This window comes from Pelophylax lessonae, assembly GCF_965119305.1.
Source record: "Pelophylax lessonae genome assembly, chromosome: 3".
In the NCBI taxonomy this organism is placed as follows: domain Eukaryota; kingdom Metazoa; phylum Chordata; class Amphibia; order Anura; family Ranidae; genus Pelophylax; species Pelophylax lessonae.
This window is the reverse complement of record NC_138770.1, coordinates 277,719,400-277,863,578: the sequence shown is the minus strand read 5'-3', so window position 1 is coordinate 277,863,578 and position 144,179 is coordinate 277,719,400. Positions and strand designations below refer to the sequence as shown.

Genomic DNA, 144,179 nt, shown 5'->3' with positions numbered 1-144,179 from the left:
AGAAGAAGAAGTAAACCTCTGTATACTGATTGCATTTTATTTGATCATCCTCTAGTTGTGGTAAATTGGTGGGGGAAGGAGGGTTGGCGCAGAGTGCCACCTCCCTGAAATTAGTTTTTGCAGGTTGAAAGGTCTTGTCCCCATGCGGGCCCTGCCTGCCGATGCGCGAACTAAGATGCTGCGCCGGCCGGTAATTGAGACCGCGGCTTTGCGGCCTGCTGTAAGGAGATGCTTACATTGGGGAACTGGCGCCCTCTTGTGGTGGCCGGGGCTGAAACAAGCAGTCACTGGCGGCGCTGAGGGTTTCCCCTGCCTGTTCTCACTGCTCGGAGAAGAGGTTGAAGATGTTGAGGGCTTGATCTGGCACCCTGACCTTACCGGTGAGTGGACAGGGAGTGTGCGGCAGCTGGTCGGAAAAGCATCAGTTCCATTTACAACCAAACAAAGATGGAAACAGTTTTTCTATTTATTTTATTTTTTCCATTAAAATTCATTTTTTTTTATTCTCTCCCTGTCATGCCACACCCGAAGGCCCCTTTCACAGGGGCTGTCTGATCAGGTCCGCCTTTAAGTTTTTAAGGTGGACCTGATCGAACTCTCCAGGCTCCTCTATGGAGTGCTGGATGTCCGCTGACAACCGCCGCCATCCGATCCTGTTGGCCAAAAACAGATGAATGGTCCTACTTTTCATCCGTTTGACGGATCAAATCAGATGGCATCGGATTGAAATGGACAGGCAGTCAATTTCCATCCGAATGCTCCATAGAGGAGAGCGGGACTGTGTCCATGTTCGCTCTGCGCAGAGCTGACAAGACCAGTCATCAAGAAATCGAGAAATCCCCGCTGAGCAAGCGGATTCTGCTTAGCAGAGGGGCACGTGTAGAGGGGCCTAAGGTGGCATGAGTTACTGGATCACCTATCACCTCCAAATTGCTGCACTGTCCTTCCCTAGTGAGCTACTGCTCATCACACCATCAAGCCAAGTACACACAAGCCAAATGACGGGCAACATCAGCCGGTGCAATAAAAACTGTCCGCCATTCAGCCCGTGTGTATGGCAGCCATTCAGACAGAAGCTGGCCATTCGGCATGCGTGAAAAAAAAAAACTGGCTCCTAACTTTCAAGCAAATTTGTCAAGCCCTGCCTTAGCTCTTTCACAGCTTTACAAATGCAGTAAAACATTTTTTACACCCTTTATGTAAAAACTAAAAATTTAAGAAAAGATATGTTCCATTGTGGGGATGCAAAAAAAAAAAAAACAAAACAAATAAGAAAGCGCAGCGCGCTTCGCTCATGCGCAGTAGGGAACTTGCTGTGAAGTCAAAAGGCTTCACTGCCAGTTTCCCTTATAAGGAATGGCGGCGGGCACCAGATCCAAAAATTGGCTGGGGTGTCGACATTGCGGGCTCCCTGGACAGGTAAGTGTCTATATATTAAAAGTCAGCAGCTACAGTAAGCTAGGCCGCTAATTCTAATCGCCAATGCGACCTGGCACATGGGGTTTGTCAAGCCCTGCTCTAAAGCATACTGGGGAGGCCCCCGGGACACAAGATGCTACTCTAAAGCTCCGTACACACACACAGATCGTCGTCATACAAATGTTCGTCTTTTCTCCCCGGGATGTCGGTGTCTGTTGAAAAGTGCAAAGACAGCATAAGGACAGCACAAGAATTTTGTCCGCAGACTTCAGCTGACTGCAGAAGTGATGTCATGTAATGGTTAACTTTCCCTGTGTTTTTTATTTTCTGAGCATGCCCAGTCTTGCAAATCTGCAGTCTGTCGGCTGATTTCTGTACTGACAGGCGAACAATCGTCCGTTCTGGTGTCTGCAGACAAAAATTTTCATGTTTGCAAGAAAGACTCTTGTCCGCGGATTGTGTGCAGACATCTGTCGGAGGCACCATACTAACACGTGTACAATCGGCAGATCTTTCGTCCGCCGACGTTTGTATGACGACGATCTGTGCGTGTGTACGGGGCTTCACTGGCACCATATACCACCTCAGAAAGACTTTGTAATTTGCCTCAATCAGTGAGGTGTTGGAGAGTTTTAGACATATATTGTGCAATTTAACACCAATCCTCCGCTTCCAGCATCTCATTAATGTCTTGTTCCCATTTGTTCATATAAAACAGCTTGGTGGAAACTAAAGTCAACATATTGTAGATCTTGGAGATGTGACCAGTGTGGTTGTTGAGATTCCTGCATAGATATTCCATTGCAGTAGAGGAGGTTAAATCGGAGGTTGTCAACTGGTCCCATAGGTTTAATGAGAACGATAAGGTGGGGCACATTATGACCGGTCTATCTTTGGTTAGCAACCACAACAATTGACTGATTTCTTTAGTTGGAATAGGTGGATGATTCAAGTGTCATCCAAAGAGGGCAGGGCTGTCGAATGTGGAAGCGGACCAGCTGAGCGGCTTGATATTTAGTTAAATTCGGCATGCCCAAACCCCCAATATAATTTCAGTATCTTTTTTGAAACAATTTTAGGTCAGACATATTGATTGAGACTGGAAGAGTCCTAAACAAATATAATATCCTAGGCAGGATATTCATTTTTATTGAGTACAATCGACCGAACCATGAAGGGGGACTATCAGACCATCTGTTGAGATCTTCCAATAGTTTCTTATATAATGGTGTGACATTTTTTTGGTACAGTGTATGAAGAGAGGGGGGGGGGGTAGAGAAAAGTAGGGAAGAGCATCTGTTTGCCATTTGAAAAAGAAAGAACGTTGTAGGGTACGGACTATGTGGGTCTCTAGGGATATGTAAAGCTCTAGGGATAAGAGTGATTGACCATGAGAGTTGCCACCTCATCCCTTTAAAACAGAACACAAATTAATTACACAGGTTCTGAGGCTAATTTAATGCAGAGAAGGCTCCAAGTGAGTTTAATTACCACCTTAATCAGCCACAGAACCTGTGTAATTAATATGTGTTCTGTTTTAAAGGGATGAGGTGGCAACCCTACTTGAGACCTGAAATAGATATGAAGCGCCATAACACCAGGTATAGGTTAGGTATCGAGGTGATTGGGGACGAGAGAACCTAAGGAGGTTGTCCGCAAATAAGGCGCATTTGTGCTCCCGAGCTGCACAATAAATGCCTTGGATATCTGAAGTACCTCAGCTTAATAGCCAGGGGCTCAATGGCAAAAAAGGAACACGATTGGGACGGGGCACCCCTGTTGGGTGCCTCTATGTCAGTGAAAAGGTTGTGAGCTTTCCCCTTACTAACAGTTGAGCTGTGTGTTTGCTATATATAGTTTAACAGTGTTTAGAAAGTTCACACCAAACCCATAGCGTTCCAGGGTAAAAAATAGGTAGTTACAGGAGAGGGAATCAAAGGTCTTTTGCAGGTCTAAGGACAACAGCATGCCTCCTCTCTTCCCCTGCTTGTCCCAGTAAGTGTGTTAAGCTGATAGGACGTCAATTATCCATCTGGTCCGGCCTCTGTCTATTAGGGACAAATCCCACTTGGTCTGGGTGAATATAGTTGGATAAAAAGGTATTCATACGGCAAGCTAATATTTTTCTCATTATTTTCGGATCCACATTTATTAGTGAGATCGGGCAGTAATTTGTAGTCTCCATAATCCTTACCCGGTTTAGGGATGACATGGAAGAAACCACTATTTTCATTTTGCGGTATAGGGAACCTTTTCGCAAATCATTAAAAAGGACCACAAGTGGGGAGTCAAAATGTATGCATATTTGCGATAGTAATGTTCGGAGAAACCATCAGAGCCTGGCGCTTTTGATGGATTTAGACTTTTGAAAGCTGCTAAGACCACCTCCGTAAAAACCCTGTCCATTAATTCTACATGGGTACGTGCTACTTGTGGGAGAGGGAGATATTAAAAAAAAAATCCGCTCGAGCGATTGCAAAAGGTCCGGGAGGTGCATAAAGCTTGGAATAGAAATTAAAACATTTCCCTGTGGGTTTTGGGTTGGCTGACCATTTTGTAATCTTAATTTTGGCAGGGTTATAGGACCTTGGGGTCAGTTTTCTCGCCAATAAAGTGTTAGGTTTGTCACCCATTGTGTAGTACCGATGTCTGGACCAACGGATCTATTTTTCAGCTTTCGTTGTTAGGGTCAAATTCAAAGCAGTTCACGCCATGTCTATTTTGGGTCTAAGGTCTATGTGTGGACTTGATCTCTGTTCCCTTATGAATCGTTAAAGCTCTTCCTCCTGTTGGATTGTGTGCTCACAAATTTGTTTGGCTCTAGACGCAATTTGTTTTAATTTACTGCAGATGGTGGCATTGTGAGCTGCCCAATTGGTACGCGGGGAGGTATCAGACGAGGAGTACTGGCGTAGGGCTGTTTCCACTTCCTTAAAGACAATAGGGTTGTTAAGTAATGAAAGCATTTTCAGTTTTATGTTGGAGAAACCCAGAAGCCCCAAAACTCAGGGTTTTGTTTATGAAAATACCAAATTTAACTAGGAGTGTGTGTGCTTTGACCCCCCTCTTCCCCCAACTGCCTCTTCATTACTGCAATTAGAGATTTAGCTGACTAATCAAAGCATGGTAAACACCTGTTAATAATTTACCTGATGATGCATTTGCATTTGACTGTACTGCGTATCGGGATGGAAAAGAAGTCTTTCTTTTCCGTTTCTTAGGATGTTCATTCATCTCTCTGAAATCTGAAAGCAGATACAAATATCATACTTACATCAAACCATGGTTGTATGTAAACACAAAATAAAATGTAGCACAACAAATAACCTTGGGGTCAATTCACTAAAAGTTAAAAGAACGGGCAAAAAAATATGGTAAAATAACGCTTACGGTAAATCAGTTTTGAAAGCGCAATTCACTAAGAAATTTGCGGTAAATACCGAATGCGGCAATAGTTCGATTTAGTGGTAATTACCGCATCATTTAATAATGTAATTTATCGCATTGAGCTGATTGGTAAGGAGTAGGCCAGTGTTAATTTTGGCAGCAAATTTCAATTTAGTTTTAGTCTTAGTCTTAGGACTAAAATGGCATTTTAGTTTTAGTCCTATTTTAGTCTTCTGCAAGTGTTTTAGTTTTAGTCGTATTTAGTCGACTAAAACTCCAGTATATTTTAGTCGACTAAAACGCCCTACATTTTAGTCGACTAAAACTCATTTTAGTCATCTATAATCAAATGGGTGTAGTTCAATTGTAATGCATTATTTAAGCATTTCTCTACAATTTCCAAACTCATTATATACTACTGCTGGTCCTGGAGTGAAAAATCTAATATGTTATTATTTATGCTTTGAGCATGCACCAGTTAATTTTTGGCAGCAAATTTCGATTTAGTTTTAGTTATAGTCTTTTGACTAAAATGCCATTTTAGTTTTAGTCGTATTTTAGTCTTAAGACTAAAATGCCATTTTAGTTTTAGTCGTATTTTAGTCATCTGAATTGTGTTAGTCGACGAAAACGTTTTAGTCGGTTTTAGTCGACGAAATTAACACTGGAGTAGGCCAGGAAGCAGGCCGCCGCATCCTTAACAATGGATGACTCACGGGAGGAGCCCCCCCCCTCCTGACCCATACTAGGCCCTGGTGATAAATATTGCATATGTTCATCCCTTGTGATAGCAATAAAGTTTGTACAAAAAAAAAAATTTGTATGAAAAAAAAATAAAAGCGCCATTGTCCCACCTTGCTTACGCACAAATGCGAACGCATACGTTACTCCCGCACGCATATGTAAACGGTGATCGCACCACACGTGAGGTTTTGTCACGAACGTCAAAGAGAGAGCAATAATTCTAGCACCAGACCTCCTGTGCCACTCTAAACTGGTAACCTCTAAAGGCTTTTAAAGCTATGGAGAATTTTAAGCACCGTAATTTGCCACCATTACATGGGCAGTCGCAGTTTTAAAGCGTGACATGTTAAGTATCTATTTAGTCGACGTAACATCATCTTTTACTTTATATAAAAAAAAAATTGGGTTAACTTGACTGTTTTTTTTAATTTTTATTCATGAATGTTTTTTTACCCAAAAAATTGCATTTGAAAAACCGCTGCGCAAATACCGTGTGACGTAAAAAATTGCAACACACATTTTATTCTATAGGGTCTATATAAAGTTTGGGAGTTCCAAGTAATTTTCTAGCAAAAACAAAAGTAGATTGTTACATGTACAGTATCTCACAAAATTGAGTACACCCCTCATATTTTATTATACCTTTTCATGTGACAACACAGAAGAAATGACACTTTTCTACAATGTAGTAGTAGTAGTGAGTGTACAGCTTGTATAACAGTGTAAGTTTGAGGTCCTCTCAAAGTACCTCAACACACAGCCATTAATGTCTAAACCGCTGGCAACAAAAGTGAGTACACCCCTAAGGCTCCTTTCACACACTCCGTCCGTCGGACAGAGTTTGTTTTTCTCAGCGGGGGATGGTTCCGCCGATCCCCCGCTGAGCAGGAGGATGACAGCTGTTCTCCGCACTGTGTGCGGAGACACAGCTGTCAGTTCCCCATGCATCTCTATGCATCGGATGGGAACGGACCGTCGGAAAATAGGGTTTACATCCGTCCAGATTTGACGGATCGGATGTCAGCGGACATGTCTCCGCTGACATCCGATGCCCCATAGGGATGCATGGGGGGACGGACCGTTCAGATCCGCCAAAAAAAAACTGACAGGCGGATCTGAACGGTCCGCCTGTGTGAAAGGGGCCTAAGTGAAAATGTCCAAATTGGCCCAAAGTGTCAATATTTTGTGTGGCCACCATTCTTTTCCAGCACTGCTTTAACCATGGAGTTGACCAGAGCTTCACAGATTCCCTCATTAGTGCTCTGGAGCTGCCACAGCTGACATAATTTTAAAACCACTCCCATTAGACCCATGTAGCACAGAGGAACACAGTGATTTCTTAAGAATAACAAAAGGTAGGAATCTGCAACAACATTTGTTAAAATCCTTGCAATGTACAGAGATCACGCAGAGGGGATTGTTTTTTCTCAACAAAAGTGGAGTTACGCTTAAAGGAAGGATTTGTCTCATTTTGCACTGCCTTATAGCAACTGAATTTAAACCTGCCCTTAAAAATTACACTAGAGAATAAAAAAAGTTTGTAGCCCCAAATGACCATGGGGCAAAAAAAAAAAAAAAAAAAAAAAAGGCTACCCAAGACAACTCCTTTATGTGATAGGATATAAAAAGAAAGGCACTACAAATAACTGCAAAGCTGTATCTAAAAGCAGAATATGTACGAGTAAATGTATGACTTACAGTTTGTGTCCACTCATACAGATGAATTCCTTGGGAAGTTCTGATCAGATCTGCCAGATCAGCATCCAATCTAAAACTATTAAAGACATCACAATAAAATAATGGCACTTGAATTTTCTTACAGTTTTTACAGAAAAACACTAAGGTCTTTTTCACAGGGAGGGGGGGGGGGGGGAATCCACTGGGCGGACTCCACTAGCTCATCGGGGATCGATCCATTGATTCCCCACTGAGCTGGCAGGTCCGTCTCTGCTCACTGTGCAGAGATAGACCTGTCAGAGTCCCGCTCTCCTCTATGAGGAGATCGGAGGAAAACAGACAGCCTGTCCATTTTCATCCGCTCCAACCCACTGGATGGATGGCAAGCGTATCGCCATTAGTCTGTTTTAAGCGGATCTTGTCGGATCAGATGACAGATGGGTGTCAGGGGACACGTCTCCACTGACATCCGCCTCTCCATAGAGGAGAATGGGTGGCCGGATCAGGTCCGCCTGAGAAACGAGGTGGCAGAAATGATCGGTCCAATCGTGTGAAAGGGACCTAACAGTCTGATGAACCAACAAATAGGGTTACTACCCCTAAGTGAAAAGTCCCAACATGTTGCCAGTGGTTTGCCAGGGTTCACATGGAACCATGTAGGGCTGCATTCTGTGAATGAGATCTGTAGAAAACAGTGGGCAGTCAGAAACGAGGCTGGTGTAAAGACATTCTTAGCCATTTCAATATCTGCCCAATTTTTAAACTTTGAGATTTTGATTTAGATGAGACCTTTTTCTTCTCTGTAAGATCTGCACACAAATGGAAATGATCTGCCATCACATATTGCAAACAATTTTACCTTTCTGCACTTCAGAGCTGACAAAACATTTGAAGGCAGCTGTTAGCATGCAGTATGGGTACAGTCACACTGCTTACAAACCACTATTATACAGACTTCCTTAGATTTACCAATAACTGTGTCGATGAAAGGTTCTTAAAGCGGTGCTCCACACAGAAGGGGGAAGTTCAGCTTTAAGTACTCCTCCCCTTCCACATTTGGCATGCAATTTTTTTTTTCCTCTCCTCCCTCCCTGCAGTCTTCTAGGACATGTCACAGGTGCCAGAAGCCTGCCAGACCATTCAGGAGGTACAGCACATCTCACGCTTTTGCAGTGGGCACCAGGCTGTGAATTCGCTAACCAATCACAGCCAGGTGCCCACAGTTGAGATGTCAGCACCAGGGAGAGAAGGGATGGCTTGGGTGAGCACATTGCTGGATTCTGGAACAGGTGAGCATGTGTTTATTAGAAGTCAGCACCTACAGTTTTGTAGCTGCTGACTTAATATAAACAAAAATGACTGGAGCTCCTCTTTACATGTTTAAATTCAAGAACACAAACATGAATATTGTTACTACACTGGGACTCATGGGAGGAATTGCCAAAATAACAGCCATAATATTAAACGCCTTTAAATCAGTTTGTTTATTTCCTCAAAGTCAGCAGCTACAAATACTGTAGCCAACGATCTTTAAAAACCAGTTACTTACCAGTGCCTGAGGTCCAGCGCTGTGTTCTCACAGCTTGTTCTTACTGCTGCGGGACCCCGGTGCCGCCATCTTGAATATGGTAGCTGGTTGTGGTTTCCTGAGGAACCACAGCTGGCTCCCCACTGCACATGCATAAAATCGTGTGGTGCATTGTGAATAGCCATGCAGCCTCCTGGGACATGTGACGCGGCAGGGCATAGGTAGGACGTCATCCTTGCCTATGCCAGAATTGCAGAAGTGGGATCTGGTAGCAATGAAATCTGTAACTTGGTTACAGGCTCAGGGAGGAAGAAAACTAGCAAGACTGCACTTGATGAGTTAAAAATAAATGGATGGTGACCCCTACGCTACATGATATCAATAGTGAACACAATTGGTGTAAAATAATACTAGGAAGGTGAAAATAAATTAGTCGATGGTAGCTGCAATACCTGATGTGTTCCCCCAGTATCAGAATAAATAAAAGGTGTATAAATGGAGTTGCACTACCTATAAACGTGAAATGAAGCTAAAGTACTAATCAAGATGCACAACGCAAAAGGTATGTATAAATGATAATTAGAAAAATTGAAAAAAAAAAACAAGTGTTCAGTGAACCACAAAACACATCATTCATGTGTGAGTAATAAATAAAAGTCCCAATGTTGTTAAGAATAAATTCTACTTCTTCAGGAGCCCCTGAAAAAGTGACCTAACCTGTAGTGCGTCTCAGAGCAGAGAGCAGAACGGAAGTGATGCGATTTTAACAGTTTTTTTTTTATGTAAGTGGCACTCTAGTTAAAAAAATTGGGGTTTTAAATTCCTACACTATGGGAGGCATGGTATTTGCTGAACCTCAACATATGGAGGTATGCGAGCAATGAGGTCTTAAAGAGACCAGTACCCCAAACTGAATAGTTCATCTGGGAGGATAAGGAGGAAAACGTCCAAACAAAGGAGACCAGACTACCCAGTAGGATTTAACTCTAAGGCCCCTTTCACACTAGCGGACCGATCAGATCCGCCTGTCAGTTTATCAGGCGGATCTGAATAGATGCCCCATGCATCTCTATGGGGCATCGGATGTCAGCGGAGACATGTCCACTGACATCTGATCCGGTCGGTCAAATCTGGACGGATGGAAACCCTATTTTCCATCTGTCCAGCGGATCGGAAGAGAATAGACAGGCGGTCCGTTCTCATCCGATTCCTCCATAGAGAACAACGGGGACCTAACAGTTCTGTCTCCGCACACAGCGCAGAGACAGAGCTGCCATCTGCCTGCTCAGCGGGGGAAATCGGCGGATCGATCCCCTGCTGAGATAAACGGAGTCCGTCGATGGACTCTCTTGTGTGAAAGGGGCCTAAGGCTCATTTTAATGAGCATTAATATGAGAGTTCTGGGAGCATAGGTGACCAGCAGTGGTGGAAGTGCACATCACCCTATTTACAGTGACCACGGTGGATTGAAGTATTTCACAGAAGTGGAATTTATTCTTAACCATATTGGGACTTTGATTTATTACTCACACAGGATTGATGTGCTTTGTGGTTTACTGAACACTTCTTGTTTCTATTTTTACTCTGTGTTATTATTTATTTGCACCTTTTGAGTTGTACATCCTAATTAGTACTTCAGCTTTATTTCATGTTTATAGGTAGCGCAACTTTATGAGTTAAGTTTCACTTTAACTTAGCTAGCATTAGTAAATAGATTTGATTTTTGTACATTTCTTCAGTTACTTTCAGGTTTCTTGCCAATGAGGTCAAATGAGGTCATACATCCCAGGAGTCTTCAGGAGGGGTTTTCTCAGCTAAGCACACTCTTCTGCATGCATGCCTGAGCTAAGAGCAGATGGATTCCAGGAAGTAAATGCTACACAAGTCTTTTGCCCTTATTCAAGATGGCCATGGCCATAAATGCTAGGGGGTGTTTGTCAAAGGGATTTCTCAACAAAATAAAGCACGGAGACATGGATGGATGAGGGCGTTTGCTTTGAATATTTAAAATTAATTAAATAGTGTTTCTACTGCTCAGATGCAGTAAAAAACCCACTTTAAACACCGACCACACTAGAACACACTGTGTTCAGTTCTCTAGCTGTGCTGGGAACTCATCCTGCTCTATTCCAATAATCAGACTTGTCCTGACACCCCACCATTCACTGCTAAGATCAGTGTGTTGCTGTTTCTCCTCCCCCAGCTCTTATGCAGCTGAGAACAGAGGGAATGTGGTCACTTATAAAAAAAGAGAAAGTATTTATGTTTTTTTTATAGCTATACACAAATGTTTCGCCTTTCATTTCTATTTTAAACTGAATAGGTGGTTTTACAAGGTGATCATTTACAATCACTTAAACTAAAGAGAACAAAGTCTTGCTTTTAGATATACTTCAAAGGATTCATTCACATCACATGTGACAGGACAGACCGGCAGCAGGCTCAGCCTCTCAGAAAACAGCCTGAACCAGTCGCTCCCATCCCTGCACAGCACAGCGCTCCAGTCCGCACTGGAGGGACAGAGCAGTGATTGACTGCCACTCTACCCACTAAAGACCGAGAACTGAGTGATCAGCAATGTTTGATAGCTCGGTTCTTGGTGTAGAGGCAGGCGGGGGGCCAATGCTGCAGCCACCTAGATGACTATAAGCCCTGGTTCACACAGACACGATGTGGGAAACACACAAGGTTCGCTGCATTTCACCGCATTGCAATAGCACAGCAGATAAGCGACACAACAAAACAGATCGCAAAACGCGGTGCGATTGCCAGAATCGTGTGTGTGTGTGTGTGTGTGTGTGTGTGTGTGTGTGGGGGGGGGGGGGGGTTGTTCTGCATCATACACCTAAATGTATGGCTCGAATCGCACTGCACAGACATTACATGTGATGTACAGGGTGAATCACAAGGTGTTTTCCACACACCAGTGTGAATCTAGGATCAATGTTGGTTTTTATTCTTGAACTTCTCTTAAAACAGGCAGTAAGGATCACTGCAGATCACATTCCAGCCAGGTGGCAAGGTCTGCAGCTAGTGTAAACTTTGCCTCACTGTGGATGAGATCACACAAGGCTTTATATTTACAGTGTAAGGTGTGACCAGCATTAGATCATCAGCTCCCAGGAACCTGAATACTCTGTACAGCTTATTATTGGGGGAATGTCTCCAATCCTAGAAAAGGAGGGTGCTGTGTCCATACAGAATGACCTCTACATACACTCCTATGAATGGAGCCCTCATATGACCTTCATCCATGTACACACACTCTCTCATCTACATCACTAGGGAAAGTGGCCACCCCCATACCCTGGAGGTCTACAGACCCCTGCTAGGCTTCTAATGTCATACTGAGACTTGCAGTCCTCCAGCAACTATGAGACAAAAAGAAAGTCCCCCCTACTGGTGAGCCTATAGTCCCCCTTCACCCCAGCAAAATGACTAGGAGAATCCCACAGGCCTTCCTGGACCCCCTCCGCATAGTTGCAGGTATGTACCTTACAAACAGGGTACCACTTACCGCTCCAAACTCACATCAATTTCCAGCCCCAGGACACACAACCAGACGCTACGACGACACTTCGCTCCTGCCTCGGTCTCCTCACGTCCGCCAGGCCGGAAAGTCACGCAATATGGAGCTCATCTCTTCCCGAGGCCCGAGAGCAGCGAGTAGCCGCATGATGCCAGAACGGCTCCGGTAAGACAGGAAGTGAGAAACGGGACAGCGTCACTGTGTGGGCGCCAGGCGGTACTGCAGACTCTGGGAGGAGGGTTTATAGACTGCAGGGATTCCATGGGAGCTTGGGGTTAAACATTCTCTGCTTGTTACACGACTCATCTTCAACTCTCTCAATCAACATTGATTATTTGTATCCCCATGCTGCTAGCATTAGTAAATATATAAAGTGTACTTGTTTTAAACTTTTTTTTTTGTTTACATTTCTTTAGCTACTTCCTGGTTTCTTGCCTAGGCAAATGGTGTTATACATCCCAGGAGTCTTCAGGGGGGTCAACAACTGGGATACTTTTTAGGTAACCTAGGAGTCTTCATGAGGGGATTTTCTCAACTAAGCACTCTCTCCTGGCTGCATGCTTGAGCTAAGGGCAGATGGATTCCATGAAGTAAATGCTAAATGAATCATTTGCCCTTACTCAAAATGGCCACGGCCAATTTCAAAAGGATTTTTTTAGAAAGCAAAAAGACAGCAATGGATGGGGGATGTTTGCTTTGAATATTAAATATGAATTAAATAGCGTTTTTAGTTTGTGTTGCTCAGATGCATTGAAGATCTGCTTTCAGAATAAAACCGGTCTGTTCCTAGAACTATAAATTCTTTGTAACTTTTTTTTTTTAACAGTATTATTGTATATTATGATTAAAATGTGTTCAAATATTACTCTTTTCTCCTTTTTTCATTCTTTGTTATATCTTATTGCTGCTGATCCCCTGCAGCCACTTCCTGTCTATATACAGGTCTGCAGAGTGATAGTTACTTAGCATTTCTTTGGCAGTTTCTGATGGTGATGGTGGACCATGCATGATTAAAGTAGAACTATAGGCAAAACTTTTTTTTTTTTTTTTAGATAGAGTAAGGGAGGGTTTTAACCCCTGTAAGGTTTATTTTTGCTATCTGTGTCCCATTGTGGAGATTTCCCTTCACTTGCTTTCCCATAGCCAAACAGGAAGTGAGGAAATCCCAGCAAATTAAAGGGAATATTTTGGGGACCCCCAGGTTACCAGAACTAGTGTCCCAATTGGAGGATTTCCCCCTATTACTTTTCTGGGGACAACCCAAAGTGTGGGACTCTTTTTTTTTTTTCAATTATAATTGGTAAACAGGACAAATTGACTAAAGACACAAAAAAAAACAACAACACAGGGGTTCTAATCCATTTCCTCTCTATCCAAAACTGGGGGGGGGGGGGGAATTAGACTTTGTTACACTTTTAAAGTTGCATCAAAGACTAAGTTCACAGAATTTATCTGTTTATAATAAGAAGCATATTCTATTGTCAGTTCTGGCCCAGAAACCCAATGTGCTTATTTTTCACCTCATTTATAGAAGTGTTGAACTTTAATCTATCTGTTTGGAGGTTTAACCGCTTTACGACTGCCCGCTGCAGTTATACTGCGGCAGGCAGCCTCCTGCGCTAACCACCGTAACTATACGTCGGTCGCGCGCAGGAGGCTAGGGGGAAGCTGATGCAGCGGGCAGGCGGCTCTGATTGCCAACTGACACCCGCGATCTTTCCCCACTGAGAGTGAAGAACGATTAGCTGTTGTAAACACAGCTGACTGTTCTCCCTGGAATGATCATAGAGCCCATGTGATCCTTCTATATAGGAACACAGGTCTCTATGATCATTTCACAAGCCACACCCCCTACAGTTAGAATCACTCCCCTAGGCTCACATTTAACCCCTTGATCACCCACAATGTTAACCCCTTCCCTGCCAGTGTCATTATTACAGTAGCAATGCATATTTTTAGCACTGATTACTGTAGCAATGCCACTGGTGCCCCCAAAAGTGTCAAAAATGTCAGTTAGGGATCCGATCTGTCCACCATGTCGCAGTCCCGCAAAAGATCACAGATCGCCGCCATTACTAGTAAAAAAAATAAATAAAAATGACATAAATCTTTCCCGTAGTCAGTGGACGCAATAACCAAACAAAATATGCTTATCACAATTTTTTTTTTACCAAAAATATGTAGCAGAAAACAAATTGGCCTATAATGTTAAAAAATGTTGATTTTTAAATTTTTTTTGGGAATGTCATATAGCAGAATGTGAAAAATAGTCTTTTTTTTTCAGAATTGTCGCTCTTTTTTTTTGTTTATAGCGCAAAAAATAAAAATCACAGAGGTGATCAAATACCACCAAAAGAAAGCTCTATTTGTGGGAAAAAAAGACATAAATTTCGTTTGGATACAGCATTGCATGACTGCGCAATTGTCAGTTAGATTCACACAGTGCCAAGTTAAAAAAAGTGGCCTGGTCATTAAGGGGGCCAATCCTTCCAGTCTTAAAGTGGTTAAAAGTGCTTTTTGATTCCATTAATATCTGTAGATTATATCCCACCATGTTTTTCCTTTCTGCATCACAGAAGAGGCCGTGTTCACATGTCTGGACCACACCTCCTCATTACTATACCACCTCTTTTATTTTCCACCCACTGTCTGTACAATATCCTTTAGATATCCCATCAGCTATGTAGTGCAAGGCATAGCTTCCATCTGTCCCTGATTTCGAGGGACTGTTCCTCATTTGGAGCAAAGTCCTTCTGTCCCTCTTTCCTCCTCATTTGACCTAGTGTTTGTCAGCACTAATCCTTTCGTCCAATGTCTAAATTGCTGCATTTGTAAGTTCCAAAAGCAAATGTAAAGGAATAGTAGTGGTAAAAACACTTGTGAGTTTAACCAAACCAATCAATTACATTTTTTTTTGTACAATTCTCTCTTTTTTTGGGGGGGGGGGCGTGACAGGGGGTGTGTCCTATGCTACCTACTTTTGCTAATAGGTGTCCCTGATTTCCATCTCAGAAAGTTGGGAGGTATGTGCAAGGGCCTGCCTGATTTGATACAAATTGAATGGATTGTTCAGGTGGGTCCTCCTATTCCATAGTTCTGGTAAACCTAAAGGAAATTATACAATGTTAAATTTAGATTTCATAGTGTATGGCTATCTTTATAAAAAGGAGGACAGAGTGGACAGAGACACTCCACTGTCAGGCCCCATTCACATCACTGGAATGGGCTGTCCTATGTGTGACTATTGCCCCGAAGAAGCTCCAGAATTTTTATTGGAGTGGAGCATGGTGCACTTTTACCACACTTTTTGGTGCTTTTGCCTTGCATTTATCGCATAGTAAGCGCAAGCCTGCTACCTGCACTTGGGGTGCCTTTAACATGGAATCACGGAGTGCCTTTAACATGGAATCACAATGCAAGCACAATGTGCATTTGCAGTGCATTTCTGAAACGCAGGGCAAAGCACGTGTTTTTTTGTGCAGTTTGCCAGGCGTTCGGAAACACCCAGATGTAAATGGAACCTCATTGTTCTTATGTAAACACATCAATTTCACATTCAGGCTCCATTCACACCTAGTGTAGTGGAAGCGCACATTTTTTGGCTCATGTTTCCTGTGACGCACATACAGCAGCCATTGATTTCCATGGGCTACCCTACACGTAGAAAAGTAGCTCATGAGACATTTGGCGTGTTGTAGTTTGCACCTTTTTACTGTGTCTTCCAGACACTGCTGACCACAGATTGAGGTAAAGAGCCAATCAGCGGCTCTTTACCACATGATGAGCTGTGTCCTATCACAGCTGATCATGGATGTAAACAGAAGCCAGTTATCGGCACACTTTTCCTCACGCTGACAGCGTGAGAAGAGGAGAAGAGAGCCGATAACCAGCTTGTATAAAAGGGACAAGTACACTGATTATCAGGGCACTGATTATCAGTGTCCCGGTTATCAATGCAGTCCCAACAGTGCCCATAAGTGCTGCCAATCTGTGCCCACCTGTGCTCCCAATCAATGCCCACGAGTGCTGACAATCAGTGAATCCTCATCAGTGTCTCCTACCAGTGCTGCCTACCAGTGCCCATCAGTGCCGCCTACCAGTGCCCATCAGTGGAACCTATCAGTGCAGCCTCATCAGTGCACACCAGTGCAGCCTAACAATGTCCATCAGTGCAACCTATCAGTGCTCATCAGTGCAGCCTCATCAGCACACATCAGTAAGCCCCCGTTCACATTAGGTCGCTCCGACTTCGGGGGCGACCTGTGAAGTCGCGTGCAGCGTGACTTCAGCGCGACTTGCACAGACTTCATAACATGAATGTCTATGCAAGTCACTCCAGGTCGCCCCGAAGTAGTACAGGACCCTTTTTCTAAGTTGGAGCGACTTGTGTCGCTCCTATTAGAACAGCTCCTGTACTACACTATGGGAGCTACGGTGCACGACTTGTCAGGCTGACCCAGTCGCCTGACAAGTCGTACCAGTGCGAATGGACACTAAAAGAGAAAAATTACCTGTTTGAAAAATGTTATAACAAACTATGAAAAAGTTTTTTTGTTTGTTTTCAAAAATTTCGGGCTTTATACGTTTGTTTAGCAAAAAATAAAAAACCCAGCTGTGATTAAATACCACCAAAAGAAAGCTCTATTTGTGTGAAAAAAATTATAAAAATTTCATATGGGTACAGTGTTGCATGACTGCCCAATTGTCATTCAAAATGTGACAGCACTGAAAGCTGAAAATTGTCCTGGGCAGGAAGGGGGTAAAAGTGTCCATTAGGCAAGTGGTTAAATACACTAACAAGTTGAAGCCAAACTCCAGTTAACATGTTATAAGCAGTTCCAGCAAACAGTTAATTTTCCTTTTGGGATAAAGGTTTTACTTAAATAAAAGCTGATCGTGTAAGCACCTGTGTCAGTGTGCAATGGTCTATCTCAGTGATGGCAAACCTTGGCACCCCAGATGTTTTGGAAATACATCTCACATGATGCTCATGCACTCTGCAGTGAAGTTGAGCATCATGGGAAATGTAGTTCCAAAACCTCTGGGGTGCCAAAGTTCGCCATCACTGGTCTATCTGAACCCTCAAACTGCTACATCTGCAGAACAGCTTGTTCTGTTGAAAAACAAAAGAATTATTGGCAGGATCAGCAGCTGAAAATAAAGGAAAAAACCCAAAGAAAAAGAAAACAAATGCAGTCATCAAATCTAAGGATTGGTAAACTATAAATGTTTGCTTTTGGGTTTAATACCACTCAAAGTTCATAATGTTTTGATTTTGAGCAAGTCAGCATTTTTGCTTTAATTCCTCTGTCCTCAGTGGCATATACCTACTTTTTCAAAAACATTTTTTTGGGGGGGGGGCTGCAAACAAACCCCCTGCCAGGTCCGCACTAACCCCATCTGCAGTTGCCGCTTCCCAGGCTTCTCCTCCCAGCTAATTCAGGCTTAAGATCCACCTCCTGTCCTGATTGGCAGGGAGGAGAAACCGGAAGACAATAGACGAATATTGATTTGATAATGTCACAAGCGGGTGGGTTAACTGTGCCCCAGAGCCCAACCTTTTTGAAGCCAATTAGAGCCTCAGGCCCCTAATCATGTTCTTCCAAAAAATAAAAATTAAAACTCATAGAAACCTATGAGTCCGGCGCCTCACAGTGAAATGGGGGGGGGGGGGGGGTGGCCCCTGCGCCCCTTATGGACCGGCCTCCGCTGTGATCTGGGATTCCATAGTACTGTGTGGATAAATCTACAGCATGCATTGGAGGGCACAGGCATCCGACACTCCTGGAAGTGTCAAATGCTAAAGTCTGCAGCACTGGAACAAATGGAATGTAGGAGACAAAAGCTACCAAAGAGGTGAGTATAACTCCTCTGGTCTTGTAAGGCACCTTTCTTTGAGGATTGTGTTTTACCCTGATAGGGGGTCTAACCCTTTCTTTACCAGAGCTATTTTTTGCATTGTTTGTACACATGTTTAAAAAATCATTTTAGACCAGAATATTATATAAAACCTCTCAAAATATTACATATTTTCTGAAAGCAGACACTCTAAAGAATTTTTTTTGTCACAATATTAGTGCAGCAACTTAGGAATTGCAAAATGTTATTATAAAATACACTAACATTTATTTTTGGTCACACACACACAAAACAATTACCCCATTTTTGGTACAAAATAAGAAGAGATGAGGTTGCATAAAGTAAATACATTACAATTTAACCCTAAACACATTTGATTTTAGTTGGCTAAAATGATTTTATTCGACTAAAATGTACTGGAGATTTGAGTAGACAAAAACACAACTAAAACTAAAACAATTGCAGATGTCTAAAATGGGACTAAAACTAAAATGGCATTTTAGTCAAAACACTATGACTAAAACTAAAACAATTGCAGATGACTAAAATGGGACTAAAACTAAAATGGCATTTTAGAAGACTATAAACTAAAACGAAATCAATATTCAATGGCAAAATAACACTGTTGAAAAGTCCTACTTAGTTCTCCTTATTTGTGTTGGGGCTGTAAACTTGTGTTTGCTATAACCCGGTCTGTACTGTGCAGGCAGATCAATTTATCAGTTGTAAACTAGATGTGAACACTGTTTATCATAACAAAAGTGTTTAGGCTTTAGAAGATGGGCTTTTTTCATTTGTGTTAACGAAGGAAAGCTCATCGAGAGCCTTGTCTGTGTGGGGACAGAATTGCTATGAAATTGTTCAAAATCCTCTTATGGCTGCCAGCTCAGTTATGTCCTAAACCTATACACCATTCTGTCTGTCAGCGGAGTCTAAGTGCTAGCCGGTATTCACCAGTGTCCCTGATGGTGGGGATGGATTTGGCTGCGTGCTAACACCAGGTCGTGGTCCTCCGGATTCCCTAGCCAGGCCAAGAGCGGGTCCATGTCCAATAGCCGATAGCGGAGAAGCAGATTGGGATAAGCAGAAGAGTAGTCGGGTCAGGGCGGCAGCAGATAATCAAGGTCAGAGGCAAGCTGGGTCAGACGATCAGGAACAGCAGGTCAATTCAGGTACAGGAGATAGGAGAGCTGACTATCACACAGCAAAGATTCAGTGTGACTACTGCCCTTAAATAGGCCATTTGGTACCAATGTTGATTCGCGCGAACGGGAGGACGCTAAGGTAGCCTCTAACTATTCATACGCCTCTGCGCATGCGCATAGGCATTAGCCGGTTTGCGGTGCCAGTGCGCCTGCGCATAATAGTGAATCCCTGACACTGTTTCATTCATTAGCAATTTGGGATTCGGTTAAATATTTCACGGGACTACTGTCACCCATCTACCCCTTTTGGGAATCTTTAATTGTCCATGGTTTCCCCCAGGGCTAGATGTTCCTCATAGCTTTCATTGGTGGCATTCTAAGGGCCTGACAATGGTATGTTCCTTTCTTACCACTAGAGGGGTATACACATTCCAACAGCTTTAGGAGACTTATGAAGCTCCTGCTAAAGAAAGGTACCTCTATCTTCTAATTCGCCACTTCTTGGACTCCCTGGTTTGAAATTATGACAGTTCCCGACCTTCAACTGTGTTTGAAACCAAATGCTGATCTCAACCGACTACTCGGGGCCGAGTCCTAATGCTCTATTCTTCCCTTCTGGGAGCCTCTAACACTCAAACCCCCTCCTACTATGCATGATGGGAGGCAGACTTAGAAGCCCTTCAATCTCAAGAGGATTGGTCTAGGATGTGGGAGGCCCTTTTTCAATCCTCTCGAAATGTTATAGCACTAGAGAATTCTTTTAAAGTTATGTCCAGATGGTATTACACCCAAGTAAGAATTGCAAAATACCTCCCAACATTTTCAGCTTTCTGTTTTCGGGGTTGTTCTTATCAGGGCGATATGAAGCATCTCGTTTTCTGGATTTATAGGGGAAAATCCTGCTCAGCCCACTGGTGGCGGCCTTGGACTTCCCGGGGTGGGGCTTCTTTTCTTTTTCCCCACTTTCCTCTTCTTGGTCTTCAGTTCTTACCCTGTTCTGTTCTCTTATTCTTTCTATTTCCCCCCCCCTTTTTTTTTGTACTTTTCTCTTCTGGTTAATTACAGCCAGAGGCTTATGTGTAGAGGTTGCTATTGTTCTCTGGCCACATTTTTGGGGTTGAACTTTTCTCTCCCACCATCATTTCTACATGGATATATTTTGAAATGTATTCCCCCCCCCCTTTTTTTCTGGTTTTGGAGAGACTTTACCTCATATGCAACAAGCATATCTCAGGTACTATCCTATATTGGCTACATGAGGATTTCTGGAATATTGTTTGTTCAGCATACCCTCTAGGTTCTGAGCACTGAGACCTACATGATATGTTAATATTCCCTAGACCAGTGATGGCTAACCTTGGCACCCCAGGAACTACATTTCCCATGATGCTCAACTACACTGCAGGGTGCATGAGCATCATGGGAAATGTAGTTCCAAAACATCTGGGGTGCCCAGGTTCGCCATCACTGCCCTAGACCGTAAAGGTACCGAGATATTCTTATCTAGCTTTCTTTAAGCTTTTTTTGAAGCTACAAGATATACTATATATGAGTAAATTAGGGAATTAACCGCGCTAAAGGAATAAAACAAACAAGCAGCAACTTTAAGTGTGACCACACCCTAAAGAATATATGTAAATCAAGTTGCGCTAATGTGATCTATGGAGGTATAAAGTCCACAAAGTCCCAATATTGATGACAGATGGAAAATATCTTGGGTAAGATCCTGAACTCGACTCCCTTAAGAGTGTACGCTTACCAGATTGAGGTAAGAATAAAGCGGATATGCTTAATCTTGTCACTTTGATAGATGATCCAGGCCCGTGTGAGCAGTGAACTCGGAGGTCATTGGATCATGTAAAAAATACAAACAAACGCAATAGCGTAAAACCCAACAAAAAAATATATAGTATCACCTTGAGTGTGACTTAAAGTGGAGATTGGGAAACGTGTAAAAGGCTGCCACCAAAATAGCAGAGTGAAACAAAAAAAAAAAAAAATTTTTAAAAAATTTATAAAAATTTGGGGTGAATAACCCTAACAAAACAGATGCAGGATAAGGTGCAAAAAATATTCCAGTTGGAGTTGCCTCTTACCAGACAAAATTATCTTATAAGCCCAAGTGAAAGATAGAGTGTTGAAGATATGTGTTTGGACCATCACCAACTAGATCAGCCTCTTACCAAAAACAAGTTTAAAGCAAGTGTGTAGAAATCAATCCAAGTGACACAGGATGCAATACCAGATAAGCACCAGTAGGGGTCGCCTCTTACCAGATGTTACACTCAGTCAAGCTTGTATGGAAATCAATAATCGGGGTCCAAACATGAATTCTGGGATCCTCGCTTTCAACCATAGATTTGCCCAATCTCTCTCTCTCGCTCTCTCAATGTTCTCTTCTATCCGCGGCGGCCATCTTTCCGTCTCCTAGGAGATGGAAAGATGGCCGCCGCGGATAGAAGAGAACATTGAGAGAGCGAGAGAGAGAGATTGGGCAAATCTATGGTTGAAAGCGAGGATCCCAGAATTCATGTTTGGACCCCGATTATTGATTTCCATACAAGCTTGACTGAGTGTAACATCTGGTAAGAGGCGACCCCTACTGGTGCTTATCTGGTATTGCATCCTGTGTCACTTGGATTGATTTCTACACACTTGCTTTAAACTTGTTTTTGGTAAGAGGCTGATCTAGTTGGTGATGGTCCAAACACATATCTTCAACACTCTATCTTTCACTTGGGCTTATAAGATAATTTTGTCTGGTAAGAGGCAACTCCAACTGGAATATTTTTTGCACCTTATCCTGCATCTGTTTTGTTAGGGTTATTCACCCCAAATTTTTATAAATTTTTTAAAAATTTTTTTTTTTTTTTTTGTTTCACTCTGCTATTTTGGTGGCAGCCTTTTACACGTTTCCCAATCTCCACTTTAAGTCACACTCAAGGTGATACTATATATTTTTTTGTTGGGTTTTACGCTATTGCGTTTGTTTGTATTTTTTACATGATCCAATGACCTCCGAGTTCACTGCTCACACGGGCCTGGATCATCTATCAAAGTGACAAGATTAAGCATATCCGCTTTATTCTTACCTCAATCTGGTAAGCGTACACTCTTAAGGGAGTCGAGTTCAGGATCTTACCCAAGATATTTTCCATCTGTCATCAATATTGGGACTTTGTGGACTTTATACCTCCATAGATCACATTAGCGCAACTTGATTTACATATACTATATATGAGGCCTAATTGTCTGTAATATGTATATAACCTTCTCCAAATTGTCGTTAGTCACTAGCCTTTGTGCTTGTTTACTACTTTATGAGTTTGTCTTTACTCAATAAAAATATTGTGAAAGAAACCGTTCAAAATACCTGCAGTCAGACATGACTCCTTCTCCTCAGGAACCTCTAAAAGGTAAGATTTTTTTAGCTTATTTTATGTATGGTGTGTGTGAATGGGAACACATAACACAAATATAGTACTGTTTTCTCAAATTTGACTGCAAAGTGCAAATACGCTTTAGTACTTATTTATAAAGATTGTTCCCTAGTTATTAAAATTTTATTTACTTCAGAATGATTACAGGCTAGAAAACTCTCCCCTTCAGCGCATCACTAAAACCCATGATAGACTCTTCTGTATCATTATACTAATGTTAAAGTTTATGTTCCTGCTGAGAAATGTAGATCTACAATATTAAAAACAACCTCTGTGCCTCAAACACTTCTGCGGCAGTTTGGGTGCCAAGTTGTAAACTGGCAGCGTACTCAGTCAGCTTTGACAGCCATCCCCTACAGAGACCAACTGACATAATGCCAGGTGCATAACCAGGGTGCAGTAATAATGCAGGCAGAGGAGACATAAGCTACAATGAACTTTACATTGTATGGACAATATGTTCAAAAGGACAACTGCCCTCTAGCACTCAATTTTACAGTTGGATGCCAGCACATTAAAATAGATGAGGCTGCCTTCCATCCTTCCGTTCTTTATTTTAAGTGCCTTTCTACTTACTGACCCAGCTCAGTAGGCATCCAAACAATTACATTTTTTAAGCTTTTTAATGCAGGACTGTCTGCAATAGCAGATGATAAGCTGACAAACTCTAAATGTGAGTTGGTAGCCGAGGTATCATAAAACGTCCACGTAGAAGGACTCTTGGAAATGAACAGATATGGCTGTCTGACCTGAGCATTGGGCACATATTAAACAGATGTCTCTACAGGAGAAGATCTAAATGATCTTGATTACTGTCACTTAGGCCAAGCATCTGTGTTTATGCCATACAGGGCTGCTGTTAGAAATCGCGGGGCCCCGTACAGACTACCTGGCAGGGCCCCCCCAAGAAAATATTAAAGATATATTTAGCTAAAATTCCAACAAAATCACTATTATCAGACACAAATATAACATAACTCGCATAATTCCTGCTAAATCTAAAAAAAAACAATGTTAAATAAAAAAGAAGATGAGATGAGAAAAATATACAGGCTGGGCAGTTGGAGCTCAGTGATCAGAGAGACAGAGAGAGAGAAACGAAGTTACAGTTTACAAATAAACTCCTGAGCAGAGATAAGTGCTGGGAGGGGGGCCCACAAAAGGGAGGGGGATTAGTGAGGGACGACTGTCTCTTTCTCAACAGATAAAAGCTGATAGCAGGGAGAGGGACAGATCAGATTCAGGTGCTGGAGGAAGATTTCTGCATTTGTGGTCCATCACTAATCCCCCTCTCTGTGTGGGCCCCCCTGTGTGCTCGGGCCCCCTACAAGAGGGCTGGTGGTCCCCCCCTATCAGCGGCCCTGATGCCATATCACAAATGTGGTAAATAATTTTCATATTTCCTCATAAGATTTACGATAGGTCAGGTATTGTGGGAAAAGTAGGGGTCAGGTGTGGGCAGTTCGCTTTTACAGAAAAAAATGTAATGGTGAACTACAGTAAACCCTCGCCACTCCCCCCCAGTCACCCTTGTACTTACCTCCAGCGATACTGAGCTATTAGTGCCGATGCAGCTAGTCCAGCAGTCCAGGGATTTAGGATCTCCTCTCTTTTCTCTGCAGAGCTTCCAGGAAGTACCAGAGCAATTCACTTTGCAGGTGCTGACCAATCAGAATTACTCTGGTCTGTCCCAATATATCATAAAATTCCAGGATGTTATGAAGTTTGGTCGATAGAAGCTTTATAGAGTGGAGCTCCCGCTTTCAAAAACTTTGAGCAGGCAGGATTTTTGTTGCAGATGAGACTGTTCACCATCTTCTTTGGAATGCACGCAAGCGCCTATGTGTCAGGATGACTGCACTCTTGTGCATGCATAGAAGTGACATCATCTTGCACAGACCAATGAAGTTGGCTGCAGCCCAGAACCCAAAAGAAGTTGAGTAGAAGATGGAAGATGCAGACGTGGGTTGTCGGACCATTGAAGGAGAGGGGAGCTTAGGAGATCCCTATGTGAGGGTGGGAAGTTTAATTTCCAGTGCAATGCTATCAGAGTGCAATGCTATCAGACATTTTGCTGCAATCAAGGTATGGGCAGTGAGTTGGTTTGTCTTGGGGACACATTTGGGAAGGCCACTCATAGGAGATGTATTAAGGGGTCTGGAGGTTTTAGATTGTCCATGATTCTAGAAATCCAGGTTGTCACAGGATGCCAGAGGATCGCGATTCTGGGGCAGGTCCAAAATAACATGGTCAGGGATACTATATATTGGTTTTTCATACTTCACACAATAGTGTCTCGGAAGATCAGGGCTATTTCTAAGCATATACCTACTTGGCGACTTGGCACAGCACCAGCTTGTAAGGATACTGAATTGTAGTCAGAAATGGCAGTTTTAAATGTAGAGCCCAGATAATACTGTACCGAATTAATTGTGAAATGTGTACAGTACATGTTCAGGCAAACGATGTAAGTGGACTTGTGTTATCGGATTTGTTATAGCTCAAACCGCTGAAATAGAGAAGTACCTAAACTACTACTAAATATTTCATATTCTGTTTTTTAAATGTGCCGCACAGGTTTTACAATCTTTAAATAGATCATAAACGTGCTATTTGCTTCTTAGTGATTGTGTGTTATTTGACTAAAGAAATGTCTGCCAATCATGGGAATGTAGACTGCACTTATCATATAAATATAACCAATAAATAAAAACCAACACAATTCATTGGTAATTAAAATGGCCGCGGCACTTTTATTGGCAGAAAATAAATAAATAAATAATTTAATGAATAAATAATTGAATAAATAAATAAATACTCAAATATCTTTATTAATCAAAATACGAATAAATATTGAATAATCCAAAATCCAAATAAATATGTAAATAAAATTATCGCTTAGTCATAAAAAACTCAAGCGAATCAATAAATAAATAAATAAGTAAATAAATAAATAAATAAATCAGAAATCCCCACCAGCCGTATTTTGTTGCAAACAAAATGCGGCCTAACCCAGCACCGCGGCCAATTCAATCATATTCTGTAAGCCTAAATTAAAAATATCGAGGCCAACTTCCGACAAGTGAACGCCGTCTTGTCTGTATAAACCCGAAAAACCGCCTTCGAGGTCCATGTGACGATACGAAAAAATACTAACCGATGGAGCGAATTTTGCAATTGAATGATTAATTCTTCTCCGAATCTTATCGAGTGAACGAAGTTCAGGCGATACCAACCATATCAATCTAGGCACCATTTCTGAGAATACCACAGAAACACCAGGAAATAAAGATTTTAATAAAACCAAATCACGCTTTATCATTAGCATCAACTCTAACGTTTTAAGTTTACCGACATCATTACCACCCAGATGAATAATTATCAACGAAGGTGAAGGCCACAGCTGAGATAACCTAGAAATATGTGTAAAAAGACTAGACCATTGTAGACCTCTCACGCCCATCCAAAGAATCTTAAATGATGAAGAAGGTAAAGATAAATTAGCTGTATAGCACCGTTGGCTCGCTCTCTTATGGGCCCAATAAATAAATGAGTGTCCAACGATCCAAATGCACTGCCTAGAACCTGAGAGGATTTAAAGAGATAAATTAGGTCGGATATACAGGCCAAACCTATGAGAGTCCCATCTACCCAAAAGCTTAATGAGGGAAACATCAAGACCCAACCTAGCAGCCTCTGTGGCGGCTCCAATACGGAAGGAATGGGATGAAAATTTGAATTGAGCTAGACCAAGAATTGCTAAACAGCGCTTGAAAATTGCTGAAAATTGAAATTTAGTCAAAGGGACCCCATCAATATGAACCAAAAAATTACCATTAACAGAAGGCCTTTTGGAAAGATATTTTGTCAGGATAATACCTGGACAAATAATGGAGTCGCCACAAGCCTGCAAGCTGAGCCATTGACCCCTACCAAAAACATCTGTTTTTGAACTACTAATAAAAATATTTGCACATGTATCTGAAAGAACAACTTCTGGAAAACCCAGACCAGAAAGGCCTAACTTATTGTCAGGTAACAGCTCCGAAATACGTAATGCACCAAAAAACATTAAAATAAAAGCTGTATGGAACAGTAGTGCCTCGTAATCAGATGAACAAACAATAGAAGTTGCAAGACAAACCTTCCTTAGAATGTCCACCGTTATCGACCTACGAGCATCTGGTCTGAGATTTCCCAATTTATAGCCCTTCAAAGCTTGACGTACAGTAAAGTAAGTGTTACATGCCGGAAAATGATAAAGTTTAAAGAAAAACGACACACCCGCCAAAATTTTATTTATGTGACTATACGAATGCCCAGATTGAAAAAGTGTGCAAAGAAAAGCTAAAATTGTCTTCTCTGACGGGGAGAAACCTGACAGTCCAATGTTATCATTGAAATCCAACCACCTTTTCCATGCCATTGAATAATCAATCCATGTTTTTGGTGCAATGGATTTTTTAATTGCATTAGAGATTAGAGTTAGATCAATTCCCAAAGGTGACTCGGGCACACAAACCCTTCCGGGTCCGCTTCTGGTAAGAGCTGACGGAAACGCGTCATCTGGAAACGAGATAACGCATCAGCTATAACATTGTCTTTTCCTTGGACATGCCTAGCTTTTACCCAGATGTTAAGTTTTAGACAGAGTAAAACAAAATTTCGCAGCAATTTAATAACCAATATTGATTTAGAAGCTAGACAGTTCACAGCGAAGATAACCCCTTTGTTATCAGAATGGATCAAAATCCGCCTATTAGCAAATTGAGAACCCCAAAGCTCAAATGCTACCAGGATTGGAAACAGTTCAAGAAGAACAATATTTTTTGTAATTTTGTTAACAAACCACGCCGGCGGCCAGGAACCACAGCACCAGTGTGTCTTCCAAATGGCCGCAAAACCTCGCGATCCTGCTGCATCTGTGAACAGCTCCATATCTGCTGAGAAAACAAAATCATCCTGGAAAAAAGACATGCCATTAAAGTCCAATAAAAATTGAGACCACACTAACAGGTCTGCTTTTATATCAGCCGAAACCCTAATATGTGAAAACGGGGATTTTAAACCTGAGGTTGCTAATGCCATTCGTCTGGAAAAAATCCTGCCAACCGGCATGACTCTAGACGCAAAGGCTAACAAACCAAGAAAAGATTGAATTTCTTTAAGCAAAATTTTTCTTCTACGGAGAAAGTTAGATATTGTTGATAACAAACGGGATATCTTATCTGCTGGAATTTGGAACTGTAATCTCTCGGTATCAATGCCTATACCTAAAAACTCCACCCTAGTGGAAGGAAGGCATGTCTTTTCTTGCGCAATCGGAACTCCGAAGCCCTGCATAATCCTCAAAAACCGCTGCAACATCCAAAAACATATTGGAGAATCTGGAGGACCGACAAAAAGGAAGTCATCCAGATAATGGATAATCCCATCAAATCCAGACTCATAAACAACCACCCACTGTAGGAATGTTGCAAATGCTTCGAAGTATCCGCCGGACAATGAACATCCCATCGGAAGACACATGTCATAAAAGAACAATTCTTCAAAGCAAAAACCTAAAGAATTGAATGACTCAGAAGACTTTTCCAGTCAGGCTTCAGGAGGTACAGTATGTAAATAAACAAGGTTTAAATGTGTGTCATCACACACACAATGACACTGATAAAAAGGGGAACCAAATAAATTATTGAATCATAACACCCTGGTGTAGGTTCACGTACCCCAAGTAGACATAAAAAAAGGGACTAGGGGTAAAGGACCCTCTAAAGAGAAAGCGGGTACTAAATGTGACCACAAGATTATATTATATGAAAAAATATATACTTTATTGGGACTACAAAACCTGCAAAAGGTAAGCATAAGCAAAATAAACACCTCCACACACCATTAAAAAAATGACAACGTTGTCAATGGTAAATCTTATTTTGCTTATGCTTACCTTTTCCAAATAGTCCTAATAAAGTATATATTTTTTTATATAATGAAATCATGTGGTCGCATTTAGTACCTGCTTTCTCTACAGTATGTAAATGGCCTAAACTTATAGCAAGGGCAATATTCAACTTTAGTCAGAGCTGCACAGTGTGTTTTTATCTACAGATGCCCCTAATCTGCATAAGTAGTTTTTTTTTTTGTAAAGGTGAACTAACCTTTTAATGTCAATTTTGAGGTTTGCAATGTAAATCAATGTACTGATACTATGCTAGAACAATGTGTCATTCTGTAAGGTATCAGGCCTTCACCCATGTTTTTTTTTTTACTTTGCTGCTGTTTTGGTACTTTCTCCTATCCAGGTAGAAAGAATCTACAAGCAAGAAAAACATGTAATTTTGTTGTACTGCTGCTATGTTTTTGTCTCCCTCTGCAGGTGGTGGAGAAATCTTCAAGCAAGATGAGTAAGGGCTCTTTCACACGGGCGATCCGATCAGATCCGCCTGTCAGTTTTTTAGGCGGATCTGATCGGATCCTCCATGCAGCTCTATGGGGCAGCGGGTGTCAGCGGAGACACCTCCGTTGACACCCGCTGCCATCCGCATCCGATCCTGTCAGTGAAATCTGGACAGGTGGAAACCCTATTTTTCCATCCGTTCAGTAATTGGAGCGGATCGGATCTGATGAGAGCGGACAGGCGGTCCGCTCTCATCCGATCCCCCATAGAGGGCAGCGGGGGCTGAGACACCTCCCTCTCCGCTCTGCAAGCGGAGACGGAGCTGTCATCCGCCGGCTCAGCGGGGATCGCGGATCGGTCCCCGCTGAGCAACACGGATCCGCCTACGGAGGCGGACCATGTGAAAGAGCCCTAAAGCTTTCTTTGCAGTAGTGTCAGAATTGTAGACTCTAGGACGTAGTCTAAATTTGAAAGAGGGGGGGATGAGTTTAGCCACCCTGCCGTACGCAAGAGTGTCTGTACTGTACATTTAAATGTAGTTCTGCATGGCTACAGGACCGACGCATGTGCTCCCCTTTGTACGGGGGCACTTTAAAAAAAAAGTTTAAATTAATTTTTATTTTTTATTTTTACACTGTCACAAGCAATGTAAACATCCATTGTGACAGCAATAGGCATGTGACAGGTATTCTTTATGGAGAGATCTGGGGTCTATAAGATATAAGCATTTAATCACAACAAGATCAAACTGATTAAACGATTTTTAAAAATGCTGCCGCTTACGTCCGAATAACCGAAAGTGATGTGACATCATCACTTCCGAGTCACTGTATCACAGAGCAGTGTTTCTCAACTTTTTTTTCTGTGAAGGCACCCTTTAAAAATGATGGACAACCTGGAGGCACCCTATTCTAAAATGAAAAAAAAAAAATTCTAATCGTTTTACATAATGCAGCAACATCCACAAGTCCAAGTAGGACACCGAACATTAGAGGTGATTTATTCTTCCAAAGCAAACACACTTTTGCAAACTGGTGCTGACTAGTATTCCAATGTTTCTCTTCTTCCATTAGTTTTTCTCCATCACTCGGCTAATGTGATCCTAATTCTGATGGAGAGAGGCGAGGGAGGGGCAAACAGGGATGCTATGCAGACGATTGACATCCTCCTCATCAATTGATGATGCCATTGGTCATTAGGACGCTAGCAGCTAGAAGATTATAATGGTACACAATGAAAACCTGTGACTTTGTGCAACTAAAAGGCAGCCTTCATCTACACCCCAGCTTGTATACAATTTTTGGGCACTTTTAGGCATTTTGCCAAGGCACACCTGAAGAAACCTCAAGGCACCCCAGGGTGCCTGGGCACCATGGTTTAAAAAGGCTGTCATAGAGCCGAACAAAGCAGATTGGGCTTTTGTTGAGCTCTATGATCAGCCAGCGGAAGCACCACTAGGACTGCTTTTACAAGAGATCCAACCGCTGGCTCAAGAAAATAGTAGCGGGATGATGCCTGCAGCTGAGAGCATCATCCTGGTTTAACCACTTAACGACCAGCCACGTAGATCTACGTCGGCTGACTTTGAGTGGTTATACCGGGATGATGCCTCTAGCTAGAGGCATCATCCCGGTACCGTTGTTTGAAGCCGGCGGTCGGCTTTCCGTCGGTAATGATCGATGCCGCTCGGGAGCCGCTCGATCGTTACCCGGGGGGGCGGGAAGGGACGTCCCCCCCCCTCCCGCCGCCTTCCGCGGCTTTGCTCGGGGCTCCCGTCCCACCGGGAGCCCCGAGCACCCAGCCGGCACGTCCGCCGGCTGGATGGAGTCCCGATGAATGCCGGAAACGGCATCGATCGGGTCTCCGATGACGTAACCCGGAGGCGGCGTCCATGACGTCACATCCGGGTTACTGTGCCGCAAAAGGCGGCAGATTTAAAAAACGGCTGTATGCAAAAATGCCGTTTTTGGCGTTTTGCATACAGGGAAGTGTAGTGGAGGGGTCTAGGGTCTTTTAGACCCTCGATCCCTCCATAAAGAGTACCTGTCAATGCATATTGCTGTCACAAGGGATGTTTACATTGCTTGTGACAGCAATAAAAGTGATCAGATTTTTTTTTTTTTTAAAAACCTGTAATAAAGTTAAAAAAAAAGAAAAAATAAATAGGAAAAAAAAAAATTTAGCCGCCCCCGTCACCGTTAGCTCGCGCACAAAAAAAAAACGTATACGCAAGTCGAGCCGCAAATGAAATCGCTGTTCAAACCACACATGTGAGGTATCGCCGCGATCGCCAGAGCGTGGGCAATAATTTAAAAAAAAGAGCTACACTCTACCTCTAAACTGGTAACCGTTAAATAAATTTAAAGCGTCGCAGATTGAGATCTCTATTGACCGTAGTTTGTCGCCATCCCACGGGGGGGGGCGCAATTTTAAACCGTAACATGTTTGGTATCTATTTACTCGGCGTGACATGTTCTTTCACAATATATAAAAAAAATGGGCTAACTTTACTGTTTAGTATTTTTTAAAATTAGTGAAATGTGATTTTTCAAATTTTTTCCAAAAAAATGGCGTTTTAAAGACCGCTGCGCAAATACCGCGTGACAAAAAATTTTGCAATGACCGACATTTTATTCTCCAGAGTCTTTGCTAAAAAAATATATATAATGTTTGGGGGTTCTAAGTAGTTTTCTAGGAAAAAATACTGGTTTTAACTTGTGAACAAAAAGTGTCCGAAATAGGGCTGGGGTAAAGTGGTTAACTACTCAAACTCCAGTGACGTACGGGTATGTTGCTGGAGCTGAAGTGGGTACAATCGCTCTTTCAACTGTATCTATGGAAGAAGCCATGTTATTCAAGCATGTCTTCTTCTATTAATATCTATTTCACAGGGAACTGGGGAGATTAGTATTTTAAAGAAGAAAGATAACGTTTGTGCTTTCAGTTCTGCTCACAGAAAGTGAGAAGGACAGTGGCAAGATGTTTCTAAATTTGCTGAAAATGTACTTATCCTGAAACATGAAAACTAATGCTGTTGCCACATCTAAGAACTGGTAGGCTGCCATAAATTGAATTTTTGTTCTTGGGTTTAGTTATCCTTTAATAAATCTACCACCAAATTTATGATACAGAATTTTATGATATGGTTGTCAGGAGTGCACAACGGGGATATATTCTGGGACAATGTTTTGAAAAAATAACTTCAAAACACAGTTTTATTTAAATGTAGATATTAATATTTCACCAAAATTATATTGCTCAAAGCAACTAGGGTCAAAACCATTGTAAAATACAATCATCTGAGTTTGAAATTGTCACTGCCTTTTTGTCATTATGTTTTTATGCCGCCTGAAGGACCAGTGTTTTACCTTATATGACAGTTCTTTGTGATGTTTCTGAATAAATTACATTGGTGGAAAAAAGTACTTATTCTTAGAGCAGAGGCACTTGGGTCAGGAACTATAAAAGTTCAAATGGAAATATTCAGCATCTCTTATTCCTATTCAATACCTTTTTTTTTATTGATTTTACTTCAGGATACAATCATGGCACATGTTGAATTAACTTAACATTTATATACAAATTATATACTGGTGTTGTTACAAAAATAAATGAAAATGTTTTCCAGCAAAAGTAAAAGAAACATTGGCAACCTGTTCACAAAATAAATGCTTCCATGGCTAGCAATTACATTTCCTGTGTGTTACGTCTGTATAAGGTTTGCACTTTAGGCTTTTTTCACACTTGTGGGTTGCAGGAACCAGCGCAAATCTAGTGCAGGTTCTCGCATCGCATGTCACTTGCAGGTGGTTCACACTGCTCTCTGCAAACCTCTGCGGGTGTCAATGTAAAGTTAATAACACCCTCAGATCGGTTCGCAGATCGCAGTGCAAACTGTGAAATAGTACAAGAATTAAATCGCAGTGGTGTGAACACTCATACAATCGCATTTCTGTGCAGACCAAAAAAAAGGGTCCTGCACCATTATGGTCCGAATGTGATGCGAATTCAGCCATTCAAACTGTATGGCTGAATTTGCATCGCACAGACATCGCAACTGATCTGCGCGGCAATGCAGTGAGAATCACATGCGATGTTTGTCATTGCACAAATGTGAACCTAGCCTCCAAGTACTGTATGTGTGAACCCTTACTTTGCAAAAGAACCCATTCGGTTTAAAATAATAATGAAAGGCAAAACATTTTTGTGATATATATATATATATATATATACTGTATATATATATATATATATACAGTGGGTACGGAAAGTATTCAGACCCCCTTAAATTTTTCACTCTTTGTTATATTGCAGCCATTTGCTAAAATCATTTAGGTTCATTCTTCTTCCTCATGAATGTACACATAGCACCCCATACTGACAGAAAAACACAGAATTGTTGACATTGTTGCAGATTTATTAAAAAAGAAAAACTGAAATATCACATGGTCCTAAGTATTCAGACCCTTTGCTGTGACACTCATATATTTAACTCAGGTGCTTTCCATTTCTTCTGATCATCCTTGAGATGGTTCTACACCTTTATTTGAGTCCAGCTGTGTTTGATTATACTGATTGGACTTGATTAGGAAAGCCACACACCTGTCTATATAAGACCTTCCAGATCACAATGCATGTCAGAGCAAATGAGAATCATGAGGTCAAAGGAACTGCCTGAAGAGCTCAGAGACAGAATTGTGGCAAGGCACAGATCTGGCCAAGGTTACAAAAAGATTTCTGCTGCACTTAAGGTTCCTAAGAGCACAGTGGCCTCTATAATCCTCAAATGGAAGACGTTTGGGACGACCAGAACCCTTCCTAGAGCTGGCCGTCCGGCCAAACTGAGCTATCGGGGGAGAAGAGCCTTGGTGAGAGAGGTAAAGAAGAACCCAAAGATCACTGTGGCTGAGCTCCAGAGATGCAGTCAGGAGATGGGAGAAAGTTGTAGAAAGTCAACCATCACTGCAGCCCTCCACCAGTCGGGGCTTTATGGTAGAGTTGGCCGGCGGAAGCCTCTCCTTAGTGTAAGACACATGAAAGCCCGCATGGAGTTTGCTAAAAAAACACCTGAAGGACTCCAAGATGGTGAGAAATAAGATTCTCTGGTCTGATGAGACCAAAATAGAACTTTTTGGCCTTAATTCTAAGCGGTATGTGTGGAGAAAACCAGGCACTGCTCATCACCTGTCCAATACAGTCCCAACAGTGAAGCATGGTGGTGGCAGCATCATGCTGTGGGGGTGTTTTTCAGCTTCAGGGACAGGACGATTGGTTGCAATCGAGGGAAAGATGAATGCGGCCAAGTACAGGGATATCCTGGACAAAAACCTTCTCCAGAGTGCTCTGGACCTCAGACTTGGCCGAAGGTTTACCTTCCAACAAGACAATGACCCTAAGCACACAGCTAAAATAACGAAGGAGTGGCTTCACAACAACTCCGTGACTGTTCTTGAATGGCCCAGCCAGAGCCCTGACTTAAACCCAATTGAGCATCTCTGGAGAGACCTAAAAATGGCTGTCCACCAACGTTTACCATCCAACCTGACAGAACTGGAGAGGATCTGCAAGGAGGAATGGCAGAGGATCCCCAAATCCAGGTGTGAAAGACTTGTTGCATCTTTCCCAAAAAGACTCCTGGCTGTATTAGATCAACAGGGGGCTTCTACTAAATACTGAGCAAAGGGTCTGAATACTTAGGACCATGTGATATTTCAGTTTTTCTTTTTTAATAAATCTGCAACAATGTCAACAATTCTGAGTTTTTCTGTCAGTATGGGGTGCTATGTGTACATTCATGAGGAAGAAGAATGAACCTAAATGATTTTAGCAAATGGCTGCAATATAACAAAGAGTGAAAAATTTAAGGGGGTCTGAATACTTTCCGTACCCACTGTATATATATATATACTCAGTGTATACAGTATCTCACAAAAGTGAGAGCACCCCTCACATTTTTGTAAATATTTTATTATATCTTTTCATGTGACAACACTGAAGAAATGACACTTTGCTACAATGTAAAGTAGTGAGTGTACAGCTTGTATAACAGTGTAAATTTGCTGTCCCCTCAAAAATACCCAACACACAGCCATTATTGTCTAAACTGTTGGCAACAAAAGTGAGTACACCCCTAAGTGAAAATTTCCAAAATGGGCCCCTTAAGCCATTTTCCTTCCCCGATGTCAGGTGACTTGTTAGTGTTACAAGGTCTCAGGTGTGAATGGGGAGCAGGTGTGTTAAATTTGGTGTTATCGCTTTCACTCTCTCATACTGGTCACTGGAAGTTCAACATGGCACCTCATGGCAAAGAACTCTCTGAGGGTCTGAAAAAAAGAATTGTTGCTCTACATAAAGATGACCTAGGCTATAAGAAGATTGCCAAGACCCTGAAACTGAGCTGCATTATGGTGGCCAAGACCATACAGCGGTTTAACAGGACAGGTTTCACTAAGAACAGGCCTGCCATGGTCGACCAAAGAAGTTGAGTGCACGTATTTAGCGTCAGATCCAGAGGTTGTCTTTGGGAAATTGACGTATGAGTGCTGCCAGCATTGCTGCAGAGGTTGAAGGGGTGGAGGGTCAGCCTGTCAGTGCTCAGACCATACGCTGCACACTGCATCAAATTGGTCTGCATGGCTGTCATCCCAGAAGGAAGCTTCTAAAGATGATGCACAAGAAAGCCTGCAAACAGTTTGCTGAAGACAAGCAGACTAAGGGCATGGATTACTGGAACCATGTCCTGTGGTCTGATGAGACCCAGGTAACCTTATTTGGTTCAGATGGTGTCAAGCGTGTGTGGTGGCAACCAGGTGAGGAGCACAAAGACAAGTGTGTCTTGCCTACAGTCAAATATGGTGGTGGGAGTGTCATGGTCTGGGGCTGCATGTGTGCTGCCAACACTGGGGAGCTGTCACATCCCTGACTGGAGGCTTAGGTGATGAGAGGGCTACCCTTGCGGCTGAGTGCAGAGTACCCCTGAAGGTGGTGATAGAGGGTGCTATGCTCAAAGATGTTAGAAGCCAGGCCGGGGGTCAAATACAGCAAGTCGGTCAGAAGCAGAGGCAAGTAGCATAGTCAAGATCAAGCCAGGGCCAAACACAGGATATCAATCTGGAATAGACAGGAGCAGGTCCGAAAAGCAAGCCAGGTTCAGAGCCAGGAGAGAAGCCAGAGCAGATCAGGGGTAAGCCGGGTTGGCAACTGGTAATCAAACAGAAGCACAAGGCACAGGAACACAGGATACAAAGCTGAAGATAATCCAGCAATTTATGATAGCTACGGGTATCCTTATATAGGCCAGTGAACACTAGCAATTAGCACGCTTTGTGTACGCCAATGTGCCAATGCGTACGCCAATGCGCTATTGCGTGCCTTTCACTAATGCGCATGCACAAATTAGTGCGACCCTATTGGACATTGGCATATTTGCCAGTACTTCGTGGACTTCTTCCCTGACAGGAGCTACAGTTCGGAACCATAAATGCCAACATGTACTGTGACAAACTGAAGCAGAGCATGATCCCTCCCTTCAGAGTCTGGGCTGCAGGGCAGTATTCCAACATGATAACGACCCCAAACACACTTCCAAGACGACCACTGCCTTGCTAAAGAAGCTGAGCGTAAAGGTGATGGACTGGCCAAGCATGTCTCCAGATCTAAACCCTATTGAGCATCCGTGGGGCATCCTCAAACGGAAGGTGGAGGAGAGCAAGGTCTCTAACATCCACCAGCTCCGTGATGTCATCATGGAGGAGTTGAAGAGGACTCCAGTGGCAACCTGTGAAGCTCTGGTGAACTCCATGCCCAAGAGGGTTAAGGCAGTGCTGGAAAATAATGGTGGCCACACAAAATATTGACACTTTGGGCCCAATTTTGACATTTTCACTTAGGGGTGTACTCACTTTTGTTGTTGTTATATATATATATATATATATATATATATATATATATATATACTTCTCCTTTTTTATGAGAAGGGGGACTGGCAGGATCTCCAGGGTTTATACACAAAGAAAGCAATGTAGAGAAAACAGTATACTTTTTAGCACGTGTACATGGTAAAACTGGCGCATATCAGGAATATTAAATATTGGAGTAACATTTGTATGCTGTCAAACACCATGTTTAGGATAATAAATGGGGTAATAAAAGGAAAGACGGGAGTGAATGAATTTTAGGGTAGTAGAGGTAGGAGATCAGGTTGATGTAACCTGGAGAAAGGCATGGGGGAAGTGCTTTGGCCTTGTCCTTTATTCTTATGGTTGCTTTGGGAGTAATACTGCCTTGGCTTCATAGAGAAAAGGCAAAGTAACAATGGCCAATACAAATTAAAAGGGATCTTGGTTTGGAACTGGAAGTCCAATAACAGCAGTAGGAACAACGAATATTTCAGTGAACCTAGAAGCTTGCTTTATGCCCCTCAGTTTGCAATCTAAAGTGACAATAAATGATATCCTTTTTCTACAAAAATAATCTATTCACATCCACTGCTTAATAATCCTGTAATCTTTTTTACATTAAATAATTTTTACTGTGTTTTTCTGCCTCCTTGTAACATCCTCTGTGCGATCCGAAACTTCTCATTCCTTTTTTTGTTTAGAATTAGTAGAGGATGTTAGATGTGCACTGCTCTATGCACACTACAAAACCAATGGTCCTTAGTCTTTCTCAGGAGTGGCCAAGAAAGGGTGGCTACATTCCTACAGTACATACAGCGGGCCCATGGAGAATGAACATAGCCAACCTCTAACACAAAGTCGAATCACAGCAGTAAAAAAAAAAAAGAGAATTGTGAGGATGTTGAGACTATTAAGCAGTGAATGTTCCTACTGCTGTTATTGGACTTCCAAACCAAGATCCATTTTAACTTGTATTGGCCATTGTTACTTTGCCTTTCCTCTGTGAAGCCAAGGCAGTATTATTCCCAAAGCAACCAAAAGAATAAAGGACAAGGCCAACCCACTTCTCCCATGTCCTTCTCCCAGTCTTTTTATGATATGCAATAGTTTCAGACTATTGTGCATGTTAGGGTACAAGCATATTAGTATTGTTTCAAGTCTGGGGCCTCTACGTCACCTCTCAACGTCGAAGCTCAAAGCAGCGGATATTTGCAGATACAATTATTTGATAAATGTCTGGGTTTCCTTAAAATTTTTTTGAAGGGATAGAGGTCTTATTTGTACAGTCAAAGGTAATATGTTCATCTTTAGAATTGTTATGCAACAAAAACAAAAAAATATTGGCTTGTCCTGTCTGATATTGCTGCAGGAGCAGAAGATACTTAATCCTGAATAGATTAGCTGGGTCAGGAAGTATAAGTAATCCTAAGGATTTGAGCAAAGAGTTATCTCATCGGAAAGGAAAAGTATTTTGGAGAGAGTGTGCAAATATTCGTTTTTATCAATTTGGTGAGGTTGATTTAAAAGTTCCCTTAATAGCTTTAGGATGGATAGGAGGTTGGGAAAGGTGAAGTGTGACTGAGTGCTAAGAAAAAGTAAGTCGTCCACAGACTGCAATTGTGTACTCTTTATGCCCAATTAGGATGTCATGAACTTATAGGAAGTTCATAAGTGAACTGATTGTCCGCATTAAGCGCCCATTCACACTGGCACGACACGACTTGCTGGGGCGACCTGTGACCTCGGCGCGACTTGCACGGACTTCATATCATTGAAGTCAATGCAAGTCGCCTCCAGGTCGCCCCAAAGTAGTACAGGACCCTTTTTCTAAGTCGGAGCGACTTGTGTCGCTCCTATTAGAACGGGTCCTGTACTATTCAATGGCGGGCGACCCCCCACGACTTGTCAGGCGACCCCCCACGACTTGTCAGGCGACCAAGTCGCCTGACAAGTCGCGCTAGTGTGAATGGGGTCTAATGGTTTGAGTTGTTAGACTTTCAGTACGAAATAGAAATACATTTTTCCTATTACAGTTCAAGAATTGTGAATTTTGAGGCCTCAAATTAGCTAGTTACTGATTCAGTCAAAACCCCTTCAGTTTGAAGCACACATTGCGTCCATTGTTGAAATGGTTTTATTTACATGTACTTTGAGATAAGAAGCTATGTCATCTGCCCCCAAAAGGAAATTGTGTTTGGTAAAACTTTGAATATAATGCTCTGGGAAGGCAGGCAACTAGATTGCTTATCCCAGGTGGAACGGCCTTTGGGGGGAAGGTTTACATACAACGGAGCTCAAAGGATAAAAAGACATTCTTCCCCTGGTCATGAAACGAGAGAAACCAGAGGGATCATAAAACATTATGTTCTGGCCATGAGACGTTTTATCACACAATGGCCAAAACTCAAATTCAGGATAACACCTGTGTTCACCCATCCACTAGCAGATAAACTATTGTTTCAACCATGAGAAGACAAACAAACGGAAAACTGCTTGGACAAAGACCAGAGTCTGTAATTCATTTACCTACAAAAAGATTGTGTCATACAGACAATTGTCCATTGAAAACGAAATGGTATCAAAGAGACATTGTCACTTTAGACTGATGAGAACTGCATCCTCAAGTGAATTTCATATAATCATAAGCTTATACAACATCCTTGTCCCATCATATACAAAAGGGGGTTGTGGAACATATGATGTTATGACAATCTTCTATTGAGAAGTACATTATATCTATTATATAGTAGTGTCAAATGGTCCGAATTTCTCCCATATTTTATAATCCAGTCCCAAATCATGACTGTATTGTTGTTAACATAATAATCCCTTAATGGATAATATTCTGATTGGAAATAACCCATGTGTAGAAGGGTTTACATATACAAGTTGTTGTGTAGCAATATATATAACTGTCCATGTATCTATATCATTCCTACTGCTACTAAATGTAAAGTATATGGGTAAATCAGTAATTTCCGATCAATATATATATATATTGTATTAGTAATATTCTTAATTCAATGGTGTTACCAGGTCCAATCTTTACTTAGATACGTGGTGGATATTAGATGGACATGTATAGAGGATGAGAGTATGGATAAATTATTATGTTGTTTTTATGATATTCTTAAATATAAAGAAATTATCATATAGTTTTAATATCCAATATACCGAATGACTAGTAGAGGTGTCGCCCAATGACCTCAGCAGTTAATGGTTAAGTAATCCTAACCAATGGGGATAATTTTCCTCCCACTGGGTTTGGCTTATGGTAATTTTTACTGCCCTTTTGTTCAACACAATATAAAAAGGAACCCCAGATGTAATAGGACACATCACGACACATCATTACACTATATACATTACACATACAACACACACGCTACTACAGCCATGCATAGACTCATCTATACAGACTCCATCTTGCTCCATCATGTACCTGAGACTTGGAGGGATGCCAAACAAAACTCCTCCCTAACTGGCCACCATCTTGGAAAGGCCGCCATCTTAAGGACTCTGGTAACGACCATTCTAAGCTAGCAGCCATCTTAAGTATGGTAAATATACCTTGCTAATTATTTGATTATTATTTACTATCATTTATTTTCTTCCTTACATGTTTTATATTTCATATTCAAGGGTAACAAGATTACAATCCCAGCCGTATTAACCATATGTAGATTTTTCTCTAAGAGATGATTTTTGCTTTTTATAACATTTTTATTAATATCAGATTTAGCGCATATTGGCGTATTAGTCTCACGTTCTCGCTTCATCTGCAGTGGAGTGATTGTCGGACTTCGCAATTCGCAGACAATTGTGGTCTCATTATATAGCACGCTGAAATATGGTTTATGCCACAACATCTGGGAAAAACGTAATCTTGCTTTATTTTACTTTCATAGTTTAGCTAAATATCACATTGCATTTATCGTTTTAAGTTTGTATTTTATGTAAGGTTATTTCTTTGTGTCACTCAAGTCTGATCATTTATGGTGAAAACATGTCTTGTGAATAAATATTCTTATGTATTCCCTACTGTAGACTGTTTCACTAAGATTGGTATATGCTTTTAAAAAGGAATTAATCGATCAAAAAGAACTCGTTATACTCGTTCAGAATAATATTCTCGAACGTGTAAAACGCACAACAGAGTGAAGGAATATGTTATGGGTGAAGGGGGACAGACGTGGCTGTTGCCATTTGTGATCTGTTAGGATTCTGAAACCATTATTTTCATCATATCAGTTCGAATTTAGAGAGTTTTTTTCAGGATTTAATGTTTGGAAATAGGCCATTTATTTCTAGGGTAAAGCACATGTAGTCAAAAGCCAACTTGTCAAGTTACGAATATTGTTAATTGTTTTGGTGGTATTTTCCCGGGTTTCTCTTCTAAGATTTAAATAGACTTATTTAGAGCCCACAAGGTAAGTGAGGCAGTGAACAATATTCTTGGCAAATAATTTAATATCCACATTAGGGTGGGAAATTGGTGTGTAGCTTTTTGCTGCCAGATGCATGGAGCAAACGACTGAGGGTCACAGAGCAGGAACCAAGTGCAGGAATACTGGGGTACTGGACTAGGTTACAGGAACTAAGTTGTAGACATGCGCAGGACAAAAAAAATCTGTTTTGTTTCCTTTTTGATTCGGTATTAAAATAAATTTGTTTAGTTAAATTTGTTACATTTGTTTCATTTGTTTTCGAACCTCGTTTAGTTAGTTTCATATTCGAATTGGAAGAATTCAACCGAATTTGAAAAAATCTGACTGCTTTAGAAAAAAAAATCGAAAAAAATCATTGAATCAGTATTCCACTTCAAAAACACATTCAAATTCATTTTTTTTTCTATTTAAATGCAGCTGTTGCATTAGGCTATTAATACGGACGGTTTGACAATTCGAAAATTAGAAAAAAATAGAATAAAATATATAACCATTTTCCGAAATTTGAATTTAAAATAGAATGCATTTGAACTTGAATAGAAAATATTAGAATAGAATAGAATAGAATAGAAAAGAATAGAAAATAATAGAATAGAGAAACAATAGAATGGAATAGAATAAAATAGTATATATAATCATCTCCCAAAATTCTAATTTCGAACAGAATGAATTTGAATTTGAATAGAAAAGACTAGATTAGAATAGAAAAGAATAGAATAGAAACTAATAATAAAAGAACAGAATGGAAAATAAGAGGATAGAGTAGAGTATAATAGACTAGAAAATGAATAGATTAGAATAAAAGAAAATAGAAAGAATATAACGGTTATATTCTTTCTATTTTATGTCATTCTATACTTGTTCTTATATTCTATTCTCTTATTTTCTATTCTAATCTTTTCTATTATTTTCTATTCTAATCTGTTCTATTCTAATTCATTCTATTAAAAATTTGAATTTCTGAAGATGGTTGTATTCTTTATATTTAATTCTATTCTATTCTTTTCTTTTCTATTCTATTCTCTTATTTTCTATTCTATTATTTTCCATTATTTTTGAATTCCATTGCTTTGGATTATATTCTAATCTATTCTATTCTATTCAAATTTCAGAAGACAGTCAAATTATTTCTATTTTGTTCTGTTCTATTGCTTTTCTGTTGTTTTTCTATTCTATTCTCTTATTTTCTATTTTATTATTTTCTATTTTTTCTATTTTATTCTAATCCTTTCTATTCAAATTCATTCTATTTGGAATTTGAATTTCTGAAGATGGTTCGGTTATATTCTTTCTAATTTATTCTATTTTTTTCTATTCTATTCTATTGTTTTTCTATTCTATTCTTTTCCGTTCACTTATTTTCTATTTTATTCTTTTCTATTATTTTGGATTCCATTGTTTTGGATTCATTTCTGCACTGTGACAGATGTGATTAGAGTACTGGTGGTACCCTGTGACAGATGTTGATGGTGCACTGGTACACTGTGACTGATGTTGATGGGGCACTGGTGAATTGTGACAGATGTTGATAGGCACACTGGTACCCTGTGGCAGATGTTAATGGGCCACTGGTACTCTGTGACAGATGTTCATGAGACAATGGGACACTATGACAGATGTTGATGGTGCACTGTTTCATTGTGACAGAGTGCATGAAGCACTGAGGTACCCTGTGACAGATGTTGATGGGACAATGGTACACTGTGACAGATGTTGATGGGGCACTGGTGGTACACTGTGACAGATGTTGATGGCGCATTGGTACACTGTGAAAGATGTAGATGGGGCACTGGTGCACTATGACAGATGTGCATGGAGCACTGTGTTAACCTGTGACAGATGTTGATGGGACAAGGATACACTGTGACAGATGTTTATTGGGGCATTGGTACACTGTGACAGATGTAGATGGGGCACTGGTACACCGCGATAGATGCGCATGGGGCACTGGTACACTGCGACAGATGTTGATGGGGCACTAATGCACTGTGACAGATGTGCATGGGGCACTGGTGGTTCCCTGTGACAAATTTTGATCGGACAATGGTAAACTGTGACAGATGTTGATGGGGCATAACTGTTATATTCTTTTTTATTCTATTGCTTTTCTATTGTATTATTTTCTGTTCTATTCTTTTGTATTATGTTCTATTATATTCCTTTCTAATCTATTCTAATCTTTTCTATTCAAATTAATTCTATTGAATTTTAAATTTGGGAAGATAGTTATAATATACCTATCGTAAGAAATTTGAATTTGAATAGAAAAGATTAGAATAGAATATAGCAGAAAATAAGAGAATATAATAGAAACGAATTGAATAGAAAAACAATAGAACAGAATAGAATAAAATAGAAAGAATATATAACCATCATTTGAAATTCAAACAGAATAAATTGGAATTTGAATAGAAAATATTAGAATAGAATAGAAAATAATAGAATAGAAAATAAGAGCATAGAATAGAAAATCAATAGAATAGAATAAAATAAAATATAACAGTTATATTCTATTTTATTCTATTCTATTCTATATTCATTGTTTTTCAAATATTTTCTATTTTGTTCTCTTATTTTCTGCTCTATTCTTTTCTATTATTTTCTATTCTAATCTTTTCTATTCAAATTCATTCTATTTGAAATTTGTAATTTCTAAAAATGGTTAAATTCTTTATATTTCATTCTATTCTATTGTTTTTCTATTCTATTTTATTCTCTTATTTACTAGTCTATTATTTTCTATTATTTTGGATTATATTGTTTTGGATTTTATTGTAATCTACTCTACTCAAATTCGAATTTAGAAGATGGTCATATTTTATTTTATTATTTTCTTTTCAATTATATTATATTATTTTTATTCTATTGCTTTATTATTTTATATTCTATTTTATTATATTCTTTTTTCAAAAAATATATTTCTAATTTTTTCAAATTCAATTCGGATTCAAATTTGTTTTTGAATTTGAATCGGATTTTGTCCAAATTTTGGTTTGTTATTTCAGATTTGCTTAAATTAGTTGATATTGTAATTCTGTAATTCTGATAAACCTGAATTTCCAAATAGCGAAAAACGTGTCAAAATTTGATTCAGAATGAAACAAACCGCACATGTCTTCTAGGTTGATGCCCTTGCTGAGGGTGGACACTGGTAGTGGGGTACTAGATCAGATGAGAGAGGCAGAGTCAGGGCACAAACTGGAGTCAGGAACAGCCAAGAAAACAAAGTACAAGGCAGAAGGCAGTAGGCTCAGGTCCTGAAGACAGACTGAGGTCACAAGGAAGAGGCAAAAGTCCAGAAATAGGTCATAAGGCAAGCTGGGTCATACTGGGCACCAATATCAGTGCAGAGCATGCATGCTAGTTTTTGTTCATGCTTACTTGCTAATGTACGACTGGCACTTACCCTATGCACAGAGTCAATGGAGGAAGTATGCACATGCACATGCATATGCCTGCACTGGTTTACTTATAGTGGAGTGAATTTGTTCTTCCTTTCAGGTGGACTAACAAAAAAAGGGAGAGGGGAGATGAAAAAAAGATAAGTAAAGTTTTATAGAGGGTAGATAGGAAGAGAGGAACAGGGAAGAGATAGCACACATCTGGGTTGTGAGAGGACCGGTCCTGGGTAGAAGCTATAGATGGAACTAGCCAATATTATATGAGTAACTGGAAATGTGACTTATTAGTGAATGGCATTTAGGTGGAAGGGACTCACAGAGCAACCAGCTTTATGGAGATCTGTGGACAAGCAACGCGGTACTCTTACTTCACAGATGGAATTGAGGTTGTAGCGGTGTAGTACTTTGGATGGATAGTATATGCCAACCTTGCAACCTTATGGGGGTTTAAGACTGAAAGAGTGTGATTAAAATTCTCAGATAGGGAGAAGTGAGAAAGTGAATCTTAATATATATACTGTATACAGTATATATACAGGGGCGTATCATGAAATCAGAAGGCTATTGTGCAAGATAAAAAGTGGGCCCCAGGCAAAAAAAAAGTGTGGCTTAAATTGCAATAAATATTGGGCGTGGCTTAAAGGGGGTGTAATTTAATAGAGTATACGATGCCTTACATAGTGCAGAATATGGTAATGTTAAATAGGGAATGTACAGTGAGGAGTGTACAGCACTGGGTAGTATGTGCAGGAGAGGGGTGTGGATTATACGGTGGTGTGTAGTATGTGCAGGAGAGGAGTATGGAGTGTATAGAGGTGGGTAGTATGTGCAGTAGAGGAGTATGGAGTGTATGTTGGTTATTATGTGCAGTAGAGGAATATGGAGTGTATGGAGGTGGGTAGTATGTGCAGGAGAGGAGTGTGGAGTGTATTGAGTTGGGTAGTATGTGCAGGAGAGGAGTGCGTAGTGTATGGAAGTGGGTAGTATGTGCAGGTGAGTAGTGCGGAGTGTATTGAGTTGGGTAGTATGTGCAGGAGAGGAGTGTGTAGTGTATTGAGTTGGGTAGTATGTGCAGGAGAGGAGTATGGATTGTATGGAGGTTGTTAGTATGTACAGGAGAGGAGTACGGAGTGTATGGAGGTGAGTACTATGTGCAGGAGAGGAGTGTGGAGTGTATTGTGTTGGGTAGTATGTGTAGGTAAGTAGTGCGGAGTGTATAGTGGTGGGTAGTATGTGCAGGAGAGGAGTACAGACTGTATGGTGGTGAGTAGTATGTACAGGAGAGGAGTACGAAGTGTATGGAGGTGGGTAGTATGTACAGGAGAGGAGTGTGGAGTGTATGGAGGTTAGTAGTATGTGCAGGAGAGGAGTGTGGAGTGTGTAATGTATAGTGGTGGGTAGTATGTACAGGAGAGGAGTATGGAGTGTATGGCGGTGGGTAGTATGTACAGGAGAGGAGTATGGAGTGTATGGAGGTAGTTAGTATGTACAGGAGAGGAGTACGGAGTGTATGGAGGTGAGTACTATGTGCAGGAGAGGAGTGTGGAGTGTATTGTGTTGACTAGTATGTGTAGGTAAGTAGTGCGGAGTGTATAGTGGTGGGTAGTATGTGCAGGAGAGGAGTACAGACTGTATGGAGGTGGGTAGTATATACAGGAGAGGAGTACGGAGTGTATGGAGGTGGGTAGTATGTACAGGAGAGGAGTGCGGAGTGTATGGAGGTGGGTAGTATGTGCAGGAGAGGAGTGTGGAGTGTATAGTGGTGGGTAGTATGTGCAGGAGAGGAGTGTGGAGTGTGTAATGTATAGTGGTGGGTAGTATGTACAGAAGAGGGGTGTGGAGTGTATGGTGGTGGGTAGTATGTGCAGTAGGGCAGTGGATGGTGTCAGTAGTTCTTTATTTTTATAATTTTTTACAATTAATTTTTTTAATTTCTAAAAAATTTAAAAAATGCTGTTTTGCAGGGGGGGGAGGGGGGGGGATAAGGAATGGTGTTGGTATGGAAGTGGACGGTGTAAGTGGAGCAATGGACAGTGTCAATATTTTTTGTTTTATGATTTTATTATCTATTTTTTTTTTTACAATTTGATTTTTCATGATTTTTTTTTTTACATTTTTAAAAAATTTATTTTTTCACAGTGCTTCTAGGGAAGGGGTGGGGTGGGGGTGGGGGGGGAGGTACTGACGGTGTCAGTAGAGCAGTGGATGGTGTCAGCAGTCTTTTTATTTTTATGTATTTATTTTTTTTACAACATTTTTGTTTTTTTCACAATTCTATTTTGTGGAGGAGGGGGTTTGGGCAATGGACAGTGTTGGTAGGGCGTGCAGGGGGGTGTCAGTAGTTTTTTTTATCATTTTTTTTACAATTTTTTACAATTTAATTTTTATAATCTTTATTGATTTTTTTTTTATCAGCCCTGTTGTTAGGCTTTGGTGAGATGTCAGGGGTCCAAACAGACAAAGATTCCCCAGTTCCTTTCTCAGCAGCCTCAGCATTGAAAATTAATTGACAGGAGACATAGTTTCCCATTCATTCATAAACTGAAGCAAAGTAAACACAGTAGACACCATCTGAACCAAGTAACCTCCGCAGCAATGCTGGCAGCACTCATACCTCTATTTCCCAAAGACAACCTCTGGATATGACGCTCAGCACGTGGACTCAACCTCTTTGGTCGACCATGGTGAGGCCTGTTCTGAGTGGAACCTGTCCTGTTGAACCGCTGTATGGTCTTGGTCACCGTGCTGCAGCATTAGTTTCAGGGTCTTGGCAATCTTCTTATAGCCTAGGTCATCTTTATGTAGAGCAACATATCTTTTTTTGAGATCCTCAGAGAGTTCTTTGCCCTGAGGTGCCATGTTAAACTTCCAGTAACAAGTATGAGACAGTGAGAGCGATAACACCAGATTTAACACACCTGGTCCTCATTCACACCTGAGACCTTATAACACTAACGAGTCACATGACACAGAGGAGGGAAAATGGCTAATTGGGCCCAATTTGGAAATTTTCACTTAGGGGTGTACTCACTTTTATTGCCAGCGGTTTAGACATTAATGGCTGTATGTTGAGTTATTTTGAGGGGACAGAAAATTGTGACACTGTTATACAAGTTTACATAGTTACATAGTTTGTGAGGTTGAAAAAAAGACATCAGTCCATCCAGTTCAACCTATGATGTGTGTGTGTGTGTGTGTGTGTGTGTACACTCACTACTTTACATTGTAGCAAAGTGTCATTTCTTCAGTGTTGTCACATAAAAAGATATAATAAAATATTTACAAAAATGTTAGGGTTGTAACTGAGATACTGCACATATATAGAAGAAACAGTAAAATGATGTGTTGATTGCTAGGTGGGGAAACTTTTGAACAATATTAAAATAACCATAAAGCAATAATACCAGTGAAGGGGCTGAGTTTGAGTTGAACCTTAAAGTGTTACTAAACCCAATACCTGCATTCACTATATCTGGTCTCCCACAATACACAGAAGATGGAAATGCAGTTATTTCAGTAAATATAAATTGCTAAATACCTTTTCTCATCAGCAGTATATAGCAGTCTTGTGACTTCTGTCAGTGTCTGGTTAAAGCTTAATTTTACTCTGACTGTCCTATGAGGCTTTAGGACCCCTGACTGTCTGGACAGTGCTGATTGTGCCAATCACATGCACCCTCCCAAAAAAAAAAAAACTCTCTAGCAATAGACACCAAACTGAGCATGTGCAGAGTGATTCCAAAGGCTCTGTACTATCAGGAGATCGATTGGGAACTGTGGAAGAAGGGGAGGATCAGAGAAGACAGGATTAAACAGCCTTTTTACACAATGCAGAGGATTAGCCCCTTAGGTTTCACAGTGAGTATAACAACCATGCTTTACTGCAAATACAGACTGATTTTACTGTTGTGGGTTTAGTAACAATTTAATGATTGTGCATTAGAAATTTGCAGAAACAGGTCATGTTTAAATTTGATCCCCACAAAGGTTGTAATAAGAACATGTAATTTGTCAACAAGTATACTCCTGTACACATTAAGCCTGTGTAATATACATAAATAAATAATAATTAGCAAATTACATTGACCATAGCAACCAATCAGACTTTACCTTTCATCAGCTTAATGCAGTAAGAACAAAAAGTTTTTGAAGAGCTACCCTCCTTTTAGCAATGCTCTCTAGCTGGTAAAATAATTGTTCATTTACATATTTATCATTACATCTAGAATATTTAGCTAATGTTGGATTGTCATTTTGAAGTGTTAATGACCCTTTAATATTCAATGTATGAGTCCAGAGTCTCCGTATGTTGCTCTGTTCCTCTTCCTCCTCTGCTTCCTGCTGAATTCTCAAGAGATATTGAAGGTTAAGTACACACCATCTGTGCTCAGGAACATGGGGAGCCATTTTTAACAAGGCACAAATCTCCTTTCCCTTCAATGTTGGCTTACTAGCAAGACGCTATATCCCAAACCATAGAAATATATCTATATATATTTATACATACAGTATATAGAAAACGCTAGACATGTATTCTTGTCTGTGTCTTATATTGCACGCTATTTCCTCATCACAAATGTTATGTTTATTCAACCTATGCTAACAAATCTTTTGTGACTGGACGTATTTAATTAAAATAACAATAAAGTCTAAATTAAAAAACAAAATGAATAAAAAAAGAGGTAACATTAACCTGCTGTGTGCAATGATAATGCACAGAAATGTAATCTTCCTCTTCTTCTGGCAGTCGCTGTTTGCTCTGTAGGCTCCTTCCTCTTTCAAGTGCCTCCTGTAGCATGCTAAATGCTAAGGAGGCACTATGTGTGTGCACTCCCACTCCAATGCTGCACTGGCCTCAATTCCCCTATGAAAGTAGGAAATTAACAAAGTGACGCTAGAGCTGGTGACAGTACTGTAGTGGTGACATGGAGCCAGGCAAGTGTTTAGGGATGATGGGTAGGAAAGGTAGTGGGGCATTTTTTACCTTAATGCATGGAATGCATTAAAGGATAAGTTCACCTTTCATACCATGTTACATGTTACACCCATGTTCCGGGTGTAACATGTAACATGTTACTAGCGGACTGCCCCCCACATCTTCCTGATCCCTGCTGTGACAGCTAGCAGAGTTCTTCTTCCACCCCGCCTGGCCTTGTCACTGATTGACAGGGCTCTGTGCATTGAAAACTACAAGGTCCGGCAGCCATTGCGCCTGTTGGCTTCTAGTTTTCTATTAACTACCACGGCAATCTGGAGCGCCGTGGTAGTTCATTCATGCTTCCTGTCTTGTATCTGCTTGGCCGTACAGGATGTACGGGGAAGAAGATACACTGGCAGATCTGCAGGAGACCTGCATAGTACCAGCGATATGCTGATCACTGGTACAATGCTTGACAGGCTTAAAAAAAAAAAAAAAATTAAACAAATAAATGCTCATTTTTTTACCTGCAAAAAAATGTGCATTTATTTTATCTATTTTTTTTTTTTTTCAAAAAAGTTAACCTATCCTTTAAGATAAAAAAAAAAAACATTTAGACTTTAGGACTATTTTAAAGTGGAAAAAGATTTGTTATGTTATAGGGATCAGCTAGAAATGGTATCTTGAATTCCTTTCTGAAAACTAGAATGTGAGTCTGCCTAGGCAGTCTTGAGCCTACAGCCCCATGTACGGGTGCATCCCATAAAATTAGAATATCATCAAAAAGTTATTTCACTAATTCAGTTCAAAAGGTGAAACCCATATATTTTATATAGATGCGTTACACACAGAGTGATATATTTCAAGCATTTCTTGCTTTTATTTTTGATGATTACGGCTTACAGCTAGTGAAAACCCAAAATTCAGTATCTCAGACCATTTTAATATTAATAAGACCAATAAAAAAAGATTTTTAATACAGAAATGTTTGCTTACTGAAAAGTATGTCCATGTACAGTATAGTATGCACTCAATACTTGGTCGGGGCTCCTTTTGCATGAATTACTGCATCAATGCAGCGTGGCATGGAGGCGATCAACCTGTGGCACTGCTGAGGCGTTATGGAAGCCCAGGTTGCTTTGATAGTGGCCTTCCGTTTGTCTGCATTGTTGGGTCTGGTGTCTCTTATCTTCCTCTTGACAATACCCCACAGATTCTCAATGGGGTTTAGGTCAGGCGAGTTTACTGGCTAATCAAGCACAGTGATACCATGATCATTAAACCAGATATTGGTACTTTTGGCAGTGTGGGCAGGTGCCAAGTCCTGCTGTAAAATGAAATCATCGTCTCCAAAAAGCTGGTCAGCAGAGGGAAGCATGAAGTGCTCTAGAATTTCTTGCTAGAGGGCTGCGCTGATTTTAGACTTGATAAAACACAGCAGCAGATGACATGGTTCCGCAAGTCATCACAGACTGTGGAAAAGTTTGCATCTCATTTGGAAATCAAAGTCTGAGTCTGGAGGAAGAGTGGAGAGGCGCAGAATCCAAGTTGCAAAAAGTCCAGTGTGAAGTTTCTACAGTCAGTGATGATGCAGCTTGTCTGTATTTTATCGCAGCATGCTGTTTTGCAGCTCCAGGCTGCGGTGAAGTGTGAATGAAACACACAAAGCAATTGTTTTCTGTGTGTCACTGTGGGTGTGTGTGAAACACCTGTCACTGCACCATGTGTAAATTCAGCCTTACCCCAAAAGGAAAAAAGCTGTTGCTGTAATTGATTACAAAGTGTTAGCTGGAGTCAAGCTTCTTCCTCCCCAACCCCCCCGTTCCCGCTGCACTTACCTCCATGGAATTCATGGAATTACCTTTATGAGCTGTCACTGTCCATACAGCTGGTGCAAGAGTCTGGGAAGGCTCCCTGTGCCCCCCTGCTGGCTAAAAACAATAGCGCTGTGGGACGCATCCCCCCCCCCTCCATCAACACTGACCAACGGTGAAAGGAAAGAAAATTGAATCACCTATGGGCTGCTTTTGTTCACCTTTTCATTTTTTTTTTTTTGTGAAATAATAAACTTACACTTTAAAACCAGGGAGTCTGCTCAATTTATCTTAGTCTGGTCTCTCGTTAATCCCATTGCAATATTTCTGAGAGCTCCACACATTGTACTTGGAGGTGTACTTCCTGTCCTTGCGCTGTGATTTTTCCTCTCTCCATCTCTGCTTAGTATGATCAGCCTTATTATCTTATGTTTCTTATCTAATGGCTAATCTAAGAGCCATAAATATCTTATGTTATGTGATGTGACCTTTCTTGAGTCACAAATCACCTTCATAATGCACATTGAAAGCAAGAAATTAACAAAACAGTAAATTCATTGTAAACCTGAATAAGATAATGCCTGTGAAATTGTACATCATTATTCCATGGACACATTCCTGGTAATACTGTTGCATTTGACGGTTTTATTGGCCTCTTAGAAAAACAAAACCAGATGCCACCTCTTAAAATATGTATGAGCTACCGAGTAGCTAAAGCTTCCTTACTCTTTAACACAAAAAGATTATGTACAAGTTTAGCCTGTTCAGCCAGAGACAACAAAATAGTCATCAATTATTCAGGTCAGTTGGCCTGATGTGAAAAAAAAAAAAAAGAAAAAAAAATCCCTGGCAAAGCAACATGTTCAGAAATACAAAAGCCTCAGGTCTAAAATTCTTTCAGGGGATATTAAGCAAAGATCAATCAAGAGTTTATGAAGGATGACGAACAAAAAGACATCCATTCAGGATCCAAAACAGTCTGATGGCCCCGTATTCTTGTTTTCGGGTAAAGTATTTCATTTGTTCTGTGTTTGTGTGTTGGTGACTGTGATTAAAAGTGTAGACAGAGCAGCTAGAGAAATCAGAGAGGATTAGATTTTGATTGATACCTAAGTACAGATAATCCGATGACAGCAATTTGTACAGACCTTTGAGTGATAGAGGCTAGGGCTTTAAAACACCTTTATGGACTGACACTCTGGTGACATTGAACCTTGCCAAAATTTTGGAATGTGTTTTTAGTTTTTTTTTTGTTATGCATTGCCTGAAAACAAATGTTTTATATATATCATTTTTTTTAAATTTTTTATTAAAGGTTTCTCTTGCATTTACATTATGACTTTTTGATGTGTGTAACAGTTCTAGTCAGAGAGGGTTTTTTTTCCTAGAAGTAGTTTTGACTGGTTAATTCTGTTTCTGAAACATTAAAGCAAATACAGTACATTTCATTACAGTTATTCGGTTTCATGAAGTTTGGAAATACTGGTCTGTACTATATTGTAAATATATATTATTGTAGTCCCAGATAAATAAATTCCAAGTTATGGTGTGGGATGAAGGGGAAGTCAAATGATTTGTGTGTTTCTACTTCTTTAAGGGTACAAATCTTAACTAAATGTAATCCTATTCAGTCACATTACAGGGTAGAAAAAACTGTAGTACAGGATTCATCTTGGAAAAATATGTTGATACATAAAGCTGTTCATACATGGGCAGTTCATTCATCTGTTTTGACAAAAGATCAAAGAACTGCTCATTCTCATATAAATCTTTGGGCACCCGTCACCATTGGTAGATCAACTACTTACAGTACTTTGTTCTTGAAACTTTTTATTTGAGCTAATGCTCAACCAACAGAAAATTTCAACTTATTTCAGATTTTTCTTGTTCATTGCTGCTACTTTATTATCTCACTATTTTAGTAGCATCCTGTGAATTGTGAATATGTACATCAAATTCGGGTTTACTCACAAATGCAAAGTGAGCTAAGTCCCAATTACTTCTGAATTGATCCTTAAAAAACCTTACTGCACTTGGTTTAAAATCTTTGAACTGTTTTTAATAAATAGCTATTTATTAGGGTAACAGCACCACAGATAAAGAGTCTTACTATTAATAGATTGCTGCTGCCCTAATTAATTGGTGACCAATTAAAAAGAAAAAAATATTTTTTTTAGTGGGCCGTGCTGATCCACATACTTAACTAAATATGCCCAATCCCCTTGTGAATAGTTACTTAACCACTTCCATACAGAGCAGTTTGACACCCTTCCTGCCCAGACCAATTTTCAGCTTTCAGCACTCTCACACTTTGAATGACAATTGCTCAGTCATGCTACACTGTAACCAAACAAATTTTTTATCATTTTTTTCACACAAATAGAGCTTTCTTTTGGTGGTATTTGATCACAACTGGGGTTTTTTTTTTTCGTGATATATGCAAAAAAATAGCAAAAATTTTGAGAAAAAAAACACTTTTTTTTAGTTTCAATTATAAAATTTTGCAAAAAATTAATTTTTCTTCATACATTTGGGCCAAAATGTATACTGCTACATGTCTCTGGTAAAATTAACCCAAATTAGTGTATATTATTTAGTCTGTGTGAAAGTTATTGAGTCTAGAAGCTATGGTACCAATTACTGAAAATTGATCACACCAGAAGTACTGACTGCCTATCTCCTTTCTTGAGGCCCTGAAATGCCAGGACAGTACAAATACCGCCCAAATGACCCCTTTTTGTAAAGTAGACAGTCCAAGGTATTTAGTAAGAGGCATGGTGGGTTTTTTGAAGTTGTAATTTTTTCCCACAATTCTTGGGAAAATGAAGAAAAAAAAATTTTTTTCTTTTTTTTCCCACAAAGTTGTCAATTTATAAGCTATTTCTAACACATAGCATGTACACAGCAAAAATTACACCCAAAAATACATTCTGCTACTCCTTCCGAGTATGGCGATACCACATGTGTGAGGCTTTTACACAGCCTGGCCACAAAAAGATACTCCACGTCCAAGAAGCACCTTCAGGCGTTCTAGGAGAATAAATACACATAAAACTTTCTTACTACCTATCACACTTTTCAAGGCCCTAGAGCACCAATACAATGGAAAAGTCCACAAAATGACCCCATTTTGGAAAGAAAACACTCCAACGTATATTCTATGAGGCATTATGGGTCCTTTGAACATGTCATTTTTTTCCACAGGTTTTTGGAAAATGTGGGAAAAAAATGAAAACTTTTTTTTTTTTTACACAAAGTTGTCAATTTATAGGATATTCCTAACACATAGCATGTACACAGCAAAAATGACACCCCAAAATTCATTCTGCCACTCCTCCCGAGTATGGCAATACCACATGTGTGAGACTTTTTCACAGCCTAGCCATATAGAGGGGCCCAACATCCAAGGAGCATCATCATGCATCCTAGCCACTTGCCTAGGCCTATTTTTGACATTTGGTGTTTACAAGCTAAAATCAGTTGTTTTGCTAGAAAACTGCTTAGAACCCCCAAACATTATATATTTTTTTTTAGCAGTGACCCTAGAGATTAAAATGGAGATTATTGCAATATTTTTTATCACACCGTATTTGCACAGCGGCCTTCCAAACGCAATTTTTTTGGAAAAAATTCACTTTTTTTAATTAAAAAATAAGAAACCAGTAAAGTTAGCCCAATTTTTTTCCATAATGTGAAAGATAATGTTACGCCGAGTAAATAGATACCCAACATGTCATGTTTCAAAATTGCGCACGCTCACGGAATGGCGACAAACGTTGGTACTTAAAAATCCCCATAGGCGACAATTTAAAAATTTCTACAGGTTGCCATCCTTGAGTTACAGAGGAGGTCTAGGGCTCAAATTATTTCCCTTGCTCTAACGATCGCGGCGATACCTCACATGTGTGGTTTGAACACCGTTTACATATGTGGGCGGGGTTTCCGTATGCGTCGCTTCTGCGCGCGAGCTAACGGGGACAGGGTGCTTTAATTTTTTTTTTTTTTTACTATTTATTTTATTTCTTATTTTTTATTTTTACACCGTTTAACAAAAAAAAAAAAAGGATCATTTTTATTTCTATTACAAGAAATGTAAACATTACTTGTAATAGAAAAAGGCACGACAGGACCTCTTTTTTGTGAGATCTGGGGTCAAAAAGTCCTCAGATCTCACAAGTACACTAAAAGATAGAAAAAAAAAAAAAAAAAAAAATTATTATATAAAATGAAAAAAAAAAAAAAAGGACCTTTAAACATTTAAACAACATTTTCCGTAGCTCCCGTCCTCCAAGACCATAGAGTCAAGTGAGGGCAAGCTTGCCCTCACTCGACATCCTGTCTGTGAGGATCCGGGACCGGATTGTTTTCCCCGCTGCCGGCGGGTCCGGTAAGCGGGGAAAAGGACCGGACGCGGCGGGAGGGGGGGGGGCACCTCTTCCGCCATCCCAGAAGGGTGATCCCACGGCGAATCCGCCGCTGGGACCACCCTTATCGGAAAGCCAACCGTCCACCGCTTCTTGCTGAAGAAGTCCCGCTTATTTTCACGGACGTAACGCGTACGAGGGATGTCACGTGACCCGCGGCCGCCTCTCACTCTTCCGGGTTGGTGGACCTGATGCACGCCTGCTTGCAAACTCTGCAGATATGCGCTGTTATTTTCTTCAAAAATGTGAGTTGTTTTCTTATATGGATTAAAGAGTGCTTGATTGCATACAGAGAGCATTAGATCGTTTTTTCTTGTCTCCTACACATATTGGTAACATTGTTTGAGGAGCTGACAGTGCATCGGAGGTGTAATCATTTACTACGCTTAAGGAAGAAAGTGTGAGGATGCTTTGATTTTGAGATGAAATGCTGGTTGACCCTGTAGGGTCTCTTTGTTAAGGTGAGCGGCAGTGTGAACAGGTGGTGGGATTGCATGAGCACTCGTGGAGACAAGCACCTTATGGAATTGCCCTAGGACCACTTTACACTGGAGACTTTTATCTGTTTATATGGACACCTATTAACACTGGGACTCTGCATGATTTTATAATTTTACCACTAGGATTGCGCTGCACTATTTTTCTATTATGTATTCAGAAGGTGTTTTGGAGATATTGCCCTTGAGTGCTTAGCTGCTGGTCCATTTATTAGTGGTGTGTACAAGAGTCCAGCGCTGAATATTTCTTTTTATTTGATTCTGTTTACAATCTTCCTTTATTCAGCTGCAGGACATGGATATATTTCAGTTTTTAGAACAAAGGGAAGTGAAGGTGAATGAAGTATTCTCTAATGTTCCCGTACCCCGTAAAGATCCAGAGGATCTAGGTTTTTTGTTTAAAAAACTTGGACATTTGTTCGAGAAAAACATAAAAATCTGGTGGGACATATTAACATTTGAATACTATTTATCTGCAAAAATTATTCCCAGACGTCTTAGGTGGGATGTCCCTCCTAATGACGGTCTGTTGGATCAAGTTTCCCTCAAAGAATGGGGGGAATTTTTTATTTCCAAAGGTTTAGAACTTTTAAGTTTTCTATTAATCCGCAAACGTAAGAAAAAAGATATGGTTGAATTACAAATTAAAGAAATAAAGGACAAACTAGAGCTTAAAAAGGATCATTCTGATTTTCAGAGACTTTCTAAAGATTTGAAAATTAAAATGGAAAAATGGGATAGGGACATTCAAGAGAAAAAGAAAAGTAAATATCAGAGAGATCTGACCGATTTTGGTTCCAATGATATTTTTAAATGGCAACAGTCCTTCTTGGAACCCTCATCTTCCAATATGGAAGGGGGGGGAAATGAAGAAATGGAAGCCTCCTCTTCTTCTAATAATATAAATGTAGAAAGGTCCCAGGGGTCTATACATCAAATTGTAACACCTCTGCCTCAACGTTCCCAGGTTTTCCATCAAAGAGGGAAGAAGGGAAAAAATAGGAGAGGACGGGGTAGGGGACATGACTATGGCCCCCCCTCGTTCTCTACATATGCCCCAATCCCTGACCCACCACCTCCACATAGAGATACCAATCAGTGGCAGATGGTTAGGGGAAGAGGAAGAGGAAGAGGGAGGGGAAGGGGTCGAGGAAACTATCACCCTTACCCAGCGAAGAGAGAAGGAGTTGATCTTTCAAGTAATAGATTTGCTCCTCTTCGAGATTATCAAGAGAATCAAGGGTACTCCAATCCGACCGCTTCTTCCTCTTCTTTTTTAGGGGGAGGGTCCCCTTGGAGGGGACCACAGACTCAGCTCCCCCCACGAGCATTCAGAACCCCGCAACTGGAACACCCCTGGAGAGGGAACCATCCTCAGTCAGGCAAACGAAAAAATCGAGAGGATGCAGGGGAGGACGAAAAGTCAAAAAAACAGAGACCTCGGTAGGAGCTGGAGTCTTTAACCTTAGCGGGATCCCACTCACAGAAGATGAGATGAGGGTTCTGGATAAGGGTTTGAAATTCGCCCCCATCAGAAATCTTAACAAATTTCAGACGTATATTAATATTCAAAAATTTACACGACAGTTGAATATTAAGAAATATTTCCTCTCCAATCCGATTACAAAAAATGCATCTTCTGATACAATTAATCAGTCTAATCTAAGGAATAGATCTACCTTTAACCCTCCAGGCCAAGATATAAAACATTTAGAAGTGTTCCGCAACATGGTCTGTGGGGACTTAGAGAAATTAAATGTGAAAAGAGTATCAGATCCCCAGTACATAAAAAGAGGGATTCAGTCACTTGAAAATAGGAGTGACATTGTAATTCGGCCTGCCGATAAGGGAGGAGGTTTGGTAGTCCTTAGTGGAACCTATTACAGAGGGGAAATGCTGAGACTCCTGGGTGACAGGAGCACTTATCAGATCCTGCCCCATGATCCCATGTTGGAGTTTAAGGATGAATTGCACTCTCTAGTGACAAAAGGAGAAAGAAAAGGGGTATTGAGTCATAAAGAGGCTTCGTATCTTAATCCCCTTTTTTGTAGAAGACCAATTATCTATTGTCTCCCTAAGATTCATAAAAGTACAGATAACCCCCCTGGCCGCCCAATCGTGAATGGAATAGACTCCATTTCTTCAAGATTGGGCCAGTATATTGATTACTATCTACAGCCAGTTGTGAGGGAAACAAGATCCTTTCTGAGAGACACTAAGCATATGATCCAACTCCTGAATGATTTGCCGTGTTCCAATGATAGTGTATTAATTACAGCAGACGTTGGGTCTTTATACACTATCATTGGACATGAGGACGCTTTAGCAGCAGTCAAATGGTCCCTAGCCACTTCAACTCTGACTAATAAACACAAAAGATTCCTATACAGAAGTTTGAACTTCTGTTTAAACAGGAATTATTTCTGGTATGACCATCGCTACTACCTCCAAACAAGGGGAGTAGCGATGGGGGCCAAGTTTGCTCCCAGTGTGGCCAATCTTTTCATGGCCCACTGGGAGGAAGAGGCTGTATTTGGCACCCTACCACAGGAACTTATTTGTTACAGACGTTATATTGATGATATTTTTATGGTATGGGAAGGAGACATGGCAGATCTGCAAACATTTATGGATAGGTTGAATAGTAACACCAAAAATATCACTTTAACATGGAATTTGGAGAAGGAAAAGATTGCCTTTCTCGATCTTGAGATTTATAAACACGAAGGCGCCTTGAGAACAAGGAATTTTTTCAAACCTACTGATAGGAATGCATTTATCCCCTTGGATAGTTGTCACCACCAGATGTGGCTTTGCAACATTCCAAGGGGACAATTCACTAGATTAAGACGCAATTGCGCTTCGGATAGTGACTATCAAGTACAATCAAAGGTTTTGGAAAAGCGTTTTCTTGAGAAAGGATACAAAAAGGACCCCATTAGAAAAGAATTGGAGGATGTGGGAAGGAGTAACCGCGATACTCTCCTGAATGGAGACAAAATTAATCCAGTGGATCCAGGTTACAGAATAATTTTTGATTACAATATACACTACAAAAAAGTAGAACGTATTGTTAAAAAGTATTGGCCTATCCTTAAAGAGGACAAAATTCTAGGACCCCATCTGACAGAATTCCCTAAGTTTATCTACCGGAAGGCCCCTTCACTGCGAGATAAAATCGCGCCTGGGGTTGTTGACCCACCTCGTATCAGGGAGAATCATATTTTTTCTTTTCTTTCTGGCACCTATACATGTGGGAAATGTGCTACCTGTAAGAGCTGCAAGAAGAACCTAAAGAAACGAAAAGAATTTGTAGCTACTGCTACTAATAAATCATATAACATCAAAAATCTGATCACCTGTAAAACGCAAGGGGTGGTGTACATGTTACAGTGTGAATGCCGCCTTCAGTACATAGGACGTACCTCTCGTGCTTTACACGTCAGGGTGGGCGAGCATATCACTAATATCCGTAAAGGTTTAGAAACGCATAGTGTCTCAAGACATTTTAAAAAATTCCATCAAAAAAATCCCAGTGGGTTGCAATTCTGGGGAATAGAGAGAGTCCACCCACACTGGAGAGGTGGGAATTTTATTAGACAGTTGAGTCAACGGGAGTCTTATTGGATTTTTGAATGTAAAGTTTTAACGCCATTAGGACTCAATGTTGAGTTTGATCTCAACTGTTTTATTTCTGACCGATGAGATATTTTTTGCCTTTTTAATGTTCCCATATTCTTATATTTTATATTTTATAGGGAATATATTTATTGCTTTGTTCTTTGTCTTTTATAGTATTCACATTGCGGTTTATATTTTGTAATTTTAATAATTTTATGTGCATTATTGTGTATATGTCACTTATTGTTCACATTTATGATTAGGCAATGCTCAGATACGCCATCTAGTGGAGAGTTGAGATTTAGCCGGAGTCACAATGACGATTACCACCCATTGAATCCTTTGGATTATGGGAAGATGTATTATTTTAAATTTGGGCATAGTATATTTATTAAATTGTATTTAATGTATTTCCACAAGCTGGTTCTTGTGGAAAGTTTTTAAATTGCCCGTACACACTGCATATAAGAATACAGGCTGGTCCTGGCTTAAGGGTCATGCAGTGTTTACTTCCTGCCCTTAGTTTACATCACTTCCTGTGTACATCACTTCCTGTGTACATCACTTCCTGTGTACATCACTTCCTGTGTACATCACTTCCTGTTTCCTGTTTCCATTTGGAATCATACTGATTAGTTAATTGAAGACAGGAGGTGGGCAGATCATATTGTCATAAAAGACGGGTCCGCAGTATGGTACGTGACCCTTGCTGAAGAAGTCCCGCTTATTTTCACGGACGTAACGCGTACGAGGGATGTCACGTGACCCGCGGCCGCCTCTCACTCTTCCGGGTTGGTGGACCTGATGCACGCCTGCTTGCAAACTCTGCAGATATGCGCTGTTATTTTCTTCAAAAATGTGAGTTGTTTTCTTATATGGATTAAAGAGTGCTTGATTGCATACAGAGAGCATTAGATCGTTTTTTCTTGTCTCCTACACATATTGGTAACATTGTTTGAGGAGCTGACAGTGCATCGGAGGTGTAATCATTTACTACGCTTAAGGAAGAAAGTGTGAGGATGCTTTGATTTTGAGATGAAATGCTGGTTGACCCTGTAGGGTCTCTTTGTTAAGGTGAGCGGCAGTGTGAACAGGTGGTGGGATTGCATGAGCACTCGTGGAGACAAGCACCTTATGGAATTGCCCTAGGACCACTTTACACTGGAGACTTTTATCTGTTTATATGGACACCTATTAACACTGGGACTCTGCATGATTTTATAATTTTACCACTAGGATTGCGCTGCACTATTTTTCTATTATTTTGTAATAGAAAAAGGCACGACAGGACCTCTTTTTTGTGAGATCTGGGGTCAAAAAGTCCTCAGATCTCACAAGTACACTAAAAGATAGAAAAAAAAAAAAAAAAAAAAATTATTATATAAAATGAAAAAAAAAAAAAAAAGGACCTTTAAACATTTAAACAACATTTTCCGTAGCTCCCGTCCTCCAAGACCATAGAGTCAAGTGAGGGCAAGCTTGCCCTCACTCGACATCCTGTCTGTGAGGATCCGGGACCGGATCGTTTTCCCCGCTGCCGGCGGGTCCGGTAAGTGGGGAAAAGGACCGGACGCGGCGGGAGGGGGGGGGGCACCTCTTCCGCCATCCCAGAAGGGTGATCCCACGGCGAATCCGCCGCTGGGACCACCCTTATCGGAAAGCCAACCGTCCACCGTTTAAAAAAATACCAGGGTTATGGCAGCTATCTGCTGCCATAACACCGGTATTTAGGTTTAAACGGAGGACGTATATAAACCTTTTTGGACTTAGACATGGTGGCTGTATGAAGGGCGACAGGTACTCGGGTACTTTGTTGGGCAGGTGACAGGTACTCTGGTACTGATGAGCAGGTGGCAGGTACTCGGGTACTCCGATAGGCAGGTGACAGGTACTCGGGTACTCTGATGGGCAGGTGACAGGCAGGTGATAGGTACTGATGAGTAGTACTGATACTGATAGGTGATACTGATACGTGATAGGTACTGATGAGTACTGATGAGTAGTGATGGGTACTGATGAGCAGGCGGCAAGTACTCGGGTACTTCAGGCGTCAGGTACTCTGATGAGCAGGTGGAAGGTACTCGGGTACTCTGATGGGTAGGTGACAGGTACTCAGGTACTCTGATGACGGGTACTCAGTTGACTGGTACTCAAAGTACCCGAGTATCCGTCATCAGAGTACCCGAGTATCCGTCATCAGAGTACCCGAGTATCCGTCATCAGAGTACCCGAGTACCTGTCATCAGAGTACCCGAGTACCCGTCATCAGAGTACCCGAGTACCCGTCATCAGAGTACCCAAGTACCTGTCATCAGAGTACCCAAGTACCCGTCATCAGAGTACCCGAGTACCCGTCATCAGAGTACCCGAGTACCCGTCATCAGAGTACCCGAGTACCCGTCATCAGAGTACCCGAGTACCCGTCATCAGAGTACCCGAGTACCCGTCATCAGAGTACCCAAGTACCCGTCATCAGAGTACCCAAGTACCTGTCATCAGAGTACCCGGGTACCTGTCATCAGAGTACCCGGGTACCTGTCATCAGAGTACCCGAGTACCCGTCATCAGAGTACCTGAGTACCCGTCATCAGAGTACCCGAGTACCTGTCATCAGAGTACCCGAGTACCTGTCATCAGAGTACCCGAGTACCTGTCATCAGAGTACCCGAGTACCTGTCATCAGAGTACCCGAGTACCTGTCATCAGAGTACCTGATGGGCTGGTGACAGGTACTCGGGTACTTTGATGGGCTAGTGACAGGTGCTCTTTATTGGGGGGGGGGGCAATCAGTGTGTTTGGGGTGCACTATGATTGGTAACTAGCTGTTACCACACTCTCTTCCTCACACAGGATCAGTGTGTGAGGAGGAGAACACGGTGACAGCTAGTTACCGTGTTCTCTGTTGACATTTGTGACCGGCTGTGATTGGACACAGTCGGTCACGTGGTAAAGAGCCAATTTCATTGGCTCTTTACCTAGATCGGGGATCGACTCTGTCCGAGGGACGAGCCTCGTCCCCGATCGCTGCTCTGCGCGCCCCCGGGGGCGCGCATTGCAGAGAGAACGAGCGGCTCGTGCTGGAGCCGCTCATGTGATCGGCTGTGATTGACACAGCCGATCACGTGGTAAACAGCCAATTTCTATTGGCTGTTTACCTTGATCAGGGATGGGCTATGTCCGAGGGACGAGCCTCACCCCCGATCGCCGCGCTGCGAGCCCCCGGGAGCGCGCAGTAGCAGCTAGAGCGGGCGGACGTCATATGACGCCCGCCCGGATCCGTACAACCACCATGCCGACGTCATATTACTATGACTCGGTATGGAAGTGGTTAAATCATATATAATTTGTGTAACATGCTAATACAACAACATAAGTATCATCAATTCATAAAAGTGCAATATATGAAATAAAGTGCTAAGTGCAAAAAAAGGAATAATAAAGTGCAATACAATAAAAGTGCAATACAAATATAAAGTGACCTATGCAAAGTGAGCCAAACTCTATAAGTGCAAAAAAAAGTCCCATATATATATATATATATATATATATATATATATATATATATATATATATATATATATATATATGTATATGTATATATATATATATATATATATATATATATATGTGTATATGTATATGTATATATATATATATATATATATATATATATATATATATATATATATATATATATATATATATATATATATATATATATATATATATATATAAAGTTCAAGCAAAAAAAAAATAGTTCAAAAAGTTCTTCTTTCCTAACGTGTGTGACCTTAAACACGTGTCCATATTTTATATATTGCACATTTATGAATTGATGATACATGATACTTATGTCGTTGAATTAGCATGTTACACACATGATATACAGTATAATCAAAGTAACTATTTATACTGGGATTGAGCATATTTAGTTAGGTATGTGGATTAGTGCGGCCCACTAAAATATTCCTTTTTTGTTTTGGTGGCCATACATTGTACAGTTTTGTTGTTCAATTTCCTTTAAATTTACCTTCAACAGGTAGAGTAGTGCAGGGGACTGATTGAATACAAATTAAAAGTGTTTAGGTTTGACCTCATATTATAAAGTTTTGGTAAATCTGAAAATTGTACAAGAAAATTGTATAATGTATGGTCAGCCTTAGTTGCATATTTCAAACTAACAATAAGCACCTTGGCTGAAACCCACCTGTGCAGTCAATCATCCAGCATTCTCTTCAAAAAAGAAGTGTTCCCAACAACATCATTCAGAGGGCTACTAATGGCATCCAGCAAACTTTGCAACTGTGTTAAAATGTAAGTTCACCTTTTCAGACAAATGTATGACCCAATGCCAAATATCAAACCAGCTGGTCAGGTGAAGGGCAGTGAGCATCATGGCAGATCCCAGGAGTTCTATGTGCCAGGTATCAGGACGAGAGAAACAAGAGACAGAGTCAAAAGTTGAAGGTCGGGCCAGGCTGAATTTATTTAAGCTCAAACAATAAAACTCAGAAACAGGAAGTCAGTAAAGAACACCAAATAAATCATACCCAAGAGCCAAACTATACTCTAAAGTGAACAATCAAATGTTTTGAGTAGCCTGGTGCTCTTTTTAAAAAACAGTCTAGGCAAACAATTGGTTTCTTGGACAGATCAAAGCGATTCTGATTGGTCGTTGTCTGCACATATTATTGCTATTGTAGCACCCTCCTAGGTAGGTGCTAGGAAAAAGTATATGGGTGGCCCTGTCTGCATATCAGGGAGGCCTGATTATTCAGTTAAGCTGTCACATGCTTCCAGGTGTGACCTGTTGTTCCTGCGGAGTCTCCCCACTGTGTCCAATGAGGGCTCTCATTGGACAGTGGAGGAAACCTAGCCGATAGCATACCAGGGCTTGTGGCTATCTCAGTGGGTGGAGTTTGCCGCAATGCACCCTGGGATGGGCTATAAGTCTGAGGGGAGCATGTGACAGGGGGTCTTTGGCGGGAAGCAGAGTTCCAGGAGAAGGCTGACGGCTGTCTCTCCTCCTGTCAGCGATAGTTAAGGTGTCCAGGGCAGTCGGCCTAGAGGATGAAGGTTGAGCTGGGCTGCAGAGAGGGATCCAGAGTGCTGAGGACTGAGTGGAGCTGCTGGGCAGAAGTTTCGGGGAAAAACAGTGTCAGTACTACTTGAAACTGCCCAGGGGTCTGCCTAGGAGACTGGACCACTCCAGAAGGTCAGAGGGATCCGGGAGCCAGCTAACCTGTGGAGAATGTTTAGAGAAAGGGGGTGCCAGTGTCTAAGCCCTGAAGATAAGTGAGAGAAAGAAGTGTGGGCCCTGAAGTGTTTAGCAGCCCAGCAGTAGTACAAGTAGCTACCTCAGCAAGGAGTGCTTAAGGGAGTTTAAAGAGAACTTCTTTATGTAAGAAAGCAGTCCAAAGTCAGTTTGGAGTTAACATGCAGCAAGCCAGCATTAACCACCGTGAACCAGCGTTGACTGGCATCTAGCCAGCGTCAAGTCAGCGCCAATTGGAATTTTTCAGTTGTCCCTAGTAAATTGTGCATAGTTGAGTCAAAGGAGTTCCCTTCTGCCACCCAAGTTCTCAATAAATACAAAAACCCCAAAGATACCGGGCTGGTCATTGTCTCAGTGCTCACACTTGGAGGAACATGCACAGAGGTACTTTTGTTGCACCCGGTGACCCAGGGGGACCCATATCCAGCAAAACGGCTGGGAATCCTGCTACACTATGATCAGTCTTGAAGGTCCTGCAAAAAGAAAGAGGGGGGGGGGGGGAGAGGGGACTTCAAATTCTCAGATTGCCGCACTAGCTGTGTGAGCACTGCCTGTACTATTTTTAAAAAGAGCACCAGAGCTCCAAACATTTGATTGTTCATTTTAGACTATAGTTTGGCAATTTATTTGGTGTTCTTTACAGATTTATTGTTTCTGAGCTCTATTGTTTAAACTTAAGTGAACTCAGCCTGTTCCAACCTTCACTTGAAATCTTGACTCTGTCTCCTGTTTCTCTCATCCTGATACCTGGCTTGTAGGACTCCTGGTACCTGCCTAGGTGCTGACTGCCCTACACCTGCAAAGCTGGCACTGGGTCATGCAAGTGTATGTTATATTTAACATACATATACTGTATATATATATATATATATATATATATATATATATATATATATAATATATTTTATCTATTTAATACTATCAGGCAAAACATAAAATATAAATATCGTACATGTTACATTCTATGGGGAGAACATCTGGGCTGGGGGAATGAATAATTTAGAGGGATCTGGATGTTCAGATAGATCATAAAATTAAGAAGAGCATGCAATGCCGAGGTTTAGTTTCTAAAGCAATCAAAACACTTGTATTCATATCTTGTATTAAAAGAGGTAGACTCATGAGAGAGAGATATAATTTTGCCCCTGTACAAATCATTATTAAGACCTCATCTGGAATATGAAACTGATAAGAGGCATGGAGGAGCTCAGCTTTGAGGAAAGATTAGCTGAACTGAATCATCAGTATTTGGTTCATATAGTGAAGCTGGTACAAAACTATTGACTTCAAGGACAAACAAGGGGGCACTCATTACATCTGTAGGAAAAGAGGTTTAGCTTCCACATAAGTAAATACTTTTTCTCAATAAGAGCTGTGCAAATGTGGCATAGACTGCCTTTGGAACTAGTTCTGACCAGCTCCATTGATCTAACAAAAAAAAGAGCTGAATACATATACAAATGCACTGGATTTCAAGGCAGAGTTCCACCAAAAAGTGGAACTTCGGCTTTAAGTGCTCCTGATGCCCTGACATGCCACATTTGGCATGTCATTTTTTTGAGGGGGGAGCGGGTACCTAGTTTTGACAGGTACCCATTCCCACTTCCGCTCGGGCGGCTTGAGTGGAAGTTCTGCTCTCCCTCCCTGCAATCTTCTGGGACACATCACAGGTCCCAGAAGATTGCCTGGCCATTCACGACGCGCAGCGCATTGTGCACCCGGCTGTGAAGCCGCAAGCTGTCACAGCCGGGTTCCCACACTAGTGATGCCGGCGCCTCTGAGAGGAGAGGGAGAGGAGTGAGGCTTCGGACGGCCGCATCGCTGGGTCATGGGACAGGTGAGTGTGTGTTTATTAAAAGTCAGCAGCTACACTTTTTGTAGATGCTGACTCATAATAAACACAAAACGGCTGGAACTCTGCTTTAACATTCATAGGTAAAAACAGCAGAGATTTGGAATCTTTGCCTTGAGGAATCGGAGAGGAGTTTTTTTTTCCTGCTAAAGCAAACTGGACCATGCTTTTATAGGGGTTTTTTACATTCCTCTGATCAAATGTGGGTTTAGGATTCTGTATATGGAGATTTTCTATTTATTTAGTTATTGATTTTTCTATTGGTTGAACTAGATGGGCTTCTGTCTTTTTTCAACTTGACTATTTTTTCTAAGTCAAGTAAATATGAATTATGGCATGTGAATATTTTTGATGTTATATTCAGGCAACAGGTGGAGCTTTTCATTGGTCATCTTAAATGCTTTGTTGATAAGGCTTGTCATTTAGAGAGCTCAGTAGCTTAAAGTACAACTAAAGTCTATGTCATATTACAAATGCAACAGCTCAGCATTCTGGAGTTTAAATCAATTGATGACCTAAACCTCGCTCACATTCATGCCTCTTGCAAGAAAAAGGTTATCATTCCAATCAGCATTTCTGCTACTTGTGGGAGGGGCAAGTGCTGGGTGGGTTTTCGGTGGAGCAGGGCAGTGCTGAGAAAGACATATTTGCTACAGTATATCATGTGACCACGTTATCTCACTGCATCAAGCTGTAGTTCATGATTGCTCATCAGGGTAAATAGTGGCATAAGCAACCTAAACACCATGGAAGTAAAAAAAAATATAGGTTTGTGTTGCTGCATGATACTGATTTTGTTTTGTTTGTCTATCTACATTAAGTTTAAATTTACATAACAAACAGGGGTTGGCCTAGAGACTGCTCCCTCTACCTGTTTGATTTGCTTAGGTAGGCTGTATGGAGTTTTAATGAGAGAGAGTATGAAGGAAAACAGCTTCTGTTGTGCTTTCTCTTTAGAATATCTGTAATACTCTGAACCTCACCTCATAATACTTTTTTTTGTGAAGCAAAGATTTTGTTTATAAATTAAAAAAATAAAACATCAGATTAAAAATGTAAAAAATAAATAAATACATTTACCCCTATTATCCCTAATTTCAACTCTGCTGCTACAGTGTGTAAGTGGTATAAGTTGAAGAGATCTATTACAATAAATACTGCAGCACAAACTCTAATCCCTAAACAAACTGGGCTCACAGCAGTTCTCTTCTCTGTGGTCAGGCTGCTCAGCTGTCAGTTAATTGTCAGCACTCATTGTTTCCTCATGGCTCACCTGGTTATCATTATCTGCTCATCAGTCCTACCTGCAGCTAGCCCCATTTGGCTATTCATCCCAGGTTCACACTGAGGGCGGGTTTGAAATCGTTCAGCTGAACTTGCACAATTTCAAACTGGCATTTCAGTCCAACTTCGGGGGTAATTTAACAGACATCTGTGCGGGTTCCTGCTCATATGTATATTGAAATCATCCCCCGATGTTGCCAACAGTAGTACAGAAACTGCTTTTGGAAATCAGTGTGGAAGTCAGCGTCGCACCGATTTGGACCGTGCCATTGCCGGCAATAGGCTCAGATTTGGCATGCGATTTAACAAGTCAAATTGCATGTCAAATTGGCTCAATGTGAACGTGGGCTTAAGCTGCCCTGTTCATTCCTTTCCTGCCATCGCCTGGTCAATATATCTGGAGTTTCTCTGCTGTGTTCCTGTGAAAGACTTTGCCTGGCTGACGTCCCTTCTGCCTCAGACTATACTAATTTCTGGTTTCCTGATCACTGGCCCATCTGACTTCCTGTTTTGGCTTCTGACCCCTGTCTTATGTTTTGACTACGTTTGCTGTTCTGTACGATTTTTTACCATTATATTAAAGGTGTTATTTTAATGTATTTTCTGTCTGATTGATTAATGGTTCCTGACAGTAGGCGAAGGCCATGAATTCAGAAGATGCAGGCAATCCACCTAGTGGTAATATATTTTACAAATTGGATGAGCAGGACCACCGCATGGATCAGTTTGCCATAGCGTTACAGATAGGGATGGGCTCTGTGTTCGAGTCTAATGTAAGTTCGACTCGAACATCAGCCGTTTGTCATGGTCTTACCTTCTTGCTGTTCTCCTTCGTTTGACATGTGCTGGCGGCCATCTTGGTTTCTGGGTTTCTTGTAGCCTCCCACCCTGCGGCTCCTCCTTCCCACTGGGAGGAGCTGGATGCCTAGCTCATATATATAGGAGGTCTGTGGCTTCAGTTCCCTGCTTGGTCCTCCTGTGTTCACATGCTACTAAGACTGCTGCCACTTCTGGTTCCTGTTCCTGGCTTCGTCTGACTACCCTGTTGGTTCCTGATCCTGGCTTCGTCTGACTACCCTGTTGGTTCCTGATCCTGGCTTCGTCTGACTACCCTGTTGGTTCCTGATCCTGGCTTCGTCTGACTACCCTGCTGGTTCCTGACCCCTGGCTTCGCAAAGACTCTGCATCGGTTTCACCATCCGTTTGGACTTTTGCTTTATAGCTTGTTTTTCAATAAAGCTGTCTTATTTTCTCTTATCTGTTGTTGTACGTCTGGTTCATGGTTCCGTGACATTAGGACCAAGCCATGAATTCTGACGGTACAGGGCCATCCTCGCTACCCACGCTGGGTGCCAGACTTGATCAGCAGGATCACCTGTTGGGTCGGTTCGCCGTGGCGTTGCAAACCCTGCTTGAACGCACGGTACCACAGGCCACGAATTCTGACGGTACAGGGCCATCCTCACTACCCACGCTGGTTGCCAGACTTGATCAGCAGGATCACCTGTTGGGTCAGTTCGCCGTGGCGTTGCAAACCCTGCTTGAACGCACGGTTCATTTCGCTCCCGTTGCCGATGGGTCGGTTGTCGCTCCTGGGTCCGCTCCTACTGCCGCTCCGGTTGTTGCGCCAGAGTCTACCCCGACACCTGTTGTTGCGCCCGCGGTGTTTCGGGGTATGTCCGGTTCTGCCCCCCTTCCACAGCGCTTTGGGGGAGAGCCAACTCAGTGCCGAGGTTTCCTTAACCAGGTGGGCATTTATTTCGAGTTGCTGCCACATGCCTTTCCTACTGAGAGATCAAAGGTGGGCTTCTTAATCTCGCTGCTCTCGGACAAGGCCTTGGCCTGGGCCAGCCCTTTATGGGAGAACAACAATCCGGTGGTTGCCGAGTTTTCCGGTTTTGTTGCTTCTCTTCGGAAGGTATTCGATGTGCCGGCTCGTGCTGCCTCTGCTGCGAAGCTCCTTATGTCCATCAGACAGGGTTCACGATCCGTAGCTGAATACGCCATTGAGTTTCGTACCCTGGCAGCAGAGGTGGGCTGGAATAATGAGGCTCTGGTCGCTGCTTTCTCTCATGGTCTCTCGGATGCCTTGAAGGATGAGGTTGCAGCTAAGGACCTACCAGTGGAGCTCGAGTCTCTTATTTCTTTCCTGATTTTGATTGACACCAGACTCAGGGAGAGACCTTCCTTTAAGGAGAGTCTGCGGAGGCCTCCTAACAGATTGGCGCCTACCTTTGTTGTCCCACCCGTGCCTTCCTCTCCTCCCACGCCTCCTGGGGATGACTTGTCTGGGGGTGAACCCATGCAGCTGGGGTTTGCTCGCCTGTCCGAGGGGGAGAGGGTACTCCGGAGACGCGAGGGCCGATGCATGTACTGTGGTCTCGGTGGGCATTTTCGGTTGGCATGTCCGAACCGTCCAGGGAGACGCTCGCACCTGAGATCCTGTCGGGGGCAGATCTTGGGTGGAGTCTCCTCGTCCCCGGTTTCCCGTGTTGACAAACCACTGATCACTGTTGTCCTTTCCTGGGTCGGGGGCTCGGTGACGACCCAGGCGTTGGTGGACTCTGGTGCTGGTGGTTTGTTCATTGATAGTGTGTTCGCTGCCGCCAATTCCATTCCTCTGCAAGCTCGAGGTTCTCCTCTGGCTCTTGAGGCGATAGACGGCAGACCCCTTCTGCCGCCACACGTGACTCATGAGACCCTTCCAGTGGGGTTAGCCATTGGTGCCGTCCACAGAGAGTCGGTCTGCTTCCAGGTTATTTCGTCTCCACACTACTCGGTGGTCTTGGGGTACCCCTGGCTCCAGAAGCATAATCCGATTTTCGATTGGAGATCGGCCGAGATCCTCTCGTGGTCACCGCAGTGTGGGACTAGTTGCATCCATGGGCCTGTCAAGTTGCTGTGTACTTCCTCGGACTCTCTGTTGCCCTCTGAATACGAGGAGTACCGGGATGTATTCGATAAGGTGCGCGCGGTTGCCCTACCTCCGCACCGCCCATACGATTGTGCCATCGAGTTACAATCTGGTGCCGTTCCTCCTCGTGGCAAAGTCTATCCACTGTCGGTAGCGGAGAATGAGGCCATGGAGGAGTACGTGAGGGAGGCGCTTTCACGTGGACACATTCGCAAATCCTCGTCCCCGGCAGGGGCTGGATTTTTCTTTGTGAAAAAGAAGGGCGGTGAGTTGAGGCCTTGCATCGATTACAGGGGTCTCAATCGCATCACGATCAAGAACGCTTACCCGATACCCTTGATTTCCGAGCTGTTCGATCGCCTTAAAGGGGCCACGGTCTTTACCAAACTCGACCTGAGGGCGGCATATAACCTCGTAAGGATCAAGGCGGGCGATGAGTGGAAGACCGCGTTTAACACCAGGACCGGTCATTATGAATCCTTGGTTATGCCCTTTGGGCTGTGCAATGCGCCCGCAGTCTTTCAGGAATTCATCAACGATGTTTTCCGTGACCTGTTGCAGCAGTGTGTGGTGGTCTACCTGGATGACATCTTGGTATATTCTGAGTCCATGGAGACCCACATTCTGGATGTCAAACGAGTGTTGCAACGGTTACGAGAGAACAAGCTGTTCGGTAAGCTTGAGAAATGCGAATTTCACCGATCCCAGGTAACCTTCTTAGGTTACATCATTTCCGCTGAGGGGTTCTCCATGGATCCTGAGAAGGTTTCGGCTGTCTTACAGTGGCCCCAGCCCAGTGGTCTTCGCTCCCTGCAGCGCTTTTTGGGCTTCGCCAATTATTATCGGAAGTTCATCAGGGACTTTTCCATGCTAGCCAAGCCTCTCACGGATCTGACCAGGAAGGGCAGTAATTCCCAGGTCTGGCCGCCCGAGGCCATCCGAGCTTTTGAGGCTCTAAAGTCCGCCTTTGTGTCGGCTCCGATTCTGTCGCATCCTAACCCTGGGTTGCCCTTTGTCCTCGAGGTGGACGCGTCTGAGACGGGAGTAGGCGCCCTTCTGTCTCAGCGTAGAACACCAGAGGGTCCTCTGCTTCCTTGTGGGTTTTACTCCCGGAAACTGTCTTCCGCGGAGTGCAACTACCAGATTGGTGACAGGGAGTTATTGGCCATCGTGCAGGCTCTTAAAGAATGGAGGCACTTGCTCGAGGGTTCGGTGGTTCCGGTCCTCATCCTGACGGACCACAAGAATCTGACCTACCTCTCTGAGGCCAAGAGATTGACACCACGTCAGGCCAGATGGGCTCTGTTCTTGTCACGTTTTAATTACGTGGTCTCCTACCTACCCGGTTCCAAGAACATCAGGGCTGATGCCTTATCACGGCAGTACTCCGACCTGTCCAGGGAGGAGTCGATTCCGACTTCGGTCATACCTCCGAATCAGATCCTGGCTGCCATTCGCACCAGCCTGACCTCTCCCCTGGGTGAGCAGATTTTGGCGGCTCAATCTGGTGCTCCCTCTGGGAGACCCAACGGCAGATGTTTTGTGCCTGAGGAGTTGCGCACTCGGTTGTTGCGAACCTACCATAACTCCAAGACCGCGGGGCATCCTGGAAAGAATCAGCTGTCCTGGGCTGTTTCACGTCTGTTCTGGTGGCCTTCCCTACGTTCCGACATCGCCGCATATGTAGCGGCATGCTCCGTTTGTGCCCAGAGTAAGTCCCCTCGGCACCTTCCGTTGGGCCTTCTGCAACCCTTAGCCACCGGAGGAGCGCCCATGGTCACACCTGGGGATGGATTTCATTGTGGACCTCCCTGCATCCCGAGGCCATACGGTCATTCTCATGATTGTGGATCGGTTTTCCAAAATGTGTCACTGTGTTCCTCTCAAGAAGTTACCCTCTGCACAGGAGTTGGCCACGATTTTTGCCAGGGAGGTCTTCCGGTTGCACGGTTTGCCCAAGGAGATTGTGTCGGATCGGGGGAGTCAGTTTGTGTCCAGGTTCTGGCGCGCCTTTTGCTCCCAGTTGGGGATTCATCTCTCCTTCTCCTCGGCCTACCACCCTCAGTCCAATGGGGCCGCAGAACGATCCAATCAGGCCTTGGAGCAATTCCTTCGTTGCTATGTCTCCGATCACCAAGACAATTGGGTTGACCTCCTGCCTTGGGCTGAGTTTGCCAGGAACACGGCGGTGAACTCTTCCTCTGGGACGTCTCCCTTCATGGCCAACTATGGGTTCCAACCTGCCGTGTTACCGGAGGTATTCTCTCCCCAGGATATTCCGGCTGTGGAGGATCACCTTTCCGTCCTACGTGCTTCTTGGGTACAGATCCAGAAGTCCCTTGAGGTCTCTGCGCAGCGCCAGAGACTCCAGGCTGATCGCAGACGAGCGCCTGCTCCTTCCTACCAGGCCGGAGACCGTGTATGGTTGTCCACCCGCAACCTCAACCTTCGTGTGCCCACTCCCAAGCTGGCGCCTCGCTTTGTTGGTCCCTTCCGAGTGCTTCGCAGGGTAAACCCGGTAGCCTATGCCCTTGCGCTTCCTCCTGGCATGCGGATCTCCAACGTGTTTCATGTCTCCCTGTTGAAGCCTCTGGTGTGTAATCGTTTCACTTCCTCGGTTCCTCGGCCTCGTCCGGTCCGAGTGGGCAATCGTGAGGAGTATGAGGTGAGCAATATCCTGGACTCACGCCTGGTCCGCGGTCGGGTGCAGTTTTTGGTTCATTGGCGTGGTTATGGTCCAGAGGAGCGTTCCTGGGTTCCCTCCGCAGATGTCCATGCTCCTGCCTTGATCCGAGCCTTCCACGCACGCTTCCCTCAGAAACCGTTCTTTACTCCGCGGAGGAGGGGCCCTTGAGGGGGAGGTACTGTCATGGTCTTACCTTCTTGCTGTTCTCCTTCGTTTGACATGTGCTGGCGGCCATCTTGGTTTCTGGGTTTCTTGTAGCCTCCCACCCTGCGGCTCCTCCTTCCCACTGGGAGGAGCTGGATGCCTAGCTCATATATATAGGAGGTCTGTGGCTTCAGTTCCCTGCTTGGTCCTCCTGTGTTCACATGCTACTAAGACTGCTGCCACTTCTGGTTCCTGTTCCTGGCTTCGTCTGACTACCCTGTTGGTTCCTGATCCTGGCTTCGTCTGACTACCCTGTTGGTTCCTGATCCTGGCTTCGTCTGACTACCCTGCTGGTTCCTGACCCCTGGCTTCGCAAAGACTCTGCATCGGTTTCGCCATCCGTTTGGACTTTTGCTTTATAGCTTGTTTTTCAATAAAACTGTCTTATTTTCTCTTATCTGTTGTTGTACGTCTGGTTCATGGTTCCGTGACACCGTTCGTGTGTTTGCTAAACACACAAACAAATAGGGCGCTCGGCGGGAAGTTCCCGCCGATGAGCACCCCATTATGCACTGCGCTGTTGTAGTGCATTGATTGCTGATGATTGGCCAAAGCATGCATCTGACTTGTATGCTCTGGCCAATCACAGCACAATGTCCTGTCAACAGGGCCGCTGATAGGAGGGACCACCAGTCCTCCTGCAGGGGGCTGCAACAGGGGGGAACCAGCAGCATGGGGAATCGGTGTGGTTGGGTGGAGGGGCAATTAAGAAGGGAAGCCCTGTGTTGCTCTCGGCAGCAGCTGAAAGCCAGTTTCTCCCCCTCCTGCCAGCTTTCAGCTGCTGCGGGGAGAGACACAGATACGGCATCATTCCTAAATTTGCTTCTCCGACACCGATCCCCCTCCCTGTTTTGCCTGCTTCTTATTCCCCCTTCCCCGTGTTCCCCCTTTTCACTGTGCCCCCCCCCCCCCCACTGCAGTGCTGCAGGCTTCCCTTTCCTGTAAAAAAATAAACAGATTGTAAAAAAAAAATAAACATTGTAATAAATAATTAACAAAAACTGTAAATTTCTTTTAAAAAAATGTAAAAAACAATTAAAGAGGGCTTATTCACACAGGCTCTCTGTTTTTATGTTTGTGTCCACTAATTATGATTTTAGTGTATTTTTAATGAAAATATTGTCTCTTTGTGGAGGAGAGGGCCTTTAGGAGGAGGGAGAGATTGTAATTTTATTGTGACCAGGAAGGTCACATATTGAAGTCTTGTCCTACCATCTGCGAAACGCCCGAAGCTGAAGTCCTATAGGGGACAGACCTTAGGTGGCGTTTTTGAGTCCCCAGTAATCCTGAAGGATAAGCCTCTAGTTCCAGTTACCCTTTCTTGGTCTGAGTTGTCCATTGATACACGGGCTAAAATCGATTCTGGGGCTGCAAGCCTGTTCATAGATAGTGCCTTTGTGTCTAAGCACTCGATTCCACCACAGCTTTGTGCCACTCCACTTGATAGGGAGGCTATTGTTCGGAGACCTTTGCAGCCTGCCAACGTGACTCATGAGACTGCTCTGTTGACCATGACTATAGGAGCTCTGCATCATGAGATATTCCAATTTCAAGTCATTTTCTGACCTTGGGGGGGGGGGGGGGGGCGGTGCATAGGTAATGCTCTCCTGAGTTATAGCAAAATAGCACATTTCAAATATATATAGTAAGCACATAAATAGTTTAACACATTAAACTTTAAAATACATGATATATAGTTCCAAATATGGATTAAAAACACATAAATAAATAGATAGATAAAAATTTTAAATCAATAACCAATGAAGTATTAAATTTGCTTCAAAAGATATCCTTATATCTAAAGTGCATATGTGCAACAGCCAGGTTAGAATGTGCCACTAATTACATATAAATAAAGTGCATGTGTGACGACCGATCTAAAAGTATTATGTGCAAATAATGCAAGAAAGTGCAAACAAATAAATATCACATAAAGTGCAATGTGTAAGTGCTGAGCGTTTACAAGAAACAATTGTGCTTAAATGTCCATGAATAAAATCTTGAAGAAAAGTCCTTCATAAGTGTAGTCTTTAAATACATGTGGTAAATTCCTCCACATTCAATTTGGTGATTCAAACATGGTGCTCTTCGGTGACTACACCTAAATGTGTGCTAATTGCTCACCTTTTGACCAAGCATATGAGTATTTTTGGTAGAATAGCTTCTAATCCTCCTGTGTGTATTCTCCAGTTATATCTACCCAGTGTATGGATGTTGCACGTGGGGTGGTCTCTCCTGTGTGTGCTCCGTTTGTAGTTTCAGGAACCGTTCAGCTCTCAATATGCCAGTATATGTGTTCCTTATGGCTCTACTTAAGAAGTTGCCTACATCCAAAGAACTGACATCCATTTCCGCTTGGGAGATCTTTCAGTTACATGGGCTACCCAAAGTTATCATCTCAGACAGGGGTAGCCAGATTGTGTCCAGGTTTTGGTGAGCCTTTTGTGCACAGTTGGGAATTCAGCTTTCCTTCTCCTCCGGGTATCACCCACAGTCCAATGGGCCGCAGAACGAGCCAACCAAGCCTTGGAGCAGTTCCTACGTTGCTATATTTCTGACCACCATAACAACTGGTCAAAACTCACACCTTGGGTGGAGTTTGTTCACAATAGTGCCGTCAATTCTGCTTCCAGATTGTCTCAGTTTATGGTAAATTATGGTTTCCAGCCATACATGTTGCCTGACACATTTCCTGCATTAGAGGAACATCTCCGTAATCTCTGTTCCACTTGGGTGCAGGCCCAAGAGTCCTTGCGATGTGCCAGTGATAGGTACAGAATCCATGCTGACTGCGGACGTCTATCAGCTCCTTTCTACCAAGTTGAAGAGGCGGTCTGGCTGTCATCTCATAACCTCTGACTCCGTGTTCCCCCACTGAAACTGTCACTGTTGTATATTGGGCCTTTCCGTATTCTCTGTAGGATCAACCCAGTTGCTTAAGCATTAGACAGATCTGGAGTTTCTCTGCTGTGCTCCTGTGAAAGACTTTGCCGGCGGACGTCCCATCTGGCTCGTGATCCTGTTCCTCTGCCTCCGTCTACACCGATTTCTGGTTTCATGATCACTGGATCGTCTGACTTCCCGTTTTGGGTTCTGACCCTAGGCTTATGTTTTGATTATGTTTACTATTCTGTACTATTTTTTTACCAATACATTAAAGGTGTGATTTTAATGCATTTTCTGTCTCAGTCTGATTCATGGTTCCTGACATCTACAAATATGAAAAAAAAAAAAAACCTAAAAGCTTTAATATAAAACCAAACTTGTGAATATTAAACTATATTTGTGTCATTCCACCATGATTGGTGAAGGTTACATTCACTGTTTTTTAACCTCCCTAGTGGTATTCCCGAGTGTGGCTCAGGGTTAATATAGAGTACCAAAAGCGGTAACCCAGAGCCACACTCGGGATTACCCCACAATAAAACTCACCTTCCCCTGCGATTCTCTGCCATCCTCTCCCTGACCACCAGGCATCCTCACGCTGTCCTTCCGCTGTGTGCTTGGCCAATGCCTGCACCTGTCTTCTGCGCCGCGACGCAGGGGGGTGGAACCGACGGCAATTTCAAAAATGTAAATAAAACAAATGACATGATACAAAGTTGTGATCCTAACGGATTACACTGTATCAAGCCATTTCACCACAGGATTTCACCTGGTGGCTTTTCCAGTGCCCTGCCTGTGCTTTTCCAGTTCTTTGTGCCTGGAAAATTAAGAATGACCATGGCGTCCAAAAAGCATTCTTTCTGCTCAAAATAGCTTTTAGACAAACTCGAAAACAGCGACAGCGAAACGGAGTTACTTGAAGAACTGAGCAATAGCGATTCATGGGAAAATTAGTCATCAGGTACGGAAAATGATGACAGCGACGATTCTGCGACTGCGCTCAGTGATGTGCGGACTTGGTGCTCTATTGACTGCGGCACGAATCAGGCAGCACCGCCAAGATTGCCATTTACAGAAGCACCTGGTATAAAAGTTAATGTTGACCATGACAATTTCTTAGCATAGCTACAATTATTTTTGACCAATGAGGTTATTGAAAAAATAGTTACCGAGACCAACCGGTACAAAGAGCAATAATGCGCTACGCATCTGAGGTTTGCAAGATGCAGAAAGTGGGAACTAGTGACCAAAGTTGACATTTGGAAATTTCTGGGCCTAATAATTCTTCAGGGAGTGGTGGGTAAACCCCTGCAGAAGTGGTATTGGACAACCAATACATTACTTGCCACTCCATTTTTTGGCACGGTAATGTCAGAATATAGATTTTCCCTCATAATGAAATATCTCCACTTTGAAAATAATGAAGAATTTGATTAAACTACTCATCCTGCACCAAAACTAAAAAAAAATTGGGAAGTATATCAAATGATTCTTCAGAATGAATATCCAATGGAGCTATGTGCAAGAAAGAGACATCAGCATAGATGAAAGTCTAATGGCCTACAAGGGAAGGCTCACGTGAGCTCAATACATTGCATCAAAGAGGGCATGATTTGGCGTAAAATCCTACATGCTATGCGAATCGTCAACTGGCTACATTTGGAATTCAGTGATATACACTGGAAAAGGAACACAATTTGATGAAAAATACAGTAATTAGGGAATGGCAACATCTTCTGTTCTTTCACTAATTGAGCCATTGCTAAATCAGGGCTATTGTGTAACAACGGACAACTTTTATACATCTCCTGAACTTTTTGAGGTTCTACTGCACAACAAAACCGATGCCTATGAAACCGTAAGCACTTTTTAAAATCTCTAATAGGTGACTCCACCTTCTGTGATGAGGTGGACGTGATTTGGAGTGACAACAAAGAAATCGCAACAAATGTTAAAAATACAGTGACAGACCGTGCTATTTTCTCAATACGTGCTGAATGTAAATAAGTGCAATAAAAAATAAGTAAACCAGTTTAAATAAATAAATAGTGTCATGCACAAACCAGGTGCCAAAAAAGGTCACAACTTGCAATGGTATTAGTGCTATATTCAGTTGTGCAATAACATTTCTGATCCTCCACCTAGTAAGTAGTGGCCACTCACCAGAAGCACTCAGGCCTCTGGTGCCTTGAATGGCACTTGCTGAAAGCCAAAAAACAAGCAGATATCCAGAAACTGCCACTCTGTATGTAGCGTGCGTTCCACTGTGCGTGTCACCCTGCTCCGACCAGCCGCAAACCGGACGTGATGTCGTACTGGAACCTCAATGCATCTCACCAGGAAGTGGCATCATCAGGAAGTAATGTTTCCTTTTGACGCCACGTCCTGGTGAAATTCAGCACGTATTGAGAAAATAGCACTGTCTGTCTGTCACAGGCACTGTATTTTTAACATTTGTTGCTATTTATTTGTTGTCAATCTTGGTTGACAAATCACATCCACCCCATCACAGAAGGTGGAGTCACCTATTAGAGATTTTAGAAAGTGCTTACCCTGTATTTGTAGGTACCTTTATGTGCTCATATACCAGTAGCAGTGCCTCATTACACACCCCAATTTCCCATTTAAGTATCAGTTCTTAAATTGAAGGCAGCTCTACATAATACAGTGTTTTACATAAAGGGAGGCGCCGCACTCCTTACACTATTCCACATATGAAACCTTAAGGGCTAACGGGCATGACATGCTGCCAATGCTTGGCAAAAAGAAGCTCAAGACAGGAGAAATGGTTGCCTGGCAGAAAGACAAAATGATGGCACTGCGATGGAGGGACAACAAAGATGTGTGCCTAATAAGTACAGTGCATAACATCTCCACTGTTATGGTACGCATGAAAGGTGGGAAAGAAGTCATGAAGCCACAAGTATTGATAGATTACAACAACACCATGCGAGGTGTCGACAGAGCCGACCAAGCAATGACATTCTACCCAGCTATGAAGAAGCAGCAAAAAAAATACTATAAGAAGATCTTCAGACATCTTCTTGAACAATGCTTGTGGAATGCATACATTCTGCTCAAAAAAAGGAGTGACAAGCCTGTGATTCATGCGGACTTTATTAGGAAAGTTGCCGAACAAATCTTTTCAAGTCACCAAACACCATCAATGGCTGTGAACAGATCTGGACGTCGTGCTGTTGGCATTGTCAACCCGGAACGTCTGACTGGTCGTCACTTCATGGACTACATCCCACCAACTGAGAAAAAGTCGGCACCTACAAGGATGTGCGTGGTTTGTTGCTCAAAGAGAGATGACAGTGGAAGGAAAATAAGAAAAGAAACCAGATTCTATTGTCCCGATTGTGACGTTGGACTTTGTGCAGTCCCATGTTTCAAAGTATTTCATACCCAAGATGTTTACTAGACCTTTATTACAGTGACTAGTAATATCGCACCCCGTGTTTGTATACATTTCAGTGTTTTTGGTTTGATTATATTATTGAATAAAGTGTATTATTATTATATTATAATTTATGATTACGTGTTTCAAACTTTATCATACCCAGGATGTCTACTAGACTCTTGTTTGGACAGATTTAAGTGAGTTATTCCTAAGAATTACAGGCCTAAAATATAAAACAAGATATTTCCATGCAAAACAATGTACCGCTTTTAGCACAAAAATTCTGACATAATCAGACCGCCAGGGAGGTTAAATATGCCCCCAAGTCTTTCCTTTTGGACAGTCACTCACCTGATTTATAGACTTTTTAGTATGAAAAGGATAGATAGCTCACATCTACTCCAACAGGGTATGTCTCATCAATGTCACTGACATTATACAGGGCTAAAATTCAAACATTGAAGATAAAGCTCAAAGTTAAGTAAGAAAAATCACCTCATCATTCTGTAACACATTTAACAAACCATGAAAAGCAAAAGATGAAACACACCTTGTTTGATGTGGCACCACATCTAAGAGTACAAATTAGAGAAAGAAGGAAAAGAATTGATAGGACGTAATTGGTTGTCAGCTTTAACCCCTGGTAAAGAAAATAAGTATTTCAAAAGTATAAAAATACAAAAGTTTATTAACAACATTGATCAGCTGAAATTATCAAAGCATAAAAATGTATCTGAAATTCATCAGACAATATGAACTACATTGGATAGGGGCAAAGGTCAAAACGTGCTGAAACCTGTATTTGCTTGCTCAATATACATCTTACATATACTGATGAATATGGTAAAAGTTCTTTCATATGTAGGGCCAGGTACAGGAGTCACTACTATGGATCTCTATGCGATTTACCAGAAGGCTTCCTCAGGAGATCATACATGCACAGAGAGTCAGGGCCTATAAAGTGTTCAATCCAAGGTGGGGGAGGAGCTAGACTGCGTATCAACAATGTCGTCTCTCCCTCTTTCCCTCTGCATGAAGGCACTGGACACGGGTGTCCTCTCTCTCCCCATATATTTGCCCTCACTGTTGAACCATTGGCCATCTTAATCCGCAAGGACTCAACCATTGTGGGATTTCGTTGTGGTTCCCTCGACTAAAAAATGTCCCTATATGCGGATGGCACCCTGCTCTATCTGGGTGACACAGCTGGCTCCTTGCAGACTCTGATGACAACTAAACTAAACTAAATTTGGTGAATTCTCAGGTTTCACTATAAATTGGTCTAAATCCTTCCTTATTCCCCTTGACCTGCTAGGAGCACCCCTCCCGGCCTGTGCAGACCAAATTGATGTTGCTAACTCATTTAAATACCTGGGCATGGTGGTCTCTTCTGAGCCCTCACACTTTTTCCAAATGAATATTAGCCATTGAAAAAAAAGAAAAAAAAATGAAAAGATTGGATTTTAAAGGTCAAAAAAGGAGGGGGTGCTCACAATTATATAAAATCTATAAATGTATTAAATCCAAAAAAGATATAAAAAGTCAGACACATAAAACAAGACAATACATATGTAGCACCCTACAAGGTAGGTGCTAGGCAAAAGTATAGTGGGCCTTGGTTGCCTAACAGCAGGGCCATGATTTTCAGCTGGCTGTCATGTCTCCCAGGTGTTGCTATTTGAGAATGGGGAGTCTCTCCACTGGCTCCATGAGAGGGTTCTCATTGGGCAGTGGAGGAAACCCAATTAGTTACACATTTAGGCTTATATCTACCCCAGAAAGGCAGATTCTGCCGCACAGGATTCTGGGAGTGGGTATAAGTTTGAGGGGAGCGCATGACACAGTGTCTTTGGCGGGAAGCAGAGTCCCAGGAGGGAGAGTACGGCTGTCTCTCCTCCTGTCGGAGGGATCGGGTGTCCCAGCGGCTTGCCTGGGGGGACGGAGAGCTGGGCTGAGCTGGGCTGCAGAAAGGATCCGGTGTGCCGAGGACTGGAGGAGTAGAGGGGGTCCAGTTTCAGGAAACCATTCCAATTTCGTGAGTACTGTAAACTGCCCTTGGGGGTCTGCCTAGCAAGAGGGGACCGCTCCGGTGGAGGTCTAAGGGATCCAGGATCTAGCTAACGGTAAAAGGGGGTGCCTAGTGAGAGGACCCTGAAGTGTCAGAGGGGGTGCCTTGTCAGAGGACCCTGAAGCGTCAGAGGGGGTGCCTAGTCAGAGGGCTTTGAAGTGTAAAGGGGGCGCCAGTGGTTGGGCCCTGAAGAGTTAATGTGTACAGCGTGCAGTGTGCAGTGTACAGAGTTGAGAGTTGCAGCAGCACCAGCAGTTACAAGGAGCTACCTCAGTCAGTGAAGGGCTGGAGGGAGTTGTTCACAGGACTTTTGAGCTAAACAGAGTGTCAAGAGTCAAGTCTTACTACAGTCCAGGATCTTTTGAGTTAACCAGAGTGTTAAAAGCAAAGTTCTAGCACAGTTCAGCAAGACAGCAGTTTTCAAGCATCAGTAAGCGTTGGTCGGCATCCAGCTGGCGTCAAGACAGTGCTAACAGGCATTTTTCTACAGAGTGTCCCAGTTTTACCTAGTTGAGCCAGTGGAGTATTCCACTCATTCCCTTCTCCCATCCCAATTATAAAATAAACAAAACAAACCAAAGATGCCACATTGATCATTGTCTCAAATCTGACACTAGTATTCAGCTTAAACGGGCTGAAGATGTTATCGGTAACAATGGCAGACCCATATCAGGCACAAATCCTGCTACACATAGTAAAAACATATTCCTGGATGGAATATTAGTAGATGTACAAAGTCTAAATAAGTATTGAAGGTCTTCAAAGCCAACGCGTTTTGCCACAAGCTTCTTCAGGGCTATATGGACCTTACATTACTTGATCGGCTGCACATGCAGGGAGACAATCCCCTCTGGGGCAGGCGCCGAGACCATATATTTGGAGCGACCATTCGTATTATTCATAGATTCATCATCAGGTGTTAGGGCCAATAAATACGTGAACAAAAATGAGACTGCCAACAGTGCACGGTTTGTACGTCTAAACGTCTATACATGAGTTCCTGGTGAACGGCTACATACATGCAGTTGGCTGCGCTGCAAGGACAAACAGCCGAGCATATACTTATAATCCGCCGTGGTGAGTGAAACCAACACAAAATACCCTAGGGATACATCAGACACTAGAGCTCAACTCCTGAATTAGGTCCATATAGTCGCTCTCCCCCTTTTGAATTAAAAATCTTTAGTAAATAGTTCTAGTTGTTCTTTTATTTCCCTTTCCTTCTCTTTGGCTGTGAACAAATCTGTTTATATTCATTTTGTATTTGAGTAACTTCCTCATCCGATATTCTAATCTGTTGATTATAATATTCAACCAACAATTCAATCATCCTAGTCGAGCATGCCTTCAGATTAGACTCCCATTGATGTTTAAAGTCTGGCCTCACTTCCCAAATATTGGGGAACACCTGGACCCGCAGGCCTTTGGGGCTCAGGCCCTCGCCGATGTATCGCTCAAAATATTTTACATGCCAAAATAGACCAGCTTTACGTTTTAATGCTCGTTGTAATTTTTGAAGTGACTAGTTCAGGCTCCACACCCCCTCTATTGTCTCAGAACAGTCTTTTTGAATTTGAAGCATAAAGCCCTCCCATTCCATGCCCACATATTCTGACATTATACCAACAATGTTCTGTACCCAAGCTATTCAAAACAGTAATAATCTTAACTTTACTATTCAATATTCACAGCATCTCTCCTTTCATGTATCACGGAACGAAAAAAATAAAAATCTTAACCCATTGCTGGGTAGACAAAATCTAAAAAGCCTAAGTTGGTGTAAGCTCCCCCTGTCAGTAGTGGGCTGAGTAAATTTAACAAAGATGGTCTGGGCACCACAACTTCTGTACATCTTTCACAACACACCACTATGTGGATCTCTAATAAGTGGTTTAAACGCATAGACTCTCAATTCAGGGATCTCATTTGGAGAAGGAAAAAGGCCAGTATTAGCTTAACCACCCTGCAGTATGGCAAGCCTAGAGGGGTATTTTTTGGCATCCAAGATGCAGCAATTTGCTAGCTGGGGTCAGTGCGACACCGAGGACTCTATAGCTAGACTGGTAGCTTGCCTGCCAGCTCTCACTTAGAGATGGATCTACCAAGCTTCCCCTACAGCAGCTCTTCTTCAAAAGGTTTGGAAGGCCACGAAGTAGGCACTCCATATTACGGGTCCTTTGGATTTTATCACGATATGGCATAATCCTAATTTTCCAGAGCTTTGTAAGTTAACAGTTTTCTCAACTTGGCAGTAAAAGGGTATTTGGTTCTTTCATCAGGTCTTTTGGAACACCTCCCTGTAGGCATATCACTACTTGTGCAATAATTTCTCACTATCTCCTAGGCAATTTTACCAATACCTTTAGTTTAGACATGCGTTGCAGATTCAACCGCAAACTCCTAATTTGACTACCTCTAATTCAGCCCTGGTGATTGAGATTTTACATTCAAATACTCGCAAAGGTTTAATCTCTCGTGCTTATATGGAAATACTTTCCTCTATCCAAGACCATACCAGACTGAAATGCAGGGCTCGCTGGGTGATAGATATTGGAGAAATTGATGGTGATCAATGGGACATGGCTCTGGAAGCAATCCCTGTAACTTCCCTATCCGCCTCCCACAAGCTCTCACAGCTATTTATTCTCCACAGAGCCTATCACACATCTGATATGTTGTTTGACTGGGGGAGGAGAGATATGCGCTATGCCCCAAATGCAATGTACATACGTATACGTATATGTATTTTATACGTATGCTGTGGCGATGCCCAAAACCTACGAGGTAGTGGAACAAGGTCCTGCAAACCATTCCCATGCTCGCCCAAGTGCCTATTCCTCTTAACCCCCTGGTGTGTTTGCTTGGAGCCTTGGATGCTGAAAAGTGTAGAAGTATGTAAAAGTATGATAATGAGACTGTTGTACTTGGCTAGGATATCCCTCCAGAAAGAAATGGGTTGAATATGTTAACTCTCTCCTACTCAGGGAGCAACTAGCTTATCGCCATCAAAATGCGTTAAAATAAATATACTCTTGTGTGGCAGAGCTGGCTGGATTCTCCTGATCTTGCTCCTACACGACTAGTAATGGATAGACTCTTACATATATGAGTGAATATAGTCTGTTTTTTTGCTACAGAAGCTGGAATACCCCTCCCACCGATGATATTCATTAATTACTGTTATTACTTCAGAAAAACAGAAAGAAATGTCATTATGTATAGATTACTGCACTATAGGCTCGTGTTGTTCTACTTCATTTTTCCTTTGTTGTTTGGTTTCTCTCTGTATCTGTGTAACTTGCTCGCACAGATTGACCATTGTATTCTGTATTTTTATAATGTATGATTTATACTGACCATTCTGTCCGTGTAATGTTCAAATGCCTTTCTCTTTTATATCACTAAAAAAGTTTGGAATAAAAAAAGATGGGGGATCTCCAGGCCAATCCATAAATGTGGAGGCAGCACATCAGGGCCAATACAGCTGCAAGAGGAGCCCTGTAGGGCGGTTAATTTTTTAAACATATGATGGGTAGTAAGTGCGGATGATCAAAAAGGTAATAATGTGGCCTTAGAGGCGAGTGGGATTCACACACACAACACCTTGTGCTTAATATATGTTCACCAAGAACTTGCTGCAAAGAGCTGGTCCATTAGGTGTCACCACGACCCCGAATGGGAATAGATATCTGTCAGAACTTGGGTGTTAGCTTCATGGTGCTTCAAGAAGCTTCAGCTAAGTATCTTGGTGTAGCACCACCCCCGCAGGAGCTGCTGATTATATTATTGGGTCTACACCCTGCCTAACAACCCAATCAAATTGGCTCGATCCCTCCTCAGGCACAACTGACCCAGAATAGGACTGGACTATCAAATGGATACACAGATTGGAATACAATACTTCACTATGCAACAATACCTTGTTACCTTCTTGAATGGTAGTCCTTCTGGGTGACACAATGGAACAACGCACAGGATTGTAATTAACCAAACTTAGTTTACTATATATCAAATTGAATAGGGGAGATACAATACAATACAATACAAGTCCATAAAAGGTTATTTAAAACAGCTTTAAAAAGGTAAAAGAATACCCCCACACTCCTCCTGCATTAAGGCTAGACACAGTACCAGGTAGGTGGGCCTATCTGAGTCCCTCCCCCAGAGTTCTCTTCTTTCTTGTTGATCTTCGCTAGCAAGGTTATTGAATAGAGCTCATTTGTAATCCAGATTAGGAATAAAGATCAAGAGAGAGAAAACAACGAGCTGTTAGTTGTCACCGCAGGGTGTCTGCGTAACTGAGCAATAACTTCTGCGAGAGAGATAAGCCTCTGGCGACTCCTTTACAGACCTTATTGTTTGTCTATGAGTCTCCTGAGAGAGTATGGTGATAAACCCCGGGGTTTTATCACCTCCTGCTGCGCTACCGCTATCTGTAGATAAAACTGTCTCTTCAGCAGATAAAGTCAGTTATTGGGCATGTGCCCTCTCACCAACAGGAGTTTCTCCTTCGCGCGCTTCCACTGCGGTCTCAGTCCTTTGGCTATATGCCAGCCGCGCGGGGTCCTTCTGGCGGATGACTTCCGGTCTCGGCAAACAGCAGTATGACCTCCAGGAATGTGCCTCGTGCTTGAGATGGGACGGTTCCACGTCGTCCCTCCAGGCTAAAAGGCTCTGGCCCAATATCCAGTGTCAGTCCTTCACTCTCGCTCGCTGGTTCCTCAGAGTCCAGCGCAGAAAGGCCCCCCCCCTTCGCGCGCTTCTCTCTTCCTTTAAATAACCTCCCCCATAGTGCCGTGCGGTGCAGCCGTGCACCCTGGATCTTGCAAAGCAGCCTGGGAGATGTAGTTTCTTCATCTTGTGAAAAGGAAGTCACAGCCTGGGAAATTCCATGCAGCTACCACTAGAGGGAGCCTAGTTCCTTCCCACATATCAAACAGTGTCTTTAGGCATGTTTAACCCCGCTACACACTCCCCCCACTTGAGAAACTTTGGTCCCCAAAGAGGTCAACAGTATGTACCCTAGTGCATAGGTTGGCATTATACAACAAAAACATTAACATTTTGCTGAAATAAGTCAATCTGAATACATCCAATTTTGTATTCTAATAGCAGTGCAACAGTAAAACGATAAAGTGCAATTAATAAGCAAATAAGTGATTTCTACAGTGTTAATATAGTGCTGCTTTAAAAAGCACATGTGCCTTTGCAATTTCTTAAACACTTACATCTTAAAGTTTGTGTTGAAAAAAAACATCAAAAGGTGAGAAAGAGAAAAAACATAGTGAGGTCAGAGCAACAAAATGTGCGCAAACATTAACTCACAAAGTAAACCAAATTGTGAACATCAAAAACTGTGCTTATATATAATGGCCAAACCCAATATCCTTATGTACAAACTTAAATGCAAACATTTTCTACTTCAATACTTTGTTCTCATGATCTCTCACAGACCCCCCAAAACTTGGGTGGCTTGTACAGTTGTGCCTGGGGGTGAGCTAGGGTTGTCCCCCACCAAATCTACAGTGGAGGAACTAGGCTGGTCAGGAGATCTTTTGGAAGTAAAAACAGCTTCTTCCGAACATTCACCCAATTGATCATAGGTCAGTCTCTTAGGTGGGTGAATGACTCTCCTTTCCCTCTGTTCCCGTGGAGGCATGCTCTCAGAGGTACTAGGATCAGGCACTTCTGAGGATTCTTCCATGTCCCCCTCCTCATGTTCCAACACAGAGGCACCTGATGGTTCAAGAGAGGTCAGTTCTTCTTCAGAGAAGGGTGCAACCTCCTCCTCAGGATCTTCATCCTCAGCTGCTTCTTCTGGAAGCATATGAAAGGGTATGAATTCAGGGGCTTCTGCCCGAAGGGCTCCTCTATCAGCCAAGTCAGACGAAGACAGGGAGGCAGGTGTGGGTTCTGGCAACCGAGATGACCACAACCAGTCAGGTACCTCCTCTTCATCTTCCAAATCTTCAGATGGAGAACTTCCCTCTCCCTCATCTGGGAGCGTCGTCTGAGATCTGGTAACTGGTCTGGACCGGCGAGAAGTCGAAGGGGCCTCTGACAAGTCTTCCACAGGGGGCATACGAACCGCTTCAGAGAGAGGCAGCAAATGGTTCCGATGCCAAGCCTTCAATGGACCCACACTTCCTTCAGGCCGAATTTGGTACACAGGAAGGTTTGGCAGTTGCTTGCAGATAACATAAGGTTGGGACTTCCAGCGGTCTGCCAACTTGTGTTTTCCCGGGACACCCAAGTTTCTCAACAAAACCCTGTCCCCTGGTTGCAGGTCATGGATCCGAACTTTTAGGTCGAAATTTTTTTTATTCCGCAGTCCACGTTGATCAGATGTGGCCTGAGCCTTGTCATAGGCCGCTTTCAGACTCTTCCGCAGTCGGTCCACATATCCTCTATGCGATGCTGAAGAGGTATGATCAGGCGAAATGCCAAAGGCCAAATCCACTGGCAACCGAGCCTCCCTTCCAAACATCAGCCGATAAGGGGAATATCCAGTAGCATCACTGACAGTGCTGTTGTAGGCATGCACAATGGCAGCTACGTGCTTGCCCCAATGCTGTTTCTTCTCTGAGCTCAAAGTCCCCAACATATCCAAAAGAGTCCTGTTAAATCGTTCAGGCTGGGCATCCCCCTGTGGATGGTAGGGAGTGGTTCTAGTCTTTTGAATGCCTAACATATCTAACAGTCTCTTGATCAGTCTGCTTTCAAAGTCCCTTCCCTGATCAGAATGGAGGCGTTGTGGTAACCCATAATGTACAAAGAACTTCTCTACAAGAACTTTGGCTACCGTTGAGGCCTTCTGATCCCTTGTTGGGAATGCTTGAGCATATCTGGTAAAATGGTCTGTTACCACAAGGACATTCCCCTGGCCACTCAGATCAGGCTCTAAGCAAAGGAAATCAATGCACACCAGCTCCATGGGTCCCTGACTTTGTAGATGGCCCATTGGGGCTGCTTGACGTGGCAGAGTCTTCCTCTGTATACACCGGACACAAGAATGACAGTATCCTTCAACTTCGGCCCTCATACAAGGCCAGTAGAACCTGTCCCTGACAAGCTGAAAGGTTCTTTCGGGCCCCAGATGGCCATGATTATCATGAAGAGCGGCCAGAACTCCCTCTCTGTATTTAGCTGGTAAGAACAGTTGCCACTTCTCCTCCAGATCTTCAGATGGACCTCTCCGGTAGACCACTCCTTCTCTGATCTGTAACCGGGTCCACTCTCTATGTAACAGACGGGCCCCCTGAGGGGAGTCAGTTAGAAGCAACTCAGGGCTCTGGATCTCCAGGGCTTCCAAGAGAAGTTTTCCCAAAGGGTCTTCCAACTGCTCCTTCCGCAAGTCCCCTTTGGACAGCCGGGGCAAACCCTCCCCTTCAACCTGGGTCACCTGGCAGTAGCATTTGGGTACTCCGATAGCCGAAACCCCAATCTCTTCTGCTCTTGACCCTCCTCGGGATCGAAATTCAGTTCCCTGATATAGGGCACGCACCCCTTCTGGAGCCAAATGAGTCCATTCTTCCGCAGGTTCCTGTGGAACATGCAACCTTCTGGATAGGGCATCTGCATCCCTATTTCCGATTCCTGGCCGATACTTCAGGCTAAAATTGAAGCTAGAGAGGGCAGCCAACCATCGATGTCCTATTGCATCCAGCTTGGCCGTAGTCAACAGATAGGTGAGGGGATTATTATCTGTCTTGACAATGAATTCAGCCCCGTACAGGTAGTCTTTCAATTTGTCAACCACTGCCCACTTCAAGGCCAAGAATTCAAGTTTGTGAGTAGGATAATTCCTTTCAGCAGGCAGTAGGCTTCTGCTCACATAGGCAACAGGTCGCAGATGACCCTCATGCTCCTGATAAAGTACCCCCCCAGCCCATCTCGGCTGGCATCAACATGCAGTTCATATGGTTTTGTGGGGTCCACATAGGCCAACACAGGGGCAGTGGTTAGGGTTTCCTTCAGCTGGACAAAGGCCCCTTCGCATTCCGGGGTCCACTGATCCTGGATGGATTCCTTAGCCTTCCGGGGGCCCATGGTGGACTTCGCCGGCTTTACCAACTCAGGGACATCATCTTCTTCATTCTTCAGGAGCTCATTTAGGGGTCGGGCAATCTGGGCGAACCCCTCCACAAACCTCCTGTAATAGGAGCAAAAGCCCAAGAATGACCGGAGTTCGGTCACATTTGTGGGTCTCGGCCAGGAAGCAACAGCATCCAGCTTGTCCGGGTCAGTGGCCACCCCTTCTTCAGACACGATATGGCCCAGGTAATGGACCGAGGACTGATAGAATTGGCACTTCTCAGGAGAAAGTTTCAGACCTTCTTCATGTAGCCTCTTCAAGACCTTTTCCAACCTCTCCTCATGTTCTTCTAAAGTTCTGCCAAACACGATAACATCATCCAAGTATACCAGTACCTCTATCAAATTCATATCTCCAACGGTCCTCTCCATCAGACTTTGGAAGGTAGCAGGGGCCCCGGACAACCCCTGAGGCATGCGATTGAACTCAAAGAACCCCACAGGGGTGATGAAGGCTGTTTTCTCCCGATCTTCAGGGTGCATGGGGATCTGATAATACCCACTCTTTAAGTCCATCACACTGAACCACTTCGCCCCTGACAGACTCTGTAGGGCATCTTCGATTCGAGGAGTGGTATACTGGTCTGGGATGGTTCTGCTGTTCAGCGTTCGGTAGTCGATACAAAGCCTCAAAGATCCATTTTTCTTTCGGACTACCACTATCGGGGAAGCATACGGGCTCCTGGATTCTCGGATAATCCCGATCTTTTTGAGCTCTGCCAGCTGTTGACGTAGATCTTCCAAGTCACCTAAGGGGACTCGCCGGACTCTCTCCCTGAAAGGCTTGTCCTCACTCAGGCGGATCTTATGAGTGGCGCTCCTGGCACATCCCACGTCAAACTCGTCCTTAGAGAATATTTCCCTACATCGAGCAAGTTGTGCCTTGGCCCTCTTCACCCATTCCGGCGGGAGGGCAGCGTTTCCAGAGCAAAGCTCCTCTATAACCGCCTCACCCTGTTCCTTTTCTTTGAAATCAATGGGGGCAACTGGGGTAGCCGGGTTGACTTGGCCCAGGAGCACTCTGGCCGGTACCTTCACTGGTGTAATAGAGGTGTTTCTGACACTCACTAAAACCCTTCCACGGTTTTCCTGTAACACCTTCAAAGGGATCACCTCAGGGATCACTTCTATCCCTCTCTGTCTCTCCTTTTGACCTGATTCAAAGATAATGAAGGGACCCGGCTGTTGCCATGTGAGTTTAACAGAAGCCTTAAAACAGGCCACCTCTCCTGGCTGTAAGACCTTTTCTGCTCTATCCAGCTTCCAGAGTCGTCCAACTCCTTCTGCGGGGGTCTCTTGCTCCAACACTAATCGTTGTTAGGCCTGCCGTAGCATGGGATGGATCCTTGGCGCCTGAGCATCTTGTCCCTGGACCAGTTGTATCAGAAGGCGCCTTACCAGGTCAGTGTTTGTTCCTACGATGAGAGAGCTTTTGTTGGCCCCTGGTGGACGAGGACAGACCACCGCTAAGGTGTCGAAGGTTTCCGCTTCACCAGCCACTGATGGATCAAAGGTCAACTTGATTGGCAGATACCCGTCATAGGGAAAACTTTGGGTCCCAATACCCCATATCTCCAGATCTTCCAACTTCTGCAAAGGTAGATGGGTAAGATATTTATCATAGAAGTCTCTATACAAAAGAGTCACCTGGGCCCCTGTGTCAAGGAGGGCTCTTGTGTAAATTCCTTCCACCTGAACCGAGACCACTGGGGAGGGCCCGACCAAGTTAGTTGGGAATTCTCTTGATGTAGCCTTGTTATCTGATTCAGTTCTCTGTACCCTGGCCCTCTTCTCCTTTTTCTTCCTTGATCTAGGCCCCCGCCGAATCCGGTGTGCATTGACTTTCCTTCCCTCAGTAACCCGGAGTCTAGAACTGGGGGTGTTATATTTGGGTCTGACCCCCTGACTCAGTTTCCCTGATCCTGCACCACTTCTGGAGTCCCTTAAGACTGGCGGACACCCGGTTGACTCCTTCACCGGTGTCCTCTGAAGTTTCCCGCTGGCTCGCGAGGGTTCGCGGCAGCATTTCCTGAGCTGGGACATACCCTTCTAACATGCCCAACTCCCCCGCAGTTGAAACAAGTTAACAATCTTACAGGCCGTGGCTCTGGATCTGTGCTGAGACTAACAGGTTCATCTGGCCTCTCCGATATACTCCCCTTGGGTAGAGTGGATACCTGACCAGTCAGGATGGACACCATTTCTATCAACTGAGACACTTGGGTCTTTAGGAGTTCAACTTGAGAGTCACCCTCTTCCACACTTATCACTCCAACCCGGGCAGTTGAGTCAAACTGCCGACTTTTCTTCTTGTTGTCCAACATGACCTCTTCCTCTCTGACCATTCGAATCAGATCGGGGTATTCTAGAATGCCGCCATCTCGACGAGTTCGTAACAGTATGGCAATGGGATCTAAAGGTTGAGCCCCTTTCAGAACCTGTCGTGCACGAGTCTCATCTATTTTCCGGGGGTCTATTCCTTTCTTTAACAGAATCTGGTGGATAATCCTATCCAGACGTTTAATGAATTCGGACAACTTCTCCCCCTCTTCTTGATAACAGTGGTCCAACTGGTAGAGAAGTTCAGCCGCGTTCTCCGTCCGACCAAACACATCTTGCAGAATGTCCAAATAATCCTGTGCAGTGCAGTTCTTCTTGCTAAACTTTAGATTACGTACAGCCTCTAATGCAGGTCCCCTTAAACTCTCTGTGATCCTCTGCTTCTTGTGCTGTTCTGGTACCTCCCATTCCTCCAAAGCCTGAGTGGCGGTATCTAGCCACTCTTCGAACCCATCTTCTGCTGAAGGCACAGGCTGTTTCCCAGAGAATGTCCGGAGCTTCCTATATCCAGTCATCAGATAGCTCGAGGAGTCCCTGCTACATTTTGCCACAATCTCCCCAAGAACAGCACACAGTTCTGAGCTAAAAGTCGACAAAGGTGATGACTCAGGATGCCCTTCTTGGACACCTTTTTCTTGGCTGGATACCCCATGGGTGGTGGATGAGGGACCCGCAGTAGGAACTCCTGGATGTATCAGGAAAAGTTCTGTTTGGTCAATAGTTTTTACACTGTTTCCATTGAAATAATCAGGGACCCCTTTCCTCCACTCACACAGTGCATACGTGTGTGGGGCAGTGGTGTCAGTTTTTATGTCAATCACCCAGAATTTCCTGTCTGTGGATAGTGCCCTTAAAACAGGGAGGAGCTTTTCTTCAGTCCAGGCTTCTCCCTTGATTTCAACCACCAGGCCATTTTCCACTATGACATTCTCTTCCTTGCACCACTCAGCAGCAGCGACAGGATCCATTTCTGCGTGGGAGGGGATTCTGGGGCTGAGAGGGTTGTGTTGCAGGACTGTAGAAATCCCGGACGAGCCCCCACGTGTAGCACCACCCCCGCAGGAGCTGCTGATTATATTATTGGGTCTACACCCTGCCTAACAACCCAATCAAATTGGCTCGATCCCTCCTCAGGCACAACTGACCCAGAATAGGACTGGACTATCAAATGGATACACAGATTGGAATACAATACTTCACTATGCAACAATACCTTGTTACCTTCTTGAATGGTAGTCCTTCTGGGTGACACAATGGAACAACGCACAGGATTGTAATTAACCAAACTTAGTTTACTATATATCAAATTGAATAGGGGAGATACAATACAATACAATACAAGTCCATAAAAGGTTATTTAAAACAGCTTTAAAAAGGTAAAAGAATACCCCCACACTCCTCCTGCATTAAGGCTAGACACAGTACCAGGTAGGTGGGCCTATCTGAGTCCCTCCCCCAGAGTTCTCTTCTTTCTTGTTGATCTTCGCTAGCAAGGTTATTGAATAGAGCTCATTTGTAATCCAGATTAGGAATAAAGATCAAGAGAGAGAAAACAACGAGCTGTTAGTTGTCACCGCAGGGTGTCTGCGTAACTGAGCAATAACTTCTGCGAGAGAGATAAGCCTCTGGCGACTCCTTTACAGACCTTATTGTTTGTCTATGAGTCTCCTGAGAGAGTATGGTGATAAACCCCGGGGTTTTATCACCTCCTGCTGCGCTACCGCTATCTGTAGATAAAACTGTCTCTTCAGCAGATAAAGTCAGTTATTGGGCATGTGCCCTCTCACCAACAGGAGTTTCTCCTTCGCGCGCTTCCACTGCGGTCTCAGTCCTTTGGCTATATGCCAGCCGCGCGGGGTCCTTCTGGCGGATGACTTCCGGTCTCGGCAAACAGCAGTATGACCTCCAGGAATGTGCCTCGTGCTTGAGATGGGACGGTTCCACGTCGTCCCTCCAGGCTAAAAGGCTCTGGCCCAATATCCAGTGTCAGTCCTTCACTCTCGCTCGCTGGTTCCTCAGAGTCCAGCGCAGAAAGGCCCCCCCCCTTCGCGCGCTTCTCTCTTCCTTTAAATAACCTCCCCCATAGTGCCGTGCGGTGCAGCCGTGCACCCTGGATCTTGCAAAGCAGCCTGGGAGATGTAGTTTCTTCATCTTGTGAAAAGGAAGTCACAGCCTGGGAAATTCCATGCAGCTACCACTAGAGGGAGCCTAGTTCCTTCCCACATATCAAACAGTGTCTTTAGGCATGTTTAACCCCGCTACATTGGGTATACCAAATATACTTTGGTTTCCATCTCCTATGGGACCATTAAACTCAGTAAATTCACCAGTATGACAGGTTCTCTGAAAAATAATAATAAAGACAAATAATAACCAATATTATTGTTATATTTTACTATTTTTTTTCTTGTGCTTTTAAAGGCAAGTATCATCTGATTTGCATATACAATCACTTCCTGCAACCTCACCAATGAAAAATGCAGTTTTTTTTTCCTTTTAAATAATTGTTCGATTGAACTCCTTATTAATCCTTCATTAACCCTTACCAACTTTAAATAGCTTATCCCTCGCCTTCTTTCGTTAACTATTATAACTGTAATTTTTGTTTGTTTTGCTTGTTCCTTTTTATAGTTTTATAAATAAATAAATACATTTAAAAAATCTTGTATTTCATTTATAAACAACTTCCCTATGCTTTGTATCAGAAATGTACTTTAGTGTCCTTAAAAAAGTTTGCAAAATTTGCAGTTTGTATGTACAATAACACTCATAGTTTTAAAACGAATACTGCTCAAACTAGAAAACTTTTTTTGTCTCTTGATTAAAAAAAAAAGAAAAAAAAAAAGAAAACTTTTTTTGTGTTTAGATTGCAAAGAAAAAAATGTTTGCTAGCCAATATTGGCAAAAGAATGGTTGTTTGTCCTGTAAAAAACAAAAAACAATTTGCGTACTATTTTGCTAAAATAAGTAATGGAAAATTATTGTCAAATCAATCAGTCTATAGCTGAAGTGTAAACATTTTTTTCTGTTTTTCTTCTCACTTTGGAGATATTCCCTCCTATTACTAATTTACTACTCCCCAATGGGAAAGAGGCATTAAAAAACCCTCTCTACTCCTTTCAAAGCTAAAAAAAAGTTTAGGATCAACATAAAGATACTGTGTGCTCTGGATCTTGATTTTGGTGCACAGATTTTGTGTTATTCAGCACTGAAAGTCTGCCACGTAACATTCATGACATTTTCAATGACAAGGGATTATTACCATTAGCATAGTTGTAATAAAATACAGTGGGGTTGACTTACTAAAACTGGAGAATGTAAAATCTGGTACAGCTATGCATAGGAGCCAATCAGCTTCTAATTCCAGCTTGTTCACTTAAGCATTGACAATAAAACCTGTAAACTGATTGGTTTCTTTGCAGAGCTGCACCAGAATTTGCACTCTCCAGTTTTAGTAAATCAATCCCAATGTATTGCCAAAATAGCATAAATTAGAAGTTAAATTCAGATCAAAGGCAAAGTTTAAAAGTTGGTTTGAAGGAAAGGGTTAGGTTACAATAAAGACAATGTCAGTTTGGTGACTGTATTGCAGGATTTTTTAAATCTATAGGTATATTACTAGAGGCTATATTATTATTTTTGATTTTTTTATTATTTCATGATATAAATCTTTATGATGCTATGTCGCTAGCCATTTTATGCTGGGAGCCTTGTAACTGATTTATTTTATAGTGTATCATTCCTGGCATCTGTACCATATACTGCAATCTATTTGTAGTTGTGTTACTGTAATTATTATGAGGTTTTAGGACCTTTATAACCCTAAATTTAGGTTGCTGCTTTTTTGTCTAGTGACAAGTCACTACTGACACTAGTGACGTCCCTAGTGACACATGTAACATAAATATGGCTTTTTCTGGTGTGATAAATTAAAGTGTTACTAAACCCATAACAGTAAAATCAGTCTGTATATGCAGTAAAGCATGGTTGTTATACTCACTGTAAAACCTAAGGAGTTAATCCTCTGCATTGTGTAAAAAGGCTGTTTGATCCTCTCTCCTCTGATTCTCCCCTTTTTCTACAGTCCCAAATCCATCTCCTGATAGAACAGAGCCCTGGGGGCAAGCTGCACATGCTCAGTTTGGTGTGTATTGCTAGAGAGTTTTTTATTTTCCTTGGGAGAGTGCATGTGATCAGCACAGGGCCAATCAGCACTATCTAGAAAGAGGGTTAGGGGCCCTACAACCTCATATGACTCCTCCTACAAGCTTTAACCAGTGCTCTGCTGGACACTGATAGAAGCCACAAGACTGCTCTAACTGCTGTTGAGAAAAGGTATTTAGCAGTTTATATTTACTACAAGTATTGCATTTCCATGTTCTGTGTACTGTGGGAGACCAGATATAGTGAATGCAGGGTCCTAGGTTTAGTAACCCTTTAATTTTTGAGGACTGATGAAGTGTATTAGATAAGGCATTTGTGCTGTAAATTTGTGTTACAAAATCTATGACATCAACCACCAAAACAAATTAAGCTAATGTTCAGAAGCCAAAATTCATATATAATGTGCTTGATAAAAGTATATTTCCAGCATCATTTTATTGGTCAAAGGATTACAGACTTTGTGATTTGCTTTATAAAGTAAATATGTAAGTGCTACGGAAAAAAATACTGGAAAACATTTTGGTTTCTTCAAGTTTGGCTGCAGGACATGTTCCAAAGTGATATGAATGCATGTCTTACAGCTGTCCTCATCTACAACTATATACTTTAAAAGCAATATTTTATATTTGCGAAAGCAATAGAGCTTTGTTATATATCATTGGACATGCTAAAGTGACTTAATAATAACACCTAATATCACCAATTAGTGCTAATATTCTCCATTAATACGCAGCACACTACTATATTTCCTCACATATTTCTAACAAGCTTTATATAGAAACAGTGATTCTTGCTTCAAATATACTCCAATGGAGTGGCGGTTGGTGCTCCATGAGCCAGGGGGCGGCAGACGGACCACACCATTTCCCCCCCCCGGAGCACATAAGCTCCAGCCCGCACCCCATAGCCCCTTGGTCGCCGGCTCACTCACCCTGGACTGACATGTGGAGGGCAGGCAGCGGCGGCTTCCCCATGAGTCTCCTCCGTGGGTCGAGCTTCCCCTGCGTCTCCTCCCTCTTCCTCCTCCTCCTCGGCCAAAAGCATGGCTTCTCTTTTCGGCCAATCAAGAAATGGGTCTCAGGACCCACTTCCTGATTGGCCAGGAGGAGAATCCGTGTGACAATAGCGAATATTCATTCGCTATTGTCATACAACTGGGTGGGCTCAGGGCGCAGTGCTCTGCGCCCCGAGCCCACCCTTTTTTGAAGCCTATTAGAGCCTCTGGCTCTAATCACATGCTTCAAAAAAAAAAAACCCATTGGAATCCATGCATCTGGTGCCCTGCATGTAGATTAGGGGGCCGGATGCATGGATAGGGGGGCGGCGACCCTATTCCCCCAATGGACGGGCCTCCACTGCTCCAATGCATTTTCCATTTGGTCAAATTCTTCAATACAAATTCAAGTCTGTACACTCTTTTTCTTCAGATCTTTACTATTCTCTGGGTTTAGTATGTGGTATAGATCTTGTTTAGCTGTAAACAGAACCATGGGGCAATCCCTGACATGGACTTCCCCCGATAAGGCTTTAAGGCTTTTATAGCGCTACTGCAACTCAAGCCCTTAGTGTGGATTGAGCTAAATTGGGCCCCCTCCCAATAGCTACATCTACCACTTATGCTGTGATAAGGGACCTACACATTCTGTAGTGTCATGTGTGTTGGTATGGATGTGGATTGTTGTGGGTAGGCTGTATGGTGTTTTGTATGTCAATATATCTTGTCAGTCAGCTGTGTTTGGATGTTGGCCCAAAAGTATAGACATACACTTATGTAGTTTAATTACCTCTCTATTTCAGTTATTGGGTATTGATTTAGTCCGCCTGAATCTCATCTATATGGTCCAGTGTCCGACAGACCTGGCCTTGGAAATTTGACCGGTGGCCAGATGGTCACTATATGACCCGGGTCTTACCATGTGTATCTGGAGGGTTTAATAACTATACTGTGGTGAAGTTGGTGAGCATAGATATTTTCTCATTGGAGATAATACTTTGACTTATGGTACTATTTTGGATGTATAATATGTTTTTTCTCTTCTTTCTAATCTTTATGATAACTTAGATATATACTAAAGCTTCCTGAAGAAGCAGAGAAAGTGTTCTGCGAGACGCGTTTGACTTTTAATTGTCAATATTGAAGCTGTCAATACATGTACTGGAAATACATACCAAATTGTTGTTTTGTATATATGATTTTATATTTAATTTGAGATTTTAAAACCATGTTTGCACAATAAAATAAATTTTTTTATATACGTTACACTGTGTATGTGCTAATCTCAAATGACAACCCCATATCCGAGAAAGTCCTTTTCCGTTATGTAGGGGTCATTTTTTTTTACCCTTTTTTGACTGGACCTACACATTCCTTTAAAAAAAAAAATGTATTGTGATTCAACAAGAGCATAAAAAAGTGCATAAATGCTCACGCAGGTTCCAGACATTAATTGAAAATCATAAGAGCTAGAAAAAAATCATATACATGGTAGCTAATTTTAGGCAATACTGGGTCACGTGGATGGCAGGGACCTACACATTGAAACAATGCATTGCCCTTTGATGTACTTGCATCTGGATTTCGATTACATACCCTGTCAATATGTGTACTTCTATATTTGAAGTACAATATACTTCTGTACAGATTATTTAAAAGTATACAGTAAATGTTATATAATATTGAAATAGAGAGTATATTGTTGCCAACAACGTCCATTAACCAGTTCTGGACCGGAAGGATTTGCCCCCTTAATGACCAGGCCATTTTTTGCGAAATATCCTCCGATTTTTCTCTCTCATGCTCAGCGGTCATAACCATTTTTAGTTGACAGTGCATCATGTTCACGAAATTTCTCGTCCGATTTTTTTTTTGGGACATTTGTACCTAGACTTCCGGGTCATCAGCAACTTCAGATCATGCGCGGTCTTTCGTATCCGATTTTTCGCGGACGTACTGCATACACATTGAACGAAAATTGGTCGTGCTGGGGACGGACGATAAAAATTTTGGTGTTTGTCCCTCCGTTTTTTTTTCGTTGAAAATGTTGGCATCGGCTGCTGAAAGTCTTGTACACACTAGCCGAAAATTGTACGATTTTACCTTGGATGGGAATTTTCGGCAGATTTTCTACTAGTGTGTATCTCACTTCCCTGCCAGTGTCATTATTACAGTAACAGTGCATATTTTTAGCACTGATTACTGTAGTAATGTCACTGGTCCCCCCAAAAGTGTCAAAAATGTCAGTCAGGGGTCCGATCTGTCCGCCGCAATGTCGCAGTCCCGCAAAAAATCGCAGATTGCCGCCATTACTAGTAAAAAAATAAAAAATAAAAATGCCATAAATCTTTCCCGTAGTTAGTAGACGCGATAACTTTTGCGCAAACCGATCAAAATACGCTTATTGTGATTTTTTTTTTTACCAAAAATATGTAGCAGACAACGTATTGGCCTAAAATGTTAAAAAAATTAGATTTTTCAAATTTTTTTTGGGAATGTTATATAGCAGAAAGTAAAAAATAATGTTTTTTTTCCAGAATTGTCGCTCTTTTTTTGTTTATAGCGCAAAAAATAAAAATTGCGCAGGTGATCACCAAAAGAAAGCTCTATTTGTGGGGAAAAAAGGACATTCATTTTTGTTTGGGTACAGCGTTGCACGACCACACAATTGTTCGTTAAAATAACGCAGTACCGAATCGCAAATTATGGCCTGGTCAATAAGGGGGAAAATCTTCCAGTCCAGAAGTGGTTAAGGTAACAAACGCTTTAAAGTTCAAACTTTGGATTCTAGCTATTAGAGCTGAACAATCTGATTGGTGGCCGTGGCCAACACAGACTGTTAATATTTGGCATACGCTGTAAAATGAGTTTGACTTATGCTCTAATCAGGTTCATTTATCAATTTCTGATACAAAGCCATCACAAAGTCCTAGGAAATTGTGTTTAGAAACTTTCACCTCTAGGAAATACTTGTGGATTTTATCTTTCCCTTAACAGTCCGACTACAGACTTTTAGCACATTGATAATACCATAATGATAATAAAAATAATAATTTTGTTATAATCATTCTAGTTTCTAAACGTTGTTTTTTATGGCATGATGTTCATCAGATCTAGGAATACATACGTCAACAATCATTCCTTGTTGAATTCAGATTTAATCTGCATCCAGCAGAAAATGGCTGAGAAACCCAGGTGTAGCAGAACAGATGCTAATATGACGTGTGATTTCTCTGACTCGACATGTGAGCCAGCTGTACAAGAAGTCAGAGTCTTCCCTTCCAGTCCATACCATGCTCTTGAGACATTAGAATGTCCCAGTGGGATAAGGGTTTCTATAGAAACATGTCAGTGCCTGATGTAGAAGCACCCAGGTGATGAAAAATACGCTTTTCATTACACAAGCCTTAATTAGAGGCCTGTTATCTTCACAAGAGACAAACTCTTTCTTGGCACTAAAGCAGCTAATCTACTTTCCTTACTTTTCAAGCATATTAATCTGGGACACTTTAATGACAGCTCATTTAAGCACTTGGAAAAGTATCTAATGGTCTCTATTCGGAGGTGATGGCCAAGACATGGAGTTAGCTGTCTATCTGTGTTACATACACTGGACTGATGGCAATATTCAGAGAAAAGATGTGGATACCACCAGAAGCACACAGGCAGTCATTTAGCGTGCCCATCCAGATTACTCTACAGGGCAGCCGTAGACGTTACTTGAGGTGAGAGGTGTTTCTTTTTATAGCTAAATTTTTTCTTAGCTTTCAAATTATAGATACCATTCACTCAATCAATATGTACCTTAATGGGAACAGATCTCAGCATGCGTGGCATACAAACAGATGCATCAGCTGACTGATTTTATCCAATGCTCCATTCAATGTAGCGATGACCGGAGTAAGGCCAGCAAGTCATGACATTTTTCAAATTGATATGCATGTTTGATGGTTGCTCGGTAGTCTGATTGTTTTTACATACATACCCAAATCGTATCATGTATAGACAGATTACCAGATTTTATTCAAAAATGATAGTAAAATTATTTCAGATTATATGCTTTGTAAATTTGGTTTCATTCATTGCCCATAGGCAGGCAGGGAGAGATATTTGGTGCTGAGATAGGGTACCACAGACACCTTTTGCAATATTTCTCTTCTATTTGTCCAACTTTTTGAAGCTGTGAGTGCCGTACCTGTCGTAAAATTTCTGCATGTGGCAACAATCTGTGCTAAACTTGCATGAGCTCACAAGAGATGCTTAATTTGCTTAGCTTATTCTCTTGTGAATATTGAAATGTGAATACTTGTTTTTCTTTTATACAGCTGGGTTTATGTGGCAGTTAATTAATCAAAAGCTCACTAAAATATTATTTAGGAAAGTAGGTTCAGCAGGTTTGGATTTGTATTTTGCGATGAGGTAAGTTAGCTTTCATAAAGGCAGAGATGACAGTTGTTAGATGGCTCCTTATTGTTTGTGATAATTGCCGTAGTGTGCCTGCTTGCTTTTCTAAATCTCTCATTTGTTTCTGCTAAATTGCATTTATATCATTTTTTTTTCTCATAAAAAGAGGGGGTGTGGGAGTTGGATGATTTTATTGGGGTGTACTGAGTCGTTTTAAACCCTCATCCCTTAAGCTAATGAAAAGCATACAAGTGGAAAAATCCCCCTAATTTGGGACTGTAACGGGTAACGACACAGATCTTGTAATAAAGAAATAGTTTATTAAATATATATAAAGTATACAGAAATTGGCAAGAGGGCAGTTATTTACACAGTTGCACAATTATAAAAAATCATTAAAAGTTTGGGCGACTCTTTTTTGTTGTTTTTTTTTGAATGATACAAAAGGTAACACATTGTTCCAGAAAGAAAAAACTAATATTTTTGTCTTTATCCTGTCTTAGAATGTGACAATTTAATATTACAATTTAATTGGGACCACGGTCAAAAGACCCCTGAAGAAGAGCGACATCGAAACGCGTAGGGTCTCCCAAAACCATATTTCAGGTTCCTCCATGTCCAAAATGATCATTTGGTCCAACAAAAAAGAGTCGCCCAAACTTTTAATGATTTTTTATAATTGTGCAACTGTGTAAATAACTGCCCTCTTGCCAATTTCTGTATACTTTATATATATTTAATAAACTATTTCTTTATTACAAGATCTGTGTTGTTACCCATTACAGTCCCAAATTAGGGGGATTTTTCCACTTGTATGCTTTTCATTTTTTTTTCTCATGGCTAATTTCCACCTTTTTGGTATATTGGATATTGTATGATAAGCAGAAAAAAAGAAAATGATAAGCAATATACTTAACTTGTTCCTTTATGACTGCAAACTCCTTCAAATACTTTATGGTGCTTTTTTTTTGTTTTCCATGAAGGGTGGCATTTCTGTAGTAATGGACCATGTTGTTATTTGCTCCCAAAAATAATTTGACAAAAAAGGATTATGCATGACATTAAACAAAACATTTAAATACAATATTGTAGCACAGCTGATAATGTGAGTGTATGAAGTATTGTGTATGGCTAACAATCTAATATACTTTTGCCAAACTTGGTAGTTTAATTTTACCAAAACTAAACTTAAACTTGGTATAGTCATTCTTGAAAAATATTCAACATTAGGGAAGGACATAAAGTCTGCCAGAGGTGCCAGATGGACAGAGAGTAAAATTGTCCACGATAGAGACACTACACTTGACATATACTACAAAGTGCAAGAAAGCACTTAGTGTGCCATGTATAGCAAAACAATCAGAACAGAGAAACCAATACTAAGCATGCATTGTTTTTGCCAAAACTATACTGTATATATTACCAGCTTAACCATTTGGACACACCTAAGTGGAGGTTCCAAGCTGCCCATGTGACACTGGCAATTCGAGTAATGATTGCTCTCTCATTTTTACTGCAGATTAGTGATGGGCCGAACACCCCCCTGTTCGGTTCGCACCAGAACATCTCGAACAGGGGAAAAGTTCTAGCGGACATTTGAACTCTATTAAAGTCTATGGTACACGAACATGAAAAATCAAAAGTCCTCATTTTCAAGGGTTAGAAGCAAGTTATTACCATAAAAAATGTATGGGGACCCGAGTACTGCTCTGGGGGACATGTATCAATGCAATTTTTTTTTTAAACAATAATTTTTACAGGAGAAGTGATCTTAATGATGATTAAAGTGAAACTATAAAATTTTAAAATTCCTTTAAATATCGTGTCTGGGGGTCCCCTTAACCACTTAAGCCCCGGAGGATTTTACCCCCATTCCGACCAGGGGGTATTTTGCGATTCGGCACTGCGTGACTTTAACGGATAATTGCGCAGTCGTGCGACGCTGTACCTAAACAAATTTGGCGTCCTTTTTTTCCCACAAACAGAGCTTTCTTTTGGTGGCATTTGATCACCTGTGCGATTTTTTGATCACGCGCTATAAACAAAAAAAGAGCGTCAATTTTGCAAAAATAGCAATATTTTTCACATTTTTTTATATGAAATTCCCCCCAAAAAAATGTAAAAATCAAAATTTTTTAACATTTTCGGCCAATTTGTTTTATGCTACCTATGTTTGGTAAAAAAAATCGCAAAAAGCGTATTTTGATTGGTTTGCGCAAAAGTTATCGCATTTACTAACAAAGGGAAAGATTTTTGTCATTTTTGTTGTTTTTTTTTTAACGCGTAATGGCGGCGATCTGCGATTTTTTTTTGCGGTACTGCGACATTGGGGCGGACAGATCGGACCCTTGACTGACATTTGTGACACTTTTGGGGTTACCAGTGACATTTCTACAGTAATCAGTGCTATACATATGCACTGTTACTGTAAAAATACACTGGTAGTGAAGGGGTTAACTTTATTTGGGAGGGAGGGGCTGTGTGTATCCCTAGGGGCGTGCTTTCTTCTGTGATTGGCTGTGGCTTGAGCTGTAAGGACACTGATCAACGGATCTACATACTAGATCCGTGTGATCAGTGTCTTTACAGCGAGGAGAATGACAGGTGGCTTGTTTACACAAGCTGCCTGACATTCTCCCTCTCCCCCACCGATCGCCGAGTGACCGGCAGACATCGGGTCCACTGGTCACACGCGCGGGGGGGGGGTCCGTGACCACGCGGGAGCGGGAGCGTGCCTCCGGGGGCGCGCGCTCGCTCCCTAGACCCACACAAGCTAGTGACGTAGCCCTACGTCACTTTGCCTGTGAGGGGCTGACTGCCGACGTAGATCGGCGTTAGGCAGTCGGCAAGTGGTTAATGTGCCTGTAAAGTGGCGCATTTGTGCAATGTATGTAGCCTGCTGCAGCAATACTGATATTTCTAAAGGAAAAAATGTAATTTAAACTTGCTCGTGGCTGTAATGTATTGTCGGCTTCCGGCAACACAGATAAAAAAAAATTAAGAAACTGCATAGGGCCCCCCCCCCCCCCATCAGTCCATATGGATTTTAAGGGGAACCCCACGCCAAAATTTAAAAAAAAAAGGGTCCTCCAAGCTGTTTTAACCCCAATTTTTTTTAATTGACATTTTCTTTTTACAGTTATTTTTTTAAATTACGCTTTCAGTAGGGAAGCCTTAACAACTTTTTGACTGTGCGCTCGGTGGGCGAACATCCCGCTAAGTGCCAAGAAAGTTTGGGTGTTAGGCGAGTACCTGAATGGGCGATGTTTAGGCCAAACTTATGCTTGGCCCAAACTGTTCACTCATCCCTAGTGGTGCCTGAACACTGTAACACCTCACAGTTACTCTTGACGGGTGCAGGGACAGGCCCTACTGTTGAAAATTAGAAACAAAAATTGAAATTACATATACTTGTCGTCATACAGGTGCAGGTAAATTGGGCCTTGGGTGTTGGTGGTGCCTGAACACTGTAGCCCCTCACAGTTACAAGAAGGGACATCAATTTTGCCCTATTTAAAGTAAGTGCTACTGCGCCACAAAAAAAAAAACTGCTGTTGCAGAAGTAATAGCACCTGCGACACAAAAGGGGGAGTACTAATATTGCAGCAACAGAACCTGATGCTGCAAAAAAAAAAAAATTTAAAGAAAAAATAAATATCAATGAAGAAAAAAAATGGGATCAGTGGGGTGATACAGACGTGTTGTATACACCAACACTTCAGTGGCCCACTGCACTGTGTTACACAAGAATCACAGCACAGCACTACACTGTGTTACACACAAATCAGCACAGTACTACACTAAACTGACTGCAGTACACTGTGTTACACAAGATGAATCAGTACAGCACTAAACTATGCTGACTGCAGTACACTGTGTCACACACGAATCAACACAGTACTGCACTAAACTGACTGCAGTACACTGTGTTACACAAGATGAATCAGCCCTACACTACACTAAACTGACTGCATTAAACATCAAACCACAATCCACTAACTACTTGCCTAATCTCCACTCCTAACACACTACACACGGCTGCCGTGTAAGCAGCCTTATATAGTGTGGGGCATGGACTTAGCCTCTAAGCCATGATTTGCTCAAGGCACCCTTCCTTTTGGCCAATCATGGCTCTGACAGGACATTGTGCTGTGATTGGCCGAAGCATACAGGTCAGGTGCATGCTTTGGCCAATCACAAGCACTTTTTGCACTGCAATTGCGGAGTGCATATTGGTGGGCGAACTTCCCGCCGAGCGCCCCATTTGTTCGTGTGTTCAGTGAACACACAAACACCTAATGTTCGAGTCGAAACCTATGTTCAACTTGAACGTTAAGCCCATCACTACTGCAGATTCTGGTATCGAGGCACAATGTTGGCCACCATCAATTAGCAAGTGAGTTGCCCAACCTGAGGGGTTTAAGGTTAACCTTAAATACCTAAACACCCTTACTCTAGTAGTTATAAGAGTGTCTATACACACCGCAGGTTCAAAAGTTAAACTTATGTTCACACTCCGTTATGTATCTTCACAATATATGACCTTTACATTGACAGTGTCTTGAGGCAATTTTATTATACTTGACAGCAGTCTAGGGCAGATTTATTTTGTCCTTGATTTTTCTTCATATAGTGGAATATAAAACCCTGCAGTCTGTTAGGTATGCCTGTGTATGGTGATAATGACCATATACTGTACATCTAAATAATGTCAGTATTAATGTTGCTATTTCACTTGCTGGGGTCTACGGGTAATTTAGACAGCCCCCTGCATCACTGCTCTCAATGTTCCTAGGCAATAATTTAAAGTAGAACTATAAACAAAACTTTTGTCTCACAAAAATGAGTATACCTCTCACATTTTTGTAAATATTTTAATACAATGAACAAAAATATAAACGCAACACTTTTGTTTTTGCCCCCATTTTTCATGAGCGGAACTCAAAGATCTAATAATTTTTCTATGTACACTAAAGGCCTATTTCTCCCAAATATTGTTCACAAATCTGTCTAAATTTGTGTTAGTGAGCACTTCTCCATTGCGGAGATAATCCATCCACCTCACAGTTGTGGCATATCAAGATGCTGATTAGATAAAAGGCCACTCTGAAAATGTTCAGTTTTATCACACAGCACAATGCCACAGATGTCGCAAGTTTTGAGGGAGCGTGCGATTGTCATGCTGACTGCAGGAATGTCCACTTAGAGCTGTTGTCCGTGAATTGAATGTTCATTTCTCTACCATAAGCCGTCTCCAAAGGCGTTTCAGAGAATTTGGCCGTACATCCAACCAGCCTCACAACCACAGACCACGTGTAACCACACCAGCCCATGACCTCCACATCCAGCATCTTCACCTCCAAGATCGTCTGAGACCAGCTACCCGGACAGCTGCTGCAACAATCGGTTTGCATAACCAAAGAATTTCTGCACAAACTGTCAGAAACCATCTCAGGGAAGCTCATCTACATGCTCGTTGTCCTCATCGAGGTCTCGACCTGACTGCAGTTCATCATCGTAACTGACTTGAGTGGGAAAATGCTCACATTCAATGGCGTCTGGCACTTTGGAGAGGTGTTCTCTTCACGTGGAATCCCGGTTTTCTTAGATCTCTGAGTTCAGCTCATGAAAAATGGGGGCAAACACAAGTGCTGCATTTATAATTTTGTTCAGTATACGTTTTTTCATGTGACAACACTGAAGAAATGACAGCAAAAACGGTGCCTATCAGTGCAGCCTCATCAGTGCACCTCGTTGAAGGAGAAAAGTTACTTATTTACAAAATTGTCTGACAAAAAACTAAGAAAATTCTTTTTTTTTTTCAAAATTTGCGGTCTTTTTTTGTTTTTGTTGCAAAAAAAACCCAGCCATGCTTAACCACTTGCCGACCAGTCACTAGGACTGTACTGCGGCAAAGCAGCTCGCTTCTGTCCAGTGACGTAGACCTACGTCGCTGGACTCCTCCCCTTGTGGGCGGCGCGCCTGTGCAGACCAAATTGATGTTGCTAGCTCATTTAACCACTTGCCGACCGCTCACTTGAGCTCTACTGCGGCAAAGTGGTTAGTTCCCGTCCAGCGGCGTAGACCTACGTCGCTGGACTCCTCCCCTTGTGGGCGGCGCTCGCGCGTCGCCAGAGGCTCGCTCCCACTGTTTTCGGTCACAGCGGGAGTTGGGCCAGGGGAGGAGCAGCGGCGATCGCCGCCGCTCTTCCCCGATCGTCGGGGAATCGAGTCTGGAGATCCGCCCGCTTGTGTAAACAGAGCGGGCGGATCTCCTAAGTGACAAACAGTGACAGATTGCAGGGTTCAGCATAGTCACCTCCCCCAAAACACGTCAGTAAGCACCAGGCATACATTAACCCCTCCCTCTCCAATAAAATTAACCCCTTCCCTGCCAGTGTCATTTTGACAGTAACAGTGCATATTTATAGCACTGATTACTGTAGTAATGTCACTGGTACCCCCAAAAGTGTCAAAAATGTCAGTCAAGGGTCCGATCTGTCCGCCGCAATGTCGCAGTCCCGCAAAAAAAATTGCAGATCGCCGACATTACTCGTTAAAAAAATAAACACAGAAATGACAGATGACAGAAATCTTTCCCTTAGTTAGTAAACGCAATAACTTTTGGGTAAACCAATCAAAATACGCTTATTGTGATTTTTTTTTTACCAAACATAGGTAGCAGAAAACAAATTGGCCAAAAATTTAAAAAAAGTTTGATTTTTACATTTTTTTGGGGGGGAATTTCATATAATAAAATGTGAAAAATATTGTTATTTTTTTCAAAATTTACGCTTTTTTTTTTGTTTATAGCGCAAAAAGTAAAAATCATACAGGTGATCAAATACCCTCAACAGAAAGCTCTGTTTGTGGGAAAAAAAGGACGTAAATTTAGTTTGGGTACGGCGTCGCACGACCGCGCAATTGTCAGTTAAATTCGCACAGTGCCGAATCGCAAAAAGTGGCCTGGACGTAAGACAGCAAAATCCTCTGGTGGTAAAGTGGTTAAATACCACCACCAAAAAAAAAGCTTTATTTGTTTAAAAAAACATTATGAAAATGTAATTTGGGTACAGCTTTGCATGACCACGCAATTGTCATTCAAAGTGTAACAGAGCTGAAAGCTAAAAATAGGCCTGGGCAGGAAGGGGGTGAAAGTGCCCTGTATTGAAGTGGTTAAGAAAGGAATCTCCCTATAAAAAAGGGCTCTGTCATAAACATACGATATATGAAGAGATGGTTAGTTAGCTGGTGATGATAGCATTGCACATGTAGACATGTTCCATTAGTGTGTCCATGGACTTCATTAATAAAATTAATTAATTAAAGTAGAATTTAAAACAAAGCAAAGTGTTGGAAAAAAAGATTAAACAATTTAAAGGGCCTTTTCTGCATTTCTATAAGTATAAATTAAATGCACACTTAAGTAGAAGAAATGTATGGCAAAGTTTGCATTTTTTGTTGTGTTTTACCAAAGGACCCCAAGGCCTTGTCTAATTTGATTGTACCCTGTATGTAATAGGCCTGTGGAAAGGGAGGATGTTTGGAAGCTTGGTAAGGCATAGCTATATACTCTTTTGCCATCTGCATGGAGAGGTTTTCAGGGTCATTTGCTTATTTAGAATGTACTGTATACCTACCTACCATTCAATTACACCCTCTTTCTCAGAATGTAGTATAAACCTCCTAGCACTTCTAATAATGCCCTGTTATTCTGAATTTAGTATAGGCCTCCTAACTCTTCCAATGATGCCCTGTTATTCTGAATGTAGTATAAACTTCCTAGCTCTTCCAATAACTCCCTCTTATTCAGAAGATATTATAACCCTTAGCCATTCCAATGACACCCTCTTATTATTATCTTATTTTGTATATACCTCCTAGTTCTTCCAATAACATCCTGTCTTTCAGATTGTACTATATACAGTACCTACTAGCCCTTCCAATGGCACCCTCTAATCCAGATGTCTGTATATACTTCGAAGCCCTTCCAATGACACCCTCCATTTGAACACTTTGTATATACCCCCTAGTTCTTCCACTAACATTCTGTCTTTCAGATTGTACTATATACCTCCTAGCCCTTCCAATGGCATACTCTAATCCAGATGTCTGTATATACCTCCAAGCCCCTCTGACGCCCTCTTATTCAGAATTTAGTATATACCTTATAGTCTTTCCAATGACATTTTTTTTGCATTGTTTATTTAGAATTTTCTTTCCAGAATTTCCAATTATGAAGATACATCCAAATATAACAAGTCATACGGTGATATAAAAATTATAACAAACACCAAGGTCTCATGATGCAATTTTTTTGTAATTCTTTATTTCGACAATGTGCATTTAAAAAAGATTGTCAGTACTACAAAAAACAATAAATGTGAGCAGGAGCCCCACAAAGAACCAGCAAAAGCTCATAAGGGCACAACCTAAGCGTGATTTTCCAGTAACAGTGAACTCTAGACCAGGAAGGAATATAATGTATATGTAGAAGACTGGTAAGGTAACAAACAAATAAGATGGAAATGGGGGGTGCAATGATGCCTTCTTACCAAGAATGTAGTATATACCTCCTAGCCCTTCCAATGACATCCTGCCATTCAGACTGTAGTATGTACCTGTAGTATGTACCTCCTGGTCTTTCCAAAGGCACCTTCTTATTCAGAAAAGAGTATGTATCTCCTAGCCCTTCCAATGATTCTCACTTATTCAGTGTCTCACAAAAATGAGTATACCTCTCACATTTTTGTAAATATTTTAATACAATGAACAAAAATATAAACGCAACACTTTTGTTTTTGCCCCCATTTTTCATGAGCGGAACTCAAAGATCTAATAATTTTTCTATGTACACTAAAGGCCTATTTCTCCCAAATATTGTTCACAAATCTGTCTAAATTTGTGTTAGTGAGCACTTCTCCATTGCGGAGATAATCCATCCACCTCACAGTTGTGGCATATCAAGATGCTGATTAGATAAAAGGCCACTCTGAAAATGTTCAGTTTTATCACACAGCACAATGCCACAGATGTCGCAAGTTTTGAGGGAGCGTGCGATTGTCATGCTGACTGCAGGAATGTCCACTTAGAGCTGTTGTCCGTGAATTGAATGTTCATTTCTCTACCATAAGCCGTCTCCAAAGGCGTTTCAGAGAATTTGGCCGTACATCCAACCCGCCTCACAACCACAGACCACGTGTAACCACACCAGCCCATGACCTCCACATCCAGCATCTTCACCTCCAAGATCGTCTGAGACCAGCTACCCGGACAGCTGCTGCAACAATCGGTTTGCATAACCAAAGAATTTCTGCACAAACTGTCAGAAACCATCTCAGGGAAGCTCATCTACATGCTCGTTGTCCTCATCGAGGTCTCGACCTGACTGCAGTTCATCATCGTAACTGACTTGAGTGGGAAAATGCTCACATTCAATGGCGTCTGGCACTTTGGAGAGGTGTTCTCTTCACGTGGAATCCCGTTTTTTTTAGATCTCTGAGTTCAGCTCATGAAAAATGGGGGCAAACACAAGTGCTGCATTTATAATTTTGTTCAGTATACGTTTTTTCATGTGACAACACTGAAGAAATGACAGCAAAAATGTCCAAACTGGGCCCAAAGTGTAAATTTTTTGTGTGGCCACCATTATTTTCCAGCACTGCCTTAACCCTCTTGGGCATGGAGTTCACCAGAGCTTCACAGGTTGCCACTGGAGTCCTCTTCCACTCCTCCATGATGACATCACGGAGCTTGTGCTCCTCCACTTTCCATTTTAGGATGCCCCACAGATGCTCAATAGGGTTTAGGTCTGGAGACATGCTTTGCCAGTCCATCACCTTTACCCTCAGCTTCTTTAGCAAGGCAGTGGTCATCTTGGAGGTGTGTTTGGGGTCGTTATCATGTTGGAATACTGCCCTGCGGCCCAGCCCCCGAAGGGAGGTGATCATGCTCTGCTTCAGTATGTCACAGTACATGTTGGCATTCATGGTTCCCTCAATGAACTGTAGCTCCCCAGTGCCGGTAGCATTAATGCAGCCCCAGACCATGACACTCCCGCCACCATGCTTGACTGTGGGTAAGACACACTTGTCTTTGTACTCCTCACCTGGTTGCCACCACAGATCCTCAAGAGAGTTTTTTGCCATGAGATGCTATGTTGAACTTCCAGTGACCAGTATGAGAGAGTGAGAGCGATTTTCACCAAATTTAACACACCTGCTCCCCATTCACACCTGAGACCTTGTAACACTAATGAGTCAAATGACACCAGGGAGGGAAAATGGCTAATTGGGCCCAATTTGGACATTATTCACTTAGGGGTGTACTCACTTTTGTTGTCAGCAGTTTAGACATTAATGGCTGTGTGTTGAGTTATTTTGAGGGGACAGCAAATTTACACTGTTATACAAGCTGTACACTCACTCACATGAATTGATATACGGTAATAAAATATTTACAAAAATGTGAGGGGTGTACTTACTTTTGTGAAATACTGTATCTCCCAACTTTACAAAAAAAACACCACAGCAAGCTGACACACAATCTGGGCTGCAATCCAGCATGCAATTGTTTTTACTGAAGTGTTTCCAATTAACAATAAGCCTGTGCATTTTCACAAAATAGGAAATGAACATTGATAGTCAAATTTGTCAGCTGATCAGATTTGGACCCCAAGGCAGCCAGGATAGAGGCTAAACTAGATTCATACTGAAGGCCCAGTTTTTATGACCTTGAATGTGTTAATGCCAGTAGACATTGTGTAGAGGTGTGAATTTCTTTTAAAGAATTTATGATGATGTGGTAAAAAAATACCCAGTCTCTGCAAATGACAGTATCTATATCCATAAAAGATTAACCAGTAATATGACACATTTTATAGTTACTCAACAGTGTACAAACTGTGCCTGATATGTGATAGTCAATAAGGACAATGGATCAAAATAAAATAGAGCTCATGATATCAAGCATTCTTTGTCCTAAAAGCAATGTCTGCCAGAAAGTATAAATCCATTTGTACAATTTGAAACTTCATGAATAGATGTTAATTTCATTATTTTCTTCTATTATTATTATTTTTATAGAGATTGATTTAGGATGTTTTCTTTGTGTAAAGTGTGTGTCACCAGCGCATTAGATATTATGTCATAAATGAATCATAAATCATCAGCCTCAGCTATAGGAGTTCTCACTGAAATGTGGAAAAAATGACCAATATACAGTGCCTTGCGAAAGTATTCGGCCCCCTTGAACTTTGCAAACTTTTGCCACATTTCAGGCTTCAAACATAAAGATATAAAACTGTAATGCGCGCGTTCCAATTCTCAGCTGTGTTGTAAACAAACCAAAGGGATTATGTGTGTACGCGTTACTATGCCTCAACATGTTTTGCATAAAGATGCGTCATATTGGTATAGGTATTTATGCCCTTTAGTTTGAGTACTCTCCTCCAATAGGATCTCTGCAAACCGCACATGCATAAACTGTTATGTTCCCTAAACTAGAAGTTAAGTTACATCTCCTTGGGCTGGAAATTTATAGATCGCCGTACAGGTCGGAAGTATGTTATCCGCCATTTTAACTAATCCTTCACCCAATACTATATTGCCCATTTGTTACATATCCATCTATATCTTGCATTATATCATTATTCATGCCATATTAATCCTCTGCATGTATCCTACAATTTGTTACCAGAATGGGGTGGCTGGATGTACTTGTACAATATGCAATCCCAATTATATAAAACACATCCAACACTATTAATTTAAAATTGAAAACAATGTTGGATATGCTACATTACTACAAAACACATAAAACCATATTAAAATTAATAATCGTCCAAAAAACAATTTATATCAAGTTCTATGTTCAAACCATGAGGTTTTAAAGTATTTAACCTATAAATCCAATACGTTTCATTGTGTGAAACCTCTCTCCTAAGATTTCATTCTCTCCAATTTCTATCTATTTTGTCTATTGCAAAACATCTCAAAGTGCTGGGGTCCTAATTATGTTTAAGCCTAAAATGGTTAGACAGACTATGGTGTCTAAATCCTTTCACAATTTTATTATGTTCACCTATTCAAACTGATAACTGTCTAGTTGTTCTCCCTACGTACTGGAGACCACAACTGCACTCCAGCACATAGGTAACATGGATACTATTGCAAGTGATGAGTTTTTTTATACGGTATTCTTGTCCCGTGTTATTTCAATTGGAAAATCTTAACCTTTCTATTACCTCTGATAGTGGTTAGGCAAGGTTTACACTTACCACACCTGAAAAAACCTTTTCATCAAAGAAAGTAGTCATTTTGCTAGGAGGGTCTGGCACATTTTTGACTATACTGTCCCTAATTCTACGTGCTCGTCTATAAATAAATTTGGGCCTGTTAGTCAGTACTTTATGAAGATGTGGATCTTTACATATAATTGGCCAATACTTTTTTTTCTAGTTCCTTGTATTCAGTATTGAACCCTGTCACAAAAGCCACTTCATCTATTTCTATTTCGGGGGGAAGGTCATGTGATCCACGGTCATCTTGTACGGACTACCAGGAAGTAACACAGCACGCCCGCTCGCTCTGCATTTGTTTGCTGGCTTTTTTAAAAGGGATATTATGTAAGTGCATGCTTGTTTGCTTTTATAATAAATAATTGTTTAAACAGAGAGCACTAGATCCCTGTTAATTCTTTTTGCATATCGTGGGTGTTCCTGAGAGGCTAGAAAGTTATGACATCTTGCTAAGAAGATCTTCAGTTTGTACTGCTTGTATATCAACCTCTTTGGAAGCCGTGTACCCTGAGAGCTGTTGAGTTAAGCATTCTGACCCTGCAGGGTCGGTTTATTAAGGTGAGAGGCAGAAATTGCCTGGTGGTGGGACCTTTGAGCACTGCAGAAGCATATTATACTGAATGTTCACCAGTCTGTTTCGGGCTCTCCTTTTCCCATGATCTATTACAAAGGACTTTCTCTCCTCCACAATTATTTGACTCTGCTTTTGGGACGATTTTACTATATTTTATTTATTGTTTATTTATGGAAAATGTTATTTCCAAAACCTTGAAAGGATTGCGCTGCACTATTGTCTATTATATTTATCAAAGGTGTTTTGGATTGCCCTTGAGTGCTAGCTGCTGGCAGGGCCGGTGCTAGACTATTTTATGCCCTAGGCAAGACCAGCTACTTGCACCCCCCCAAAAAAGCGAAGGGGTTAAAAACACCTCTATGTGATTCTGATCTGATGGTTCCTCCATGTTATGCTGTTATACCCAGTGACCCCCATATTCCTGCATTTCGCACCCGGGGACCCTAATGTCCCTACATGTCACACCAAGGGACTCTGATGTTTTTCCATGTCACACCCTGGGACCCCAATATTACTCCATGTCATGCTGTCATACCCACTGACCCTGATGTACCTCTATGTCAGATCCTGATGTTTTTCCATATCACATTTGGGGACCCTGATGTTCCTCCGTGTCACACCTGGGGACCCCAATCCCCCATGGCACACCCAGGGACCCCTATTCCTCATGGCACACCTGGTGACCCCGAACCCCTGTTAAACGCGGTGGCTCCTGGTGGAGGGAAAAGCAGCAGTTAGAGAGCTCCACACGTCCTTCATCACCAACCTCCTCAGACCATTCTGGTGCCTCGTCGCCTCTGCCCCAGTAAAGGTTCCGCCCTCCAGTGCCGAGCTCTGGCTCAGCTCTCCTCCGCTCCCTGCTTAATACCGACCCAGGGAAATAAACGGTTGCCCACCAGCTCAGTGCAGAGAGTCACTTCCTGCCGCTCAGCTCCACCTGAAGAGGATCATCATGCAGGATGCACTCTGGAGGGCTCCCTTCTTGCCTTTTGGGGCCACTCCAACAGTGGTGGAAAGCCAGGGCCTGGTAGTTCCACTACTGCCTAAGACACTTGGCATCTTCCGCTGTCCCTTCTTTCCCCCCCACCTCCGCCCCTCGCCTCAGCTCACAATAATCATTCATGATGGAGAATTCACAATGGAGAGAGAGTGCCGACTCCTGGCTGCGCCCCTAGGTGGCAATGCGCCCTAGGCGGCTGCCTAGTTTGCCTAGTGGAAGCACCGGCCCTGGCTGCTGGTCCGTTATTTGTATATTGATTTGTTCAGTGCTGAATTTCTTCTTTATTTTAAGTAGTAATGTAGCATATCCAACATTGTTTCTGATGTTAAATTAATAATGTTGGGTGTGTTTTATATAATTAGGATTGTGTATTGTATAAGTACATCCAGCCACCCCATTCTAGTAACAAATTGTAGGATACAAGCAGAGGATTAATATGGCATGATTAATGATATATAGCAAGCCATAGATGGATATGTAACAAATGGGCAATATAGTATTGGGTGAAGGATTAGTTAAAATGGCCGATAATCTACTTCCGGCCCGTCGAGGCGTAACTTAACTTCCGGTTCAGGGAACATGGCGGTTTAGACATGTCCAGTTTGCGTAGATCCTAGTGGAGGATAATACTCAACCTAAGGGCATAAATACCTGTACCAAAATGGCTCCACTAGCTTCCTGATGACGCATCTTTATGCAAAACATGTCGAGGCATAGTGACGCAATACACACATGATCCCTTTGGTTTGTGTACAACACAGCTGAGAATTGGAACACATGCTGGCCCCAGCATACGGCGCATCTTCAGATCTCCACTATTAAAGGGGCTCTGGTAAGTGAGCATAATAGTCGGTGGTGGATAGTGTCACAGAGGTGTGGATCAGTGTGCACAGCGCTGCGTTGGATTTTGGAGTCACGGAGGAACTTTCACAGTCACTTTTTATGTTACACTAATGGACTTTATATATATTTTGTAAGTTATGTTTGATATTAATTAGCGTGGTTTTCATTATATATAGCATAGGATGTTTACTTTGCAGGGGAAATTTCACTTTGCAAGGACATTTTCTACAGAGCTTAGAGAATGAGATGACGATCTGCTGATTTCCATCATTCAATCATTTGTAAGCATTTGATTTTTTTCCCCTTGCAGGTGATTGAGTATTCTTTGCAAAGTGAAATTTGACCATATTGACTAGGCTCTGGGAAAAAAAAATATTTGCAGTGGACAGCCTATTTGCCTTTAGTAATTCCATAGTCACTGTAGCTGCCTTTGTTGCAAGTAGGATTTATTTAGATATGTAGCATATCGGTAGTTTAGGAAAGTCAACAACTCTAGGGTGTGGCATCACTTGTGTGGGAATTCCTAATGATGACTTTATATATGACAGGTCTCGAGAATCATTGCACATTATCACTACAGGGACCTGCACTCTTCCAAAACTAGTACTAGCATATGTAAAACTCTTATAGCAACCTAATGGAATTGCGCAATATGTTTTATCCATAACCGCTTGGCAGATGCTATTACTTTCTGGATAAATAATTATATGACCAGACTGCACTAAGCTCCTGGTTCTGTTGTGTGCTCAGCAGTCTGGTCTGCTATAGCTATTGATCCTTGATGGGAGGCATATTTTACTTACAACGAGACTCCAGTAATAACATACAGTCAAATTTGAAATTCCAATGACAGTGCACAGGACATCTGAGTTCCATTCTACCCAGCAAAAAAGGCCATCATGCAGGACAAAATGAGTTCCTATCAGTGCCTTAGGCTCTTGATACAAGAAATGTAAGGGATGGATGAGGACACCGCGAGTGTGAGTATGCACTTAACATAGAAAAGGGCTGCCAATGTCACATGACAGTATCAGAGCCTCCTGATTGGCTGCAGTTTCAGAACTTGTGAATGGTTACGTTAGAATGACAGAGTACACTTACTAAACTGTGGACCGGCTGTAGATTATTTGATTTCAGCTGTTATTTCTCCTGCCTTGCAACAGCTATGCAGGATAGCGATACTGGGCAGGAAAGTGTTGCGGGACAATGCTCGGATCTGAAGGACTGCAGAATTTGTATCAGAATCCAGGACTGTTGGGTTGTAAGATATACCTCCTCTCTCTCAAAGATGGCCATCAAAATCTTGAGAGAACTCTTTGTACAATCAGAAACAGGCTCTCCCAAGATGACACTCAGAGTCCATAGAATGGGACAGGGATATGTAAACTGGGACCCTCCAGCTGTTGCAAAACTACAAGTCCCATAATGCCTCTGCCTCTGGGTGTCATGCTTGTGGCTGTTAGAGTCTTGCTATGCCTCATGGGACTTGTAGTTTTGCAACATCTGGAGGGTCACAGTTTGCATATCTCTGGTGTAGTATACACTGGTGTCATGGCTGACACCCCCCTAGATAATATATACAGGAAAACATCACCAATTTTAATTAGGGCAACTAAAAACAAGTGTGGACATCTAGTGGTAGAAAGTGACAACTACATCAAAATCTCACTAGAGGGAAACAATGGGGGAATACCACCACATGACATGTTTCCTTCTATTTATCAGTGCAATTGCAATAGCTGCATGATCAGAATTTTCTTTAGCTTAAAGGGTTCGTTTGCCTTTATCAAAGAATGTTCTATGCAGATAAGGGACGTCTACAGATAAAAGCAAGCTGTGCAGCTTTGACTAAGTTGAATAATGCCCTTGCCATAGGTGTAGGCCATTTTGAGAGCATTTGGAGGGGGACTCCATTCAGGGAGATCATTCTCCAGGAGGTCCCTATAATTCAGATTACATTTTTTGGCTTGACTGCTGTTGTACCCTTTGTGGAACCATAAGGGGCCCCCATGCCCGTATAAACGCATAGAGCTGTCTGCTTTACACCTACATCCGGGTCATTAGATTATGATACATACTGAACTATTAAGCATTCAGGACGCTTTGGAGGCTATTGATTCCTTCCATGGACCGCATCACCCGTTTACCTGCTGATTTACCCTTTATCAGGGCCAGATTAACGTAGGGGCTATTGGAGCTGCAGCTCCAGGCCCCTACCTTTATATAGGCCCCGGGTTGGCCATATTCACTGTTACCGCTCTTCTGTCACTTGTAAACACAGAAGTCTGGCTTCTATGCTCGCTTCCCCAGGCAGCTCCCTCAGAACCTCCCCACACATCCTCCGATGCATGGATGTGTTTATGGGCTTCAGAGACAGCATCCCATGTTGAATTAGGCATGCATGGCTGCACCCTTCCTCCTCTGGGTGCATGCCAAGGCACGGCCCTTAAGGCCCTTCAAAATCCTCAGCACCAAGCCAATGATGCTCTTTATCCGGCCCTGCCCTTTATGTGATTTTGCACTTATCGTATATACATCCAGAACTCAATGTTCATTATATCTGATATTTGGTGTGGCAGGACATATTTGGGATATTGTCTCTGACTGATTTCTATTGTAGCAATTCTTTGGTAGCACCCTAAGCATGAAAGCACACCGTGGTCAGTTCTCCAGCTGTACTGAGAGCTCAGCCTACTCTGCTCCAGTGATCAGATTTGACCTGACATGCCCCCCTCCCCCATGCATCCATTCACTGGGAAAACAGTGTGCCTGGTTTCTCCCCTAGCTCTGAACTTCTTGTGCAGCTGAGAACAAGAGAATATGTGAGCACTTATATAAAAGGGGAAAAAGGGTACTCAAAAGGTTTTATATATATTTATGTACTGTACACACACAGATGGTTTGCCTTTCATTTCTATTTTAAAATGAATGGCTTGTTTTACAAGGTAAGGATTCACATATACGTTTATTCAAACAAGTGCATATGATAACGGGATTCTCTGCTATTTTAAGGGAAGCCTTTTCTCCAGTACCCGGCAAGGTGAAGAGGAAAGAGAGTGGCAGTGATGGGGTGAAGACATCTGATAAGATGAAGAAGCAAGTGTCCAATGCTGGGGAAGACAGAGCCATGCTGTTGGGTTTCACGATGATGGGCCTTTCAGTACTGATGTTCTTTTTATTGGGGATCGCAATACTGAAACCATTCATGCTTAAGTAAGTTAAGATAAAAGTTTTTAGGATTTATTGCTAGAGTTCAAAAAATGCCTAATGTTTCCACATCATATTCCATTTTACAGCATTACTATCATTGCCAGTAAAAAAAAAAAAAAAATATTAACTGCCCTTTTTAATTTTCATCTATATAGTAATTATTAGCGATGTGCTACCAGCACCAGTCAGAATCATAATTATAGTTGAGTACCAAAGTATGGCTAAGGCATGGGAAAAAAAAAAAAAAAACGATGTAATTTTTCAAAGATATGGAAAACAAATTGCAAGTTTTGGGACCAACTGATAAAAACTACAGCTGTGCCAAAAAAACATGTTTTGTGGATACGAACTGGCTGCATCTGTCAGTTTGTCATTCTTTGGCTCAACTCTTACTACTATTTTCAGCTATTCATTTCTCCTTTTTTGTTTTACTTGACTTTTCAGCTTATTTTATGTTTTAAACAACAGAGGTTAAAAACTCATTAAGATCTGCAATCATAGAATGCAAATACATTTCCTAAATTCAAGCAATTTTGCACATAAGCCTATAAAAATATGCAGAAACCTCAGCAATTTTAACAACAATAAGTACACCCCATAAAAATAATATGTCAAACGTCAGTAAAAGCTCAACAGCCACTGATATCGAACATATAAGTAGAGCAGATAAACATACATAACATTGCATAATCCAGAAATTTTCTATCTGTGTAGAGATTTACATATTAACTATGGATGACCTATAGTGCTGTTGAAAACAGATACCTTCTAACATCAAGTGTGAGTATAAAAAAAAAAGTATTCGTCAAACGTGATAAAAAGGGACCACAATGCAACCATATCCTTAGTAAGTACTGTGTATCCCTATGAATCCTAAGTAAATCTTGAAGTATGTATAGCCTTTGTAAGAAATATTTCTAACAGCAGGTAAATAAAACTTTAAGACTGTTTACTGACATTTTATATTTGATTACAAATGTCTTATTATACAGGACCAGTCACCCTGCACAATGAGAGAGAGAGCAGCAGTGACTGGACTTCATTACAGAAAGCTCCTACAGAAAAGCAAAGTAGGTAGAGTCTCACATTGGATTACTGCATACAGTATCTCATAAAGGTGAGTTCACCCCTCACATTTTTGTAAATATTTTATTATATCTTTTCATGTGACAACACTGAAGAAATTACACTTTGCTACAATGTAAAGTAGTAAATGTAAAGCTTGTATAACAGTTTAAATTTGCTGTACCCTCAAAATACCTGAACACACAGCCATTAATGTCTAAACTGCTGGCAACAAAAGTGAGCATATCCCTAAGTCAAATTGTCCAAACTGGGCCCAAAGTGTCAATATTTTGTGTGGTCACCATTATTTTCCAGCACTGCCTTAACCCTCTTAGGCATGGAGTTCACCAGAGCTTTGCAGGTTGCCACTGGAGTCCTCTTCCACTCCTCCATGATGACATCACAGAGCTGGTGGATGTTAGAGACCTTGTGCTCCTTCACCTTCCGTTTGTACATGCCCCACAAATGCTCAATAGGGTTTAGGTCTGGAGACATGCTTGGCCAGTCCATCACCTTTACCCTCAGCTTCTTTAGCAAGGCAGTGGTCATCTTGGAGGTGTGTTTGGGGTGGTTATCATGTTGGAATACTGCCTTGCGATCCAGTCTCCGAAGGGAGGGGATCATGCTCTGCTTTAGTATGTCACAGTACATGTTGGCATTCATGGTTCCCTGCAATAAACTGTAGCTCCTCAGTGGCAGCAGCACTCATGCATCCCCAGACCATGACACTCCCACCACCATGCTTGACTGTAGGCTATACACACTTGTCTTTGTACTCTCCACCTTGTTGCCGCCACACACGCATGACACAAGCTGAACAAAATACGTTTATCTTGGTCTCATCAGACCACAAGACACGGTTCAAGTAATCCATGTCCTTAGTCTGCTTGTCTTCAGCAAACTGTTTGTGGGCTTTCTTGTGCATCATCTTTAGAAGAGGCTTTCTTTGAGGACGACAGCCATGCAGACCAATTTAATACAGAGTGCGGCGTATGGTCTGAGCACTGACAGGCTGACCCCCCACCCCTTCAACCTCTGCAGCAAAGCTCGCAGCACTCATACGTCTATTTCCCAAAGACAACCTCTGGATATGATGCTGAGCACGTGCACTCATTTTCTTTGGTTGACCATGGCGAAGGCCTGTTCTGAGTGGAACCTGTCCTGTTAAAACCGCTGTATGCTCTTGTTCTGCAGCTCAGTTTCAGGGTCTTGGCAATCTTCTTATAGCCTAGGCCATCTTTATGAAGAGCAACAATTCTTTTTTCATATCCTCATAGAGCTCTTTGCCATGAGTTGCCATGTTGAACTTGCAGTGACCAGTATGAGAGAGTGAGAGCGATAACACCAAATTTAACACATCTGCTCCTCATTCACACCTAAGACCTTGTAACACTAATGAGACACCGGGGAGGGGAAATGGCTAATTGGGCTCAATTTGGACATTTTAACTTAGGGGTGTACTCACTTTTTTGTCAGCGGTTTGGACATTAATGGCTGTGTGCAACGCTGTATCTTGGCCTAGGCCAACAAGGCCCAGGCCTAGGGCAGTACTTTGCAGGGGGGGCAGCCAAAAAGCTGTTCCCGCATGAAAAAAAACAACCTCCTCCCGGCTCCTGCACAAAAAAAGTCCCCACCGCTTGCACTACACTTTCAGTGTAGCGCCAGTCTTATGGGCCGGGTGGAAGGGCCTAGGAGGCAAATCGGTCTGGCGCCCCCATAAAGCGGCCGCACTGCTGCCAGTATGATAAAAATGGCCGGCATCCGATGGCTAGCCTGGTGTTTAGACAGATTAGAGGCCGCACCTAATACAACTGGCGACCGCCAATACTAGTAAGGGTGGCACTGGCAGCAGGTCTTAGCAGCCTAATGCTCCGCCTACCCTCCTCCGTGGCATACCGGGCTTTTGTAGTCTTCTGGATGAGAAGTAAAACTGGAACATATACTTTTTTTGCTCATGGTTTTTGCAACCTGCTAATTTGTCTTAGGTTTTTCTCAATAGGAACACCTTAATGCCATTTAATCCTGTTTTATTTAGCAAAATGTATTGTAATTAAACATACACAGGTAAAAGATCTTTCAGTCTGTGTGTTGACATCTTTTGTGGTAGTTTTTGGCCTGAGTCCTAATACTTTGACTATTAAACTGGTTTGTGAATGTCACATGACCACCTTCAAATGGAAGTGTAGTTGGGCGGGGACCTGCCCAGTGTCCAGTGTTCCTCCAGGGATAAGTGGCACTGACAGCCAAGAGCGGCACCTGTGTTGTCAGATCAGCATTGTATGTCCAATAATCCACAAATGTGGATTTAGCCCAACCCTATCTGCTGGCCCAATGTGATGTAATTTAGGGGTATTTTAGCAGGTGAATATGAGCACTTCCATCACTGGAAGTGCTTTTGTTATCACTTAGCACTGGCATTAGTTTTGACATCAGTTTGAGATGTTTCAGTGATCATTTAGAATTAATTGAAAGGTGCACTTGACCTCCTTCTGACCTGCATTTACCTGTGCCTAATGCAGATTTTGCATTCCAATAGACTTGCATAGGTATGGAAAACCTACTTGAAGCAAGCAAAAGCCTCTCAACACAGCTTGGGGCCCATTCACACCAGCCGCTGCATTAGTGAAGCCTAAAGAGGAAGGGGTGTGGTTTGCAGGTGACAAGGGGGGTCTTAAACAGGAAGGGGTGTGGCCTTGGCAGAAATGTGTGGGTCATATTTAAATTAGGTGGTGCACAAGTTTAGTCAGGCCTAGGGCAGCACAAAACCTAAATACACCACTGGCTGTATGTTGAGTTCTTTTGAGGGGACAGCAAATTTACACTGTTATACAAGCTGTACACTCACTACTTTACATTGTAGCAAAGTGTAATTTCTTTAGTGTTGTCACATGAAAAGATATAATAAAATATTTACAAAAATGTGAAGGGTGTACTCACTTTTGGGAGATACTGTAGATCTAGAATTAAACAAAGAAAATCAAGAATTCACATAACTCTTACAATATATGCTTATCCCAAAGTTCATCTTTATCATGTCCATGCGTGTGAACAGCAGAGAAAGCATCTGGGTTATAAAACCCAAAGTATACTACCATGCTATTGTAATTAGCATTCAAAATTCCACAAAAGATCACATTTTATTACAGTCATATGGTATTGTTTTGCAGCAATGATGCATGATGATAAACCTCAACTGAAAATAATTTTTCTGTCTATCAGTGTATGGAATGAAGAGTCCAACTGCACAATTCTCCAGGCTGATATAATGGATGACTGGGTGGACTGTTCCTTCACATGTGGTGTAGATTGCCATGGCCAGTCCAAATATCCCTGTCTTCAGATACTGGTGAACGTGTCTGCTTCTGGTCATGTTGCTGCCCTTCATTATAATGAAGAAGCTGTTCAGATAAACCCCAAGGTGAGTACCCTGACATCTACCCATGCTCAACGATACATGTATTTTAACAGTACAGGATACACATATAAAATAGGATTCTGGATTTTGACAACACACATCGTTTCGTTAAACTTTTTTATTTCTTTTTGAAAAATGTGTTTATTGACGTTTTCACATGCATAAACAAAAGTACATAAAAACCAAAGAGCCGGTTCACACTACTCCGACTTGTCAGGCGACTTGGTCGCCTGACAAGTAGCTCCCAATGCTGTGCAATGGAACCGTTCTAATCAGAGTGACTCAAGTCGCTCCGACTTAGAAAAAGGTTCCTGCATTATTTTTTGGCGAACAATGAAGAACATATGCAGTCAGACAGCAGCAGTCTGAACATATAGGAAAATTAATAAATAGTGCCACATCCCTATTTTACTAGAATATGGAAGGATTGGGAGGCAAGGATTTTATTGGCACAGAAGTATTAAAAAAATAATTTTTATTAATAAATCCTTATAAGAACAGGGAAATAGATTGCCATAACAGTGAAGTTAATATATGCTTAATACAGAATGTCCAACTATATACGAGAAAACTCTTAGTAATAAAGCATAAGTAAATACTTCACATCAAGGGGATCTAACGAAGGGTGACAGAAGATGAGACTGCCGTCCAACAAGATCAGTTGATGCTGTATTCAATAATTCATATTGTTAATATTCACATTGCTCGACATGTTTCGCTACAATTAGCTTCGTCTGGAGCGTTATAGTAAGGTATTCTGTATAATGCTGTAAAGGAAAGAAAACGTGGATAGCGCCAAATGTTATTAACGAAGAGGGTATCGTGCACCTTGGGTTCAGCTATAGGTTTTATTTTGGAAAATACATTTGGTTTTTATTGCTCTTTTTCTAGGGGAAATTAGGCCAGTAATATACTTTTGCAATTCATCTGAAAACTTTGTAAGCAAAGTTTAATGAAAGCTCCTCATCAACCACACCTTGTTAATCCATGTGCCACACACACTTGTCTTATTTTTAGTATTGCCTCACACCCCTGCGTGGGTGGTACAGATTTCTTTTGTGGGTTTTTTTTTCCATGTATTTATTTATTTATTTTAAGTTTTTGTTAGTTTACCTAGAGCCGGTTCACACTAATCCGACTCAAAGGCTCATTGATACAGCATTATACAGAATACCTTACTATAACGCTCCAGACGAAGCTAATTGTAGCGAAACATGTCGAGCAATGTGAATATTAACAATATGAATTATTGAATACAGCATCAACTGATCTTGTTGGACGGCAGTCTCATCTTCTGTCACCCTTCGTTAGATCCCCTTGATGTGAAGTATTTACTTATGCTTTATTACTAAGAGTTTTCTCGTATATAGTTGGACATTCTGTATTAAACATCTATTAACTTCACTGTTATGGCAATTTATGTGTGCCTTATTCAAGGCTAATATTTACATTTTATTGTATTTCCCTGTTCTTATAAGGATTTATTAATAAAAATTATTTTTTTAATACTTCTGTGCCAATAAAATCCTTGCCTCCCAATCCTTCCATATTTTTTGGCGAAGTCGGAGCGACTTGCATCGACTTCTATTATGAGAAGTCGTTTGCAAGCCGCGATGAAGTCGCACAGCACGGGCGACTTCAAAGTCGCCCAAAGTCGGGGCGACTTTGAGTCGGATTAGTGTGAACCGGCTCTAGGTAAACAAACAAAAACTTAAAATAAATAAATAAATACATGGAAAAAAAAACCCACAAAAGAAATCTGTACCACCCACGCAGGGGTGTGAGGCAATACTAAAAATAAGACAAGTGTGTGTGGCACATGGATTAACAAGGTGTGGTTGATGAGGAGCTTTCATTAAACTTTGCTTACAAAGTTTTCAGATGAATTGCAAAAGTATATTACTGGCCTAATTTCCCCTAGAAAAAGAGCAATAAAAACCAAATGTATTTTCCAAAATAAAACCTATAGCTGAACCCAAGGTGCAAAAACTTTCATTTAAATATATTCCCTAAAAGCGAAAGTTCACTTTTACAAAAATATTAAAAATACATATTTTTGCAGGAAAAAAAGTGCATTTATTATTTTTATTCCTCAGCAGCCTGTAAGGTATAGCACCTGCGACCATGGATGCAATGTGGGTTCCTGCAGACATGTCCTCCAGCTTTCATGCTAGTGGACTATGAAAGCACACCAGCACCCATGCAGCCCATTCAAACTACAGGTCCGTCTGCCGCAGTGTCAGACCTTACTTGTAGTTTTTTCATTCACAGAAATCTGTGGATGAATGATTTGGCTGTGTGGGTGGAGTCTCGTATTTTTTTAAATGTCACATTGGGTGTGGGGATAAGAACCCCCACCTGCTGTCACAGGAAAGGGGCAGCAGCTGTTACATGTTCCACCCTGAATATAGGTGGAACATGTAACGTTCCAAAGGTGAACTTATCCTTTAATAGCTGCAAAGGATATATATCCACTTTTTGTGCACCAAATGCCTTTTCAAACGCAGTTAATAGCTTGTAAAAGTAGCAACTACAGGCTGCCTTCAGATTTAGAGTAGGGGGCATACACAAGACCATTCACTCTGCACAGGAGAGAGTGCAAGATCAGCTAGTCTTTACTGCAGGAAGCTCCTGCACAAAGGCAAAGTTTCACACTTTACTACTGCAGAGATCTGGAAGAAACTCAGAAAGAACACAAAGATTGAAGTAAATGAATATATGTCTTTCATATTTAGCCAATATTTGTATATCCAGGAGTTCAGCTTTAAAATCTAAGTTTACACACATGTGAAGAAACAGAATCTATGACTGGAGGACAGGTGGATGATTGATAGGTCAGCCCCCTCCATTCATAGATTTAGCTTTTTTCATAGAAGCTGTAGTAACAGTTTCTATGAATACAATAGATGGGAAGAGCTAGGCATAGCTGGGTTCTCTTAAAGAGTGCTTTTCACAGCCCCTTGGTTCTATTAACACCCACCACTGTGGAAGATGAGGGGAGGAGGATTTCAGTGAAAGGACAATTTCATTAAATGTAGGCTGAAAGAGGGTGGGATATAATAGGCAGCAAGGAAACATGTTGCTCCTGAAGCTAATGTGCTGAAAGCATAAAAACTGGTAAGTGTAAGGATTTGAATGCCTTTTACAAGGGCCAAATTGAAATGGCTAGATGACTGGGGTCAGACAAGGCAACTCTGAAAGTGCAGCTCTTGTGGGATGTTCCCAGTCTGCAGTGGTTAGGACCTACCTAAAGTGATCTATGTAATGTGAACCGGCGACAGGGTTATGGGCGGCCAAGGCTCATTGATACACAAGAACTAAAAAGAAAATTTGTCTATGGAACTTTAATGAGTAGTTTCAAATAAATAAAACAATATGTAAAAAAACAATATCAAATTTATTTGATATGAAGTTAAATTTAAAAAAACATTCGACATTGTATATGTCATGATTAAAACATATTAAAATATATTGCATAGAGACTACAGCTTTAAGACTACACCAATTTAAGTGCTCCTACAATTTTGTATATACAGTGGAAAAAATAATTATTTGATCCCATTCAGATTTTGTAGGTTTGCCCACTTACAAAGAAATGACGGGTCTATAATTTTATCATAGGTGTAGTTTAAATGATGAGACAGAATATCAACCAAAAATCAAGAAAAAACACATAATACAAATGTTATAAATTGAGTTGCAGTTCAGTAAGTACAATAAGTATTTGATCCCCAAGCAAAACCTGACTTAATACTTGGTAGAGAAATCCTTGCTGGCAAGCACAGAGGTAAGACGTTTCTTGTAGTTGGTTACCAGGTTTACACACATCTCAGGAGGGATTTTGGTCCACTCTTCTTTACAGATCTTCTATAAATCCTTAAGGTTTCTGAGCTGTCGTTTGGCAACTCCCTCCATAAATTTTCTATAGGATTAAGGTCTGGGGACTGGCTAGGTCACTCCATAAACCTAATGTGCTTCTTGAACTACTCCTTTGTTGCCTTGGTGGTATGTTTTGGATCATTGTCATGCTGATAGACCCATCCACGACCCATCTTCAGCGTTCTGGCTGAGGGCAGAAGGCCCTATCCATTGACCCCCTCAAAGTCAGCCTGTAACTTTAGCAGAGAAACAACCTCATAGCATAATGTTTCTGCCTCCATGCTTGACTGTAGGGATGGTGTTCTTAAGGTCATAGTCAGCATTTTTCTTCCTCCAAACATGGCGAGTCGAGTTAATGCTAAAGAGCTCAAATTTGGTCTCATGTGGCCACAACACTTTCTCCCAATCCTTCCCTGAATCATTTAGATGTTCATTGGCAAACTTCAGACGAGCCTGTACATGTGCTTTCTTGAGGAGGGGGACCTTGCGGGCACTACAGGGTTTCAATTCATGGAGGAGTATTGCTTTACCAATGGTTTGTTTGATGACTGTGGTCCCAACTGCCTTGAGATCATTCAGAACCTCCTCCCGTGTAGTTCTGGGCTGATTCCTCACTTTTGTCATGATTATCCTTAACCCATGAGGTGAAATCTTGCATGGAGCTCCAGATCGAGGGCGATTGATGGTTATTTTGTATTTCTTCCATTTGCGAATAATCAACAGTTGTCTCCTTCTCACCAAGCTTCTTTGCTGATGGTCTTGTAGCCCATTCCAGCCTTGTGTAGGTTTACAGTCTTGTCCCTGGCATCCCTTATCATCTCTTTAGCATTGCCCATGATTGTGAGGTGTCTTGTATACACATAAGTTGTCGTTAGGAGTACCTTCCTAAATTGACAGGACTAATCTGTGTATTACATATGGAAATATACTGTAGCCAGTCTGTGGAAGCCGGAATTATTGTTGGTTGGTAGGGGATCAAATACTTATTTTACTCACTGAACTGCTACTCAATTTATAACATTTGTAGCATGTGTTTTTTCTGGATTTTTGGTTGATATTCTGTCTCTATCATTTAAAATACACCTATGATAACAATTATAGATCCTTCATTTCTTTGTAAGTAGGCAAACTTACAAAATCTGCAGGGGATCAAATACTTATTTTAACCACTGTATATACAAAATTTGCAGGAGCACTTAAATTGGTGTATTCTTAAAGCTGTAGTCTCTACACGTTTCGTGGAGCAGCGCCCACTTTCTCAGGGGAAAGCCAAGATTTGGTTTGTATATATCTGTGGGAAGACCATGTCATAAGCAAAACAAAATATATGAAAAATATAAAATAATGAGTATATATATATATATATATATATATATATATATATACACACACACATATATACAGTATCTCTCACAAAAGTGAGTACACCCCTCCCATTTTTGTAAATATTTTATTATATCTTTTCATGTGACAACACTGAAGAAATGACACTTTGCTACAATGTAAAGTAGTGAGTGTACAGCTCACCTCTCGATATGACGCTGAGCACATGCACTCAACTTCTTTGGTCGACCATGGCAATACCTGTTCTCAGTGGAACCTGTCCTGTTTCGCCACCATGCTGCGGCAATCTTCTTAAGGCCTAGGCCTCCTTTATGGAGAGAAAATTATTTATTTTTTTCAGATCCTCGGGGAGTTCTTTACCATGAGGTTCCGTGTTGAACTTCCAGTGACCAGTATGAGAGAGTGAGAGCGATAACACCAAATTTAACACACCTGCTCCCCATTCACACCTGAGACTTTGTAACACTAACGAGTCACATGACGCTGGGGAGGGAAAATGGCTAATTGGGCCCAATTTGGACACGTGAGGTGTACTCACTTTTATTTCCAGCGGTTTAGACATTAATGGCGGTATGTTGAGTTATTTTGAGGGGACAGCAAATTTACACTGTTATACAAGCTGTACACTGTAGCAAAGTGTCATTTCTCTAGTGTTGTCACATGAAAAGATATAATAAAATATTTACAAAAATGTGAGGGGTGTACTGTATATATGTGAGATACTGTATATATGGCCACCCATGATGGGGTGGTGGTAAATTCCCTAGTGTGGAAAAAGCATACTTACACAGCAGTTGAAGCATAAAAATATAGATGCACAGTAAGCACCATCAATCAGGTAAGTATATCAAGGGTCCCAGCAATGTGGAGAAAACTTCACAAAGTAGGTTCTGACCAGGAGCTAATAGGGAAGCGAGCCTAGGGCCGGAATGCATAGCAGGGCCAAAAAAAAGAAAACCCTACAAAAGTGAAGATAAGCATAATAAGCAAAACAGAAATTAGGCAAGATAAAGATATATATGTAAGGAGAACTCAGAAAGAATGAAGTGAATTGTAGTTCGCGTAAAATGTGAGTGGGGCTCGGACCAATAAAATGAATAACTATAAGCACATATACTAACATAAGGGCTCGAACATATCCAATAAATAAGTGATGTGAAAAGAGGCAATTACAATACCTTGTAAAGAGCAGCCAAAGGTGAGGCCCTTTTATTTATGATGTCATGGCCCAGGGATTAACCCCCAACTAAGCATCATGTAAAAAAAAAAGGGGGCCAAGCTGTGAACACAGCGAAACCCCAAACACGGCGCATAGCAGCTCCCGGAAATATAAACCACCAAAAGGGACCCTATAGAACAAGGTGGATCCAAAAAAAAATCTATAATTACAAACAACAAAAGAAAAAAGAAAAATCCGAAAAACAGACATAGTATTTACATAGCACAAAGCAATCAAACGAGTCCACATTAAACAGACAATTTTATAAAGACAAAAATATACATATCAATTACAGTAAATAGTCAACTTGGATAGGTAAGAAAGGCTTGAAAGAAGTGGAATCCTTCAAGCTGGGGGTAGAGGGAGCTCGCAACAAATAGATCCACCTCATCTCCCTCTGTAATACTTTCCTTTCCCAATCCCCCCTCTAGGGTCATGGGGAATGTGGTCCAGGGCCAGGAAGTTAAAAGTAAATGGGGTGGTATTGATGGTCAATCGCAGCATGGCGACAGATTGGGAAATATAAATCCCCTATTTCTATAGCATAATTGTGGTCATATATCCTACACCAAAATTCCCGTACCGTCTTTCCGACATAGAAAGCCCCACATTCACATAAGAAGAGGTAGACCACAGCTTGTGTATGGCAGTTAACAAAATGCTTAGGAAAGAACTTTTTGCAGTTGCGAAGGACCACATTTTTTGTTGGAGTAATAAATAATGGCATTAGAAGGTTTTTATGCCAACCTGTACCTGGGGAGATGGGCGCGCCAGCTATTTTCTGATAAGAATCTCGCGATGTACCTGTGCCACGTCATATCATGGCACAGTTACATCAACTAGATCCTCGTCATTTGGGATGGAGACAGAACCTGAATGGATACATTTCTCACATGTCTCAATTCTAATAGTTGGAATCTCCAATTTACCATGTTCTACCATCAATTAGAGCTCCCTTTTTTAGACATTGTTATAAAAAAGAGCACTGAGGGGTTAATTTCTAGTGCCCTGTTTCGTAAGTCTACAGCAGGCAACACAATTCTACATGCCAGTAGTGCCCACCCAGTGCCTTTGATACATTTAATCCCATACAGTCAATATCTGAGACTTAAACGTCATTGTACTGACAATGACATCTTTGAGGAGGAAGCTAGAAAACTACAAAATTGCCTACTTGCCAGGGGTTATGGTAAAAAAATGTTTGAGGAAAGCCTACAATCGTACTAAAACACAGTCTCGTGAGTCTTTACTATTTTCAAAGAAACTAAAAAAGTGGGACAATACGGTCAGAGATATTACTTGTTATAACCGTCACAAACATGCCATTAAAATGGCTTTACATAAAAATTGGCATTTACTTACTACTGACTCAGCTTACTCAAAATACCTAGTATTGTATTTAGTTGTGCATTATCCTTAAAGGATACGTTAATCCAAAGCCATTATACTGGCCATAGCGTTTCTATCAGGAATTTACCACAGGGTACTTTTAACCACTTTAGGACCGGAAGATTTTCCTGCTTAATGACCAGGCCCTATTTTGCGATTCGGCACTGCATTACTTTAACGGACAATTTCGCGGTCCTGCGACGCTGTACCCAAATAAAATTGACGTCCTTTTTTTTCCCACAAATAGAGCTTTCTTTTGGTGGAATTTGATCACCTGTGCGATTTTTTTTTTTTTTACGCTAAAAACAAAAAAGAGCAACAATTTTGAAAAAAAAAAAAAAAAAAAAAACAATATTTTTCACATTCTGCTATTTAACATTCCCAAAAAAAAAAAAGTAAAAATCAAAATTTATTAAAATTTTAGGCCAATTTGTTTTCTGCTACATATTTTTGGTAAAAAAAAAATCGCAATAAGCGTATTTTGATTGGTTTGCGCAAAAGTTATTGCGTCTACTAACTAAAGATTTATGTCATTTTTATTTTTATTGCTTTTTTTTTTTTTACTAGTAATGGCGGCGATCTGCGATTTTTTGCGGGACTGCGACATTGCGGCGGACAGATCGGACACCTAACTGACATTTTTGACAATTTTGGGGGTACCAGTGACATTACTAAAGTAATCAGTGCCAAAAATATGCACTGCTACTGTAATAATGCCATTGGCAGGGAAGGGGTTAACAGTGTTGGTGATCAAGGGATTAAATGTGACCCTAGGGGAGTGATTATATCTGCGATCTGTGATTTTTTGCGGGACTGCGACATTGTGGCGGACAGATCAGACCCCTAACTGACATTTTTGACACTTTTGGGGGTACCAGTGACATTACTACAGTAATCAGTGCTAAAAATATGCACTGTTACTGTAATAATGCCATTGGCAGGGAAGGGGTTAACAGTGTTGGTGATCAAGGGGTTAAATGTGACCCTAGGGGAGTGATTATAACTGTGGGGGGGGGGCATGGCTTGTGAGATGACCATAGAGAAATGCGATCCTATATAGCAGGATCACATAGTCTCTGTGATCATCTCAGGGAGATCTCTGTCAGCGGGGGGAGATCGCTGGTGTCAGGCGGCAATCGGAGCCACCTGACACACGCACTGACGATCGGGGGCGGGAGCGCGCCGGCGGCGGTGCGTGCTTGCCCCCTAACCTCCTGAGAGCGAGCGACGTAGAGCTACGTCACTTTGCCCAGGAGCGGTTGCCTGCCGCAGTAAATCTGCAGCGGACAGTCGTCCAGTGGTTAAATGTTGCATTTGTGAACATTGTAGATTTATTAACATCAGCAAATATGTGGTCATTCCCAACGGCAAAAAGTTACTTCCTAAGAATTTTGTTAATGACCATACACAAGTTGTAGTCTACCTCTTCTCATGTGAATGTGGGGCTTTCTACGTCGGAAAGATGATATGTGAATTTTTGCGTAGGATATATGACCACACCTATGCTATAGAAATACGGGAATTATATTCGCCAATCGGTCACCATGCTGCTACTGACAATCAATACCGCCCTTTTACTTTTAACTTACTGGCCCTGTACTATATTCACAGTGACCCTAGAGTGGGGGGGGGGGGGGGGGGGGGGGTTGGAATAGGAGCCTATTACAGAGGGAGATGAGGTGGATCTATTCACTGGGGGCTACATCCCCCTGGCTTGAATGATTCCACTTCTTTCAAACCTTTCTTACCTATCTAAGTTGGTTATTTACTGTAATTGATACATGGCTTATTTATTATTTTTCGTCTTTATAAAATTGCCTGTGTAATAGATATTTTTTTTAATTGCTTTGTGCTGTGAAAATACCATGTCTGATTTTTAGATTTTTTTATTTTGTTGTTTCTTATTATAGATTTTTTGCTATTCTATAGTGTCCCTTTTGGTGGTTTTTATTTCTGGGAGCTGCAATGCCATCATGACCCACAGTCAACACCCCCCCCCCCTTTTTTTTTCTCTATTGATTTTTCACTACATTTGCTCTATCAATATTTTTACATACCATTTATTAATATTTATTTTCTTTATCTTTCTCTCTCCTGGTAATTGTTGTGTTTCTTTTTACAGTGCATACAGAAAGTATTCACAGCGCTTCACTTTTTCCACATTTTGTTACGTTACAGCCTTATTCCAAAATGGAATAAGTTCATTATTTTTCTTTAAAATTCTACAAATGATACCCTATAATGACAACATGAAAGAAGTTTGTTTGACATCTTTGCAAATTAATAAAAAAAACAAAAAAAAAAACACATACTGTATACATAAGTATTTACAGCCTTTGCCATGACACTCAAAATTGAGCTCCGGGTGCATCCTGTTTCCAATGATCCTCCTTGAGATGTTTCAACAACTTAACTGGAGTCTACCTGTGGTAAATTTAGTTGATTGGACATGATTTGGAAAGGCACACACATGTCTATATAAGGTTAACAGTTATATCAGAGCACAAACCAAGCCATGAAGTCTAAGGAATTGTTTGTAGACCTCCGAGACAGGATTGCATCGAGGCACAGATCAGGGGAAGGGTACATAAAATTTCCTGCAGCATTGAAGGTTCCATCATCCGTAAATGAAAGAAATTTGGAACCACCAGGAATCTACTTAGAGCGGGCCGCCCGGCAAAACTGAGTGATTGGGGGGGAAGGGCCTTATGCAGGGAGTTGACCAGGAACACGATGGTTACTCTGACAGAACTCCAGTTTTATTCTGTGGAGAGAGAAAAACCTTCCAGAAAAACAATAAGAAGCCACTTCTCAGTAAAAGGCACATGACAGCTTGCCTGGAGTTGGCCAAAAACGCCCCTGAAGGACTCTTAGACCACAAGAAACAAATTTTTCTGCTCTGATAAAGATTGATCTCTTTGGCCTGAATGGCAAGCGTCATGTCTGCAGGAACCCAGGCACCGCTTATCACCTGTAGAATTTTAAAGGAAAATAAGGAATTTGATTCATTTTGGAATAAGGCATTAACATAACATAACAAAATGTGGAAAAAGGGATACGCTGTGAATACTTTCCGGATGCACTGTATTCACATTTTCATCAATTTCTAATAATATTTTGATTATTTATGCTCATTGTTGTCGCCCTGACTGTTGATTAGTCATTTTCACTTGTTGATTAGCCATTTTTTGACCATCCAAGGATGATATCAGTATTGTGTTCTTTGTACCCTCTCTCGGCACTGAGAGAGGGACTCATAGCGCTTGTCCGAATTCTGACGTCAGTTATCCCTCCTCTCCTACTCCATATGCAACATGTTTGACATTTGGCTGTGTTCACAGCCTGGCCCCCTTTTTGTACATGATACCTCACTTGTTGACTGTTGATTAGCCATTTTTTGACCATCCATGGATGATATCGGTATCGTGTTCTTTGTACCCACTCTCGGCACTGAGAGAGGGATTCAGCGCTCGTCCGAATTCTGACGTCAGTTACCCCTCCTCTCCTACGCCATATGCAACATGTTTGACATTTGGCTGTGTTCACAGCCTGGCCCCCTTTTTGTACATGATACCTCACTTGTCTGCCTTCTGTCCTTTTCCTGTCACTCTACTGGTCACACATTGTTGCACTCCCGATTGCAGTCTCCTTTGGTTACTCCTTACAAGGTATTGTAATTGCCTCTATTTCACATCACTTATTTATTGGGTACGTTCGGACCCTTATTATTAGTATATGTGCTTTTAGCTACAATTCATTTTGTTTGTCCGAGCCCGACTCACATTTTACGTGAACTGCTATTCCCTTTACTTGATCTGAGTTTTCCTTACATATATATATATGTTTATCTTGTCTAATTTTTCATTATGCCTATCATCACATTTTTAGGGTGTTCTTTCTTTTGGCCCTGCTATGCATCCTGGCCCCAGGCTCGCTCCCCTACCGGCTCCCGCTCAAAATCTACCTTGTTGAGTTTTTTTCCACATTGCTGGGCCCCTTGATACACTTACCCAATTGATAGCGATTACTGTGCATCTTTATTTTTATGCTTCAACACGCATATGAACTTTAATGGCATCCCAGTTTTAGTCTGTAGGGTTTAATATTGAGTTGGCCCACCCTCTGCAGCTATAACAGCTTCAACTCTTCTGGGAAGGCTGTTCACAAGGTTTAGGAGTGTGTATATGGGAATGTTCGACTATTTTTCCAGAAGTGCATGTGAGAGGTCAGGCACTGATGTTGGAGGGAAGGCCTTGCTGTGCTCAAATTCATCCCATAGATGTTCTATCAGCTTAAGGGCAGGACTCTGTGCAGACCAGTCAAGTTCCTCCACCTCAAACTTGCTCATCCATGTTTTTATGCACCTTGTTTGTGCAGTTTGTTGCATCTGGGGCTGTAGAGCCAGAGACCGGTCTCGGTGCCAATGTTGACCCATGTCTACAGCGAAAAGCACCTACAATAGGCACGTGACCATCGGAACATCAGAACCACAGTGCAATGAAAGAAGGTGGCCTGGTCTAATGAAACAAATTTTCTTTTACATCATGTGGATGGTCGTATGTGTTGCTCACCTGGCACCAAGATGCACTATGGGAAGAAGGCAAGCTGTCAGAGGTAGTGTGAGATTTTGGACATTGTTCTGCTTGGAAATTTTGGGTCCTGCCATTAACGTGGACGTTAGTTTGGAGTCCATGTCTTGAGCATTTAGGGCTGTTCTGGTGACAAAAGGGGTACCAACTCAACTCTAGGAGGGTGGCATAATGTGATCGGTATATATTATTTGGACCTCATTACTCTTAATCTCAGATTGCCTGTGTTTGAAAAACAAAAACCTAGAAACTGTACAGAACTGTGAACATAAACTCAGTTTTCTAAAAAAAAACAATCAGTACTAATAATCCTAATATTTCTTTTTATTTCATGAAGTGCTTTTATGTTCCAAAGTGCCAACGAGACAAGAATGATCTACTGGATGGTGTTCTGGATGTAAAACAATACTTTGAACGCAAGAATGATACCCCGTTTGCATGCTTTCATCGACATGACAGTAAACCAGAAGATGTCATATTGATTAAAAAGTACGATCGATCAGTAGTGTTTCATTGCCTTTTTTGGCCAACTCTTATGCTTGTTGGTGGAGCCTCCATCGTAGGCATGGTAAAACTAACTCAGCATTTGTCCCTTATGTGTATGGTCTACTGCAGTCCAGCAAAAGAGGAAACTGGCAATGTAACCCCTCGACCAGACTCTCAGCAGAGTAGAACTAAAAAGGATGAAAAGACTTTGAGATGGAGATTAAATTCCCAAAGTATGACTCGTGCTTCCTTTAGTTAATCAAGAGATTTACAAGATCATCATGTCAAAGGTCTGTTTGCTTGTCAAATAGAAGTGTAGCAGTGTAGAAGTGTAAGAATTAAAGTGCACAGCCTATTGATGGGACTAAAAACCAGAGGATTCCTTTCGTAGTTACAAAGCATCGGTACCCAGAAATGGGCTTCATATTAAAAAAAGGCTAGGCATCACTAGTGAAACTACTGCTGAAATTGTGTATAGCATAAGAAAAAGTATTTTAAAAAGCAATTTTTGTAGCCATAAATTTATTTTTGTAGAGTATTGCAAAAAGTACCGTGATAATGGTTATGTTAATACGAAGTGTTGTTTACAATAAACAGTCTGCCACACATACTTTTGTTGTCAGAATAAGCTGTTTTAAGATGGCATAGTTGTAAATAATGTGCATCAATTGCAGCACAAATCCATATAAGCCTAAAACGAAAGCTGGGACTACACGGACAGAAAATCGGCCAGTTCAGCAGGTGTGTACGCCAATCTGTTCAATGGAAGCTGGCCGTTAGACTGCCTTTGCCGCACAGTCTTGCAGCATTCAATTGGAACTTGCAGCCATTGGCTGCAGTGCTGATTAGTGCATTCTTAGAGAGAGGGCATATTCTGTCAGGATACAATAGCACAGCATGGGAGATCCCTGCATCCAGGTCCCTTGTATGGATGTGGGGGATAAACCCCCTGTGTATACCTATCTCTAGATAATTTAAAATAAATAACACCTTCCCCATAGCCGAGCTTATAGCAGATTGATGGCTGGGCGGGCCTTTCATCCATTGAAATGGACTTTAAATGACATCCTCCCAGGAGGTGACGCACAGCCAGGGCTGTCTTTAAGGTGGGGCAAAGAGGGAAGCTGCCACAGGCCCAGTCCTTGTTGTGGGGCCCAAAGCAGCTGCCCCTTAAGCCTACCCCAATGGCAGATCTTCCAACAGAGCCAGATCACCTGGCTACCCCCTGTAGATTCACCACTCTCCCAAGTCTAGTCTGTCAAGACTATTGGTTGCTAGGCCCGCCTAGTGTTCTAACAACTACATGCTTGGAGGACCCGGTGTTCAGAGAAGGAAGATGTAACTTCCTGCTCCAGAGTTGCTCTGCCTCCAGTGCTGTACTTTCCGACTTCCCGCTGACAATGGAAGGGGACGAAACACTGCTGAGCTGATTGGCTGGGAGTTTGAGGGAACCTGCGTGCCATCTGACCCGTGACACTGCTGCTGATGTGAATGAGGATCCTGGGTGGAAAGTGAGCAGGGGAGTCCTGATCTGGCAAAATCTGTGACACGCTCCCCTAGGTCCTAGAGCTGTGTTCGCTGATCTGCAACATCACCTGACCATCTCCTGTAGTATAAGTCTGCAGTCTCTGACCATCTCCTGTATTATGTCTGCGGCCTCTGACCATCTCCTGTAGTATTTCTGCGGTCTATGATCATATCCTTTATTCTGTCCACAGTCTCTGACCAGATTTTGTAATCTTTCTCCAGGGTAGTAGGTCTGCAGCCTTTGACCATCTCCTGTAGTAGGTCTGCAGTCTCTGACCATCTCTTGTAGTAGGTCTGCAGTCTCTGACTATCTCCTGTAGATGGCCCTGCATGCAGCGGCACACACGGTCACTGGCTGTGTCCATCGGACACAGCTGATGACTGATCAGTGTACCGGGTTGCTTCCAGTACCATGTGACCGATGTGTACAATTGTGTTGCTAGCTCTGATTGGTCAATATGATCACATGGTACAAACAGGGCCAATAGCAGCCCATCTTTACCATGTGATTAGGCCAACCACAACAAAACAAACTAAAATAATCTATTTCATTCAGTAAAATGCATGCTTCTAGCAATGAAATTCACTGCTATAAGCAATCATAATGTGTAAAAAAACAAAAAAAAACAAGATCACTTCCCCAGAATAGAACAAAGTTACTATGATGACATTATATTGCTCTGGTCACAGTTTAAATTGTAAAAAAAATAAAGAAAAAAGAAAGTTAAAGATTATTATTTTTTTTTTATTTATTTATAACCAATCAGCTTCTAACTTCAGCTTGTTCAATTAAGGTTTGATAAATAAATAAAACCTGTAAGCTGAATGGTTACTATGCACAGAGGCCCCAGATAATGTGTGCTCCAGTTTTAGTAAATCTCCCCCAGTGTTCTTAGAAATTAATCTATAGATCCATGTGTCAAAAGTTCATTAGAAATAACGTCTATCAATAATGTATATGAAGGTAAAAATCATTGTAGGCACAAATTTCCATTTCAGGAGGACGAAGCGATCCAAAATGTTATGGTTCTCACTGGAACGATTGCAGAGGGGACAGCTATCAAAAGTGGAATATCCCTAATTTGGGAAAAATTCCATTCACTTACAGTCATGTTTGTGAGACAGTAATTAAAGTGAAATCTTCTTAAAGTGGATCTAAAGCATAAACATTTGTACCTTTGCCCCATAATCCCCCTTTATACCTACCTTAGCCCTGTGCCCATCTGGAGTAGCTCACCCTGCAGGTGTGCCATCAAAGGAAGAAGCTTCCTATAGTGGCACACCAAGAAGAGGAGGCAGGAGCCCCCAGAAAAGCAGAATCGAGACTGTTCTGTGCAATTTGTCTCCCTTGCCCTCCAAGGCAGCTGATTAAATGATCATGTTTGATAAGCTGCTTTCCTCGCTGTAATGGTCAGGGAATGACAGCATTGAAACCAGAAGGGACAAAATCCTTGTTGCTTCCGGCTTCATGTGCCACAGAGGAACAGATGTTTCTCCATCTGGCCCGACTGCTTACTGCGGTACTGGGCTCCCCAGTAGAAAAGGAGAGCCTGGGAACTATAGCTGGAAAGGAATGAGGGGCTACGCAGCACTGAAAAGGTGATCATATTTACAGGACTGCCGATTTCCCGGCTCTAAAAATTGATAATGCAGCAATAATACTGGTATAACTGCTTGCTGCCCAGGACTTTTATATACCACTCTGGGCATCAAGCAGTTAAAGTAAACCTGTCACAAACTTGGGAAATTCGAACTGACCAACAGGCCCAACAACAAGGGTCTGAACTATTAAACTAAGAGACATCTGACAGATGTGATAGCAATCTAAAAGGCTACTTTGCAGGATAGGTCCTCTAAGAGAATATTCCTGATGTGATCAGAGGGTGGATACTGCAGGGCAGAGAGAACCAAGTTGGGATCCCAAGGAAGCATAGGGTGCTGATACACCTTGAATATTCCTGATGTGATCAGAGGGTGGATACTGCAGGGCAGAGAGAACCAAGTTGGGATCCCAAGGAAGCATAGGGTGCTGATACACCTTGAAGAAATTTTTTTGCAAAAGGACAGCAAAGCTAGAGATCTTTGAAAAAGAATGGACAAGATTGAAACCTATCCTGTTAGAGTGATTTACGTCAAGTTATGTTAAATAACTAATTATAGGAAGGCCAGAATATGAGACAGGGAGTGAGGTGCCTGTATTTACACCAGGTAAAAGGATTTCCAGGAACATATATTAGATGTTACTAAAAGTGACTAAGCAGGATGAAATAGAGGGCCCAGAGACATGGGGTTTTAGCCTGTTAGAAAGAGGCCTGGGGTTGTCTGCTAGAAGTCGTCTGTGTAACAGGTTCTTTTGGGGGCAGTTCTGTGCAATGAAAACCACTGTTTTCATCTCTTACCCTATCATTTTGAGAAGATACAGAGTTCACACTGGATGTAAGGCATACAATAGCTAAAACAGTCCAGAAAATCATCAGGACAGCGAAGGCTGAGGTTGTGAACCGTAGTGAGTCTGGTGGTTCACGTAAGCCATATCTGTGGCATCTCCTGACTGCACCGTAAATGGGTGTCCTCACAGAAGGGGGGGGTCCAGTGATGTAGTGTCATACTAACCACTCTTAACTCCAAGATGTTGATTGGAAGCTTGGCTTCCATAGGTGACCATGTTCCCTGGAACATAAGGGGCTGGAATTCTCCTTCTAGCCAGAAAGACTACAATCTGTTATCACTTTCCAGTAATAGGGAAGAAAAAATTTCAGCTGGGCTGGGGATCCACCAAAATAGAGAATTCCTTGCTTGGCTAGACAGGAGCATAGGTAGGTTGGGAAAAAGGAACATTCTTGTTCAAAGTTGACAAGATGTTGTGTTGGAGAGATCTTGAATGAAATTGGACAAATGTTACAACCTCAAAAAGGTGGCTCCCATGAGGCATAAAACTCCCAGGTGAAAAGAAGGCTAGAGAGAAGATTTTTTTTTTCCCCTAATGGATTAACCAATCGAACATCTGGAGCATCTGAATTGTCCTGGTTTGCCAACATCTGAAAGGGAGAGGAGTTCTTTAGGAGAAAGTCATAAAGATAACTCGTGACCTGGATGCCCTGAGAAGGGCAAGAAGAGGTGCTAGACATTTTGTAAATACTTTAGGAGTAGAGGATAAGGGCAGTGTGGCAAACTTAAAGTTACTGTCTGTCACTGCAAAGAGTAGAGCACTGATGAGAAGCATAAATGGGAATATGCAGACAGGAATCTTGGTTGTCTATGGATGCCATGTATTCCACTTCTCTTACAGATTCATTTATCGACTTTAGAAATTCCATGTGAAATTTTGAAATCTGAAGGTGTTTTTTAAAGGGAATTTTAAGTCTAGAAAATGATGAATACCCCTTTGGGCTTCGGTAATGTAAACATGTTTAAATAAAATCGTTTAAGCCTGCCATATGGGGTTACTGGCACAACTAATTTCTAGGTCAAGAGATGGTTCAGGGCACTATGCAGATCTGACTGTCCTTAAACAGACTTAATTTGAGAGAAGAAAGCTCAGAGTGGTAGAGTTTTGAACCCTATTTTGTACCTCTCAGAAACCATCAATTAAACCCACAGGTCTGGGAAGGATGTGACCCACAAGAGGCAAATTGTAGCATACCTCTACCCACTCTTAGAAGTGAGGCTGCCCCTTCTTTGGGCACAGGACTTTGGGGAAGGCTTGCTGGGCTTTGTGGCCCAAATCATGTGCCCGAAGGAAGAGCTGAGCTTGAAGTTGAAGACTGATTAAGTGCTGTATGTTTTGCGTAGATAGAGGCTCTGATAAGGGAGTTTTAGGATTTTTCACTGTGGAAGCAATGCCTTCTAGTCACATCTTTTGTGAATTGGTCAAGTGCCTCCCTCATACAGACATCTTGTTTAAAAAGGCATACATGTGAAGCATCTTACAAGCCTCTTAAAGCAGAACTTTACCTGAAAAGGGAAGTTCTGCTTTTTTTAATTCTCCCTCCTCCTCTAATATTTTTGGAAGTTTTTTTTCTTCCCTATTTTTGACAGGTACCCACTCCCATTTCCGCTCAGATCACCTAGGCGATCCAAACTGAAGTTTGTTAACCCCACTGGACATGTCACACACAAATGTGCAGTGGGGAGCAAGCCACAGTGGGGTTCTCATATCCAAGACAGTGGTGTAGGGGACCCAAAGACTAGTGATGAACCAGTCCAGGTGAAGAAAGAGCTGGATCCCAGGACTGGTAAGTGTGTGTTTAGCAAAAGTCAGCAGCTACAGTATTTGTAAGCTGTCCAGTGTTTTAGCCACAAGATCCTGTGCATGTAAATGGAGATTAGGTCCATTCTGGAAATTTGCCTTGATATGTTCTAAGGCATCCACACAAAAAAGAGCAGAAGGTAATTGCTGTAAATGCCTTTTTAAAGTATGATCCTGAAAAACAGGGTCATGTTGGTTGTTCAGTGCCCTAGTCCAGCTAGCTGCAATTTGACATATGGAAATTGCAGCAAGAGCTAATTGCAGGTCGGGCCTGCCAAAGTAAAGAGCCTTTTAAGAACATCTCCAACCTTCTATCTGCAGGATCTTTGAAAGAAGGAACATTTCAACAGGTATAGTGAGATAAGCACTCTGAGTTTGAGT

The 144,179-nt window shown here is 42.0% G+C and overlaps 2 protein-coding genes across 3 annotated transcripts in view; one reads left to right on the top strand and one right to left on the bottom strand.

Annotated features, from left to right (window-relative positions):
* The window catches only part of ZNF639 (zinc finger protein 639), a 16,889-nt gene extending 4,426 nt beyond the window's left edge, over positions 1–12,463 (bottom strand). Inside the window, exons 1-3 of the mRNA XM_082249326.1 lie at positions 12,273–12,463; positions 7,249–7,318; positions 4,569–4,664 (exon numbers count right to left, since the gene is read on the bottom strand). Of these exons, the coding sequence (XP_082105452.1) occupies positions 4,569–4,653 (85 nt within the window). The 5' untranslated portion in view covers positions 4,654–4,664; positions 7,249–7,318; positions 12,273–12,463. The remainder of the gene's footprint in view (positions 1–4,568; positions 4,665–7,248; positions 7,319–12,272) is intronic.
* Positions 12,464–52,458: 39,995 nt separating this feature from the next.
* Positions 52,459–138,348, top strand: KCNMB3 (potassium calcium-activated channel subfamily M regulatory beta subunit 3). 2 transcript variants are annotated; one of them, XM_082251978.1, is made up of 4 exons: positions 52,459–52,607; positions 120,444–120,639; positions 124,921–125,119; positions 137,874–138,348. In XM_082251978.1, the coding sequence occupies exons 1-4, from the start codon at positions 52,541–52,543 to the stop codon at positions 138,279–138,281; spliced, it is 870 nt and encodes a 289-aa protein (XP_082108104.1). In that variant the 5' UTR covers positions 52,459–52,540; the 3' UTR covers positions 138,282–138,348. The 2 variants fall into 2 exon arrangements, with proteins under 2 accessions (XP_082108104.1, XP_082108103.1); XM_082251977.1 differs by lacking the exon at positions 52,459–52,607 and adding an exon at positions 101,855–102,032 and having other exon boundaries at positions 120,439–120,639.
* Positions 138,349–144,179: the final 5,831 nt, after the last annotated feature.

Coding starts and splice junctions, on each gene's coding strand:
- KCNMB3 (XM_082251977.1), top strand. CDS start 101,926: ATGGCAATATTCAGAGAAAAGATGTGGATACCACCAGAAGCACACAGG. Junction 120,640..124,920: donor CTGAAACCATTCATGCTTAA/GTAAGTTAAGAT, acceptor TCTGTCTATCAG/TGTATGGAATGAAGAGTCCA. Junction 125,120..137,873: donor CTGTTCAGATAAACCCCAAG/GTGAGTACCCTG, acceptor TATTTCATGAAG/TGCTTTTATGTTCCAAAGTG.